This window comes from Zosterops lateralis, assembly GCF_965231275.1.
Source record: "Zosterops lateralis genome assembly, chromosome: 17".
Classification (NCBI taxonomy): Eukaryota; Metazoa; Chordata; class Aves; order Passeriformes; family Zosteropidae; genus Zosterops; species Zosterops lateralis.
The window spans coordinates 8,513,758-8,638,965 of record NC_139777.1 but is presented as its reverse complement, the minus strand read 5'-3'; the positions used below and the strand labels follow the sequence as shown (position 1 = coordinate 8,638,965).

The following is a 125,208-nucleotide window of genomic DNA, read 5'->3' as shown; positions in this document are numbered from 1 at the left end:
ACCCTTCTCCTCCTCCTCCTTCTGCTCCTTCTCCTCCTTGGCAGCCCCAGGACCCCAAAGGCACTGGGATCTGGCTTGGTCAGACGGTTGCCCTTGGCCCCACACCCCCGATTTACCCCAGTACCATGTGGGCTTTGCTCCCTCCAGTCATACCCGAAGGAAGGTGAGGGGGCTTATGACCAGCTATGAAAACCATCCAATTGTTCTCTCCCCAGCTATGAAAACCATCCACTTGTTCTCTGCCCTGTTCCATTTCTAAATAGAAATAGGACTCCTTCCCCAAGAGTTGACATTGTGGATTGGAAGCTATTCGGTATCCAAGACGTGAAAGGGTCCAACATGCAAGAGATGCATCAACACCTTTTTTTTGTTATTTTATTCTCACTCCTAGTCTGCCCATTAGCAATAGATGAGGGAAGTGAAGTTAATGTACTATTATACTTCTCCTAAATTACAGTGATCCTTTGAGGTGGAAATGGCTGCAGTGATGCTAGCTCCAGCAGTTTTATCCAGAGCATTGTGCTGTTCACATTTTCCCAGAGAGCTCAGCTCTGGGAAGCACAAGATTATAGGAGAATCTCTAATACAAAGCTGAACAAGGGACCCCCAAAGACTCAAAACCAGAAGGCAGATTAAAACAATTTTATATACTCTACAATTAAAAACCTCATTATTTTCACTTAACCTAATTCATTTTTAATAGATGGAGTTGGGAATTACCAAAACTAGGTTAAGTTTCCAAAGGAATGCTGGGCATGGCTTGCTGGGATACCTGGGTTCCTGCTGGCACACACAGGCACAGGCTGCAGCCATGGGGATCCCTTGGTGAAGAGTGGGCTGAGGAAATGCTCAAACAGCCCATTCAACAGGTAGTGAGGAATGAGATGCTGCTAAAGCCCCATCCCTGCAGAAATCTGAAATCTGTCACTCTCCCCAGAGAACTCAAGATTGGGGTTACATACCAAGGTCTCTCAAAAGAACCGAGAAAAACTGGAGGTAAAGTGGAGACAACTTTTTTAATGTGATCCAAAGGGGTTTGAGTAGCATCTGCTCTGTAGGATTGTTAGTTGCAGTTTCATTTTGGTGGGTTAAGAGTTGCTAAAGGAGGGCAAGTGAGCAGTGCAGAGACAGACTACCAGTGGGACATCAGGATGTATCTGTCACCAGCCCACTGGTGTAGTGAGCTTGTTCTGTCAACTTCCCCCCCTCGCATTCAGTTTATGGATGATAATTAATTACATCTAGAACGCCTACTTTTGCCAATTTATATCTATTTCTTAAACCCCAAAAGCCATATACTTTCATCACTTATTGCACAAATTAAGTAGTATTTCTTAAGTAGTGTACATAGTTATATATATTTTATTAACATTAAATTAACATTTTAAAGACATTTGTGACAAAGAAGCAGCAGATTTGTCTCTGAGATATTTTTGTTATTAAGAATTACAAATGCACAAAAGTCACTGTGTACTTTGTGCAATCCTAGGAGTCTGACACAGAGCTGCTGCCATGAACTAGAAAGATCACTGGCTAAGGAAACTGAGGCTCTTTTAAAGTATAATTAAAATTAAAGGTCTGTTATATTTCTTCACTCCAATTTTAATAATATAATCCTTCGTGCCCACTCCCAGCTGGCCAAATCCTAATTACAACATCCCATAATTTCTGTAGTAAAAAAAGTATCTCACTTTATGTAAAAGTGCTTTGCCACACTTCTGTCTGCTGATGTCTTTTTCATTTGTACCTTCTTTGCACTGCTCTGTGTTTAAATATCTGTCCTTTATAAGACCTGGCTTTGCTGATCCCAAGGGTTGGACTCTTTGCAAGTGTGATTGGCTCTGAAAAGTGAGCTGAGAGTGTTGGACATTTTGGCACAAATAAAAAAAAATAGGAAAAGTATTTTGCCATCTTTTCTCCACTCTGCAGCCTGCTGAGCTTCCACAGCTAAAGAAACTGACCTCTGTACTGTCAGCCATGTGCATTGATGTTTCAACTGAGTCTTTTAACCCTGTTTTCTATATTTAGTTTGGGGTCTCTCAGTGAAAAGGCACTACTGGCCTTATTTAGGTATTTTTCCTACAATCTATAGTCTGTTGAAAGGGAATGTAAAAGGTCTCTAATGGTTTGCTGTGTTAGTGCCCCTGTGATTAGCTGACTGCTACTCCCCTGCTCCTTTATACAAGGCAGAGCCACAGCACTCAGCAGCTGAGAAGGGTGTAATCCCTAGCAATCCTTTAACAATGCAAATGGAAAAGCTCCTGGTAAATGTTTCTCTATTTTTTTCAGAAGTTGCTCTCATCCAAATATTTGGGTTTCTGGCTCATCCTATGGATGGCAGCCTGATGCTCTTTTTCCAATGTTTGAGAAGAGCCACGTTTTTGTCTTGGAGGGGCTGTTATTTACATGGAAAAAATGTTGTATGTATGTTCCCAGTCTTCTTCCCACAGAATCAGCCAAGGAAGTCTCACTAAAAAAGCAATTATCTTAAATGTTTCTCTCAGGTTCTTGCTCAACAACATCCGTTCAAATCACTGCTTAACTACACAAATGTTCAATTTCCAAACGTTTGGCTACTTTCCTGTTTTGATACAAGAAGGTAAAAAAGTCACTGGCACATCTTCTGGCCTGTAGGAGAAAGAATCCACTGCAGGAGACCTGCTTGAGTGGGTACACCCAAACACTTGGAGTGTTCCTCAAAGTGCAGCTCCAAGAAACAAGGAGTCTGTGGGTTGGACTTGCACATCTTTGTGCATGATCACTGCAAACTGCTGGAGAGCTGCTGCATGTGGCAAAGCACTGAAGTCAGGATGTTGATCCACATCTGTTCCCAGCTAAATGCTGCCTGGCACTGTCGGAGCATCAATGTTTTGCCTAGCAGATAAATGCAAACCCTAGGAATGCTGGGTCAGCAGTCGCAGCACAAAGATGTTTTGGTGCAGCAATTGACGGAGTGTCACAACAACTCCTAAAGTTCTGATTCGGTCTCTCGTGGAAGAAATTTGCATTCATGCATGTCAAAGCCCTTACTGACTGCTCTGCTTCAGAATCCAGTTTGAAATTGTACTCCTTGTTTTTCAAACCACACCCTTGCTCCTTGGACTTCTTTCCAGCTTGTCTCCTGGAGACGGCGGAGTCTGCCCCTTTCCTTCGCTCTGTCTCTTCTCTCTCCTTCAACAAACTCCTTGCTGCTGAGTCAAGAACTGTCTTCTATCATGGTCTCCCATCCAGAACTGACTCCTTGTACATGTCCCACAGTCCCTCATTTTACTGCAAAGCTTCATTCGAATAATGCTCTTTTCGCCTGGAATTCAATTATCCTTTTCCATCTGTTCTTACTGAATGCATGACTCTGGGTCATACAAGGCACTCCGAGGCTCTGGATGAGTTTCTTCTGTGGTATTTGTAAGTCATTGCTCAAGCTCCTGAGAGCAGGCTGGTGAAAATTGTAATGTTTTTGAAGAAGTTATTTGAAATGTAAAGATTATGTTGCAGAGTTGTTTAATATGTAATTGTTTAAAGTCTAATTAATTCTTTGACAGGAGAATGGTGTTGTACATGCTTAGCATTTCAAGACAGTCCTGTTCTGGTGAATCTTACTCTTGATGTGTTCTTGATAAAGGTCACTTTATGAATTTAGCTCAGTATGTGAAGCCCCATCCTGTATTTCCTGCACATGAAAGCTCTGCTGGAGATTATCATCTCCATCTCTCTATCATCTCCGTCTGCAGATTCTGATAGCATTTAATGTCCAAGTGAACAGGAGTGTCTAAAGGCTGTAACAGTGCAGGCTGGAGGTCTTTAGGTTCCCCACAGAGAATGCCATGGTGATATACAATTTACCTGTAATGTGCAAACCATATGCTTGTCTTGCCTCCCAGGAGCATTTCCATTTGAAGGAGCCATTTCTGTCCATAGGCAGGACACCAGCATCGATGCTCTCTGTGGGTTGTTTGCTCCTCCCTGGACACTGGTGTTCTCCAGGCTTTGCAACACAGGTGCTGAATTCCTTGCTTGGCAGTTTCTTAGCTGAGATTGCAACTCCTCCAGCCCAGCCTTGTAAAAACAGGGCTGTAGTGGTCAGTGACACAAAGCCAGATAAAGGGCAGGGGAATCAACGTCTGTCTTCAAAATCCTGACAGATGCATCAGGGTTGCATCCTACACCAACCTTTTTAGAAGCTGAATTCCTCCAGAGTGTTTTCTCTGGCAGCTCTTTCATCAAGCAGGTAGAAAGTGATTGTGTTCTTTGAAAATATGAGCAATGGCAAGACATGAGGTAGCCCATATAAATCCAGTGTGCATCTCCTGCTAATTTCACTAGGTTTGGAAGGACAGAAACTAAACTATATTTGTATATAGACCAAGTAAAATTTCAGCCTAAAGCATCTGATCCTTAATTATCATTTAGGAGTAGAACTAGCCAGTGTGCATAAACAGGGAATGACAAAGGGCTGGAATGGAGGGGTCTGCTAGTTATCACAAGTGGCCTACAGCAAGGCTAGTGTTCTCCAATTGCAGATTAATAGGGTGATTGGAGAAATGCTGAATATACTGACTGGTAGGGCCTTTTAGCTATTTCCTTTGAAATAGACCCTCAAGAGGGAAAACCTCAGTGTTCCTTTTCTTAACATTATTATATTATCCAGGAAAGAGAATGAAGCCAAGAAAAGCAGAAACTGAGTTACATTTTAACATATAGTGGTAAACCACACGGATGGTAAACAGACTTTTATTTTCACAATATATTTCCCCTTCTGCTACTCCTGGAAAGAAGTACTCTCTAAATTCATCATCTATGAATTCCCCCTGTCCTCAGAAGGAAGCAAGTCTTTATGAGTGTGCTTTCACTATGTTTGCCTGTTTCCTTTTCCCCACCACAGTCAGTTTTGAGACCATTGGCCAAATTCAGCCATATGTGATGGAGAGGAATAAGCTCAAAGATACTGGATTCCAGCACGTTTTATGAAAACAGGCAGCCAGAATGGAGAGACTTTTATGTAGAAGGAATGGCTGAGGTGGGAATTCAGCATTTATTGGCAAATCTATGAAGCAGTCAGTGCAAATGATGAAAAAAAAGGAATCTCTGACCAAGGTCAGTACCTTCTTGAATTAGTTTTATTGTTCATAAAACATGTTCATGTTTTGTTCCCTTTCCTTATGCCCAAATTCCTGCTTTTATATGAATCTGTACCTTTGTCTGCATTAGCTTTAAATATAACTTCAGAAATCCTCATTATTTTCTGAACTGTGTTCTCCCCTTCAAAAACAGGGTTTTTGTTAGACCATGTAATGCTGTTTTATGTAACACAAAGGCCCTGGGTTTTTTTCTATCAGCTTGTAGGACTTCAGGACGCTGAAGATAAAAGTCACTCCCATTTTCTTTTTCACTCCTGGCTTTCTCTATCTGGAGTTGTTTGTGGAACAGGTTTTAACGGACATTGTCTGCATTTCTTGCTTCTTAATGATATGTACAACCTGAATGTAACAGACTGGCTTTTCTGGAACTTCAGTCTTAACTAGAATATTCAAGATACAAATGCAACACAAAGATATTTCCCAGAGAGGTTTGACCCTTACACATTTACCACCTTTTAGATTACTGACAACAGGCAAGATGGCTTGTAGAAATTTTCTGTGGATGGCAGGGACAAGGAACTTTGCAGACCTGAGATGTTCTAGAAACACGGGGCTTTATTATTACAAAGGTCGTGGGTAAAGAGGGCTTTGCCTTCAGCCACCAGCCTGGGCTGGAGCAAAGCCCTAAAGAGAGAATGGGGGGAGAGAGATAGAAGAGAGTTAAGGGGTAGAAATGGGGTAGGAGCAGGGGGAAAGCGTGGGGAGAAAGCAGGAGCAAGCGAGGTAAGAGCGAAGAGAGCGATCACCTTGTTACAATACATTATATCTCTTTTTGTGTTGAATATTCTAATTTACAGCGACCAACCGGCGTGAGATACAAAACCTACAAACTTTGCATGCAGCCTATAAGAACTACTATATTACCATGTCATTTTATATTCTAAACTCTAAAAGCTACATTTCTTATCTGTTTTTTCCCTGGTGCCTTTGCAGAGTGGAAAGGCAACATTCCTGTCTTATGTTTTCCTGTCTTTTCAACCCATTTTCAGCTAATCACCGTCTTCCTGCCTGCCATGCTCACATCTCGAAACTGGCTTTCATTCCTATTTCACTCACAGGTTTTATATCTGCAGTATTTCTTACCATGCAGTCATATTCATAAGTCCTTCCTGTCCCATCTTTCCCAACAATGGCAGAGCTGGAATAAGATGTAGGCAAGAGCAGGTTTAGAAGCTGAAAGTCCTCATAATGAAATATCTACCTAAAAAAAAAATTCCTACTAATGCTCAGTGCCTACTAGGCAGAAGCAATACATAAGCACTTTGCAGCCCTGTCACTGGAATAAATTTAGATGACACAAGATGAAGACAGCAGTGCCCTTTTATGCCAGAGCTTTCAGTGTAACTGATGCTATTTGTGTGAGGGATGTTGAAAAAAGGAAGAAAACCTGTGCAGGGGCCTTAACAAGCACCAGAGGGAATTTACAATGCTGTCTTTTTAGGGTATAATTAATCTTTTTAGAAAGACCTTGCTGAATTTAAAGAGTATTTGGTACTTTCTACTTTTCTAAAGGCCTGAGGGATGCCCTGAAACATAAAAAAATTACATCACACTTTTGGCAAACTGTGCTGTTCCAGATATGTAGTGTATCTTGAGCAAACAAAAAATAAAAGGGGAAGCATACCAAGTGCTAGCTAAAACATTTATATAGCATTTTGTTGTTGTGTTTCTTTGCAGATTTTGGTCCTTATCATGGAAAAACGTGATCTAACAAAGCACTAATTTCAAAAAGAATATATGAAGGTTGTTATGGAGTAGCTTTTAGTTGTCTCCTTTCTGCATCAAGCCATCCGGGAAGCAAAGGGATGATTTCTACCCTCAGTGCCAGAATTTTCCTTTTTTTGTCTTAGCTCTCCACAAGTCATTTGCTCCAACTCAACCAGAGTCTAGTGCTTAAAATTCTGGATGGAGTGAGGCTCAAGCTACAGCACATCAAAAGTGAGTCATCTTCGTGATGATTCTGCCCATTTTATGAAGACTGAAACACGTAAATAATAAGCAGCTCTTCTTTTGTTTCTTTGGTCATGCTGGAAGAGGCAAACTAAAGAATTGAAAGAAACAAGTTTAGTGTTAAGAAATAAACACTTTCATGGGCCCCAAAGATCTTTAAATATGTGCATATTTCTCTTCTAACTCAGAATGTGACTGAGACAGCACATGATGTGTTGCCTGATGCAAGAACTATGTTCAGTTAATGCATATTGCCAAGTTTGTGTCTGCAAAGAGGAGCTTGATTTGCTGTATCTGGGCTGTGACTGGTAATACTCCTTCACAAAGGCAGCAAAATAGCAGAATAAATGGTAGAATACAGGGGACTCTTGAGCTTTTTGATCAATTATTCCAAAACAAGGGCAGTCAAATCTAGGCCATAGGATTAAAATGCAGCCTGAAACCACTCTAATTTGTGATACAAACATTTTGGAATGGTCTGTCCTTTCCCAGTCCACCCACTCATGTCAAAAAATGATGTGGTTGGATTTGCTGGTGATGCCAAAGCTGTGCTAAGCTGTGGGCATGGTCTCTGGTTGGGCAGGGCTTCCTGATGCATTCACTGGTGTATTAACCTCCTCAGCTGCTGGGTTACAAAACAAGGCTGCATCTATTACACTGCTGGTCTCAGATATCACTTCCTCTGTCATCTCCATTCATAGTTACATATGACATGCAGAATTATTTTCAGCCCTACTTGGCTTACATGTAATCCAATTTTGCAGTTCCCCCCCGGACTCTGTAAATACAACAGCAGGAGGAAGCCACCTTTTGTCCCTTTGGGCCAAGAGGACATGCCAAACATCAACATGGATGTGTTCCTAAAGACCAAACTGCTTTCTGTAAGTCTGCTCACAGGCTTCATAATCCATCTGTTTTCTGTAAAATGCAGTTATTTACAGCAAAGTTCACTTCACAGTACAGTAGCTGCTGTTTATGTTGCTGTTTCTGGTGAGGCTCAATACTGTCTATTTTTCATTATATCTCAATGCTGCCTTTAATTGCCTCTTTCCAGCAGATTTATGTATTATCCCTCCCGGCTGTTCACACACAGACTTCCCCTTACTTGGCAACCTTCCAGTCATTCCGTACTACAGAGGTACTAAAACAGCAGAGCAGTTGATGAGAGTTAAAGTAAAACTACATTATGTTGTACTACATGGCCTACAGATGACTGAGCAATTGGACAACAGAGCAGCTGAGACTCATCAGAAGTTCTCTTCCTTCTCTTGACTGTTCATTTTATACTTTTGGGCAGGTACAAAAAAAGGTGGTAGAGGCTTAGCAAATCTATCTTGAAATGTTATCTAATTCCTTTATCACTACTCCAGGGGACAGTATATTGGAATTAATGGTTCTCTCAAATAACAAACAAAAATTGTTCTCACAGGAATCAGCTTCATAATCCTGACACTTGAGACACGTGGGGAAGCAGAGACATTCCCTGGAGAACTCCTGTGGTCATTAACACAGCCAGGCTGACTCAGCAGTACATCTACATGTGGCCAACTGCAACGATAGAAGAAAGCTTAACGGTTTTAATGTGGTGCTCAACATGAATACACACCTATTTCCTAAATAAGTACATTCCTAGTCTAAGGCTCCAATGTCTTGCTGTTTAATGCACCCAGACTCCACTGCTCTGTCATTGCCAGTAGCTGCTGGTGTCCAGTAACATGTGGAAAGCAGCAATGTGGGGCTGTGTCCCACAGAAGAGCTGCTTTGGTTGTGCTCTTCATCCTACCTCACTTGGGCACAGGTGAAGCCCTTGGGCTCCTGGCAGGCTGCCACTGTAAACCCAGCACAGCTGGCACGAGTGGGGAGTAAAGCCTCAATATTACATTTCAAACACTGATTAGTAAACCAGGTGATTGAAAAAAAAGGTGTTTGTTTAGCTTATGGAGATTGTGGAAAAGAAAACAGCTCCAGAAATCCAAAGCTGGAAATGCTACAGCAGTCGGGTACATCAGATTCCTCTGAATGAGCTTCCCTCTCTCCACCTTTGGCTGCAAGGATGAAGGTCTTTCTCAGACAAGCACTCAACAAGGAACTGAAATCCAGCTCAACAGAAAGCCATTCAAAAGACTCAAGAGCAAGGATTCATGCAGTAAAATAAATACCTGGAGATGGAAAAATCTTTCTCTGCTTTTCCTCCCACATGTTTTGGAATTATTGTGCCAGGAAATTATTAAATCACATGAGTTTCAGTAATGAATGTATTGCTTGGATGGCATGGGAAGCTGCTGAGGGATATGGCAAAGGAAAATAACTTTCCAAAGTCAGCAATGAAAGATCAGATAGATGAGCAGGACTACAACTTACATGAACTTCTGCAAATAGAACCGGTATGGGAGCACATTCTTCAAATTTATACAAGTGAGCATTAAGAGGAGGCATGTGCATAAAAAGCAGAGGGATCTTTGTTCAGTATTTTCTGCTGTCATTCAGCACAAAGGTTCCCAGCGATGTTTTGGTTTAACTGGGAAGACTCTGACACCTAATTAGGAAAGGGACAAATCAGAACTGCTAAAGCACTTCTGCATCTAGAAGTGTTTTTAGGTCTTGAGAACAAGGCTACATTTGCAGTGCCACAAATGCCAGTTCAGGGCATGCCAGAGTTGTTCTGTATCTTAATAAGACTGGTGCCTTTGTAAGAGGCCCCTCACAAGATTGTTTTCTCACCTGCACTTTGCAATTCAGTTTTAGGTCATTGAACAAAAATTAACCCATCACTGAATTATTGCAACTATGTCATTTAGAAAAAAAAAACAAACCACCCTTCTCTCCATATAGTGATACAGTATGTACTGATGAATATTTTCTGCCTGTCTCAGTCCCACCTGCACAGGGAGCACATGGAGAAGAGGTGGGAGGCAGCAGTGGCAGTTTGGCTGCAGCAAAGTGGGTTCTGCATTGTCACTGACTGTGCCTGCCTTGCACTCTGAGCGCATGTGGGGAGGATCCCAAAGGCACCCACAAACCCCACTAGCTCCCATCCATGCTGCATGACTGTGTGGAGCTTTGGGAACAAAAATAAACGCCAGAAATGTCAACAGCCTATAACAACAATGTACAATGAAACAGATAAAATGACTCACAGGTCTCCTCTGCAGTGCTGTTAGCAGCCTATACATTTTCAGGGTGGAAAATAATCTGGAATTGTCTTGAGTCTCCATCAAAATCCTGCCTTTTAAGAGGGGTAGAGATCAGTGCTGGCCAGTGACTGCTGTCCATTAACAGCGTGAGCAGATTTACAGTTAATGTGGAGGAAAAGGAGTCATCTTGCATGGAGATCCCAAGGAGGCCCACTGTTTTCCACAAAATAGCTACAGCTAGATCAGGAAGCCCATTTTCTAGAAGGTTCTGCCTCGCCAACAGCAAAGTCACAGTTCATCTAGGCTTCTTACAGTGGAGGCAGGGCTGTACCAGTCACTGTACTTAGTAAACTGTGCCTGGCATTCAGGGATCTTCCTGATTTGGCAGCCTGTTTATTCTGAGGGCACCTCCCTGCTTGCTTTCAACTAAACCCTACCAATCCTTCAGTTCTAGCCCCAGTGGGGTTGTGCTTCATATTTTCCCAGTTTGGTAATTTGTGATAGATTTATTTGGAAGCAAACAAACCAACGGACCTACCAAAATGAAATGAAAATTGCAGAACTCCCTCTTAAAGCCAAAGGTCTTCTCAGAAGCAGGGACTGCTCCAGGCAGAACTATGGGGTCCTTCATTCCAACAGCCCCTGCTCTGCCTGATATTACACACTTTCGTGAGCATCTTTTACCTCCCTTTCCTCACTCATTTCCCAGGAGGGCAGGGACTGCACTGTAAGCAAGGAAGTCCTTGAGAAAACACAAAGGGTTGAAATGCCTGACCAGCCATAAACAGCTATGTGAGAAATACCCTTAAGACTCTGAAACGGATTCTCATGCCAGCAGAGCCAGCAAACTATTAATATTCCTAGCAGAGATCCAGAATCCACTGCACTGCTCCATTCTCCATCATCTCTTACTGTGCTCTTTGTACTATTTTGATTTTACAATATGCAACAATTAAGTGCAGAGATGGAAGTGTTCTCAATTCCCAATTGTTGAAGAACTCTCAGCAAAAAGGCAGCAAACCAAAGTTACACTTTTTTTTTTAAATCTGTCAGTTTATTAACTTTCTTTTTTTTTTCTGAGATTTCGTAATAAATAGCACTTCTGAATCTCTCCTCTACAGTATCAAAATTAAACTCTACTGCAAAAAAAAAAAAAAAAAAAAAAAATTCAGAAGCCAAGTTCCTCCCTTCACATACAAGAAAGGACCTACCTGAAGGTCAAGACATTCATGACTTTTTTACCATCACCAAATTTGGGACCACACAAATACCATAAGAAGGTTTTCAAAAAGGTTTGTATCTTTTTTTGCCCTGCTCCTGTTTCACCTGCCCCTTTGTTCATGCATACATCCAGTTATTGATAGTCCTGATAATACCAAACACTATGGCAAGATTACTGTTTAAGCAACATCTGGAATTATTTTATCATCACAAATAAATTCTTCTGCAAAAATGAATGCCGGTTTACATTCCTCTCTCAGAATCTAAGAGAATCTACTCAAGAATAACATAGAAATGTCATACCCTATTTTATTCTCAGAAAACAAAACCCACCAGCTGCAAACTTCTGTCCATGCTGCTACAAACTTAATAGAGTAGGCCCTGTGTGTTAACAGATATAATGGGGGAAGAGTATCAATGAAGTTGTAATTTAAAAAAAAGGGAAATAAATGCAACAACTCTTCATTAATAATAAGCACCTTTTATTGACTGTCTTACCATTCAACACTCATTCCATTCAATCTCTTAAACTGCTGAGCTACAGTCCAGTTTAGCATTTAAATAAAAGATAATGCAATTTGACTTGTACAAAAAGTGTTATACCTGGGTGGCACACAATTAAAGTTCTATTTAAAAAAACCATAGACACAAATAATCACTACCTGTGGTTTGAAAATTAAGTCCTATGTATTTCAAAGTAAAAATTAACACATATCCTCCATATGATGTTATGCTTGTAAAAATGCCTACAAAAATGTTTGTTCAGAAGGCAGACTGGTTGGAAAGTATTTTCTATTTCACCATCTAACAAATGACATCACTTCACAAAAATTACTAGGCAGCAAAATATTTCAGGTGAATTTCACACATTCAAAGAACTCCTTACATCATCAAGTCACAATAATTTCAGTAAGGTCACTACTGCTCAGCACAGCAAAAAAAAAATCTGTGTGGTACAGACTAAGATTCAGCTACGAATAATTTGTTACAAGATTTAATTCAATGCTCAGGAAATTTAAAAATCATATACACTTAGGAGTCTAGTCATCACATACTGGTTATTCCTGTTCTTTTTCCTTGCTGCTTTTGGAATTTTATGTCTGTGTTATGAAGGGTATATGCTACTTCCCACTGTTTAAGACCCCTTCAAAATTGATCAGCAAACTTTTTGAGAAACTGGCAAATTGCCTTTTATAAAGAATACTTAAAATGTTTGGGTTTTTTTTTTTGCCATCTTCTTCTGACCTTATTAAACTTCTACCCAAGCCAATAAAATTAGCCAGAACTATTTTGCTGCAAGAACACCGGCTTATATGCCAACACGAATATGCAAGCAAAATAATTTATTTTATAAAAAATTAGCACGTGAATGCAAATTAAACTTCTTCTGAAAGTCCTGGACTCTACACAGTTAAAGTTTTTCAACAGTATCCAAGAAGATCTCAGGAAAGAGTAAGAAAATCTACTGAAGTAAATCCTTCATTTTACATGCAAAATGGCATTTCCTGGAAAAGCAAAAATCATGTGGTTATTTTCCTTTCAATTTCCTTTTCCTGTAGGATGGAAAGTTATTCCAAGAGATCAAAAACATCATCACTGCTGTAAAAGAGTGGTGTCTCCTCATGTCAGTTAGACTTAAGTTTGTTATCAGCAAAAATCAATGCGAAAGCAGAGACAAGCAATTCAGTTTGTAGCAGAAATTCTTTTATATCCAAGCACCATCTTTTTCCCCCTGTAAAAGAAACCCAGTATGGGAAATGATCCTTTAAAACAAGGCCATTAAAACCAAATAAAAATAACAAATAGAGCAAGAAAACCTAAACAAAGGCAGGCACACGTTACTGAGGCAGTGAATGGGATTGTTAGAAGACAAGAGGAGTTAGACATCTGTAGAGTTCACATGGCTGAGATCCTGGGTTTCTCTGCTTGGATCAGGGCATTCTCAAAGCACAAATAGGGATTTATTTTTTATTCCCAAAGCAGAAATAGGGACTTACTTTTTATTCCCCTTCCCTGCCTGTGTTTTTAAAGGCATCAAAGATATCCAGGATGCACTGAATATTTCGTAAGGCAAATACAAACTAAACATTTGCTCAAAAACTTGAGTTAATTTTGTGAAATAATTTAGATTAAAAATGGAATAGCTTATATCAGAAAGACAGCACACTTCACCCTTAAATCAAAGATTTTTGCTTGGATTCAAGCTCCAGAATTCTTACTACATATAACACAACCAGATCCTCCAGTGACATTTTTCCTCCATTTGCCATAACTTAGCCAAGAAAGACTCAGTGTCTGTCCTTGTTATCAGAGTCTGACTTCAGCAAACACTGAGTTGACACAGATGCTTACAGGTAAAGGCAGATTTCACAATAAAAGGAGTGTTATTAAAACAAATAAGAAACTAAACCAGGTAAAATCAAATTTTTGATCATTGTTCACTGAGGTACTTAACATATGAATACTAACAACTGTATAATTTACTAAATAAATGTATCAGCTTTCTTGAGACATCAAATCATATAATTAATAAATACTCTAACAGAGTAAGATAATTAATCGTGGTATAAACCCAAATAGTAAAATGATATATTAATATTAATAGGCTATTTATAATTATTAATGTGCATAAATGATACAAACTGAAAAATTAAAAAGCAACTAAAGGTACTCAATTGCTCTTGAAGTTTTATGTCCCTCCAAAAGAGATCTTTTTTGGGGGGGACTGAAATCAATGCCATCAATAACAAAAGAAACAGAGGTTCACCTTAAATCTAATTCACAACTCAACCCTGCCAGTGTGCCAGAAATAGTATTTTTTTCCATAATACTATGTCCATAATGTAAATTTTTTAGTGAATTATTTTTCTACAAGTGGACTTTCTGGAGACACAGTAAAATAAGACAGGCTCCATTTCTCTCATCTCCTTAACAATTGGATGCACCTTGTGGCAAGTGAGCTCAAGGTAACAAATCCCTTGGAAAAGGAACGAGGGGAGTGCGAGTGTGACAACCCTGATAGCCCAGAACACCAAAGTCTTTCTTTAATTCATAAGGCAATGTGGCATTAGTTCAAAAGAAGTAACAATCTCTTCCTAGCCATACACTGTCCCTTGTGATGTTCCAATACTGACACAGGTCCCTTGGCCTCTCCAAACAGGAGTGCCTTGCTTGTTTTCAAGACAGACAGCCAGTTCTTGCTGTCGTGTCTTCAGGCTGGAGCAGAATTGTGATCATTTGGTTCTACAGTGACCCTTACAAAAGAACAAAACAAAGTGAAAGGCCCAAATTCTACCTGGAAGACTCAAAAATGGCTTTGGGCTTTTCTTCATTTGCAGGAGCTGTTCATACCTGCTAAGCCAATGCAGATGCATGTGAACCATAGTGGAGTTTCTTAACAGTCACATTACTTAGCAAAGCACAGCGTCTGCTCCATCTGTAATCACAATCTTCTACAATCTGTGCACTATCAGAGCAACTCTCCATTTCTAAAATGGAAGCTGTTTTTCCAAATAACCACCTAAATGAATAAGCTGAGAAAGAGCAGAAATTAAAAACAGTTGGTGACCATTTCTGCAAAAGAATCTTTAAGAGCACATACATTTAAGTTCTGATTTTGTTACCCAAACTTTTTGGGCCACTGTCAATGAACATTTCTTGCAGGCCATAAGAGACCCATAGAGATTTTTACTGACAAGACTGTAAAGGCAAGAGTATTTAGTTACCCAAACATAAAAACCACAATTTGTGGATGCACCATTTGGGGAAATTCATCTTAGCAAAGGGAACACACACAGGATATTACCATTACTGCATGACACCCTTGATATTTTACAACTTCCACAGAACAATTCACTCCTTAAGCCCCAGAAATGCCAAAGAACAGTTGCTTAAAAATATTTTTATAGCTGTAAATCAGCATTTTTCCTGAATTTAACATATCTGTAGGTAAACAGAATTAGGCAACATTTGTTCTCAACAAAGCAGCACATTCTGCTCCCCCTGCCCCCTTCCCAAAACAGAGGCAAAAATGCAGTTCCTTTTCTCATCACAGCTCCCAGGCCAAGGACACTGCAGCTTTGTGAGTGTGAATTCCTCCACACACATGACACAACTGAGCGGGGCATCCTGACCCAAGGCTGGGAGGTTTTACTCCACATGCACTTTTCCCATGTAGACTAAGAGGAAATGTAAAGTATTGTGCTGACTTAAGACTATGTAATTTTAATGACAACAAAACCAGTAATACAGCAGAAAAAAGGGAAACAGATACTGCCCTTAAAGATTTTCTTTAAGAGAGTGGCTGAGATGAGGCATTCAGGATGAACCAACACAGGACAAGAGAAATTCTAAAAATCCTTTAAAGTTGTCGGACTTTCCTATCAGTGTTTTTAATGTTGACATCCAGTGTCTCTACTTTCTTTGTGAGCCGATCCAACATGTCATCCTGCTCTTCTATTTCAGTCTGCAGGCCAAGGGCAAGGCTCTTGAGGCGACTCAGCCCAGAAGACATCTCATCTGTCAGGGGAGAGAGGGGCCATAAGGAATCAAAGTGCTGTAAAACATTTTATCTAAATGGCCACTACCAGGATTCCTTCTTCTCCAAAACCCTGGGCTGGAAAATGTTAAATACTATTCCTCAAGTCTGAGTGTGCCTCTGAAATAGAGGAAGCATTGGTATGTTCATAGTTTCCTACCAGAAATGGTCACTTCCTCCTTCTTAACATTTTATATTTGGTGTTAAGCAAATGTTTAACACCAAACTGGATCTTTGTCAAATGACATACCTTGTAATGTAGTTTTAGATTTTTTTTAAATGTATCTCATAGAAAAATTGGTCCATATTTTCTCTGCTCAGCATACACAGTATGCTCAGTACCTCATTTGTTTTTCTTTAAACTTCATGGTGATACCAGTGAGCTGGAGATTTAAGCAGTTATTTATCATAGATGAAAAACTCCAATTTCTACATTTTGTAATAGAAATTACATGATTGATTGGTATAAATGCTTCTTGAGGTTATTAAATTTTCCACAGCTTGAGAACAGAACAAATGAGCTTCCACTAGCTCTTATGACCAACCATTTCTCTTTGATTTATTCCTGATTTTTTTCCAATCTCTTCTTTCTAGGTCAGCTACACAGTGACACATGTAAGCAAACAGGAACTTTGTCTATATGGTACAGAACAAAGGAAGGCAAACTGAGCTGAATGGTTTTGAGATGTAATAAAAGAAATGCAGCAAATCCACAATTTAAATGTTTAGTGCCTTTCATTTCTTAGCATTTTTTAGCAAAACGTGTATTTCAAAAGCTGTGCATTGCTTTAAATTATTTGGGTCTGAAGTGATGTACCATGTAGATAGTTTTAAAATGCAAATACAAGCAAATGAGTTTTTAAATTATCATCAAATTTTGCATGTTAACTAAAGAAAGAGTTGGCAATATATTACTTAATAATTTCATCTGGTTTAGGAATCAGAAGTTTACAATTGTATGACATCAAACAGCTTCAGCTTCCTCACTCACCTAAGTTGGTATCAATTTTCTGGTGGTAAGCTCGCAGTTGTTGGTTCTTTGGATAGGCATCCTTTTGCACTGAAGAAACTAAATCTGCTTTGCTGAAATCATTGTCTGTTAAGAGTATAGAGTACAGAACATTATACAACAAAAAAGCACGTGAGAATAGGTTTTGAAATTTTAGCAAGGCTGTTAAAAATTAGTTTGAACACAGGTAATCACATAACCAGAGTATCAGGAGTAGTCCAAGACTACAGGCCAGCTGTCAAGATGAACACTTTAGCTACAATTATTCTCTTTGGGGCTGCCACTCGCAGTTCTGTTGGGGAGTTGGGAGAGAAAAGCAAACCCGAGAAAAGCAAACGCCCGGGCCGGGCCCCCTGCTGGACAGAGCGCGGCACTACACCGAGCCCGACGGGACCTCCACTGCGTTACTCGCACATCATCATCATCATCATCGATATCCTGCTGCTTTCCCACTCTTATTACGTTACATTACCCAGGTTCACTTGATAAAGAAACGGTTATTTAGTATGAAAAATCCTTCACAGAAGTTAACGGATTGAGAGAAGGAGGAATGAGGCCAAACTCCATACTCTACCTTCTGAGAGTCAAGAAATGACTTCAGTATGAAGGGTTAGAATCCATGTTTGAAATAACAAGGACAATGTGTCTGAAAACTATGACAAACAATGGTTAAAAGGAGAACTTCTGAAAATGTAACATTTTGGCAAACTTAAGGAAACCCTGTCTGCACACTGTGTAAATATGTAAATATTTATTTAAATATTTATTTAAATATTTATTTATTTATTGATAAATATTTATTCGAGTATTTAATAAATATTTAATAAAACATAAATATTCTCTATGTAAATACAAGCACTGAGTGCTTTTAGTATTTAGGGGGTATAACATCTTCACTACGGATATAAAGAGTTTAATGGAAACAACTCCCTAGACTTCAAAGCATGAGGGCTGGGATACAACTCTGCAGATGTTAGGCAGCAAAGTAAATCAGCAGCTGGGCAGGCTGAAGGGTCTCTGCCTTCACCACTCTGCAAGTTTGCCCCACGTGGATTGTAAAATAAAGTTAACAAACCTGAATTATCCAGCTTCCTTAAGTTTGGATGGCTTTCCTGGTATTTCGACTCTTGTTCTTTACTAGACACGATTGCTTCTTTTAACCTAGTAAAAAAAAAAAAAAAATATATATATATATATATATATATAAAGAAAGCATTGCTATTGACCTCAGCATTAAAGAATAAAGGTAGCTAGACCATCTCAGGAGTTTACAGCAGTTTGAAAGAACCAACAGACATTTTACTTTCTCATTTTCTGGTGTTATTTCAGATATGCTGCGAGAGACAAGTCCCAAATAAGAAGTTTGTTACTTACCTGCTGTTAGCGTAATACTCAGGGGCTCCATTCTGCTCTGGCTTGCTCTCTGGAGGTTTGGCTTTGAAGTAGTTTACCAAGCCCCCCCAAACACTCTTGATGCTGTTTATGTGCCTCTGGCTGGTTTTCAAGTCCTGGTCCATCTTATCCACCATCTGCTCCGTGCGCTTCAGAGCCTCTCCCTGGCGGACGAGCTCCTGCCGGGCACGGACAGGGAAAAGAGGATCATAAGGCCGGGGTAAACTGAGACAGCAAACAATTCACCCTAAAGGTGACACTCTAAAGAAAAGTAACAGTGTTCCTTCACCTGTGCAGATTATTTCAGAGGGCAAACAGCTTTTTCCCCTCGCTCCACTTCCCTCAGGGCATTTCAATCAATAGTTGCCTGTCGGTCACTGCGTTAACCAGCTATAAAATCCTCATCCCTGTGAGGTGATGGGTTCCTGGCACCTACCACAAACAACAGCCACGAGTTTTCTGTACTGGCCTTTTGTCAAGCTGGCAAAGCTTTGCATCTATGGCTGACCACCAGATGGGTGATGTGGTGGAAATGAACAGGCTTATGGCAGGACAATTTCTAATTATGAATGTCACCTTCATTGGGAAGGGATTCTATTTTCACTTTGCTGGGATGTTTCTTGTAATTTAGAAATAGAACAACTAAAGGAAACAAACACAAACAGACTCTCTTCAGACTTCAGGAATGTTTTTTGTTAATTTTAACAGTGTAGGATATAGGAAATTTTATGTCTATTAGTACATTATTTTCTAATTCAGCAGCACTATTCCAAAGTAAATCAAAGATTAATGCCAGCAAGAAAGTTGCCTGCAGCTACCACCAGTGCAAAACAAAGAACTTGTGTTCATATTCTTGCTAAACTCTGGGAAATTTTAATTGAATATTCTTTTTTCCCTCCCTGTCAATACGGCACAAACACTCGAGACTTCAGGTTTTACCACAAGCCCTGTGTCAAGGCTGAATTATTGATTCCTCACTTGTGATTTCCTTAACAAACAAATCACGAGGCTCAAAGTTCACAGAAGTCCCACCAAGAACCGTCTGAGCACAAGGACTGGCAGCAGCTTGGGCATGCCCTGGGGTTAATTTAGGCCATCACATCACCCAAGGAACATCCCATTATTACCGCAGGTGACACAGTGGACAAGACCTTCATGAGCCCAAGCACAAAGTGCTGAAACAGAGCCAGAGGAATGAAGGAAATGATTAATCAGCGTGAACCGAAGCACATCACAAACAACTAACAGGGAAGGCCCTTTATCTAACCGACTGCTAAAAACTATTTAGTCAGCTAAAAAATTAGTAAGAACTGTCGAAAGCAGCTGAAAACAGGGCCGAGTGCCAGCCTCAGCACTATCCAGACACACTGGCTGTAACTGGGATTCTTCCCTCAAAACCCAAATGCCACCACCCAGAAAACACAGGGAGGCAGGCTGGCCGGAAAACACCGAAAGAGAGACTTTTCAGGAGGCTGTGCGGGGGCCGGGGAGAACAATCCTCCCCTCCCGGCGGTGTGAGCGAAGGGGCAGCGCTCGGGCCCTGCGGCCGCTCCTCCCCAGCGCCCCGGGGGGAAAACTCCGCTCCGGGCCCCGACCCACCTCGGAGGCGGCCACGCCGATGCGCTCGGACTCGTAGAGAAGCGACAGGGAGCGGGTGGTGCTGTCGGCGGTGGCGGCGGAGCGGCGCAGCACCTCCTGCTGCAGGTACCGCTGCCGGTCCGCGCCGCCCGCCCCGCCGGGACCCGCCGGCGCCGCATCCTCCTCCTCGTCCTCCGCGAACGGGTTGTAGCTCCTGGGGACCGCCGACATGGCGACAACGCCGGCGAGGAGCCCTCACCCCTCACAGAGCTCCCCGAGCCCCCGCCTCAGGCCGCGGCCGCTCCACCGCTTCCGCCCACGGCGCCCAGGACCGGGCGGAAGCGCTGGGCGCATTCACCGAGCGCCTTCCCCCCCCGCGGGGCGGGGTGGACGCGCCGCGGCGCTGCTGGCGGACAAGCAGCTGCTGGGCGGGACCACTGCGGCGGAGGGGGGATATGGCCAGGGATGGCCGCGCAGGGAGGGCGGGGCACCGGGCGGAAGTGAAGCCGCGCCGGGCGCTGCCATCTTTATGATGCGATTGGCGGGCCGCGCTCCCGCGGGACGCGCAGATCTCGCGGGCGGGGGGCGAGGCGGGCCGGCCGGCGCCGTTCCCGACAACATGGCGGCCGCGGCGGTGGCGGCGGCAGCGGCGGCTGCGGCCACGGCGGCCACGGCGGCGGCGGCCGGGACGGCGGCTGCCACGGCCGGGACCGCCGCGGCTCCCTCCGCGGGGCCCGCGGGGCGCGGGAACAGCCCGGCCACCGCGCGCGGCTTCTACTTCAACACGGTGCTGTCGCTGGCGCGGTCGCTGGCGGTGCAGAACCCGGCGCCTCTGGAGAAGGTGGGAGCTCCTGTGGGGAGCGCGCGTGGGGCTGAGGGCGCGCAGCCTGCGGGGCTGTCACCGGTGGGACCGCCCGTGGCGGGGGTGGCCCCGCTGTTTACGGGACACGCCCGCCGGTCCTGGCGTTCCGTGCGCGGTGTGTGCACCCCCGTGTGGGGTGTCCGGCCGCCCCCTCGGCGCTGTCCCGCGGGAGATGCCCCGTGGGCCGGGAGATGCCCCGTGGGCCGGGAGATGCCCCGGGGGACGCGGCTCTGCCTGGGCGGGGCTGTCCCTGGGCTCTGAGGGGGTTCTGTCACCGCAGCCTCGTCCATCCCTGCTCTCGGGGCAGCTGGGCCCCAGGGATGCTGCTGTGGGCCAGTTCCACCCAAACATTCGGGTCAGCAGCGCACCCTCGGGCGAGGAACTGGATCTTGCTGCGCGTCCCCCAAGTCTGTAGGATATGATCTTATATCATATAAGGAGCGATTAGTTTCAGCCTAATTAGGGCTGGTTGCTTTCCTCCACGTATCTGGTTAAATCCGGGCGGCGCAGTCGGTGCCGGGTGGAATGTGGGTGAGGGAGAGCCCCGGGGATCCGTGTGTGGGCGGTGTTTGTGCTGCTGCCCGAGCAGGGATGGATGGATGGACAGCCTGGGCTGCTGTCAGCCTGTGACAGTCTGTCCGAATGGCAGCAGGCACAAATCGTGACCAAACAGCTGAAAAAAGCACCGCTGTGTGCTGATGGAAATTATAGTGCTTGCTCCGAGCCAGCTGTTGCGGCCTTCTTTTCTTATTTCTTGTTTTGGAAATGTACCATTGATGTGACAGCCAACGGTGAATAATTTTTCTGCGCTCTGCTGTTGATTCACAAATATCCGGGCATTTTTTATTTTTTTCCCCAGTTTGACAGAATACAGCAGTTCAATGATAGTAACAGTTCATATCTAGCTGAAGTTGCTCACTTGTGTTATTGTTATTGCAAATGTAATAACCTGACGTGGAACACACGTATCAGCAGTCGTTTTCCAAAGTTCATATTTCCTCTGCTGTATTTTATGTCGAGCCAGAGGATTATCTCTGTTGTACTACAGGTCTCATAATTAGGAGGTCTGGCATTTGAAGGACCAGAATCTCAAATTCCACTGAGCATCCAGTAAATTTTTCTAATCCTCTAGGGAGGTTATTTCTAGCTTTAAAAATTTCAAGGTGGGATATTCAGAGAGTTATCTAAATAGGAAGTGGCTTGACCTTCAAACATTAGTAAGTCAAACAGTTATTTATTGTGAAGGCCGTTCTTAGATAGTATTTATTAACATCAAGGACATTTATAAAAAGACAACATGCCTTTTCCTATTTATTAACAATTCCATAGAAGAACAAAGTATTTGGGAAGTTTGATGTATTCTTTAAACATGTGTTTGTGGGGTGTGGAGAGAAGTAACAGGTAAGTAGTGAGAAAATAATAGTTCTGAAAGCTTAATCTGTTACGTGGAAAGGATTTGAGCAGGAGTCATACACAGGTTGGCAACAGTTAATTGTTCAGTGCTGTGTATGTAGAAGGCATTGGTGAGCTGTAACTGAGCTGCATCCACCTATTATTTGTTTACAGGAATTGAGTAAATATAATAAAACTGCCTGCTGCACATTCCCTGCACACCTAAAAGTGAAGTAGTGGAACGAAGGATTTGTTGTATTTCAGCACTTTGATCAAGTGTTGAAGAAAATCTTTAAATCAGCCCATGTTGTAGAAAAACTGTTTGACAGCTACTTGAGATTTTTCTGTCTTTTTCTGGTTCCTGTCATTCATCACTCCTTGTCCTTGGATGTTCTCACTGAGATTGATGACTGAAGGAGGGTAACATGGCCAAATCTATTCCAGGAGATGGAGAGACTGTGTGCTTCAAACAAGCTTTAATTTGTTTTTCAATCTCATTCCACTGTTCTTTCCCACTGCTGTTTTTCAGGTACAAAAGCTGCTCTGTATGTGTCCAGTGGATTTCCATGGGATTTTCCAGTTGGATGAACGTCGTAGGGATGCTGTTATTGCTTTAGGAATCTTCCTAATTGAATCTGACCTTCAGGTATTTTTCTCACTTAGGCTACCTATTTACCTTCAAAGATCTTGGATTAATTCAAATTTAGTTGTTCAATGAATGAAAAGTTGGTATTTGGTCTTCATAAAAGTAGATTAAGAAGGTCAGAGATAAGGGATGGATGCAGTCAGGAGAGCAAGGAAACACTGGTAAGTGTGATAGGCAGTGCCATAGCACTGCCACAGCCAAACTGCTGCTGTGTTTTCTGGTCATCATGGCTTAAGCAGAGAAAGGAAAGAGCATTCAGGAGGATTTCCTCACACCAGATGTTTCACTGCATGTTCTTTCCCACGTGCTCCTGGCTGGCAGGGATGCTCCAGTGCATTCCTGAGGGCCAGGTTTGCAATAGGCCCTTTCATGCCAGGATAAACAGACAGACAGAGCACACAGGCTGCATTGTACACAAGCATCCCTTCTGTGTCTGCCAACAGGGCCAGCACAAGCTGCTTCTCTTCCTTTGACTGCTGGGCCTGGTATTGTTCTGTATAGAGGAAAGGAAGCATGGACAAAATTCCAGGTCCAGTGCTATTAGACCTCACTTTAAATCCTTTCATGTTGCTAAGGTTTGCATCAGGCCTGAATTGCCTACTGTTTAGTAACCCTGTGCTATGGTACAGCTTGCATGGATGTTATTGACCTTGTTCTTTTTCCTTTTTGTGTTTGGGTTTTTTTTATAAGGCAGCTGTGCTGTGCTTTGATTTGCAGGTGAGGGAGCTGAAGTGTTACACAGATGTGTTAAATGACTTGTGTAAGGGCCGTGGGATGCATCACATGTGCTGAATTGGCACTAGCACTCTGAATTTTTAGCTGTCTTAAAATTATTTTGGGAGCTTGTTGTCAATTAATAAAATGTTTGGGGTTAGGTGCTGTTCTGGAACTTTCTTCTCCAGCTTTTACAGAGAATGAGCTGCCGCCTGGAGTGAAAGGCTTGGATTTAAGGCACTGAATTACTTTAATTTGTTTGTTTTGAAATCAGTTTTGCAATAGTCAAGAAACCTATGGAGTAATCATTGGAAGCAAGTTCTCTGTGTGCTAATATGATTTTACTACATCTCTAAAATATCTTGAGATTATTTGGGTCAGCTTTTCTTCTCCATTTTCAATAGAATATTTTCTTCTTTAGCACAAGGATAACGTGGTTCCTTACCTTCTGCGGCTCCTGAAGGGCCTTCCCAAAGTGCAGTGGATAGAAGAAAGCAATGCCCGGAAAGGCAGAGGTGATGTTTGGAGTTTTTGATCTTTGTTATGGATTTCCAGCCAGGAAATAGAAATAGCAAAGGTTGTTCAGGACACGGTTCAAGGGGAGAGGAGAAGTCCTGTTAGGTTCTTACTTAGCTCCTGGCTTGACAGCCTTTAATACTGATTTTCTTTAGAAGCCAAAGGAAGTTGAATAGATCCCTGTTTTCCTGCTTGTCTGCTTTTTGATGAATTGCACTTTCCAAATAGTTCTGTGTTCAATATGTTTTGTTACTAAACTGGAAAAGATTGTGTAGTAGATAGAATAGCAGAGTCGAACATGAGATTTTTATCCTCTACTTCTAGATTTGATGCTTAGTTGCTGTTTAAACCACTTCATTTTTTTTTTTTTTTGCTCCCTTAATGTAAGAATACTTTTATACAGTATTATGTAATTAAGGTTTATTTCAGATTAGTTGAAAGCCTGGGAAGGTTTTTAATTCTGATTTTTCTTTAAACATTTATGCTGAAATTATGCTGGTTAGAGTGCTTCTAAATTTTGTATGTAATACTGTTTTTCTCTACAGGCTGTCTCAGAACTTTATGATATGGGAGTCACTTGTGTCTTCTTTCTATTATAGTTTGCTCTTTCTATGTTTGTTCTCTCTAATGAGGTTTAAGTGCCTGATTTTCTCTCTATTACTTTGCAGGTTTGCTTCCAGTGGCAGAAAACTTCAGCTTCTGCTTAGTGACATTGTTATCTGACGTGGCTTACAGGGATGCATCTCTCCGAGAGCAGGTGCAGTTTAAGTTTGTGCTGTTCTATTACCCAGTTCTCCAGTGCTGCAATCCTGACAAAAGCCTGGAGAAGAGCACAGCTGCTCCCTGTCAGCAGGGAGCTGGTTGCTTTAGGGTGTGCACTGATGCATTAATTTGCTTGTGTTAATAATTAAGTACCTGGAGGATATTCGTAGGTCTGCAGTTACTTTTGTGTGTCAGTTGCTGAGCCCAGAGTTTTAGAATTCCTGTTTTGATACTGAGGTTGGGAGTGCTGCAGTTTTACTGTGTAGTACTTGCAGCTCACTGCAAACTTTGCTAGAGAAGCTCTGTAACCTGAGTGATGGCAGTGTAGTCTTTTAGTCACACAGCATTAAGAAATCTTCACAGAGGTGCTTACATTAATATTTACAAGTCTTACATAAATATTTACATAAATATTTACAATATTTACATTTGTTACAGTGATATGGCGTAAGATAATGATATCTCTTTACCAAAAGATATTTTTGTGTGTCTGTCTTGATGACTTTAGATTTTGGATGCAGTTCTACAAGTAATGCAGTTCCTGTTGGGAATGTGCCAGACACCGCAAATGCACGATAAAGGTAGTAATAAAATTGTTACTGTATTTGTAACTCCTCTCCTGTGAACTTCTTTTGTGTTTGTTTGCTGGTTATCAGGATCAATCCTGAAAAGTGAGTTTTGTCTTTCAGCTTTCCTTAGCACTTCTCTGTTCTGTTTGTTGCTGACTAGAAAATACAGAAACAGAACTGTAGTAATTTGTGGTGCTTTCATGGTTTTTCCTCTGCTTGTACAAATCAGTTGTGGTAAAGCAGTTTAGGCTGAAACAGCTTAGTAAAGTGGTAGCAAAACCATGAAGAGGAAGTTCTAAGTCACTGTTAATGTGCTGTTACATGTGTTTTTCTTTTCCAGAATATTTATGCAAGTATGCAGTGCCCTGCCTGATAGGAATTTCTCGAGCCTTTGGTCGCTACAGCAATTCAGAGGAGGCTCTCCTTTCAAAGCTTTTTCCTAAAATTCCCCCACATTCCCTGAGAGTTCCAGAAGAACTCGAAGGCATTCGCCGTCGATCCTTTAATGATTTCAGATCAATTCTTCCCAGTTCTCTGCTCACTGTTTGCCAGGAAGGAACACTGAAGAGAAAGGCTAGCAGTGTATCCAGCATCACACAGGTTTGTATGACTTGCTCTGTGTTGGAGTCAACACTGAGATGATTTCTTGGTCTCAGTGGAGTTGAGACTTAAGCCTGGATATGCAGAGAGTCTCTTAAGAGACATTTTTTGACCAAATACAAATATCTTTACTGTGGTTCCACAACTGAATTTCAAAATAGTTTTGTAGTTTCTGAATTACAGAACACGCAGTTAAAGTAGGAGCTGTACTAGTAATTCTTTACATGGAGAATTTGGCAAATCCCATTGCTTGTGTTATTATCATTAAAAGTCATTGTAATATATATCTGTAAAATTGGGAAGCTGGCACTTAATGGCTGAAGTTTTCACAAGAGGATCCAGGAGCTCTTCCTGGTTTCACCAGGAGCTGTGGATGTTCATTGTCTTGGTGGAAGACTGGATTCAGATGGTGGTTTGAAACTGCATATTGTTACTGGCATAGTTTCCTACAATAGGAAAGTCATCATTCAGATCTCTTCCCTTTAGTCAAAAGCACTGAACTGGCATTTTTTAACTTCCCATTTTTGGCTGGAATTGAGCTGTTAGACCCAGCAAATATGTAAGTTCCTGTTAGTTTTGCTTGAAGCTGTATTTCATTTTAAAGTGTACAATCTATTCCCTGATAGGTTTATAAATGTTTTATAAATATTTTCTAAAATACGGCTTTTGTGCAATGTTTCAGGTCAGTCCTGAACGTGGGCTTCCCCCTCCCAGCTCTCCTGGAGGATCTGCTGCAGTTCATTACTTTGAAGGTAGATCACCTTAAGGAACCATCTGTGATTTGGGGTTTTGTTGCTATTTATATAAAATTTAAAACGGAAAATCTTTTGACCCCTTTCTCTACCTTTTAGAATTCTTATAGGAATTCAGTGGCACATCAGCGTGTGCTAGGATTTTTAAAAAAATTTGGTTTTAAGACAGTAGGAACTAATTATTAACACCAGTAATTTTCAGGCTCAGTTATTTTTTACTTCTTTCTTGATTCCCTTCCTGCTAGGCAGTGCCTAGTACTGAGGAGCTTAATTCAACTAGGCCAAAAAGATTTCAGGAGATTAGGCTGAGTAACTTTGAGGAACAAGAGTTAACATTGTACTTCAGTACACAACTACATTGTTGATCTAGAGTCTGGAATTTTTGAGGCTTGTGGCACATTTTATAAATCCAAAACAACTGCTCCATTTGGAGTGAGTGTGATGTGGGTCATTGTGGAAGACCTGGTAATTTGCTGAAGCAAGAAATATTAAAGGAGACACTGGAGTGTTCACTAATGTGCATTAGTTACTGGATTATAAAAGGCCAAAACCTGAGAAAGTTTCATGAATTAACAGGCAAACTCTTAACTACTGAGTTGTGGTAGAGCTCCATCTGTGAGTTCTAGGTCAAAGTAGGGCTTAAAAATAAACTCTGCTTCATGAATCATGTGGAGGGCTAGCTCTGCATCTGAGATGTTTTGGTATCTCTGGATTTGTCTGGCCCCTTCAGGTTTTTAACAGTTTGAGCTTTCTCTGTTTCTGGACCATTCTCCTCTCTCAGGCCTTGGCTTAAATTAATTTTGTCCACATTGCTTTTCTTTATCCTTCACATTGCTATTTCTAGAGGCATCTCTTCCTCAACCATATAATGGGATTGCAGGGTAGTTCTTAAATTGCCACGTAGGACCAGACCTGTTTATCTTTTGTCTACTGTGTTAAACCAATGTATTCTTCTTCAATGTTGTGGTCTTTATGGTTTGAATTAAAAAAAAAATAAAACCCAAAGGCTGCAGGTTAGAGAGATACTGTTGTAGTAGAACAGAAATAATCTTAAACCTGTAGGTGAATAGTGGACAACTTTGTAAAACTTTTTGAATTATTTTAGTTGTCTCTCTGGTAGAGGTATGATTATTCCAGTCAGGTGTTTATTTTCAGTACTAACTTCTACCAAATATTTCAGCTACAGTCAGTCCTTGTATTATTTCTGTTGATAGAGTTTGTGATGGTCGTGCTTTCTGAAGAAGATGAGTAGTGACCTTGGTTTTATTCTGGCCAAGGTTAACAACTTTAAAAAAAAGAACCGAGGACTTTTTTTTTGTTGCCGTCAATAAATAGTCTTGCTTGAAAGCCTGTTAATCACGAGAACATTACTCTAGCACAGCCAGCTGAGCACTTCAGAAAGGCATGAGATGTAATTTCTCAAGAGGAAACAAAGCCAAGAGCAGTTTGCTGAGCAAGTTGTTTGCTTAATAGAGTACTTGAATCTGAAAAATAATTTGATTCTCTTTGCTTTCAAATTGCTGTGGTGAATTGGTGCCTATTCTAAGATGAACATTGTGCCATGTGTTCATTTCATCTAATACAGGGGAAAGCCTTGAAAAATAGTTTTGACTTAACCCGTTTTTGCATCTCTGTGCTTCTGATCTAAAGGGCTTTTACAAATGTTTCCAGGTAGATGCACATCAGTAGTGTGGAAAGGTTTGTCAGAAGTATCTCTGACATGGACACAAGTTATTGTAATAAATTCTCTGTTGTGATAGTAAACTTCTAATGGCAATTGTATCATAGTTTTCTGTCTTAATTTAGCAGTAGATGGGCTTGCACCTCTGGCAAGTTGAAAACTGTGTTAGAAAGAACACTTTTGTAGTGGCTAAATGTTTCCATTGAAGAGAGTTAATATCTATTCTCTCCTCAAACTTGTTTTCCATTTTTTTTCTTCTGATCAGGTTCATATCTTCCTGATGGGAGTGCACTGGATCCTGATTATTACTTCTCCACAGTCAGCTCCAGTTTTTCAGTTTCTCCTCTCTTCAACGGTATTAACAATAAAGAGTTTAACATCCCACTGGAAATGCTCAGACAACTGTTGAACATGGTACGTGATGGCTCCTTATAGAGATTGCAGTGACACTCTGCTTTAGATACTTGCTAGAAATAGATGCAGTTTAAGTTTTAGAATTGCAAGTAAAATGACAGCCTTTGTCTCTGAAGCTTTGTGTAATTTTATTTTTATGGCATTTAATGTCACGCTTCAATAGCGTTCCTGAAAAGCTCTCATATAAACCATGCAGAACCTGGAAAGTTAAGGAAGTTTATGTCAACTGCTTCCTGCTTGAGTGTTGCAGACCATTGTTCTGGTGTAATCTGTGTACTGCTAGTTGCTGAAATAGAAGATTGAGTTTTGCTGTGAGAGTGAGACTTCCTGAAGGGTTTGTTTGCTGGGAATTCACACAAGTGACAGAAGCTGCAGGCCCTGTCTGCTTTTGGCATCAGCTGTTCTGGAACAGCAGAGAGGCTCAAATGTTCTTGTTGCAGCCTTAATTTCATCTGAGGCTTTGTAGTGAAGTGACTTGTGTTTTCTGTACATCAGCAAAATTTTATTAAATTATATTCTCCTCCTATCTAGAGTCACTAACAGGAAACATCCTGTTTTAGTTTGGGTTTTTTTCCTCCATAGGTAAAGCAGATCGTTGAAGATTCTCTTCTGAAGACCTTAGATGCAGTTATAGCTGAAGTTACAGAGGTATGATTTTACCTTCCTCCTTTAATAACTTTGGTACTTCATTTTTTGCCTTACTACTTGCAAAATTAGTATTTTACTTATGTAAGGTATGCCTTCTCTTTGCAAAATGATACTAATTTCCTTTTTGAACAGTTCTTTCAGTGGTTTAAATCCTTAGCCTTAGAATCTGTACAATGGTGAAGGGAGGTGGTATTTTTCACTAACAGAGGAGGAAATAGTTATTTTCCTACATTAGCTCTGTTGTCCTGATAAATTACAGCATTGATTGCCCAAAACTGGTTTGCTGTAGACTGAAGTCTTTCTTGCATATTGCAGTTCCATTGCCTTATTTCACATATATGAAATGCATTGGTTGTTTTCAGTTTGTGGCTTGGAAATCACTGCTGTACTTTTAGGTGCTGTTTCTGTGAGTTTGTCACTGTTGCAGCTCCTGGACTTTCAGAGCTGGCAGGCTTGGTTCTTCAGGTCTGTGAGTCCTCCTTTCAGAGCAAGGACTTGTTACTTGTTCTCCCTCCCCTGGGTGCAGTTCTGTCACAGCCTCCACCACATTTTATGGAGTTTGCCTCATTTCCTCAGGGCATAAAGCTGTGGTGAAAGGAGTGTGTGCTGAAATGTGTGCATTTCTCAGCCTCCCATCAAGCACTGCCATGTTCAAAATGTAGGTCTGAGTGGAGACAACCTCAGCCTCTCGTTTTGCCATCTCAGTGAAGTGAGAGCTTTGAGTCCTCTCTCTCTCTTTTTTTTTGTTTTTGTTTTGTTTTTAGCCTCATTATTAGAGAAACCGACATGCTCTTTAAATCAGTGGCTGAATCGTGTTTAATGCATTGAATGGCTCTACTTTTGTTAAAAGTAGAGAGGAGAGAAGCTGTGAGGTTACTTCTTGTACCTGTTTTATAGGTTTGTTTACATTGTGGAGGTGGAGTGAGATCTATTTATTTGTATAATGGAAAATACTTCCTTTTGAATCTGGCAGATGGCTTCTTTTCTCTTTCAGACGAGTTCTAGTACGGATCTCTATTACAAAACCTTCAGTGACCCTCTTTACCTTGCTCAGTTTAAAATGCTGAGAGACACACTATACTATATGAAAGGTATAGTATTTATTTTTTTTTATTATTTATTCTTCATTATGTTGAGGATCACAAGCATCATCTGCTTTGTATCGAGTGCTTGGACATTGGGTTTGCATTTCCTGAGAACTCCACTTATGGTGTTAAATTTGTATTTTGAAATGTTTTCTTATTAAAAAGGTGCTATGAAAGTAGAAAAAAATATTCTGACCAGCATTAAAAGGATTAATAGATGACATTTAAATTGTCTGTTCACTGGTAGACTTTGTTATGATATTTATCTTTCAGACAGGACATAAACCTGATTAAATAATATAATTTATCATGTAGCAATGACTTTTATATATGCTGTTATTCTGATACACTGACTTCCATCCTTCCAGTATAATGTTGTTTCCTTTTCTTTCTTTAGACCTTCCCAACTCATTTGTGAAGGAAATCCATGATTTTGTGCTGGAGCAATTCAACAGCAGCCAGTCAGAAGTTCAGAAAATCCTCCACGATGTGGATCGACTGCACAACGAACTGAGCCCTTTAAAGCTGCGCTGTCAGGCCAATGCTGCCTGTGTGGATCTCATGGTGTGGGCTGTGAAAGATGAACAAAGTAAAAGAAATGCTCTTTGGTTTCTGCAGTGTCTGTCTCTTGTGTTCTAAGTTGTAGAAATACTTATGGAGTAGATGGTGCTCAGGGATATATTGAATTTCAGTGGAATACTTTTTACTTTTAGAATGCGAGAGTAAAACTTGAATCAAAAGGTTGTCAGATTAGTTGTCTGAGTAGTTAGACATCTCTTTATAGAAATGGAAACAGAAACTTCCTATTAATTATATCCAGGGGATGCCATAAATGCCGAATTACATGCAGCTATTTATTTTCTAGTTTCTGTTTTATTTATTGCTCTTAATTTCTTAATTGTTTCTCAGTGATTCTTTTAAAGGAAATTTTTTTTCCTTATTGCTAGTGGGACTGGGAAGCTCTTTCTTACTTTTCCTCTATTTTCTTTCTTCTTGTATAAATCTTACATCTGCTGAACATGTGAAGGATTTTTCTCTTTTGAACATTGCAATATTTGATTTCTGCTCAGTATGAAAATCAGCTTTAAACTGATGTTCTTTCAGTCACAGTGTTTGACAAAGCTATTTAGTACAGGTGCAAAGTTTCTAAAACTGATCTTGCAGAAGCAGCACTAAATTTTATACTACAAGTTTGAAGCTTATAAATTCTCTCCATTATTTTAGAAATTCCAGTAGACATTGGGTTGTGTGTGGCCTAATAACAAATTGAAAATAATGTTTTCTGTTGGATTTCTTTATTTAAGGTGCAGAAAACCTGTGCATCAAGTTGTCAGAGAAGCTGCAGTCAAAAACCTCAAGCAAAGTCATCATTGCTCACTTACCACTGCTAATTTGCTGTTTGCAGGTCTGTCTTTACAGCATTTGTCATTAATTACTGTAATTACTCAGTGTATCAGTGAATGAGGGTTTGAGGAGTTTTACAGATTGCTGGAACACATTATCTGCTATTTTTATTACTTTCCATCACTGTGTTCTACATTCTGATTTCAGAGGTCTGGTGTGAAAACTAGGAATCGCTTTTAGAATTTTCTTAGTTCAACTACTTCTTGAAGAATAATATTCATGAGGGTTTTCTAACCAGTATTTAATTTCTGAACTATTTAGTTCAAATAGTTAAAATATTGGGACTGGCACTGAGGTTTTAGGCTAAGCCTTGGTTATTCTAATTTTTGTCTTTATTGGGCACTTACCCAATCTTACAAATGTGTTTTCTATCACATGAGTTTTAAGTTATAAGGTTCCTCTAAATATTGGAACTAGTAACTTTATTTTTGGGGAGTGCAATTAATTTCATATAACTCCTGTGAAAACACCCAGGAAGAGAGCAGCAAGGCTTGAGTGGTATATGACACACCCTGGAATAACCTAAACCAGTTAGAGGCTTAAAATGTCTAAATCTTCTGCTAAAAATTGAAGCTCTCAAAACTAAGTAGGATTTGTTTTGTTTTCTGTCTGTTTGTATTGAGCTGAAGTTGCAAGCTTGCAGCTGAAATAAAAATAGTGCTGTTTTATTCTAAAGCTATGTTTTGTTCATTTTGTCTTGTTTTGGTTTGTTTTTTGTTTTTCCTTTTTAGGGTCTGGGTCGTTTGTGTGAGAGGTTCCCTGTTGTGGTTCATTCTGTCAATCCATCATTGAGAGACTTTCTTGTGATACCTTCCCCAGTGCTTGTGAAACTTTACAAATATCACAGCCAGTATCACACAGGTAAAGGAAAAAAGCCTGTGCTCCGGAGTGATTGTTTTCCAACTTGTGTAGCTTTTTTCATACTTTCTGTTATTTTGTGATGATGCAGCTGTAGGTGGAAATGGAGATGGAATTGTGCAATTTTTTTTTTTTTTTTTTTGAGGTGGGGAGAAGGGAAGCAAATGAAATTCTGGTAGAAATGTGTCTAAGGGTAAGCAGTAGGACTGCTCTGTCTGTTCTGCTGATACTGAGCAATTCTGTCTTGAGTGAAATTCTGCAGCCAGAGCCAGTGCACAATTACTCTCATAGTGAGGGAAAAGAAATCACATACCCAGTTGGAACCTCCCTTGTTTCAAGTTGAGGCTGTTGTGTCTAATTCTCCTACAAAGGCTGCTTCTGTCTGCCCTGTAGCCTACTTTGCAGTTTGGGAGGCAGCTACTGGGTCTGTCTAAAGCTGCTGCTTCTCCAGAGTGAACTAGGTCACGTTCCTCACACTCCCCATACACATCCTCTCCTCCAGCCTTGTGACTGTCTTGGCATTGGGCAAGTTTTCTGTTGTTGTTTTTAAATTTTAATCTGATTTCGAGTTATGATTTCCAGAAGAAAAGCGTTCAATTCAAATCACTTGCTGATGCAAAAGCAGTATTGTAATGCTAGAGCAAAATAGTGAGGTAGTAAGTGGCTGAATTTAGGAATAATAATTTAGGAATAATCAAATGCAGTAATGGCTTGTATAGCTCATGAAGTGGTGTTGATTTCTGTACTCCTGTGCTCTTAGTAGGTGGAAATGACATCAAGATTAGTGTCACCAACGAGCATTCAGAGTCCACTCTAAATGTAATGTCTGGCAAGAAAGGTCAGCCATCCATGTATGAGCAGCTGCGTGACATTGCCATAGACAACATCTGCAGGTAAGAGGGGGGCTGGCACCATGCTGCACATGTGCTATTTCCCTGGCACCATGCTGAACTCGTGCTATTTCCCTGGCAGAAAAGTACTGTGCCCATTTAGAAGGTTCTGCTCTGTTTTGCCATGAAGTCTTTGTGCCTTGTTTGGTCGTGACTTCATTTTCCTTCAGGCATCTCTTGCTTCTGTTTATGTCCTAACTGTAAAATGATAATTCAGTCTTACTGTTTTGCTTCCCATGTCTGCCAGTCACCATTTTCAGTAGGTAGGTGTTTTTGTAGATATTTAGTAGATTTTTTTTGTTTTCAGCTTAGGTTAGTACATGAGTGAGCCTCCTGTAACAGAAGGATTGTCACACACTTGTGTGGGCAGTGATTTTTCTTCTCTTTTAGACAGCTACAGAGAGCTAGAGGGAAGACACAGTTGGTGACTAGAGACAAGGAATTGAAGTTTCAAAGCAGTGGATTCTGAATTTACCTTATTGCATATTCCCATCATTATTATTCCTGGAGAAAGCAGAAGTAGAAACTTGGCTCATTTTTTAAAATGTATCTGCAGTGTTCCTTGGCAATCAGTTCTTACTCTTCAGTATAAACCTGCTTCCCTTATATATAGATGGCATGCATTTACAGTAGTTAAAAGTGATATATTTTATTGATGCATTACATTTTTTCTGTCCATTGTTACTCCAGGTGCTTGAAAGCTGGCTTGACTATAGATTCAGTGATTGTTGAGGCCTTTCTTGCCAGTTTATCCAACCGTCTGTACATCTCTCAGGAGAATGATAAGTAAGTTGTCAGTAAGTCATAAACCCATTTTTCCTTCGCTCAGTGAATCTTAGACTTATTCCAAGATATAAATATTGGCAGCATTATTTTAGAATTAAATGTCTCTGAGATTAATGGGCTTGTGCATGGGGCTTTGATCTACCCATGCCAAGTCTTTGGACAGCTGAGCCGGTTTTCATACTGAGAGGAATGGATCCAGTTTTAGCTGATTGAATCATCAAATTTTTGATGAATATTAGCTAATTTTGAGTCCTCAGCTGAGTGATGCTTTTTCTTCAAGCTTCAGCTGTCCTTTTTGGCTAGACACATTTCGTCATGCTCTGCTCACCAAACAAGAAGTCTCGTGGGGGAGGTTCTTTAGTAGCTGGTCTGACTTAGTATTTTGCCCATCATTTTTGCCTCTTTTCACTGTTGTTTTTAGAACAGTTTGTTCATGCTTTAATGTAGATTTCTTCAATAGTGAGTTTGGGAGAGGTTATTTTTTATTTTGATAATCAACTTGTGCAAGTATATCCTCTAATTTTGGGGATAAGTGGCAGTTGTTGCCTCTGAGTGGCAGTAGTAAAGCTGCCAGTGGTGTTTAAATTTCGTGTAGGAAGTGTTACTTATATGAAACGTAACTGAGGTCTTGGTAACTATTGAACAGTTACATTTATCACCTTGGGATTTTTGTTTGTTTTCCTAACAGGGAAGCTCATTTGATTCCTGACCACACAATTCGTGCTCTAGGGCACATTGCAGTGGCACTGAGGGACACCCCAAGAGTAATGGAACCCATCCTGCAGATCTTGCAGCAGAAGTTCTGCCAGCCACCTTCTCACCTGGACGTGCTCATCATTGATCAGCTCGGCTGTTTGGTCATCACTGGAAATGTAAGGAAAGAATTGGCCAAGAGGATGCCAGTTCATCATCCCTTCCCTTTAGTTAAATGGAAATGTATTTTAGAAAGTGCATGTGCAAAGGGCTTTTAAGGCTTCTCTTTTCTTCACTACAGGTAGACACTTGTACAGTCTTTGTGATATCAGAAAACAAAATCTGTGATAACGTGTAAAGTGCTGTCCCTGTAAAGAGATGAATCCCCACAGAAAATAAGTCTTAAAAAAAATACTATAAAGCTCACCAAACTCAATGTTTTCAAAAGTGACTAAGTTTTTAAACTTGGCCTATCACTGATAAGTGGAGAGTATTTTCTTTTTGTATCAGTAATTAACTTTCTAAGTCTTGTAGGTTCATACATTTTAATCTTTATGGAAGATTGTCTTCAGTCATACAAATATTAACTGACTTTTTCCAAATGTTATTTGTGCCTCTGAACAAGCAGTGAATTGTCAGAACTCAGAAGCCTGAAAAAATGGTTTCTGTCAGAAAGGCAGAATTAAAGAACATAATAAATTTTCTAAAATTTGATAATTAAAAGCATTCACAAAAGCACTTGTACTGTTTGCTTCATGGAAGCTGAAACCATTGCTCAGGCCATGGCTGCACACCTATCTGAGGAGCTTGGTAATACTTAGAGTATTTTCCAGGGCTGTTCTTTAGCGAGATTGCATTCAATAAGCTTTACTTAGGGATTTTGTTTTGTTTTTTTTGCAGCAATACATTTACGGTGAGGTGTGGAATCTATTCCAGCAAATCAGTGTTAAAGCAAGCTCAGTTGTTTACTCTGCCACAAAGGACTATAAGGACCATGGATACAGGTAACACTTATCTGTGTACCTTAAATGTGTGAAAACTGTATCAAATACCCTTTGTGCTGATTTGGGGTTTTTCACTTTGTCCCACTATCAAGTTTTATTACAAGGTTGCAAATTGCACTGTTCTTTGATGTTAAAAATAAATACATTAATTTAAAAATAATAGCACTTCAAAATGCAGATATTCCCCGAAAATGCTTTTTACTACAGGTAGCATTGATAACTTTTACCTCTATAAGGAGTCAGTGTTTGTGAAAGATAATTGACATTGATGACTTATGTTATCTGTAATTACAATAATTAATTACTAAAGTACAGTAATTAATTACTAAATCTCTTAGCTCAGAAAAGCTGAGAGTGTGGTTTGTTTTGTTTTTAATGTGATTCTCGTGCTTGTTAGGGATTAAATGCAAACCATTAACAATTTAATTCTTTGTATGTAAGTTATGCATTGTTGTCCCCACTAGAAGTAAAGATTATCACTGACTGTTGTTGGTTGGAGTAGGCTGGATACCTTTTAATGCAGAATGGGAGTAGCTGAGAGGACTGTTCCTGTCAGTATGTTTTAACAATGCAATCTCAGCTTCAACAACTGATAGGAGTTCTAATCCTTCTGCTCAAGAGCTTTCCCAAGACAGAAGCACTGCCCTTGGCTGCTTTTGGTCTGCTACAGGGAAGTACTTTCCTCGTGGCCATGACAGCATCATAAATGGGACATCCTCCAAAGGCACAGCTTAAAAATAGTTTTTCACTTAAATACCAGTTGCATTTCAGTTGTCAGTAAAGTGATGTGCTGCTCATAAAAACAGCAAGAAAAAACCCTATGTGAAAATATTTCAGTAGCCTTATTACAAGAGTTGCTATCAGTATGATGAAGAAAACACTGAAAATATAAAACCCGAAGAATTGCTTATTCATAACTATTCTTTCTCCTCAGGCACTGCTCCTTGGCAGTCATTAATGCCCTGGCCAACATTGCTGCCAACATCCAGGTGGAGCACCTTGTGGATGAGCTGCTGATGAACTTGCTGGAGCTGTTTGTTCAGCTTGGGCTGGAAGGAAAGAGAGCCAGTGAGAGAGCAAGTGAAAAAGGACCAGCACTGAAGGTCAGCTATGCACTGGTTTTTAATTGTGTGCAGCTGTGCTTTATGTGGGTGGCACTGCTAAAGACACAGGGAAAACCCACCCTGTGCTAAGCCTGAGAGTGAGTTCTGGTTGTGGAGTGTGAGTGCAGGTCTGGAGTGCCTGAGCTGATCCATGTGGAGTGTCCCAGATAAAATGGGGTAGCTGCAGTTCAGCTGGGACTGCCTCAACTGGAGTGTCAGAGGCAGAGCTGCAAAGGGAAACGTGGGATGCTCTGGAATCAGTATTGGAGACAAATTACTGCACTGACTGAAAGCTGTGCAATTCTGCAAGTGGAGAAATGACAGATTTCAGACGGATTGAGCTAGGAGGCAGTGTTTCTTTAGTGTGAAGATCCTGAGAGCAGTTCCACTAGAACGTTCTACTCAATGCAGAATACAAGTTATGAAAAGTATTCTGAAGGTGGGGTTTCTTCATTTTCAGGAAGAGATTAAGAGGGTAAAACATAGCACATGCTATGCTCCCCAAACAAAAGCAAATTTTTTTTTGCTAGTTTGCCTATGTCTCATCTTCTCAGCACACTAAAATTTGCTTGATAACCATTAAAATGTTCAGTGATTTATTTGTTTTATTTTCAACCATTCAAAAGTGGTTTCTGTGAGGACAAGAAAAAATATTTTGTTTTTCTTTTGGTGTTGCTGAGAGTTGGCATGGATGTCCTCTAGGTATGCCCAGGAATGGAAGTCATTCCATCTTCACCCTCAGTGCCATGTATTATCATAAAGAGGCTGATATTTCATTTTTTTAAACAAAGAATCCTACTAGAAAAGTGGATTTTCTACAGAAACTGTGTAGTTCTGCTGGGTTCTGGCTATTGCAGTTAATTTGCATCTCTGACTCTGACTCTGAAGTGGTGAGTCACATGCAGTGGGTTGTCCTGAAGCTAACAAAAAAATCATGGTGACTTTTTCCAGTTGCCTTTACCCCTTAGAGTAGTGTCTTCTGTGCTATTATTTTATTCTCTTCAAAAATATTTTAAGACCCATCTTCTGTTTTGCTTTATCTTGACTCTCCAGGAAAGATAACTGGAATTTGTTGTAGTTGGGTTACACCGTTATTGTTTCATCTGAGGACTATTTGGCTTTGTTTCTCTATTGCTCTCTTCTTTCCTTCTTTGTTCTTGGTGTTCTTTTTTTTTTTTTTTTTTTTTTTTTTTTTTTTTTGTTTTGTTTTGTTTTGTTTTGTTTTGTTTTGTTTTTTTTTAATTGCTTCCTTTTGATTTTTTCCACTTCATACAAAGCTGTACCCTGTTAGCATGTCTTCCCTGCCTCATCTGTGTGGGGCCAGCAGTCTCTGTCTTGTAAGGAGGGAACTGGAGCATTCCCTCTTTCCCAAATCCAGTGCGGAAGGATATAGGAGGCTGGGGAGGACATTAGAGTGGTCTGTGCCATCACTGTTTGCCTGATCAGAGCAGTCAAAGAAAATATGTATTTTACTTACGCTTCTTATATTTCAGTGGAAAAGGCTGCTCCTCCTGCTTAAATAAATTCCTCAAAATCCTGTCTTTTTGCAGGCTTGTTATTTTTGGCTTCAGTTTGTTAGTAAAATGAAACTTCTGGTAAACATTTGGTGCTTGTTTGTGGCCACCCATTTAATGTAATCATTTTTCTAGCAGTTATTGAATATTGACAGACTCTGCGCGGACAGGGGAAAAAATCCCTTTAATAGTCCATGAGGAGAACCTGAAAAACGTGGTTAAAATATTTCAGGGTGTGTTCAGTCCTGTGAATTTCATGGGTGCTCTCTTGACCACCTTGTCCACATCTCTTTGCAAGATAAAGAATTGTAATGTTTGATGCTCGAAATATGTTTTATAGCAAATACTTTAGAAATGCTTTTGTGGGTGTTTTGAGCATTTCCTCTTTCTTCTCCAGGCCTCCAGTAGTGCAGGGAACCTGGGTGTGCTCATTCCTGTCATTGCTGTGGTGAGTATCCAATGGATGAGTTGTTGCAAACAATAGTTTTTTCTCACATTTATCAAATACTGGTGCTATGTCAAGCAAAATGGTTGAAATGTAGTACTACTGTAAAATAATACACCTTGCTTTAAGGGGAGGAAACGATTTGTTTAATTATGACAAATCTCTTGAAAATAAAGAATCTTTTGTGATTCAGGGTTAGATTGTTTCAAGCCATTAATTCTGGAGGTTCTTGAGCTAAATAATACTGTAGGGAATATTACTTTGAATAGTGTTTGGCATGCAGTGTAATAAACAGCACATATCTGTGGCTTGAGGAGAAGTGAAAAACAAAAGTTAATAGAAACAGAGTGAAAAATAAATCTTAGTTTGGCAGCAAAGTGAATTCTGCTTCTTAAAAGGAAAAATAAAAAGATTGATCAAGAAGGGAGTACGTGTCCCATGTCTCCTGAAATGAGAATTGACTGTGAGGCTGAAAGCATTTTAGGAAATGTGCAAGGACACCAGTGTCCATGCCACACTCATTTATTCTGAAGCAAATCTGTGTTCACTCTTGGATGTAACTTGTTTCTGGGGAAAAACCATTTCTTTTAACAAAGTACAGGTGCTAATTCAGGAAAAACTTGTAGATCTAGATGCCCAGTGGAAAGTTTGATATGTGCAAGGTGTGTTACCAGGTCAGTAGGACTATTTGCCCAACTGCTGTAGCTTTTACAAAAAAAAAAAAAAAAGTCACATATAAAAGATCCATAGACAAACTTCCTGAAGGACAAAAGGCATCATGTTGCTTGTTTCTCTCCTGAAGCTGAATTATTCTTTGGAACTTTTCCTGAAGCTGAACTAATCTGTTTAACTTTTCCTGCACAGCTGGTGGGACAAAAGGGAAAAACATCCCATGCTTGCAGTAAGGACGCCTGCTTGTAACTTGTTCACACTGCACATTAACAGGCAGGAAAAAAGCATTCATTTCATAATCTGCCCCCTCAAACCTCTTCACTGAAGCTTGTCAAAGAATCTAAAATTAGCACTAGTTAAAGATCAGAGGACTTCCTTTCCTTCCCTTCCCATATCTCTTCCACTGGTTTCAGACATCAGCCCTCCCCAAATTCAGCAGTGATCACAAGGACAGTTCCTAACTTTAAAGAAATGTGTTTATAAATGTCTTGGATCACTGTTATTCAATAGTTGCTCAGTTGCTGCATGAACCAGTCCTGCATTGAGATGTTCTAGTGGGTGGCATTTTTCAGCTGTCAGTGATGCTGATTTGAGTGAAAGCAGGACCATTCCTTGCCTACTGAGAGAAGATTAGTGCTTAGTAGAGACTTAATGTAAAAGTTTTGGAAGTACTTTTCTGTTTCAAATTTTTATTGATGATATATTTGTTCTGAATAGCTGGGGATAACTGCATTTTTCTTAACCAATGTGACCTTTAAATGCAGTCAGATAGGGCCAGAATCTGAAGCAAGAGTTAATGGTTACATTATGGTTGTTGGAGCAAATATTTGACTTTCTTGCACAATGTATGAAGACCATGAGTTTTGAGCAGTAGCTGATTTGCTTTTCTGTTTGACCTCTTTGCCTTGAATAATTGTCTTTATTTAAGGCCCCAGAAACCCATATTGCAGATGCTCCAGCTCATTCAATCATTGATAAGCTAATTAACCTAGGACATGAATATTTAAACTTTTGCGTATGCTTTTCTTTCTTGTGTATGCTTTCCTTTTTGAATACAGATAAAACAATAAAATGTGTATATGAATGTTAATGATTTCTGTTTTGTACTTCCAGTACTGAAAATTGTCTATCATGTGATGGACTTAAAAGATAGGAATGGGGGAAACATTTGAGTTTCCTATTCAGTATCAGCTCTTCATCATTCATCATCTAATACCGGTATTTCACTAGCTGACAGGTTGAAAAGCTTTTTGTGTATGGAGCATATAATTGGAGTAGATGTAAAATTACAAACAGCAGTATATAAAAGCAAAATTAAATCAACAAGTTAAACTTAATATTGGAAAAACACCTTTTTAAGAAAATTCATAATTCTTTAAATAATGGTTTGAAGGTTATTAGTGGTTTTTTGCTAACATAAGACAAACTTATAATATATATAGATAGGTACAGTATTTGATAATGCAAAAACTAATAAAAATACTCTCACTGGATTATGAGGCACATTTTTTAAAAAGGTATGATGTAAAGTAAGGGATGCAGAGGTGAGTATGTTAATTGTCTTTAATAATTTGAATCTATGATGCAGCTCTGTTCCTGGTAGCAGGTAGACAGTGATATTCTACAGAGTGGGGGTAAATCTTCTCATTTTCAAGTGTGACACATTTGAACAGAATTGGTGTTGTTACCAGAACAATTTAGAAAGTTTGAAGTGACTTGAAAGGTTTCGTCCATTAAATCAAGTATGGAAAGTGCACTGGAATATTAACAGAGTGATTGCTATAAATTGCTTTTTTTCTAGAGAGGATTAGATGATACTGAGCCAGTGAAAAGAGCATTTTGCTGACTGCTTTCCCTCTAAAGGGCATTCTGAGGATAATTATATCATTTACCAGGCTGGCCTAATTGGTACCTCTTGTACCAATGAAGGTCAGAGGAAGTATTGAAGCCATACTAGTTAGATCAGGGAAAAGTAGTGGGTCCCTTAGTATTTCATTCCTCCAAGACATTTCTGTCTCCTCTTACTTGATACACTGGTCCGTGAGGCTCATTATCTGCATCAGTTTGAATGTTAATACACATTATGTGTATTCACTGAACATTAAATGATGCAAGCGAAAGAAAGAATGGAGACATTTCATCTGTTTCAAGTTAAATTGTGTAAAGTGCCCAGGAGAGACTTAGGTGTCTATGGCTGGTCAGGTATTCAGGATTTCTTTAGTCCTGTTTATCATAAACAGACATCCTAGCACAAACTTAGAGCTAAATTTCGAGACTCCAGATAGTCTAAATACTTTATTGATTACATTTTATACACTGATGCAAAACACAAAGTGTAAGTCACTTTGTTTTTTTGGTTTTTTCGCTAGTAATACACTTGTATCAATACATGACACTAACCATTTTAAATTGCAGTCAAATTATCTACTGCTTTGAGTCCATTCAAGAAAAAATACCTGTAGATAATACGTTTTCTTTTTATACCAGTGACTTCTGTATTGGCTAATACGACAATAAATTTTCCTTTATGATACTGGTGTTTTAACATGTAATTATACAGCCCATGGATAACAGAGTGTTGGAGGATCTTCTCTGCTTTTAAGATGTGGCAGGGTTGGCAACTCTGCCCATGAAGAGGAGGCAGCTGGTGCGGTGCTCATAGATCAGGAACAAAAAGGGGCGGTCGACGACAAAGCGGATCTGAGTGGAGAGAGGCATGAACCCCACGGTGGTTATTGTTGCAGCCTCCGTGCCCTCCTCATTCACTGTGATTGTGCCTTGGTGGTTGAACTGTTCAGGGAAACAAAACAGGAAAACAAATGAGAGAAATTGAAGCTCTCATAAGTACAGGAATGATGTGCTGACAGCCTTCCCCGCTCCGTGTCCCACACCCTTGCTGGTCAGCCTACACAGCACCAAAGACCTTTGGGGTTTGTTCTGTGGAGAACCCTGTTCCTGAGGGACCACAACACTCTTAGTGCCTTTGACATCTGATTAAACACGTGCTTCATTATGTGAATGGACAAGGACAAACCCACAACTGTCCTTCCTATGTCCTCCAGAAAAGATGAGGAAAAACTATTATTTTAGCTTACTGTGCAATACTGTTACTGTGCTGCCATGTTATTGGGTGATAGAGTTTAATCAGAGAGGAGGTGAACTGAGGAGTAAATACCCTGTCAATGGTGATCTTCTCATCTGAAATACCAGAGTAGTCGCCTTTTCCATTGAATAGTTCTTCTATTCCCATGGATTTCAGATAATCAATCAAGTTATAAGTCTTCTCCAGCTTAAATTTAGGCAAAACCACTTCTCTTGTTCTAGTAAAAGTAAACAAAAAAAAGGAAAAAATCATTGAGCAGATATGTATGTGCACAACTTTGCTTTACAGACCTGTTGTGGTTTGGATGTTTTGCTGTCCTCAGCAAGCAGGACACAGATATACAGGACTGTACTTTTGCTTTCAGAACTTGAGCATCATGACTTTTAAAACGTGCTTAAAAAAATAATTCCCCTGTGAAAACTGTTAGTTTGTCAATTTGATATTTCATTCATAATGATTTGCATTATTTTTGTGTGTAAGGTATGTGACTTTGAGCAGTTCAGTTCAGTGCATGCTTGTAGTAAGTGTCAAGCTGTCAGATTTTCTGAAGTACTAAACTGAAGATTTGTCATTTATTGTGTACTACAGAAATAGGTTGAATTCCTGGATAGTACATCAAATAATCTCTTTTTATCAAGTCTGAAGACAGATACACCTACCCTGTCATCTTCCTCAAGGGCGGCTTTATTATTTTTCCTTCTTATAATTGTGATGTCCGTTGTTGATTATGGAATGTAATTCCATATTCCTTTACACACAGCTCTGTTGAAATGCTCAGTGCTGAACTGAACATAGGCTGATGTGACCAAGATTATTATTAGTGCAGAATAATCTGTTCTTTTCACAATCCTGTTTTTCCTTCTCGTTGTAAACTTCATCAGTAAAAATCTTTTCTTAAAATCTATATCATTAAATACTCAATAGAAAGAATTTTGAATAGAAAGAATTTCTACCTCAGTCATCCTTGATGGTATTTAAATTTTGAGAGCTTACTGGTCCTGATTTTTAAATCAGTAAATCCATTCTTTGGAGGTTTTGTTTAGGTTCCATTTTTTTAATTATCAAAACATACTGTCCTCTGCATGCTTCACTTACCCTCACTAGTCTCATCAAGAAAATACATTAAGATTTTACCAAGATGTGCTTTTCAGCAGGTTTCAACAGCAAAAATACCTGTTTGTCATGCTCTTCTGCCACTTTTCCACCACTTGAGGAGTGATCTGCTTTTCGAGGGCCTTCATGCCAGCGAGTTTGTGCGGGAGCACCACGAGCATGCTGATGTTGCCCACGAAGGGGAGCTGGATGACGCCGCAGTCCAGCTCGGGGTCGGCAGCAGCCAGGAAGGTGCCCTTGGTCTGCATCATGGGCACCTTCACCGTCTGCTTCTCGTTCAGCCGGAAACTTCGCTTCATCGTCATTTCCACTGGGAACTTGTTCTCCCAAGTGCCTGGTCAGACAATGCACAACACAGATAAAACCCCCGAGGTGGCTGTTTAAGAAATCTTCCCAGAATAGGTTTACGCTAAGCTTGGGGTCACGTGGGTTGGGAGTTACTGCAGTCTTGGGTTTATGTTTCTTTCACCCATGATTTCAAGGCTGGTGGTTCGTGTGGGTCTGCCTGTGCCCTGACCTCTGAAGGCTTTAGGTCTGAGTCTGAGTCTGATCTCGGCGCGAGAATGAAGAGTCTCAAGGTCTAGGTTTTTTTGGTTTCTCGCATTGTTTATTAATTCTTATCTTGTAAGTTCTTTGTGTGTCTGGCCAAGATGTTCACAGTAGCTCAGACATTATGTGACTCCCCCCGTGATGGGAGGTGACTCTGCTTTTATACGGATAACTATGTGGCTATTACTTACCATTCTGTGCCAATGCCTCGTATCTATACTAGAAGGGTCATTTCTACTTTGACCCAATCCTATCAAACTAATTTGTGCCGACGTCACTGCACAAAATGGATGCCAAGGGAGAAGAAGAAGAACTCGGGGTTCCACCCTAATTCCTCCATCTTGTCTCCTTGCACCTCCATTCTAAAAATCCCAAAACTACAAAATCTTCTACATGGTGATAAACTACACTACTGTCTGTTACACATTTGTGACTTGCAATTCTTCTCTGTGTTAGAAGTTTTTCTCATGGACCAAAATCAAAGACTGTGTCTTCCTGGGCTCTGTGCCAGGCAAACCCCCCTGCACAGACCCCAGACCATCTTTCTTAGGTCCCAGGCCTCTCTACTGAGGTTTGTGACCATCCAGAGTGCCCAGGGGGATGCCCTGGACTCTGACACTGCAGGAGATGGTTGATTTCAGTGAAGCCTGAATTAGAAGACAAAGTTTTAAAGTGACTTCAAAATTCCTGGCTTTCTAACTTAGCATTTGCCTGATTTGAGTGTTCTGAATTACAAAAGCAGGTGAACACAAACCTGCTTTTAAGAATTTGTTTAGGAAATGAGAATGTGGTTAGTGTGTATTATTTTTCCCTATGGGGAAGCTAGAAATTTTAAGAGATGCAAAACGGTTTTTAGGGTTTGCCTCTAGCAGAACACCTGACCCAGCTGTGTTTTCTGACAGATGTGATGCCTGAATCCAGTTCTGAAGACACCTCTTTGGAGAACGTTAGTGGTGTATCAAGCTAAGTAAGGGCTGGATTCATTTTCCATCAGGTTATAAAAGATGCTATGCTGAAGACATTATGTTACCTTTGGCATTCTGAATGGTTCATTTTCTGTCTTAGCGTGAAGAGTTGGGGTGTTGACTGCTTAATTCTGTGATCCAGCTTGATGTGATAACAGGCTCCTGTAGATGTGCTGAAATCTGACAGGTTTATGCCCAAATAATGCAGTCCAACACATTTTTGCAGCCCAGAAAGCTTTGCCATCAGGGTTTGAAGCTTTTTATGTGGAGATACTCTGGATACCAGAAATATTTATTGACTGTTTGAAAGAAGTTTTTTTTAAATGCAGTGTTCCATTAGTCTTTTTATGGAACTATGGCTCTGGAATAAACATCATTTCTTAAGGGGCAGACAAAGCTAGAAGATTATAGTGGAAATGGGGTTACCAGTATTTCCTGTAAAAACTCAGGAATTTAGGTCATCCTTGGCAAGCAAATATGTGAGGAATGTGACTGTGACTGTGTGGAGAGCCTACAATATAACCTTAATTGGTTCCTTGCCAGATTTGCTGTGAAAAAGAAAAGAAAAGCCTTAAGTCCAACTTTCATTCTAATAGTTCCTGCATATGTCAGGCTGGTGGGGACCAGTTTGAGAAGTGATCAGATTGTGGTTAATAGTCTGAATAGTATGGGGTATAAAATGGATTATGCTGTTCTCAAACAAATAGTCTCACTTCCAAGGAAAACCCAGTATCTGTTTTGCAGGGAGCAGAATTCACAGGTGTAAAACTCTGGCTGGCCAGTGACATGAGGCTGCTGTGGGCCAGGGGAGCTTCAGGAGCACTGCCATCCACTGAGGGATGGGAGACGTAATCTGCTCTTCCTAGTAAAAGAGAGGAGCTGGGGAACATTTTTCCTGGATTCACTTTTGTAAATGTGTTTTTCTTGGGGTAGAACACTGATCCCTAGCAGGAGCTGTGTGCCAGCTGAAACCAGCTGGCACTTTATGACTTTTGTGACTGTTTTGAATCTTCCCTCAAGATGTCTTTTGGATGCATCTGTGAAAGTAGGTGTTGTCTCCATTGAGTGACTCCTCTTTTACATTTGTGACTGCAATCTCAGAAAGAATCAGGACATTTTGGACCTGTCAACATTTGTCAGTTGCCAAAACTGCCATGGCTAAAATAACCAGCTCCTACTTGATAGGAGGCTCAAAAATGATTACTCAGAGCTGTGCAGAATGGGGGGTAGGCTGGACATCTATAAAAGATAAAATGTGTTTCTTACCAACGTAGTTTTCAATAGTTTCTTGATGGTCTTTAATGTTAAAGGAGCTTGAAACCTCACAGTGTTTCTCAAGTATTCCACTACTCAGTCTTGTACTGACCATCTATATCTGGAAGTGCTTACAGGTTTCTTAGTTCTGAGGGCTTAACAGAGCTTTTCTGCAGTGGGACAACAGTGCAAATGGAAAACTCTGGAAAAATTGACATTTTTGAAGGAGCAGTGGGGAAACTAAGAAACCTAGGAGCAGAAGTTGCTTTTAAAAAGTTCATTTCCACTCAAAGTAGAATTCCCAAGAGATTGTCACTGTAATACAAAAGAATGAGAGCAGTGGAGAATTGATCCTTGTTTTGAGGGTTAGAAATTACAGCCTTCAGCAGATGGCACCAAGGCAATTTGGACTAATGGGACTAAATGGGCAGAAGAAAAACCCTAAAGTCTTTTTCATTTTGGTAACTCAAGAGTTTCAATACCACAGCTGTCTATGGTGTTTTTGTTATTTTGAGATGGCACAAGTATTTAATAAATTTAGAGTGAAACAAATGGGTAAATATAATTTCACCAAATTATATTTTTTTAAAAAATCTATTTCACTTTGTGTAGTCCTTTTCTTAGGATGGTTTAACAGGCAGTAAAGCCCTGTATTTAGTATGATATGATCATCAGGCACATAGTCAGGGATACAAGTAAGTGCCTGTTGGATGGTACCTGAGAATAGGAGATTATCGGGATTTTATGCTAATGATTGCTTCAGATTCTTTTAGGGATAAGTGGCATTATTCAAGGAAATAATTCCTTGCAAGTGAGTGGGAAAAGGTACATTTATGAGCATGTTGCTTCTATAACCTGCTGAGATGACAGGTGTGAGAGAGGTCTTTGTTTCCTGGAAGCAGGGACAAAACTGGGAGAAAGTAAACTCCTCTGAATTATGGAAAGGAATGTGTTGTATTTGCAAACACTGTTACCCTTTTGGGCTAATCTGTCTTTTCTTACCCATATTTTAAGCCATCTTTATCTGATTTTCATCTTAAACAGTCAGTAACAGATTTCCTTTTATCCTCAGTTCTTCTTTCATTGGCCCCTCCCACCTCTTGCTCATTTAATATAATTTTAAAAGTTTGTTGAAAAACTGACAAACTTTCAACCTGAGGCAGATAATTCATCTTGAAAATTTCACCACAGGCTTTTAGTTTAAATGTAAAGACATTGAAAATAAGGGTTTATAATAAGAATATATTGTAGAGTCTTTACTTCAAGCCTCTTTAACTGTTCAGCCTTTACTAATACACGAAGGAGCCCATATCAGCAAACCATTCATGCTGAATTAACTGAATTATTCCATGTAGAGAATGTGTTTGGTTTTAGTTGTAGAAGAACAGTGTTTGGTTATTCTCTTAGGTCTCCTGTATGGACTTGTTGACAAAGAGCATGCTCTGATCATATTTAAAAAATGCTTCCTTCAAGCTGAAATTCTTTGTAGTCATTTGTATGAGTTGTGAATACTTCAGAGATGTTAAGTGCTTTAACTGAAATCAAGCTGTACCATTTCAGTGATGCCAGGACTGAATGTGATTAATGACTTGCATATGGATCTGTACCTCCCCATCTGGTACTTCTACAAAGCTTGTGATTTCTGGGGCTATTCTGCATTCATATGTTGTTTTTCTGTCTCACTGTGAGTTATTAAGGTTTTGGAAGTAGTAAGCATTTGCTCTGTGTATACAATGCCCACTAACTTCAGAGAATCATGCTACAGAAAGAGGCAAAAAATGGGCTAATAATACAGATTCCTAATTGAGGGAGTCAGTAGGTTTTTTGTAGTGGTCATTAGACTTAAATTCTGTCTGGGATTTCTAATGACATATAGCAGTGCATTGCAAACTGAGAAAATCCATCACTAAGATTGAAATAATGGAGTCTTACCTTTAAAGTAAAGACAATTAAGAATCATCATCAGTGTTGTAGGGTTTATATTCACAAGAGCCTCCTTTATTAATCCCTTGGTCAGCTTCAAGATGCGTTCGTTGGTTTTGGCTATGAAGCTGGGATCTGAGAAATCAGCTGGTTGGGCATCAGCAAAGTAGTATGTTTTCATATTGTTTTTGAAGTCATTGAGAATAGAAAAGTCTTTATGAATATAAAGGTCATTGACAGACCTCAGGGTGTAGCCAAAGTTGCGCCTGAAGAGCCGATGGGTGAGTTTGCGGAAGAGGTTGTGAACAGTCATGAGCTCGTATTTGCTGCTGGCATTAATGAACTCTTGAAAGCCAAGAACAGATAACACTTCCTGCTGGGTTTGATCCTTCAGGCCCAGGGAAATCATAGCCATTGCAGTGGAAATGCCAACAGGAGCCATGATAATATTGTCTGAGGGGCTGGCCTTGTCTGCCACACTGCGGTAAAGGTTGAAGCCAAAGTTTGCGTTGAGGATATTGAGGCGCTGGATTCTGGTTTTGCCATGGAATAGTTCAAGAATATTTCCTTGCTGAACTTCAGAAACCATGTGTGGGGCAGCATCAATAATATCACTGTAGTCATCTTCACCCAGTATCTTGTCAAGGTCTAGGTAGTCCTCTTCCTCCTCCTCTTCAGGAATCAGGTCATTAGTGATGGTGTTTTCCCTGTGGAACTCGAGTGGTAGGTTTGGCATGTAAGTCCCATTTTCGTGTGGCTGTGCACCTTTAAGGCTTTCAAAATGCTCAGTGACGTCCTTGACTCCACAAAAAGTGGAGGTTATGATGAGAGCAAGGGCAAGAAATTGAAGTAGGAACTTCATTCTGACAGGTGAAAGCCTGGAAGACAGCATTAGACAGTTGGGAGAGACAAGGATAATTGAATTTCAGCTATCTAATCCCTAATTTTAGGTGCATGCTGATTTTTGTCGCAGCAGCAGATCTATAGTTACCTTATTCTACAGCATTGTTTTTTAGTGGAGCAGATGTCAATTAGATGGATAAGTCTGTTTTACTGGTAATTGGTTTTGCTTACACAATGCCTCTAGCCTGCCAAAGAATTGGTTGCCTCCTTCCATACAAATAGTCATTACTGGCATATTTCAACAGTTCCAAACTCACTACCCAGAATATGTGGGACTCTTTATTTTAAACTGTTACACTTGAACTGTGCCCTAACTTTGTGAGTAGTGTGTGCTGAAAATACAATGTGAAGTCAGATTTGAGCTTGGTAGGAGCAAGAGGGACTCCTGATCCAATCCCCTGCAGGAGCATACCAGAAGGCTGAGATTACTGAAAAATTTTAAAAACAAACATCCTGTAGCTACAACAAAAAAATAGAAGTTTTGCGGGAGTATTTTTGAAAAGCAAGACAGCAATCTGGTGAATAAGGGATATCTAGGCATGTAGAAATATGTGTATTTGCACTATTAGTGCAAATAGTACCATCAGTGAGACTGCAGTGGGGGAAGTGTAGGGCATAAACGTCTGGCCTGGCCTGCTCATGGCCTTACTCGGGTGTGTTACTCAATGTCCACCCTTTCTGCAGCTCTCTGTCCTCATCTGCCACTTTTGTAATGGATTGGCTTGATTCTGCTTTTGGCTTAGTTATGTTTTGTTTCACTTTTGTGTAGCACTGCAGAACTCGTGTTCTCTGTTTTCTTCATGATGTGAAGTCTCTGTGAGCTCCCTTCAGAACTTTGTTTCTCTAGGCTTACTGTGATCCCAGTTCTAGGTTTGTAACCTCACCTCTTTTGTTTGAGATTACATTTAAGTAGAACCTACATTTTTCTAAGGGAAACTTAATCAGTCTTTTCATCTACTGAGTATTGGACTGTTGCATTTTTAAATTATTTTTAAAATCAAGAATTTTCTTCAGTGTATATTTGAAGAGAATCCATTAGACTTACTCAGCTGTAAAACTCTCTACCAAAAAGTAGGTCTGAGAGACTTTTCACCATAATATTGGGTGTAGTAATTAAAGTCATCTTACAAAGATAGGAAAAAGTGTAATTCTCTCCTGCAACAGTCAGAGATCAAAATGTAGGTGTTCAATAGATCTGTGTGCTGAAACTGAATGGGTGTCTGAATGCCAGGCCTTGGGTTTTGCCCCTATTTAACTTTAAAGTTATTTCATGATTTTATAAAGTTAATCTCAATTGATACACTTTCTTGAGTAAAAAGACAGTTATTTACAATATAATACAGGACAAAATACTGAATACAGTTAAAATGAAAATCTTAAGAAGTTGTTGATAAAAATGCTTTTTAAATTAGGAAACAGAGCTGTTCTGTAAAGTATGAAGGTTCACATACTTGTACCTGTTCACTGACCTGTATATCAGTGAATAAAATCTTGAAGGAAAATATTTTCAAACGATGTTGTAACAGGATTGAAATAACTGAGCTGACAGATTAATTTTTGAAACTCTCTCCCAGACTAATTTGCTTTAAATCCTAGTTTAAGGTGATCCTCCCATATAAAAGAATACATTGTTTTGCAAAAATGAAGGGTTTACACTGGGAGTGAACATCTCGAGTCAGTCTTTTTCTAATTGTTTCTCCATAAATTCATTAGTTTTTTCCCCGCCCCCAGAAGTCAGGCCCTTAGGGCTGAGATCCTCTGTCCAGTAACCATTGATAAACATTTTCTGCTCTTGACACAGCAGAATTTACTGTCTGTATTCCCAACTTTACATTCTCATCTTCACCAAAGTTGTTACTGCTCAGCTGCACTTACACAGGCAAAACATCCCCCTTCTTTGCAATATGCATGTCTTTGGTGAGATCTACCCAAAATAACAGGAGAGGTAAAAGAAGCTTACCTTTAAGCCACTGTAGGGGAAGAATGTGTTGAAAAGCTCTAGTAAAGGGAACGGCAGGGTTTAAATCTGAACTTTGACGCTGGTTTTTTGTGCATCTCCCAAAGTAAACATTCTCTAAACCAAACACTGCTAAACTTACTTCGTCAGCCAAAATCCCTCCCTTGCCTAGTGATCTCTGCTGAATTCTCTGTTGTTTGTTGAACTACTTTTATAGCTTTGCAGGTACTTGGTCCCTTTTCGAGGAAGGTCTTTGAGCAAAAATCGGCGTATGTAAAGTTTCAAAGTCAAGCATGCACATAAACTTGACTGTTAATGACAGGAAAAGCCCTGTAGTTGCTTTTTTGTGCTGAAATGGGGGGCGGGGGGAGCATCTTAGTGCAAAGTGTTTGAGGCTTCTGTGGTTGTGATGGGGTTTCTTCAGCTGGTGTTGTATTGGTGCAAAGATTTTCATTGCACAAACAGGTTTTTACCACAGTGCTGTTCACCAGCTTAAACTCAGACTGATTTTATTATCATGGAGAGATTTTTTCATGCTGTTCTTTTTTAAATGACTAATCTCCCTCATGATTTACAGATGCATCCAAAATTGGCTTTATGTAAGGTTTCACTGAAGTACTGCTGGCTCTCACACTTAGAGAGAATTATTGTGGTTAGAGAAAACTTCTTCAAGCTAGATTAGAACGTAACATTTTGTTAATAAAGTTTACAGTAGTAATATACAGTCATATTGAATAAAGCTTGTGGTTTAATGGCCAATTTCTTTTACTTTTTATACACTGCCTGTGCTTTAACTCTTTTTAGGATAACACAGTATGATCTTTGTTATATAAATTTATCTGAAGTTGTGTATCATGTTGGCTGAGAGGATATACTGCTCCTCCGGTGGCAACAGCTGTTTGTGCAAAAAGTATCAGAGAATTTAAGTAAATGTGTTGAAAATAATGCTCTTTTACTTGCCTGTTTAGATAGTAAATTCTTCAGAACTGATGTCATTCTGTGCGTGGGTGCAAACAATGAAAGATCCCCAACTGGTGCCTCAATGTATTTCCACAAAGCTGATAAACAATAGCAACCAGAAGTGTTTTTGACTAATATTTATTTAGTTTGGAGTTCCTTTACACTGCAGCAAAGCTGCATGGCATTGTCTTCAGCACAGTTTAAAGGACCATGTGGTCTCTTCCTCCCTGCAGTGGATAGTATACTAATATTATGTATCCTCCTCAGAGGTTACTGTATCAGCATGGTGTTATTCCTATGTAAAACAAAGGAAATTCCTACTTCAGGCATCTCAAAGTTCGCCTTTCAGCTCTCCAAAAAGAAAATTTCATTAATATAACAATAGCAATATAATACTAGTTTTCATAGGTGACAAAGAATATTACCTTTGTAAATCATGGTGAAGAAGATACATTAATTGATTCCTTAGTGTGGAATTGAGTTATTCTACCTCCCACCGTTTTCTAATGTTAATTTTAATTTCTTTGCCAGCTCACTAGACGCCTGCCGCCCATCAAGGAAGCCAAGCCCAGGCTGCAGAAGCTGTTCCGCGATTTCTGGTTGTATTCGGTGCTGATGGGATTTGCTGTGGAAGGATCAGGTACTCTGCATTCTAAGAGAGCAACGTGGCTGCTCACATTTAAACTTTTCATGAATCTAAATATAACTCTGTGCAAACCATTCACAGTAGCTTGAAGAAAAATTACAAGCATGAAGATACTTCAAAAGCAAACAGCTTATGTGACAGTTCTCTGGTGGGATTTCTTTAAATCTTTGCGGTTTCATTATCAGATTCAGCATGGTACAACCTTAGTTTTATTCCTAAGTTAATAGCCTTAGTTATGAGTTTTGATAGCCAGATTAGTGGAATGGAAGATAAGACACATGGGGTACAATGGCAATTAAATAGAAACTTCACCTAAACATGCTTACTAAGTTTGGAACGTGGATCACGTGTGTTGAGTGTCTGTGCTTAAAGGCATGAAAAATCTGCCCTAGAAATGATGCAAAGCTTGGTAATGCATGTAACTTTGTAAAACTTGATTTATTTATTTTTTTTAATCCTTCATTCCACCTTCCTATTTCTGCTTCTGTTCCAGGTCTTTGGCCAGAAGAATGGTATGAAGGTGTGTGTGAAATTGCCACCAAGTCTCCATTACTCACATTTCCCAGCAAAGAGCCACTGCGATCTGTTCTGCAGTACAATTCTGCCATGAAGAATGACACCGTGACTTCTGTAGGAATTCATTTCTTCTATTACCTCCTTCCATAATGTGTGCCAGTGTTAAATGGCATGGTACCTCTGTTATACTGAAATAGCACAACATCCCTTCAGCCTGCCTCCTATTAGTGAAAAACAGCTATTTTACACTAATATTCTGACATCAGGGTGCAAAAGTGACTTGGGGTCAGTTTTATGGAGTGTTAATACAAGTGTTTAGGTGTTTCTACGCCTTGATCAGGTGTAGAAACCAAGTCTTTGTGGAGATTGAAGCCTCTTAATGCTTTTTTATCCATTTTATACCTGACAAAACTTGCACTTTCCAAGTTTGAAAGGAAACAACACATTCAGGCTTTCAAAGAAATGTTAAGTTTGCTCTGGCTTGATACTGGCATTATTCTCTCTCTCTCTAGCATCTATGGGATAGATTTTGCAGGACAGATTTTGCCCAAGGGCAAAACAAGCCTTTTTTGGGTTATGAAAACTCTTTGGCTCCCAAATAATGCAGAAATCTGCATTGTGCCTAGGTACATAGTTCTGTGACACCAAAGACTGGCACAAGTCCGTGAAGTTTTGGGAGCTGGACAGTGCTGATGTTGGTTGAACTTGCATGCATTTAGTATAGGACTTGTATTTCTTTATTGGTATAACTGCATGGGAATTAGCAATTATTTCTGCCAGAAGCTTGGTTCCAGATTTAGTTCTGTTCTGTATTTGAAGCATTGTGACTTGCTGAGTCAGGGGAGGTTGGTCTGAGTCTGCAGGCAGAGGCATCCTGACATACTGTTTGTGAAGGGTGAAACGTTAACAAATAGCTGAATGCATGTTTGAAGACACAAACTAATACAGGACTCCCACTTCAGATAACTTCATGTATTCCTCTCTAGGCTGAACTAAATGAATTACGGAGTACCATAATCAATCTCTTGGATCCTCCTCCAGAAGTGTCAGCATTGATCAATAAGTTGGACTTTGCCATGTCTACCTATCTCCTTTCTGTTTACCGCCTGGAGTATATGAGGTATGTGTTTATCTATATTTCGTTTTTTCACTTAGGAAACAGCCAAAAAACCCTAAAAGAAAACAATCAATAAATCCCCGAAACAAACAAAATCTAAAATAAACAAAAAAGTGAAATAAATAAACAAAACCCCAAACATCCTAGCTTACAAAACTCTCCTTCCCCAGGGTGCTGCGTTCAACGGACCAAGATCGCTTCCAAGTCATGTTTTGCTATTTTGAAGATAAAGCAATTCAGAAAGACAAATCTGGTAAGATTTACCTGTCTAGGTTTCCTCTCAGCTTGAGGTATGAGGAAATTATCTTCAGGCCTGCAAAGCAGAAGCAAATCAAGTGGCTATATAACAAAATGAATCATGTTCACCAGGTTGCTGCTGCTTTATTCTTGCCAAGAACATTGGTTTTGTTTTGAAAAAAGTTCAACATTGGCTGAGTAAACATAAACACTTTTTAACTGTTAAGTCTGGTTTATAAAACAAATGTAATTTTGTCAATGAAACCTGTCACTTCTCTCCACTCCTCAGGCATGATGCAGTGTGTGATAGCTGTTGCTGATAAGGTGTTTGAAGCTTTCCTGTCAATGATGGCTGATAAAGTAGGTTACCTGGAAACTAAAACTTTGAATTTGTATAAATGTTCTCATTTCAGTTTATGAAAGTGAGTTATCTGATCCTTTAAGAGCTTCATACGTCTCTTTGGCATGTTTTTTAGCCTAAAACCAAGGAGAATGAAGAAGAGCTGGAGAGACATGCTCAGTTCTTGCTTGTGAATTTCAACCACATTCACAAGAGGATCAGGAGAGTTGCAGACAAATACTTATCCGGGCTGGTAGACAAGTGAGTATAGATTTCATGTTTCTCTTTTCACAATGACTGTTAAGTGGTTGCTTAGGCACTTGGTGACACTGGTCAAGTGGATTTCTTGGCTGCTACTTCTCCTGAAACATCTCCTTGAAAAATTATATTCAATGGTGTTTTTAGCCTGAGCTCTGAAACCCCTGGTTAAAATGTGTGTCTGCTTAGTATTCCCATGGGTGGAGCAAAGCCAAGTGCCCATGACAGAAGTGCAATCTCAGCTCCTGTGCAATAGCTCTTCTTGGCTTTTGGCTCTGGATAAGCCAGGCTGCCTTGAGCCGTGGCAGGCTTTGTGGCTTCTGTTGAGTATGAGCTTTCCTAGGAATGTATAAAGCTGACTCTCTAAGCAGCTCCCATGATAAAATCATGGCCTTCCTCAGCTCTCCATGGTTATTATGTTTCTGAATTCTGTCTTGCTCTAGATTTCCTCACTTGCTGTGGAGTGGAACTGTGCTGAAGACTATGCTAGATATTCTGCAGACATTGTCTCTGTCCCTTAGTGCAGTAAGTGTTTTTCTTTCCTAGAATGTTTTATTTTTTCTTTGTTCTGTATTTATTTGATACTTAATTAAGTTTGTATTTTCATTTTTTACTAATACTGATAAAATCTTAATTTTAAATTCTGTGAAGCAAGAATTATCTTTGCAACCCTATTTCATAAGCAGTAAAACTAGTACTAAAATGTTGTTGTCAGATGTGGTTTATAATTGTTGAAATGTCTCATTTGAAATAAAACTGCAGTGGTATTTTTCTGGTTTGTGGTTGGTTTGGTCTTCTATGAATTAGGGTTTTCAGATTGTATTCTCTCCAGTGTGTGTATGTATGTGTATTTGTATTTCTTGAATCTGTTACATGCTGGAATTTTTGAAGATGGAAATGCTTTACAGAATTTTATTTTTATACTAAATGTTGAGGGGAGTGCTTTGGATTTTTGAGATTATTTATTCTAAAATTCAAACTGTAATGCAAACAGTTTCTTTTAGGGCTGTTCAAATTGAGAGCAAATGTTAGCAAAAAACGATTGGTAATCAGGCTTCTTGTTCACTACCTGTAGTGTTAATGTCAGGTGATGGTGAATTTTGCCTTACTGAGAGTTGATAATTGTTTCTGTTTAGGACATTCACAAGGACCAACCATACTATGACATTCCTGATGCTCCCTACAGAATAACAGTCCCTGACACTCATGAAGCCAGAGAGGTGGGTGGCCCTTCAGGATTTATCAAAGAGTGAAATAATGCCCGGTTTGATAGCTTGGAGATAAATTAGTGAGCTACTCTGAATGGTCATTTTTTAAAAGTACTTCCCTAGGTAAGATTTTTCTAATAGGGTATGGCACAGTATTTATGTTTTTTCTGAATTTAACTATTTAACGTGACTTAAAGTGTGACAGTTCTTTTCTAATCAAGGGCACATTCAACTGTTAAAGAAAATCTTAACTGTGTCATGTTGCTGCAACTGTCTTGCTCCCTTTGTTGCTTATTACACCCTTAAGACCAATGCCTCATGTTAAATGTCCTGTATTTTACTGATTGTGTTGATGCTTTTTATTCTAGAGTATAGTCAAGGACTTTGCTGCTCGCTGTGGGATGATTCTGCAAGAGGCAATGAAATGGGCTCCCTCTGTTACAAAATCTCATCTACAGGTAATGGGCCTGCTTCTGTGAAAACCTGATTTTTGCAGATCTTGGACGCTGCAAATCTACCTGAAGTTTATATTTCCTTCCCTAAAAAAAAACCTCAAGGGACTCTATCCTTATGTGGAAGGACAATTGATTACTTTACTTTCCCTTCTTCCATGTAGTCCAAAACACTTCATCTCATAAGGGTTTTTTGTCAGACATGATTCTTTTAAGAGAAGATCACAGCTTTCAAGCATTTATCTTGATAACTTTATTCATTTTGAATACAGAAGGAGAATTACTCTTTGTGTATTTAGGAGGACATTCAGAAAAACTTATTGCCAGGGGAGCAATGCCTGGAAGGGATGAGTGGACACAGTCTTTTGTCACAACTGTGTATAATTAAATTTCCCATAGTTTGCAGTGATGCCACACTTGATTATGAGCTGCCTTGTTTTGAAGATAATCAAGTATTTTAGAGTTTGGGTTTTGGTTTTTTTTCAGGAGTACCTAAACAAACATCAGAACTGGGTTTCGGGCTTGTCCCAGCACACTGGACTGGCCATGGCTACAGAGAGTGTTTTGCACTTTGCGGGCTACAACAGAGAGAACACCACTCTGGGCGTGAGTATTGTTTGTTCCTTTGTGCACCTGCAGGGAGACCTTGACAAATTGGAGGGCTGAGGAGAGACCTCCCTGCTGCCTACAACTTTCTCACAAAGGGCAGCAGAGGGGCAGGCACTGAGGTCCTCTCTGGTGACAGTGACAGGACCCGAGGCAATGTCACGAAGCTGTGTCAGGGCAGGTTTAAGGCTGGGTACAAGGAAAAGGTTCTTCATTCAGAGGGTGACTGGGCACAGGAACAGGATTCCCAGGGAAGTGGTCACAGCACCAAGCCTGACAGAGTTCAGCAGGTGTTTGGACAATGCTCCCAATGGTGTGGTGTGATTGTTGGGTTTGTCCTATGCAGGGCCAGGAGTTGGACTCAATGATCCCTGTCAGTCCCTTCCAACTCAGGATATTCTATGATCTTGTAACCATAGAAGAAATACAGATACTCCTTATTTGATTTTAATCAGTCCTGGTAGTGTTGTATGTAACAGTCTTGATACTACTCCGATTATAAGCATAAGGAAATTTAAAACATATGTGAAGTAATAAAAAGATGAAGAGACAAATGGTTTGATATGAACAGTATAAACAGCTTGTTATGGTCTGGCCATAGGCAACCCAGCTAACTGAAAGACCAACTTGTGTGAAGAAGGACTACTCCAACTTCATGGCTTCTCTTAACTTGCGTAACCGTTATGCAGGAGAGGTGAGTACAGGATTTCTCATGAGTGTGGGGTGTCCAGAGTTCTGGCATCACTACTCAGGGGATAATGTCCTTCTAACCTATACTGGTGTATGGGTTTATGTCACATGAAACATAGCCTTTAATTCCCTTCAGGATAAAGAGTATCATTTTCCTAGGTTATTCAATAGATCATTTTACTGTTAGTCTTGCAGATAAAGCTAAAGATTAGATAAAGCTAAAGATTAGATTGCAGATAAAGCTAAAGATTTGGTAAAGTAGTAACAAAAGATGTCTGTGTTTCTGGAGCTCCCTAATCAGCACATGACCAATACTTAACTGGATTCCTAAAAATACTGTTCTCTGTTGAAAACCCCCCTAAATTTTACAGGTTTCTGGAATGATTCAGTTCTCAAATGCCACAGGACGAACATCTGACCTGAATAAACTTATGGTCAAAGAGCTGAATGCTGCTCTTGAATCAAGCAATACTGAATTCTACACCCAGGCCATGTTTAAGTTGACTGCACTGCTAATAAGCAGCAAAGGTAATTAAAACCAAATGGAATTCTGCTTTCTGACGGTGAATGCCAAGAATAATAAACTACAAAAACTATCCATACACCAACCCTGTATACATCAACTTGCAGCAAAACTGTGTTTTGAGTTTTTTCCATTAAGCTTATATTGAAGAAAAGCCTCCTTAAACCAGCAGCTATTTATTATTAGGAACTGATTATTACCTATGGTGCACACCAATTGCATGCTGATGTGGAAAGCAGTTGTTCTTTGGAGAAATCTGAGTGAATGTTTGTTTTCAGACTGTGATCCCCAGCTCCTCCATCATCTGTGTTGGGGACCCCTGCGAATGTTCAATGAACATGGCATGGAAACAGCAATTGCTTGCTGGGAGTGGCTGCTTGCCGCCAAGAATGGAATAGAAGTGCCGGTAGGAAGTGATTTAACTGCTCATTCTCTGCCCCTGCAAGGGGGAAGAGAGAAGATTTTGAGAGATTCACAGATAACTGTGAATCTGTGTCAAGGATGTTTAAATGCACTGTTAATCACTTTAGCCTGCCAGGAAGTCTCTGTTCCTGTATTGTTGGAAGTCTGTGCACCCCCATGAGGTGGACTGTGGGAAACAGACCCTTCCCAACTGCATAAATGTTACAGCAAAAGAAACCTGTTAGAATCCCAGCTGTAGAATTTACTTTGCTGATGAGATGCCTGAGGTGTTAATGAATTGACTCTATACTATCACAAACTATAGAATGGTGTTTTAAAACAAAGATAAATCAGTGGCCCTGCTTATTAATCAGCTTCTGGTATCTGGTATTGCACCATTACATAAAAACATAGGCTTGCAAATGTCCTCATCCTGTAACAGGCTAAAACAGTTGTATTTTGTGAGATGGGGATCAATGTAAATAGTAATAAAGCAACTCACTGTGGTGTAGTGACAGTCCACAGAGCTGAGAAGGCTGCCTCTGGTAATTGCTTTGTTAGGGAGCACCAAGTGTTTCACTTGCTGGAGATAATAATCCATCTGAATTTACTTAGTTGAGTTTATGTGCAGGTTTCAGTGGTTAACTTCCTAAGCATCAGTTTCATTTTTTTTCTTTGAGTATTTGGGAAAATATCTTTGTATCTGGTAGAGGAGAACAGAGAAGCACCCTTGGTTGCTCTGCCCACCCCTACTACAGAGGATGCTGCTCCTGAGAGTTGGATCAGCAAAACTGAATTATGTGCCATCTTTATGGTGTGCTTGATCAGTCAGGGTGTGCTTGGTGTTCTCCAGGTCACAAGAACCTGGCATGTGCTTGTCTCTGCTGGGCTCGTGTGGGAGGCAGCAGCCTTTAGTAGAGCAGGAGGATGAATGGCATGGGGTGATCTAACAGTTCAGTCTCAACAGAATACAGTACCTGTCTGCTGCTGCTGCCTTTAGTCTTTCTGTTACTAGCTGAGATTCTAGGGGAGTCTCTCTTCCTTCTGTAATTTAGGATGTGGAAAAAACATTTTCTTTTAAGCGGGATATATAGACTTGTCTCTGCCTCTCTGTCAGCACTGCAGTGAATTTTCATTGATGTAGTAGGTTCTTGTGTGTGCTGTGGGCAAAGATTGTGCTTTCCAAATAGGAAGATGCTCTTGAAACAAGAAGCACTGTCACCTTCCTGTTTGCAGTTCATGCGGGAAATGGCAGGAGCCTGGCAGATGACAGTGGAGCAGAAAGTTGGGCTGTTCTCTGCAGAGCAGAAAGAAGCAGATCCATTGGCAGCCTCAGAGGAGAGCCAGCCAAAGCCCTGTCCACCAGAGGTGACCCCACATTACATCTGGATAGAGGTGTGTATTTCTTCTGCATGTCCCACCTATGGCAGTCTGTGTTTCCTGTTGCTGTGATTTGGGAAAGGACTGGAGTCATGTGCTCTCAGCCAGGAGAGACTGTTTAGATGAGCATAGTCATTGATGGGGAAGAAAGGTATTTTGAAACAGAGGAGTCTGGGGGTGGGGTTTGAAATTCAAAAAGGTCCAAGGAGGCATGGTATGTCTGTCTCTTTTTCTCAGTTTTTGGTGCAGAGGTTTGAAATAGCCAAATACTGCAGTTCTGACCAAATCGAGATCTTCTCCAGCCTGCTCCAGCGGTCCCTGTCCCTGAACATCGGCGGGGCCAAAGGCAGCTTGAACCGGCACGTGGCAGCCATTGGGCCCCGATTTAAGTGAGTGCTTTGGGGTCTTTCCTTCTGGAATCACAGAAATAAGATTATAGGGAGATGGAAGAAAACAACTACACACAACATCTTTAACTTGTCCTTGGCTTCAGATGCTGAGAATGGCTTCAAAAGCCTGCAGTGATGCAGTCTGAGCTCTGTTTTCAAAGCAGAAGTTGATCACTTCAGCTTGAAAGTAATTTTTGGTGTTTCAGGAAACTTCATGGGATGATTTCATATAATGAATTGCCCACATCATGGATCTAGTAATGAGTCTAGTCTTTGCTTCATCAGTTATTTTCACCTTTTGTGACTTGAAGGCTTTCATTTTCTGTGCTTCAGCAGTCACAGCTTTGAAACAGACTGATGATAATGTGAACAGGTTGCCAAGAGCTCTCTAGCAGACACTTCTCAGGCTGCAGTTACAGCTGTAGTTGTGGTTTGCATCGTGATGTATTGGTCACCATTTTGTGAGAGCCAACATTTCCATTCTCTATTTTGCTACTTAGGTTGCTGACCCTGGGTTTGTCTTTGCTGCATGCTGATGTGGTTCCAAATGCAACTATCAGAAACGTTTTGAGAGAAAAGATTTATTCAACTGCCTTTGATTATTTCAGGTACTCTTGTTTAAAACAACTCAGTGAAAATGTGTTTGTGTTCTTCCTGAACCTTTAGTGATACTTCAAAGCAGCAGCTGTCTTTCTCTTCTAGTGATTTTTCTTCCTTTCCTTTTTTCTCCACTTCAATGGAAATTTGTCTTGTGCTTTAGTATGGTTCATAAATTATCTCAAAGAGGCTTAGATATTAGTTTCAGATTTTATGTGTGATTTAAAAAGCAGGAATGTTTCTGTTCTTTTTCCCTTTTTTCCTTATTTTGAAGTTTATTCAGTGCTCAAAGTTATATCTAGATTTATAAGGTTTAAAGAACTGTTAGTGTGTGTGTGGCTGAAACACGGTTTCATTGTTTTCAAAATACAGTCACACTGAATCTGATTATTTCAACATTTGACACAGGCACAAAAGAAAATTTAATTGATAGGAATGTCTGAATGTGAGGAGGTCAGTCAGTCCTAATATTAACTTTCAAATGAATCCAGGATGCTGACAGACTGTTGCCTTAATTTGCAGTTATAGTTGGAAGTGCTCTTCAGTCAGACATAATAAAGCCATGAGGATAAAACGTAGTGATGTGTGGTCTCATCCTTGTAGATTTCAGTCAGAATAAAAAATACAGTAAGGTTAGATTGGTGAGGATTTTTGACTCCTGGAAGTATTTTTCCCCCTAATGCCTTCAACATCACATTATTTATGTGCTTTCTTCAAGTTGTCCTTCGAAGTTCCCTACACAAGGGGAAAAGAGGCTCCGTGAGGATATCAGCATATTGATCAAGTTTTGGACAGCAATGTTCTCAGATAAGAAGTATCTGACTGCCAGCCAACTTGTGCCACCTGGTGAGTTCCTTTAGGTGCTGTTTTAAAAGTGTCTGATTTCTTTAATTGGATTCTACATCAGATCTGTGCTCTGTTCTTAGATAATCAAGACACCAGGAGCAACCTGGATATCAATGTTGGATCTCGGCAACAGGCTACACAAGGATGGATAAATACTTACCCTTTGTCCAGTGGCATGTCAACCATATCTAAAAAATCAGGTACTTTTTTGATTGTAACCAGCTCATTACAGACAATTTTACAGCATAGTTTATGTGCAGATATTTAAAGTCAATATTTACCTTAAACATCAGGCTCATATTCTGGCAGGGTATTAAATTACCTGTGCCAAACTCTGGAAAACAAAGAAAGAGAAGATTTGACTGGTAACAAGCAGGAAAGTTCTGAAATCACCTGAGTTTTTTTGACAGACTGTTCAATTCTGTTGTGCAGGAGAAATAAGACTGAAAGAGGTCAAGATGTAGTGAAATCCTCTAAGGAAATTTTTTGCCTCATGGAAACATGCCCCTAGTGCTTTTCTGGGGACAGCAGAGTGATGTTAGATTGTGGACTGTGTTTTTGTACAGTTTTAAAGCTACATGCTCTTTCTTTTTAGTAGACTGTCGTGCTCCTAAAGTGAATGCACTGCTGGCTACATTATCTCTGTAGCCTGTTGTACTCCATATATTCAAAGAACACTTGCATGATGAGTGGCTGCAGTGCTGACTTCCTGCCACCACTCTGATCTAAGTTACAGGTGTCCTGTGGTTATTCAGTTCCTCTGTGTTCATGTTTCCAGGTGTGGACAGTTTGAAAGTACAGTTTAACCTGCTGAACAAAAGCCACTGAAAACGTTTTAATCCTTTTCTCCAGGGATGTCCAAGAAGACAAACAGGGGGACACAGCTGCACAAGTACTACATGAAGCGCAGGACGTTACTGCTCTCATTGCTGGTGAGTCATCAGAAAGATGGCAAACTGCATGAATTTGTAAGACCCTCTTACTGTTGCAAGATATATAAACTAAAGTATGAGATCGGGAGTGTTTTGTTTCTTCCAGAAAACCCTTTTATTCCCTGTTTCCCTCAGGCTACTGAGATCGAACGCTTGATCACATGGTACAATCCACTGTCTTCCCCTGAGCTAGAGTTGGATCAGACTGGAGAGAGCAGTGTAGCAAACTGGAGGTCTAAATACATCAGTCTTAGTGAGAAGCAGTGGAAGGATAATGTGAATCTGGCTTGGAGCATTTCTCCTCATCTTGCTGTGCAGCTGCCTACCAGGTGAGATATTTCCAAAGAAACAACAGATGAAATTACTGCTGCCTTAGAAGTTGAGCGAGTATTTACAGTAAGTACTGATAACACTTGCTGCTGGGTTGCAGCCTTCTGCATACTGTCACAACTGTTTGAGACCTTGGAAAAGAACTAGATTACTTAATAGACTCATTTGGCTCAGTCACTAATGAAGTCCAACTGCCTTTCCTACCATCTGTTCTTTGCCAACACTTAGACAGTGTTTGATTCAGAAGTAATCAGGTTTGTTTTTTAATAGCATTCAGCCCATTAGCAAGTATAGAATTTAAGCAGTGCTAAAAGTATCTTGGAAAGCAGTGTTTTAGCTAGATATTTGGCTTGCACTTTAGTATTACAGGAGAATTAGCATAGTTGGCTCCAGAAGGAAAAGGAAATTCTTTCCCCCTTACGACAGTGATAGTTCTTGCCAAGTAGAGTTCTGTACTCTGGTTGCTGTAGAATCCCAGACAGAATATTTCAGCCAAGAATCCACTAGTGGAAGTGGGCTGAAATACAACTGGTTTATACAAAAGCACTGGATGAGGACAGGTTTGTTTCAGAATCTTCCTTCCACAGCGTATTGGTGCATGTTATTTCATAGTTGGACTTTTTGTTTATTGAGCATATATATAGTTTTCTGCCTTCTGCTGTCCTCATCTTCACATGAATAGAAGAAGCCATCAAAGTTTTCTAATAATGTTACTGTGTTCCTGGTTATACTTAGGTTTAAGAACACTGAAGCTATTGGAACAGAAGTGACCCGTCTGGTCCGGTTGGACCCGGGAGCTGTTAGTGATGTTCCTGAGGCAATAAAGGTACCTGTGAATATTTTTACTGTTCCAGGGCCCCATGAGGCCCATTTCATTCAGATATGTTGGAAAATAGTCTTGACTTACCACAGTGCATGTTCTAGTACTACCCATATCTCTGGTAGGAGAGAATGACAGCACAGCTGTGGAAAGAGGGTGCTGAGGGGAGAATCACAGCAGTGAGAGGAGATAGCCAGTTAGCTAATGATACATTTTGCTTCTAGGTATTCTCACTGTATGCCAAATAGCTCAAAAAGTCATCATTTGCAGTACAGCCACCATTTCTGTTCCTTTAGCATAATAAGTGAAAAGATCCGTGGACCAAGCTATGACGAGTGCTGCTGCTGAAGTTATTTCAAGCATAACCTTTTCTGTGTATCAGAGGCCAAGGTCTGGAAGTGAAAAAGGCTCATCATGCTGATCTGCAGTGAAGCACTTTAGTCCTGCGAGGGGCAGTCTTGTCAGAGCTATACATTTTACATTCTATACATCGTCTGTAAAATAGATGGCAGGAAAATTGAACCTTTTTTGATCCTTTCAAAATGACTCATCCTTTCTTCTTTCTACTTGTGCAAGAACTCCTGGATTATGCTTTTAGTAACTTCATTTGGTGTTCTGGGAGGTGAATCCAACAGCTAGGTTTCCATGGAAAAAATGCATTAGATAAAGCAGCCATAGTTTTGTTTAAAAAGAAGTTCCATGTTTCACTTGCCCTGCTGGAGGGAATGAGATGCCAACATTACTGTCTGATGTGTAGTACCTGCACATCAGCAGGTGCTACAAACCCCTAATGTGTCTGACCTGCTCTTTCAGTACCTGGTTACCTGGCACACAATTGATGCTGATGCACCTGAGCTCAGCCATGTTCTGTGCTGGGCACCCACAGATCCACCAACTGGCCTGTCCTACTTCTCCAGCATGTATCCACCTCACCCTCTGACAGCCCAGTACGGAGTTAAAGTCCTGCGGTCTTTCCCTCCGGTAAGAAGAGTTCCAAGAAAGCCTTTAACACTCCAGGGGAAGTTATGGCCCTGGTTATTGTGGCCACAGGTTTCATTTTAATGCCATGGAGAGACATGTGCTAAATGGGCACAGCACGCTGCAGAATGTGCACAGAGTGGGATGGAAACTTGAAGTTGATTGTCCCATGTAAAACTGGTTCATGTATTTGCAGCTTTGTTGTAAATGACACTAAGCTGAATTCTTCAGGCTGCCCCTCTCAAATCATCTCTTTTGCCTCTTCTCTCAATGACAAACTTGTTTCTTCTAAGACAGCAGAATGCTGGTTTTTAGCACTTGTCAGACTTCTATTAGGACTGTGAAGTACATGATTATTAATTATATTTTTGAAGGGAGTAACTAAACAGAATAATACTTTGATTTGAGAGAGTTGAATACAAAATTTAAAATAAAGAGGCAGTGGGATTTTGTTTATCACCTAACTGAAAGGAGCTTCTCTCTGTGTATGTGACTCATCTTCCCTTCTGACTACTAAAAGAAAACAGTAAAACCTCGCCATCCCTTCTCTTTCAGGATGCCATTTTATTCTACATTCCACAGATTGTTCAGGCACTGCGGTATGACAAGGTGAGATTATGAATTAGCTGCATGTGAAGAAAACAGGTTTTTAATGCAGCTTTTAGATTTAAAGTAGTAAAGAAAACAAAAATCACACAATTCCTTGCACAATTTAGTGCACTGTTAAAAATTAAGTGTAATCTAATGCTGCTTATTATTATCCTATATCTAATACATAGAAGAAAAATTATTGTCTCTAGAGGCTGGCTGGCTTTGGATACACCTCTTTTATAAACAGATAAACTTGAGAAAGGCTATATAGCTCATCTGTCAGGAAAGAGATTTTGTTACGGGAGGAAGCCTCAGGTGAGGACTCTGAACAAAGCTTTTGGAGGGCTGCATGAGACAACCAGTTATGAAATTAAATCATTGCCCTTAATAATTTTGTTGGGGAGTTAACCAAAGAGGACATCCAAAAGTGTCTTGTGCTTATTTCATATGTATGAAATCAAATCTCAGCTTCATCTTGCAGAAGCCAAAGTAAAGCTTGACAACCAAATTCAGAGTTCATTGATGTGAGATCATTTTCCCTGCCAGTGAGGCAGTGAACTCTGGCTTTCAGACAAGCGCTTTAACTCCCATCCCATAGTGCAGGTGACTGATTGTAGTTATTCTTCGAGAAATCTGCAACGCAGAGCACCAACGTCAGACACCTGTCTGTTAATATCAGTCAAACACCTCTAGGAACACCTATAGACTACAAAAGTAGTTGCACGTAGAGGAAAGGGGATGCAGCTGCTGGAAGGAGTATGATTTTCTTGGACACTTCAACTTTATAAGTGTCTTCTTAATTTCCAGAATTTCAGTGGAACTGTGCCAGCACATGTGGTTCTTGCCACCCAACTGTACAGTCCCTCTCACACTGTATATTCCTGGTATTACAGGAGCACATAGTGATGCCAGGGAAGACCAGTGTCCCTGCTACACTGTGCTTTGTACACATACTAGAAGATGCTCCGAGCTCAAAGAGATTTGAAATCCAAAAGAACAGATGGAAAATGGCCTAGAGGTGGGGAAAGGCTGATTAGAATAAGAGTAGAACAGTTTAAGATCAGTTCACTACCTTTTAAAGTACACTGTCATTCATGCTAAAAAACCTGTCTTTGTAGCAAAGTGAGTGAGAGTGCAGAGGTCTTCTTTCCATCCATTTAACACTTTCTGGGTTTGAAGAATAGCTGTTAGAAACAGTAATATTGAGTCTGAGAGTTGTAATGAACTTTGATCCTTACTGGTTTGCAGATGGGTTACGTTAGGGAATACATCCTGTGGGCAGCTTCCAAATCTCAGCTCTTGGCTCACCAGTTCATCTGGAACATGAAAACTAACATCTTCATGGATGAAGAAGGGCATCAAAAAGATCGTGAGTACTTGAAAATATAATCTGACTTGACTCCTTTCCTTTTCCCAGTCCAGACTAAATCTTCTTCCTGCTTCTCACTTGTCAAGAAGAATCCTTTTACTGGGAAATTCTCTTTAATTTATAGAGGTAGGGCCCATTCTGCATCAGTGCCTGACAGAGTTTATCAAATGAGACAGGGTGCTGCTTCCCTCAGTATCTTTTTCTTAATACTATCCAAAGGTGCTTATTTCCATCACACATATCATTTTACTTTCTGAAATAAGCTTCTGACACAGATGCTTCCTTTTTTTCACTTGCAGCTGACATTGGGGAACTTCTGGAGCAGTTAGTGGAGGAGATAACTGGCTCATTGTCTGGCCCAGCCAAGGAGTTCTACCAAAGGGAGTTTGATTTCTTTAATAAAATCACCAATGTTTCAGCCATTATCAAGTAAGTATTGTACTTCAGAAATTGTGCTCTGTTTGTATAAGTTTGAAACAAATTTGAGGCTAGTGTGTAAAGTAATATATAATATGCAGATACTTAAAAGATAATTCGTCTTTCCAGGCCATTCCCTAAAGGAGATGAAAGAAAAAAAGCTTGTTTGAGTGCTTTGTCTGAGGTGAAAGTGCAGCCTGGTAAGATGTGATTTAGTCAAATAAAATTGTGGGCTTTTGCTTTCAACATGATTATTTATTTTCTGCAAGCAAATCTTGAAATCCTTACGAGTGGCATCTTGTAGAGATTTCAGTTTTGGTGCTGGTGACTGTTCTTGTTTGGTTGTTTCTCTCTTGAAAAAAATTCAAATACTTTTGCCCATCCAATATTTTCTACATGGTGCATCAAAACTTACCCAGAAGCAAGTTAGATAATGCATATTGTGGATAGAAGTACCAGTGTATGTCTGAAGAGGAAGGATAAATAAACTCTTCTGCTTTCTACCTCCTTTTTTAAAAAGATGTGGTGTTCTTGAGAAGTTTTGTTATCTCAATAATGAAGCATGTCCAGTTCCTTTCATTCTCCCCTTTCTCCCATCAGGCATTCCCTTGAAATGTCAATATCTGAGGGTCCTTTCAAATCTTGAACATATATTTTCCCAGCCTGAATCTTCTCTTTTAAATGGAGTTTGATGAAAGCTTTTCCTGACCTCTGACAGACCTAAAACCTTGTACCATGTGTTGGTGGCTGAGGGCACTGCCCAGTGCACTGGGGCTGCTGCCACATCTAATTCAGGACTGTTGTAAGAGATGTCCTGTCTGTACCTTTCTGTGGTACAGGTTCTGCAGTCTGAGCTCAAAACTGTATTTTATTAGTTTCTGGGAATCTGTCACTAATGCAAAGGATGCCACATCCTTCATGGCTCACACATTAATCTCCAATTTCTCTCTAACATTAATTCAAAACTATGCAGTGAAATTGTAGACACCGACATCAGTTACTGTCAAACTTGCATGGTCTCACTAACCAATGGATTTGTTCTCAGCTGTCTGCTCGTTTTGCAGGCTGTTACTTGCCCAGCAATCCTGAAGCAATTGTTCTGGATATTGATTACAAGTCAGGAACTCCTATGCAGAGGTACAATGCTCTCGTTATATTTATTTTATTTTATAAATATATATGCTTGTTAATTAATGACATGCAAGTATTTTTTGATTAATTTTTGTTTGGCTAATTGCACTCATCGTCATCTTTGTTTCTACTGTAATTTAGTGCAGCAAAAGCACCCTATCTGGCCAAATTTAAAGTGAAACGATGCGGAGTCAGTGAGCTTGAAAAAGAAGGTTAGTAACTGCAACTTAATAATTGATACTACTAATGAACAGACAGCAATTCTGTTAAAACTGCCTGCTTTTAGTGACCTGTACCACTGCAGAAAAATTGTTTCTGTTTTGAACTTTATCTGCCATGGTTCAGCTGAGAAATTAAACTGGATCAAAGGAAGAGAGAATGAAATTCTGAAAACTTAAATATTTTTTAAAGTCCCAAGAAGCAAGCCACATGCTTGAGTTCTTGAAGAAATTAAAACAGTTACTTTAGACCAAAACAGAAATCATTGGCCTTTTCTGGGTTTTTAGTCAGTAGCAAAATCCGGGTTTTGGCAGTTTTTCTCTCACATGACATTTTGTGTGAGTCTCCAGCCGACTAGCTCAGTGCAATGCAGGCATTTATCAGGTAAATCAGGAACAATGGTTTGAGATGTTCTAATTCCAGTAGACAAATTGCCTTATGATAATTACCTCATAAAGCAGAGATATCTATGGTGCACCTGCAGTAAAATGCTGTGGGTTTGAGTGCAGAGGGCTTGTCCTGATAGAAAGTTACTAATTAAAGCCCATGTCTGGGTTTTGCTTGGTTCTCTTGTTGCAGGTCTGCGTTGTGGCTCTAACTCCATCGATGAAAATGCAGAGGAGGATGAGGACAGTGAGAACACCTGCTGGCAGGCAGCCATCTTTAAAGTGGGCGATGACTGCAGACAGGTACAGAGCTCTTGGGCATTGCACTTAGAGGAGGCAGATTTCTAGGGATAATGCATAAGAAAATAATTTTAATATAGAAATATTTTTCTTTGGAACTTTGGTAATCTCCGCTAGTTATGGACTGAGAGGGAGAACTGTGTTGTACCCCGAGAGAAATTCTGGTTTGGAAATAAAGGCCATTCTGTCAAGATAGGTTTATCAAGCCTTAAAATTTTTTTTACAGAATTTATTTTTCAGTTGAGCTATTGGTAATACAGTGGTAATTCCTGAGGCAGGATCTTGTACATTGAAGTTTGATTGATTAAGAGGGAATGCTGGTTATTATCCCTGGAGTTATTAATAGCCCTTTTATCAAAGGGTGATAGGCAGTTCATTCTTAGGTGAGCAGTTAAATCATCAGTGTTGCTTGCTGCCCACTCACACAGCATTTATCAATTCCCCTTTTCATTTCCCCCATAGTGCCTGCACAACCACATGTCTGCACACCTGCTTAACTTAATGCTCACTTCAGAGTTCTTCAGAGCATGTTTATAATCTGGTTTATGACCTGTAACCCCTGTAATGTTTGTGCAATTTTTTTCTTTTCTGACAGGACATGTTAGCTTTACAAATCATTGATCTCTTCAAGAACATATTTCAGCTGGTTGGCCTGGATCTTTTTGTGTTTCCATACAGAGTGGTGGCCACAGCTCCTGGGGTAAGTGGGCAAGTAACTGTAGTGCTGTAGAAAATCATTCCCAATTAAAAAATACTTTCTTCCAGCACACATAAAAATTCCATGCTATAAGGAAGTAACTGCCTACATCACATATGCCAAATATTTGAAGTACCAGCAAATGAAAGAGTCTTTCCTCTCCTGCTTTTCTAAGGCTTTTGGCTCTGAAATTTTGCTGCTTGCAAACATTGTTTGGTTTCTGGGACTACATTGTGCAAAGCAGTGGAAAGTCACAGAGCTTGTCTTAGTTGCATGGAAATCCTGAAAGAGAGGATATACTTTTTTTTAATGAATAAACTAGAAATTCTGTATTTGGTGATCTATAGGCTTCCCCATATTTCCCAGAGAACCTATGACTGCCAAGTGCCATGAACATGATATATTTGGGAGCATGCTTTACAAACCTGTTCCTCTTCTTCCCCTCCAGTGTGGTGTTATTGAGTGCATTCCTGACTGCACATCTCGTGACCAGCTGGGCAGGCAGACAGACTTTGGGATGTATGATTATTTTACAAGGCAATATGGAGATGAGTCTACCCTTGCATTCCAGAAGGTAAAATATCAGTGGGCAAGCACAGCAAAATATCAACTGAGAGACATCCTACCTATAAGAAATAATGGCAAATAATTGCATAATGACTATAATGCTGTATGTAGTTCCTGATGCTGATAATCCATTTTTAGCTACTAGTGAGTTAAAGAAGTAATTGAAGTAATTGCAGCTATACATATATGGAGAATGTCAATGGACATCGCTTCAAACTAATCATGAATGGAAAAAAAGAAAAAAGCTTTGTTCATCTGTCTCATCTCCTGATGGAAAGTTATTAAATTCTGTAAGTTGTTCTGATTTGTTTTAACTTGTTGTTTGTACAGGCTCGCTATAATTTCATCCGCAGTATGGCTGCCTATAGTCTGCTCCTGTTCCTGCTCCAGATTAAAGACAGGCACAATGGCAACATCATGCTGGACAAACAGGGACACATCATCCATATTGGTCAGTCATATGCACCTCTGAATGTCAGTTACTACCTTTGCTTTCTGCTCTTAAGTATTGCTGATAACAGATAAGCCATTTCCCCTTAGAGATCCATCTGTATACTGATTTCACTGTAAACGTACATGGAAGGTTTTCATGCCTTTTAAGTGTTGTGTGTTTGTGTTGGCTGCTCCTGTGTAAATTTAGCTCTGCAGGTTTTGTCAGGTTCAGGAAAGTACATACACACATATCTATGGATGACACATGTTGATGTACTCATGCATGGATCCATGTGTGCCTGTGTATAATTATAGAAATGTGTCTTTGGATTCCTTTCCTCACTGCGAGGGTATGAATTAAACTTGACAAGTACATTTATATAACTGTGTGAGGCTGTAACCTCTGCTTTAGCTTTGCTTTTCTGGAACTGCACAAATATTTCAGCAGTTCATTTGATACCATCATTCTTATATCTTTCCTCATGTCATGGTGATGATGCTTTTGTTGGTATTCTTAGATTTTGCCAAAGCTTTTTTCCAGTTGGAGTTAAAATGTTTACATTAATACATGCAATCCACCTCTCTTGCTTCTATATAAAGTTTATGAGGCAGTTTATCTTTTATGCACAGATTTTGGATTCATGTTTGAAAGCTCACCTGGTGGAAACCTGGGTTGGGAGCCTGACATTAAACTGACTGATGAGATGGTGATGATAATGGGAGGGAAGATGGAGGCAACACCATTCAAATGGTTTATGGAGATGTGTGTCAGAGGCTATCTGGCAGTCAGGTAAGGTGTTCTTAGCTGCTCAGAGTGGAAGTTCTTGCATGCCCAAAGCCAGATGAGAAGATAAATAGTAACAAATATTGATTTGTAGTGAGTCTGAGCCTGTTGACTGTCATGGTACAACTTGCAAACTTTGACACAATGCAATAATCCTTCTATTTTACAGCTTATCTCTGTGGTATTTTTTCTGTCTTTATCTTATATTTTAAAATTTTATATATTCACTTTATAAATGTGATGTTTCACACATTTCCTCACACAATTTAGTGCACTGTTAATACAATCAGAAACTACTGTCTTGGAGTCAAGATCATTTTGGTTCCTTGAGGGGAAACAGTCTGGACAAAGTTCTTGTGGCAAAGCAAATGTGTCACTCAAGCAGCAGAGTAATAGCTTAGTAGATAATAAATGTTCTGAGCAAGAGGACAGGAAGGAGAAGGGAAGCTGGGCTGATGTAAGAAAGAATTACATAGAGTAATTAAGATTAAAAGATAGTATGTCCTTGTGGTGCTGCTGGTTTCAGCCTTTTGTACTGTTTTGGTGCATTGCTTCATCTTTCTGATGCCAGAGAAATGTTGTTTCCTAAAGCATTACTTTGCATAATCCTTCTTGAGACTTCATCTTGCAGCATTCTGACTATCTGACAGTCCAGCATAAAGGAGTGACATTTAATTAAAGTGACAGGTTGCAAGCAATGGTGTCGCTTCACCAGCAAATGTGAGAGGATTATCTATGTTGATTTAATTACAGAAAAAGGTGGGATCCAGCTCATTGAACTCCTCAGGTTGTCTGCTTTACCTGCTAAGGCTGCAGGAGTTTGAGTGCTCTGACATTTTTTGTCCTCTTCTTTCTCTAGGCCTTACATGGATGCTGTGGTCTCACTGGTTACATTGATGTTGGATACAGGGCTGCCCTGTTTCCGAGGGCAGACAATCAAGCTGTTGAAGTAAGTCAGCAATATATGTGAACTGGAAAATGTTTTTTATTGAAATGTTATGTCATTTGTACCAACCAAAACTTCTGGTTTCACAAGAAGTAGGTACTTGCAGCAAGTGAAATCACACCTGGCTGAGCTTGTGCAAAGACACATTTGTACCATGTTGAAAGGAAACCTCAATAATTTTCTTTTATTTGATGTGATTTTCTGCATATAGGCACAGGTTCAGCCCCAATGTGACTGAAAGGGAAGCTGCAACTTTCATCATCAAGATCATCCAGAATTGTTTCCTTAGCAACAGGTTTGGCTTCTATGCATGTCTTCTCCCTATGGATAATGGAAGGTCATCAGGCTTTGAGCAGGGCTGAAAAGTAGTTTTATCAGTCAAAAAGTTTTGAGTCTTTGATATTCAGATAGTGCAGGGATAGCAGTTTTGTTTCTGAATATGCTGCATCTCCTCTCTTTTGTGCTGGGAAGGAAGACTTAAGTCCAGGAAGGTCAAATAGCAAGGCTGGTTAGTCTAAAGAATAAATGCAATAATTAAACATCTTAAATGCATGTTTTATTATGCTAGATAATGCAGAGTTTGTGGGATATATTGGAGAGTCTATTACAAACTCTTGTGTAGTTCCAAATGGGGTCAGCTTGAGACCAGTGCCACTCACTGGCTCAGATACAGCCCCGCTAGGAATGGATGTTGCAGTGCTTGCTAGTGCACCTGCTCTGAATCTGAGATTAATTAATATTGGGGGGGTTGAAGGCAGTGACACTGCTGTGTGAATGGCCAGAATCAGTTTAGTTCTGACAAGCTTGAGCTTTTCTACCTGTGGCATGGTTAATCTGGTGACCTGAATAATTCCATGGATAATTGAGTTATCTCTAACAAACTGAGGTTTGCTCAGTCACTCATCAGAGATGCTGCTGCTAATGCTGTTATTTCCCCTGCACTTTTATTTTAATTATTATCATTCTCCTTAGTTAAGATGACTTTTATTTCCACATAATACTGTCTCCATGCAGCCCTGATGATCTTGATTCATTCATTATGCATTTCCTTCTCCTAAAACAAACTGCAAATGCCATGTGATGTGCTTGTGGCTTATCCAAACACAGGATCCAAGCTGCTGATGCTGTTGCCGCACTGAGAAGTGTGGAAATACTTTTTTAAACAAGAGCAGGATGTTTTGTGCCGTCCATAACAGTAACTGGGCCTTCACAATGCCTTCAAAGAATGGAGGGCTAGTTTTGATTAGCAGCTGATTTCCTTCACCCGTGTTTTGTCTCTGTGGGATCCTGATGACTGTTTCTTGACAATGGGTGCAGTGTTTTTTTAAACTTTTACTTACCTCTGGCTTTGCTTTTCTTCTCTAGGAGTAGAACATATGACATGATCCAGTACTACCAGAATGACATCCCTTACTAGACACTAGAGATCCACTGCCCAAGTGAAACGTGCAACCCCGAGCCCTCACTCCAAGCTTGTGACAAACAGGAGATGCTCTGTCACACCTTGCTATCTTCCACCCTATGTGTGTGTGTGTACATGTTGGGTACATGTTTCCTGGACATTGCAACAATCAAGTTCTGATTCATTCCTTTCTCTATACCAGGTTATATATTTTACTGTTTTTCCCTGGATTTTCGGAGTTGGGTTGCAATCACAATAAAAATTGTATTACGATTATGAATGTGGGAAATTGGTAAAGCTTGAGGAGTTCAATAATTTTTCATGCAATGCAAGGATTTTGTAATATCTTTAAAAAGTAAATTAAGCCCTTTCCCGCATAATTGCACAAAATGCCATGGAAAGGAAGAGTATGGATTTCTCATTGGAAACAGAGATGTTAACTTGTTCCAATTTTACTGTAGAAAAAGCTTGATAATCATCCAAGGTGGTGATGTCTGTGTAGCTGTGTTCATACTTTGCACTGTACATGGTCCCTGCTACATGGTCAGTATTTCATATGTACATGAAGAATGTATTTTTTCCTTTTGTGTGTTTTAAAAAGAGACTCTACTGAAGATATATTTAATCTACAAAATGTAATAAAAGACGTTAGACTTCATGTCTGTTGCAAATGTTTTGCCGTGCGCTGTTTTTAGTGTATATACATCACTCTGCACATTTGTGTACTGTTCATTATATTATGCCCTTTCTTTCTAATAGAGAAATCTAATTTCTTCTTCAGATGCTTGTACATCTCAAGTGACATTTTTTATTTGTAAAATAAATTTTTAGTGCAAGAGCTGGAATATAGGACCAAGGTAAAGCTCGCCAGTGTTGCCGACTAAGGACCTCAATCCTGGGCTGGGACATAGGTCTTTTGGGTTTTTTTTTTCCCTTTCTACATGCTTGTCCTTCTACATGGGCTCTTCAACACAGGAGCTGTCCTCCCTTAAGGGGATTTTTTCCTCTCTTTAGGGAGATTTTCCTGTTTTGGAGAGCTTTTCCCGAGTGTCCGGGCCGTGCCCTCGGAAGGGAGTGCCGGGCCTGGGCAGGGCCCCGGGGCGCCCCCTGGCGGGGCCCCGGCGTGACGGGCGGGGGGGGCGGCCCAGGCCCTGGGGGACGCCCGGCCTGAGGGGACACCCGGCCTGATGGGACACCCATGCCTCAGGGGACAGCCATCCCTGAGGGGACACCCGGCCTGAGGGGACACAGAGCCTGAGGGACACCCGGCCCTGAGGGGACAGCCAGCCTGAGGGGATAGCCATCCCTGAGGGGACACCCGGCCTGAGGGACAGCCAGCCCTGAGGAGACACAGAGCCTGAGGGGACACCCATGCCTCAGGGGACAGCCAGCCCTGAGGGGACACCCAGCCCTGAGGGACAGCCAGCCCTGATGGGACACCCGACCTGAGGGGACACAGAGCCTGAGGGACACCCGGCCTGAGGGGACACCCGGCCTGAGGGGACACAGAGCCTGAGGGGACACCCGGCCTGAGGGGACAGCCAGCCTGAGGGGACAGCCAGCCCTGAGGGGACACAGAGCCTGAGGGACACCCGGCCTGAGGGGACACCCGGCCTGAGGGGACACAGAGCCTGAGGGGACACCCGGCCTGAGGGGACAGCCAGCCCTGAGGGGACACAGAGCCCGAGGGGACAGCCAGCCTGAGGGGACAGCCAGCCCTGAGGGGACAGCAGGACACAGCCCCCGGGGATGAAGTGTGGAGGCTTCGTGAGGGAGAACGAGCCCTGAGGGCTGGAGGGGACACGACACCGTCCCGAAGCACAGCGGGTGAGTGGGGACATGGCCCAGCGCCCCAAGGCGGGCTCGGTGCTGAGGGAGACCCAGCCCTGGGGCGAGGCCTGGCCGTGAGGCGGGCCCAGCCCTGAGGTGGAGGGTTCTGTGCCGTGAGGAACGGCCAGCTCCGTTCAGCCGAGGGCCGCGGTTTCTGGGACACAGCTGTGACCTCGAGGGGATGGTTTGGGGTTGCAGCTGCCCAGGCCGGAGGGTTCTCAGAAGCTGGGCTGTTGTGGCAGGTCAGGGCGGTCCCTGTCTGAGGGGACGGTAGGGCGATGATATGGCCACGCCTTCCCCTTGGCAGTGTGCGTTTCTGAGCACCTCTGAGTCAGCTTTTAAGTCTCCCGGCGTGTCCCTGGGGCCCAGGCAGCAGCAGCTGCTCAGGGGGACCGCCTCAGGCAGAGGGCAGGGACTGAGGGGGTCCCTGCAGAGGAGGGAGCTGCGCTGAGCTCACAGCTCAGGGAGCCTGAGGGGGGCAGCCAAGGCTGCGTGGTTTGGCGCTGCCTTCAGGGTGGGTCTTGTGTGTGGTGCAGTGGAGGGCCTGTCCTTTTTCCAGGGTGGGCTGCATTCAAAATTCACACCTGCTTTTGCCACGGCTGTTAAAGTGGGTCTTGCCACTTGCCCGTGCAGTGGGTGGCTCACAGTGAAGTGGGCTCTGAGCCCCTTTCTCATTATGGGGAAGTGCCACTGGCTTTCTAAAAAGGTTTGGAGGCTCACCAGGGAGAAGTAGCATGCAAGAACTGCTTTAATTATTGATTTAATTCAGATTTATTATATAACCAACTGGGACACGGAGTAATTTTGGTGCTCTGTGCCTGCGGCTAGTTGAACCTATTTAGGCTCGGTAGGAAACGAGCTGATTGACACTACAAATGTGGTAAACTTCCTCACACCTTTCCTTTAACGAGGAGCAGGTGGTGTGAGACTATGTGAAAGCTTCTTCTCATGGGATGTGGTGAGGAGTTCTAATATTTTGTTAAGTCAATGCTGATATGCATGTACTTTTCTTGCACCTCAAAATAAATCTACCGTGTTAAAAATATCTGGGACTAGAAGTGCGTAATTAGCTGATGAATAATAATATTAGAAATAATAAATGGAGCTCTGGTAATCAGAAAGCCACTCCTAGATGCAAATCTCAAACCACATAGCAATTTGTGTGTATTCTAGCATAGGATGCCCAGAATTTGCTGGAATGCAATTAAGGCCATCCAGGGTTTTGTATCAGGACATGAATGGGTTTGAGTGTTCTTCACAGTGCTTGCTTCAGTCAGGCTGTCTGGAGAGCTGATGGTAGTTTCTTCTCTCGAGTTTGTTCAGAGAAATGAAAGCAGCTGAAGTCAATTGAGTGTAGTTACTCTAAGAACAAGCTCGTTTGCAGTATGGTCCTAAAAACTCAAATGGCTGCATTTGAGATATCATGGATGCATCATTTTGTACTGCTATGAATCTTGCAGAATGTTGTGAATGTGTTAAATCTCCATGTTAGCAGAAATTATAGGCTCCTGTGACTTCTGTTCTCACTGTAAGGGCAGGTGAGCTCTGGTGTGTGCCAGACCTCACCTGACAGCTGCAGATTTCATTTTCTCAAGTTGACTGTGCCTTCTTCCCTTCTCCCCTCAGGGTTCCTTCCTGCAGCACAGGCCTGGGAGAAAACTCCCTGTAACTGAGTGTCCACTGAGATACGGAGGGGATTAGGCTGTTTACATTTAATCATGCAAGGCAGTACCCTGAATATTCCTCCTAAATGGGTTGTGTACTGTATCTTCCTCCGAGGAGACTGAGGAGCTGAGGATACTGAGCCTCCCCACAATACTGCAAGTGCTTCTGAGATACTGAATCAATGCAGTTGGAGACACCACAGGATTATCTCACCTTCATCCTCCCACCAGGGAAGGATATGTCCTTGATACAAGGAGGCTGGCAGGACTTTCAGAAGTTGCTCAGGTAATTAGAACAGATAGAATTAAGACCTACAGGAAGGTATTGTGAAGGATTTTGTCTCTGAACGTTATGCCAGAATATGTCCCGATGCCTGTGCAGTCTTGGGAGAAAAGTCACGTCAAAAAAGGGGGAAAAAACTGCTCATTAAAAAAAAAAAATCTAAGGAAAGATGCTCCTACAGTTTCTCCACTCTCAGAAATTTCCAGTCATGGTGAGAGACAGACTTCCTGGGCCAATACCCACTGCAGTTCTTTCTGCATTGACCATGCATGTAAAGAGCCTTTAAGAAAGGAGCAAAATTTATAGTGATTCATTTGCATCTGATGGGCCCGGGGTTCAGAGCTACTGGTAACTTGATCAGCACTATTCAAATGCTAATCTCATTATGTGTGTTAGAGACTGGAGCTCCGCAATGCACCTCCGTTAGCACGACGTGCTGTGTGATGTTCTGGCTGGTACAGCAGGGTCGCGGTACCCCCTGCAGGCAACCGGCACAGGCCGCATCGGGGCTGGGAATGGGAGCTCGGTGGAGGAGCCAGTGGAATGAGGAAACATGGAAAGAGGAGCTAGAGTTCTCTTTGGAAAAATGATGGGGAGAGGGGAAGGGATTGAGGCCAATGGAATGGTTTGGATGAGACTTTTTTTTCCCCCCTTTGTATCATAAATATGTCCATCCTTCCCTTTGCTTCCACATGAATGCTATACAAAAAAACAAAACAACAACAACAACAAAACAAACAAACAAACAACCCCCCCAAACCAAAACAAAACAAAAACCCACAAAACAACAAAACAAAACAAAAAAAAAGGCAGTAAACAAAAGAATTTGTCCTGAATGTATATACAGCTTCAAGCACAACTAATTCTTTGACTTTTTGAAAAATATTATGCCTGTGCTATTTGGTGTTAAGACCTGGCAGTTTTGCTTGTTCCATGTAACAAGGACTAAAATCTGCTCAAGACAGCGTGCATTAGGGATCCTTTCTAGACAAAGGCTCTCTCATAGAACCTTGTTACTGACATGTGCAAAGGATCCCTGCCTCACACTGTTACCTACAGTTTGTGGATTGGTTTGAGTTTTTTGGTGCCTCATTTGTTTCTGTAAGGATTTGGGAGGCCACAGGGTTATACTCCTGAAGAAGGAAGATTTGTAAGGTGACATGCTGTAATTATTAAATAAGCTACTTAGCTGGCAGGAGCAAATGAACTCTGGTAGCGTGCAGCCCTGGCACCAGCTGGTTTAGTAACTAGCACAGCCTCCCCAGAAGGAGTGGATTTCTGCTGGGCCCTTGCCACTGCAGCCGCTCTGTGTCTAAAGCTTTGTAGTTACAGGTTTGTTTTTGTTTCTGGTACAGTATCAGTGGCCTAATAGCAGTGATAATGTTGCTAACATAACACTGCCCTCTCCAGGGTCAGCACAGCCGTGGGGAGCCTCAGTGCTTAGTGTGGCAGTGAGAAACTGTGACCACGCTTGTGCTAAGTTCTATTAATGTTCCACGTGGCTCTGCTGCCTGACACGGGAGAGCAGAACAGGAGGGTGACACAGTGACACAGATAAGTAATCACAGTAATCACACAGGCAAACAACAAAGGCTGGCAGTTCACTGAAGGGAGAGGTTACCTACCTGACTGCTTTCAGGTATCTCTTCCCAAGGAAACCATGGCAGCCAAAAGGGGAGGGGAACTGGAAGTTATTATTTTAAGTGCTCACACAAAGACTGCTACATACCCTGATGCTCCACATGCACCTTTTGGAATTAAAAACCCTTTGTGGGTAACAAGCAGAGTTAGGGCTGTGTCTTGGTCTCTTCTTAAGCAAGTAGTCCCAGCTTTGCAGTGACAAGCCTGACAAAATAAATTGTGCTTTGCTGTCAGAGAGGAGAAAATTTCTGAATTGTAGCAAATCTAGGAGACAATTCTAGCTGCATGTATTGATTAGGAGTGAACATGGGGGTTGTAACTTCTATCCAGATGTAAGAAGGGAAGAGTCATGGAATTCCATCCTTGTTGAGGTATAGGAACAGTATCTCAGAAGAATCTGACTCTGGATAACAAAAATAAAAGAGATAAAATCATATATTACTCTTATGTAGTTCTCTTCCCCAGGGCAAGTTATATTTTGACTGCCACATCTCAATTTTTTTTTTAAGATGCTTGCAGTTAGCACGCAGATGAAGGCTGTATATGTGCATCCTGGGCATGCACACTTGCAAACCATTCCCTTGCTGAGAACTCCACAGGACTCTGGAGCACAGACCAAACAGCTTTGTAGAACCAACCTCACTGCACCAAGGATCCTGTACATACTGCAGAGGTATTTCTTGTGCAGGACAGTGCCAAGCCTGTGTGGTACCTGAATGGACATGAGTGACTGATCTAATAAAGATACTTATGGCTGTTGTGCTTAAAAGAACTTTATTGAAAGAACTGTATTAACCTAGGTAAGTAAAAAATCACATTATACTCTGGCATTGGGAGTCAGAAACTTCTGGGTTGGGGTCAGACTTGGCTGCCTGCACCAGCTTGAACAGAAAGGGGTAAGGGTAGGGTCAGAATTTTTAGAGGTATGAGGATGATAGAGTGACTAAAGAATTTTGCCTGATATAATTGGTTGTAAGTTAATAGAACCTTCTAAAATACCCAATCTCTTACCACCTAGATAGACACTGTTTCTGTGCAGTTTTCAGAGGCCTGCTGACCCCCAGAGGGATCCCTGGCTCCACATTTTGGACTAGTCATTTTTTTTGTTTTCCTTTGGAGACAGGAGTTACCCATCACTTAGATGAGGTGGGCTGGATGGAAGTGAGGAGTAAAGCTGCCTCCCCTGACTGCAAAGGAAGAATCCCAGCAGTGCCAGTGCAAGGGGCGTATGCTGCTTTTTCTGCCTCAGATTCTAGATGAGAACTGGGCAAGTGCTTGGTGAGGTGTGGGAGGTGAGCTGAGGTAAAGTTGTCCCAGAGAACAGACCTGAAAATCAATTGTTTCTGCAGCCCTGGTGAGTGGCCGTGCTTTGCAGGCCTTTAGAGCTCCGGCAGTCCGACCCAGATGCTGAACTCAGGGCTCAGCTTTAGCGAGGGCCTCTGACCACACGTGTGAAGCTGAACGGCGCTGACTGCGGTCCGTCCTTAACCGAGATCCCGCTCATGGTCCGGCCTCGTTCCCTGCAGGCGCGCAGCTCTGCGGGATGGGCGGCAGAGGGCACTCCGAAACAAGCCACCGTGCCTGGGACACAGGACAGAGCGAGTGAGCAGGCACAAATCTGCCGTTCCCGTAAAGCGGGCAAGTCTGGCGGGGAAAACCTTGCCGTGACCTTTAATTGTGACATATCTGTCACGGCACGCACTGAGTGGTAGAGCTAGCGAGTACCTGAATATCAGATATGAAATTGCTCAAGAGCTTGGCTGTTTGTATTCCAGCATATTCTGCTGGGGAGGTTTTTGACCTTCCAAGGGACAAAAAGGAAATGTGTTTTGCTGGCTCTGCATTGTTGTGTCAGGTGAAGCCTTTAAATATATGGGTGTCCTCTGGTATAGCAAGCATGCAGAAATCCATAGTGCATTTACCAAAAACCCAGAGGTTTATCGTGGTAGCTCTCCTTGTTGTTATCACACTGTATTGGATGGCAGCAGATGTAATCAGCTCCAGAGGTGGCTACATTTCTGTGTTGCTGTGCCTGCACGTTTTTGGAAAACATCTTTGAGGTGAAAGGTACTCTATATGCAGGCTCTGATGTAAGTCATCTGTTATTTTTAGGTTTGTGTCCTTACTAAAAATTAAAACCTGCCCCATATAACAGTAGCTGAGCGTTCTCTGATCCCTTTGAGCAACTTGCCTTGGGCTTTACCTTACTGGTAGACCTAGTGGGTATATGGCACAATGAAGTCTTTAAGCTTCATAGAGTAAGTGGAACACGGGTGATAGGATGGGGGAAGAAACAGATCCAAGAGACGAAAACACCTTGGTGCAGCTATTATAAGTTTATTGATTTTGGATAATTCCTGTGGTCATTTTGAGTTCATGCAAGTAGTAGTTAAAAGTCTTCCCTATGCTATCTGTGACCAAGGTGGAATGGGGTGTGTGGAATCCTCTGCCATGAAGATAGCCCTGGTCTGTGTGTTACCAGGCTTGAAATTCAGTGTCTCAGGAGAGATCCCAGAAGAAACCAGGGTTTTGAAAACTGCTTTCTCCCTCTTACCCCACATGTATACTGGGATTTGAATTTCATTGATTTTAGCATCAAGCCTGGCCTTTAGGCTGCAACTCTAGACAATAAAGAAAGAAGCAAGCCCAGCTGTAGCTGTGGTTGTGTCACAGATCAGAGCTCAGAGGGACACATAAATATACAGTAATTTCAAGCTCATTATCCTGCAGCCAGAAAGACAAGATCAGAGGGAAGGATTAAGCTCTAGGTTAGAAGACAAACCTGCCAAGGAAACACTTGAGCTGGATCCACGATGAAACCTCAGATAGACCTCAGGAACCTGAAAACCCACTTCATTTCCAGGACAGTGCTGAAATTGGCAATTTTTTCTTGCCTCTCTGCTGACACTGTGATCCTTCTTCCAATCTGAACAGTTTTCTTTCCTTTGAGATGCAGCTCTTATCAGCCTGTGGGACAAGTGACTCAGTGCAGTGCCTGAGGTTATGGGAACAGGGCTGGTGGTGACTCTGTTTCTACTCATCAGCTGAGCCCAGAAAACCAATCATGTTTGTATTCCTGCTTTCTCTTAGCTGAAAAGGAAAACTCCTAAGCTTACATTTCATTGAATGAAAATGAGACTAGGTTTAAGAGCAGGTACATCAATTCCAACTGCATCAAGGAGAAGGAATTCATGTTGCCAGAACTCCCACACAGAATATATGGTGGGCCAAATCCCTTTAGAAATGCTTGAAGTGAGACCTAAGGCACTTGATGTCTTACAAAATACGTTCTGTGACTTTGGGAGCTGCTTCAGCTGCACTGTTCTTGAGCTTGCCCCCAGTATTGGGAATCCAAAAATCAGCTGCCTTTTCTTGAGACCTGGGCATGTGGACTTGTGCAAGAGAGCTAGAAGTACAAACTGAAATTGGAGCCCTTTTTCCTCTTGTATATATTTTACTATGATTTTTGATCATTATTACAGTGTAGGTAAAAGGGACATTTCAAGATTTGCAACTTCTATAGTGAGAGTGACTTTTATATTTAAGACATGTTCACAACTGAGTTTGCTGCTGACTGTTATCCCTCAAAGTTACTGTGGCTTGCCCTTTCCCCAGGAGATTGTCTTTTAATCATGTAGAAGTGATAGGGGATGCAAAGTTTGCCCTTCACTTTATTTGGGAGCCGTTGCAAAAAGCTCCCCTCGAGGTGCAAATGGCTTTTACTGAAATGGTGGAGCTGTTCTGCCTTTGAAAAAGCTGGTGTACTTTGGAAGACTTTTACCGGACCTGTAATTGCACTACTCTCTGTGGGGATGTTTGTCAAGTGGAGGTGGGTACCGTGTGTGTGCCCATACGAGCTGTCACCACTAGATGACACCATGACTCTGGCAACAAGGTCCACATGAACCCTAAAGCCAAGGCCATTTTGCCTGTTTTGGAGGGTTTGTTACAAACCCAGAACACGGGCTGGATTTGAGAACCTTTCAGTGAACTGGAGTCGTGTTTTCCCCAAATGCAAACAGGTTTGAGCAGAATGGGCTCAGTTCCAGATGACAGTGGGATTTATGATTTGGGGTGGAAACCATCTGAACATTTGACTTGCAACCAGGCTGATCTTGGCCGTGGTTATGCTTGGAGGACCTCTGTGTATTTGAAACAAAATCTCAGAGCAAGGTTTGGGCAATAGGAGCCTCCTTCAGCCAAAACAGAAGGGGTTTGCCCAACCCTGCACAGAACTGCTAAAAGAAGGTTTCACATGACTTCGCTGCTTACCCCAAGTGGATCTGGGCATGAACTCCAGAGCAGTATCCAGACCTGCTCTGCAGTAGCCCCACTTCTGTTTTAACCCGTTTTCTCTGTGGCTGGTAGGTAACTAAAGAGCTGCCAAGGAGTTGGCCAGCACACATTGCCATGCTGCTGCCATACCTGGCTTAACAGTCACCAGTGTAATGGTGACTCAGCCACTATTTGGGCAGCCTTCTTTCCAGGAGTACGTGGCTTTCTGATCATCTGACTGACTCTTACCCACCAGCAGAAGGGACCTGTTTCTCCCTGGGGTATCTTTCTAGGTTCTTACCCAAAACTGCACAAGGTCTAGCAGGTTATTACCTGCAGCTGATCATTGAGCTGTGGCTCTTGCTTGCTACCTCATTCTCTATTTTGATAGAGGAAATGCTTTGTTATTCCACAGCCTGACAAAACTTCATTCTGCTTTAATTACTTTCTATGTACACCTTCTCAAGTTATCCTTCTGTTGCTCTTTTTTATCCCTTTCCATGAGGCTCAGAGTAGGTTACATGAAGCATGTTAATAAACCAACTTGCTTTTCTTATGCTCTTGCAAAGGGTATTTCTGCATACTGAAATTTGGCAACCATCATGTAATTATGTGGCTCCAAGGATAGATTGAGGGAATTGATAATCTAAGAGATGTTTGTACAATGCTTTGTCACCTCCTTTGAAATTCATGTCTTTCCACTGCCACTCCAGGACAATCCTCACATGCAAACTTGTTAAATACCTTATAGCAAGGAGTCAGCAAGACTCAGGGCATTTACCTAATGAGCCCATTGTGTGCAAGCTACCCCTAAATGCTGGTTGTTATGGTGTGCCTCACTAGTCCTGGCCTAGAGGGGTCTCAGCAGTTGAGATGGGTGGTCTTGTTATCAGTGTGGCTCCCAATAGTGCTTGTCGATGTGGATTCTGTTTTAGTAAACTTGTGGTGCATAGATGTTTCCTTACCCACTTCATAAAATAATTTTCTCATAGGATGCTCACATAGCTAGCTCAAACAAACTAACTGTATTAATAAGGTTGTCTTATGCTAATTTATTATGTGTAGAAAACATTTTGGAAATATCATTTGTTAAAGCTTCATTATAATTGTAAGGTTAAGCATCACTGAATATTCTACTCCAAATGTTTTGGTTTACTGTTTGTTTTTATAGACAGAATAGTGGAGTGTTTAGCTTGATCATCCCAAACCTTTGCTGTGATTGGGATGTGTTTTTTTGTGGTTATCAGTTTTTATGGGAGGCTGGAATTAATATTTTTGGTGTTCAATGATACTCTCTTTTGCTATATTCACTAATGCAGTCAGACAATTCTAAAGGTTTCCCAAGCCTTGGCATTTCATCTGAAGGATTCTCAGGCCCCTAGCATTGCTTCTGTTTGTTGAGCTGCTGGGATGCCAGTAGGAAGAAGATTTTCAACTTCTCTTCTACAGCTGGGAAAACAGAGGCCTAAAAAGACTTGAGTCAATGATGCAGACTCCTGTCTGCCCAGCTGTAGCCCAAGAGCTGCTGGTCCCTGTCTTGAAGGGTTTCAAAGCTGAAGAGCATATGCAAGGTACTGAAGCTTTTCCTAAACTTTAATCAAAGGGTTGTGTGGTCATCAGTGGGGCCCTAACCAGTGAGCTGGCAGTGTCAGTTGAACAAACTTCCCTGCTTCTTTATGGGATGAGAGTTTAACCACAGGGAATGAAGAAGTAGGCACAGCTTGAAGTACTGCCTGTGGAAAAGGAGCTCCAGCAAAAGCTGTCACTCTCCCTTTTGGTTTTTCTTTCTCGTTCTTCCATCTCCCTGTCTGGCCATTTGTGCTGCCTGCCTGTTTGTTTGTTGGCTGAGTGCTTGCTGAATTATTTACCAGCCTGACTGAATTAAGCAGCAGCAAAAGCAGGCGAGTGAATCCCACCTGAGACTCTTTCAGCAAGAGGGGGGGGTCGAGAAGTGGGGTGTGCATATGTGGGTGTTGATACATGATGCTTAATTAAATGTACCAGGAAAAACCTTGTGGGAGGAGAAACTCCTCTCTTGCCCTGAGACAGGGCTGGAGGGAGGGGAGCACATGGCTGACACACCAGCTCAGGTGGCAGCGTGCCCTGTCCCCGAGCTGGGTGGGGGTCCTGCCTCAGGGAGTTGCCTTCAGCCCTTGGCAGTGTCATCTCCTGGTGCTGGGATGTGGCAGGGCTGTCAGGCATCCATTCCCTTCACCGCATCAGTTGCGTTGTTTGTGATGGTTGTTGTGCAGTGTGGGGTTAATTGGGTTAATGAGCGCATTGTACATTATTAGAGGCTGAATTGACAATTATGCTAATTATTGTGTCTTCCAAAGTGCCACGTTACTGTGGATGTTTAAAAGGACAAGGATTCTTATACCATACACACTAAGTCAGACCTGAGTAGCTGGACTTTACCAAATGGAGGTGTACTGGGTGTTTGATGACAGGAAATGCCTCCCGGTTGGCATATCCCTGTCAGCAAGAATGTACAAGCTTAACAGACAATCCTTTGCTCATGTAGTTCCTTGCCTGACTATGTGTCTCAGCTGTTTAGTCTTACAGATGGGGAAAATGAGACATAGATTTTTCTGTGACATGTCAGATCTGGGTACTCTTTCACTAAAGCATGCATTCTCCAGTGGGGTAAAACCAGTGCTCCTTACCCCATATGTGGACACAGCCTTTTGACACTGAAACATGCTCTCATGACAGTTCTTCAGACCACAGCAGTTGGTTCAGATGCCAGAGATCTTTCCATGACTCTGTTCTCTCCATCAAGTTCTGTTTGTGCTGAAAAGTAGCAATCTTCCCACAGGTGACTATTTGCCGAGGTGAAGAAGCAGATTGTGATTTGTAGATAAGCTGGTTTGGGATGCTCTCTAGGTTGCATCACTTTGCCATGCAACTGTTACTGTCATGCCACTGTAGTAATGCCATCCTGACTATTCCTGCTGGGCAGTTGTCTCAATAAAAATAACCCAAGGATGTGGTTGTGCCCTAAAACCAGCTATGGAACATTTTTGGATACAGAGCAATTGCAAACTATAAAGCAGTATGGGGGTGGATAGAGTTCTTTTTGCTGCTTCCATGGGCTCATATGCAATGTTCACCAGGATTACTGCTGGCTTCAGTGGGAGCAGATCTAAGTCTGAGGGTGGGAAATATCCCAATGTGCTCCAAGTCATCTTTAATGCTGATCCAAGAGGTGCCTATTCAAAGCAGTGCAGTACCATTATGTGGGCTGCACAACCTTTCCAAAAGTCTGGTTGGTATCTGGTGGCTCAGCTGTGCAGGGCTCCATGGCTGCAGCGCCTCTGGTTATTCTTTAGGTGTAGCCATTCTTATGCAGATTAATTATGAGCTGGGAATGAATGTAGACTGAAGAATTGATGACATCTGAGGCTTAAACAAGAGCTGATACATCTTTTAAATCTAGAGACTGCTTCTCTCTTTCAAGAAAGAGTTCATCTCTCCCAGTTTAGAAGGGAAAGTCATCTGTCCACTAAGTGCCTTGTGAAGCTGGGAGTACTTTTGTGCATGTACAGTACAAAGCACCTTTGACTAAAGCCAGCTGATCAAAAACTGGTCTCCATCAGCTCTTTTTTCCTCATATGGATGTACATGCTTGGGTATGTTAGGAGAGACTTAGCCCCTCCAAGGAGCCTGCTTGCACTTATATCTCCTGGACTTCTGACTTCTTGAAGTACCCCTTCCCTTCCAGAATGTGGCATTTCAGCAGAGGCTACCAGTGCAGACTAGTCCTTATTGTCTATAGCACCAGTTTACCACAGGAGGTAGAATAATATCTCCAGAAGGTGGATAAAGAGGGAGCTGAAAATGGCAAGACATGAGAAGAGCACGGCACGATCAAAAGCACATGCCTCATGAATTTATCATGAGCTAACTCTGTGGGACTTGGTACATAAATCAACTGATAAGTCACCATGTAAAAGATCATATACAACAATTCAGCACTTCCCTCCCATTTCTGCTATAACCCTCTTTCTGAAATTCACTGTAGAATTGGTGTGAGTGTGCTCACACATTCTGCTCTGTTGCAGAGATGTGTATGTGGCACATCAAGGTAATGGATTTTTCTTGAATACCCTAGCAAGTACTGTCATGTTTTGCATCAACAAAAAGTGATTTCATATAGCATAAAGCAAGGAGTTTAAAAGAGCTGATGACCCTTTTTGGCCTGGTTCCAGATGGGAGTCATGTCTGGGTTACTGCCCAACCTTTTCCAGTAAGTTAATTCCCACTCTTAGAATTGTAATGGCTGCATTGAGTTGTGCTCCTCTCCATAATGATTACTTATAGAAAAGAAAAACTGCTTTTTCATTGAACTCCAGCATTCCTCCTCATGCCTTGCCAGAATTTTGTGTAGGTGCCTACACTTTATACTTGCTGTGAAAACTGAGGCATCGTATCCAAAACTGCTGCTGGCATGAGCATACATGTTGTGTTCTGAGTCTGTAGCAACATTTGAGTCCACCAGTTCTATACTGTTCTCATGTCTACAATTGATTTAATGTATTCCTTTAATAAGAAAGCTCAACTGTCTTGATTCATCAGCAGACATCATCTAGCTAGATTTCAGGAAAGCACTTTGTAAGATATCTCATAGGAATATTGTACTCAGAAAAAACAGGGATTAGCACATGGCATGTGCAGTAGAAGAGAGGCTAATGACAGGAGGCTGCACAGGAAGGAAAGTTCTAAGAGTGGAATTCTTCCAGTACAAGGTTGATTGATGTATTTGTGAATGTTAATTCTGCTACTTAAGTACAGATTCACCGGACAATTTTAGGATTCTGCAGAAGCATCTGTACATGCAAGAGTATCAGAGGAGCTGGGGGCCCCTTTTCCTTTGCCTTTATACCCACTGAACAGCATTTGCCTGCTCTAGTCTCTGCAAGAGGAAATGACCCTTTCTGGTGCTGCCATCCCCTGCTGTGTTTCAGAGAGATTTACTGCTCTCTGCTCACTGACTGTACTCAGGAGCTGGAATAAAAGCAAATACCTAAGGGATGCATACGTCAGCAAAACTTGTTCTTCCTGATTACTCTGGTTAGGCCATGGATGGCCTTTCTGTTAAAGGAAGGTCTGTAAGTCTGGATCTGCTTATTCAGATGAGGTCAGAATTGTCCCTTAAATCTGCCCCTGTCCACATGTCTGAGCATGGAAGGAGAAGAGGATAGTCCTACCCAGCATGTCAAAGGAAGGACAAAGTCTGATGCCAGTGTGGAGTGGAAATCTTCTTTCCGTGACATGTGTGGCTGCTGTATGAGAGCATCAGAGTCAGCCTCCCTCAGACTCACAATAATCAGTGCAGCTGCCACTGCTGTTCAATGGCAAAATGAGCCATTCCTCTGCTTGGCAGACTTGGCAGGGAGGTGATGGAAGACACGCACCTGGGGAAGCAGGTACTTGGGCTGAATGACTGATGGAGCCCTAGATAATACAAGAGGGAGAGATTCAGAGATTACAAGGAAGAAAATACCATGTGGGACTGGAAGAGAGAAAGGAGCATATCCAGAATAAAATTAAAACAAGGAGTGGAATATTGTTGGAGGATAGAGAAAGGGACTTACCTTGGCAGAAATCTGGAGAGGATTTTTTTTTTTTCTCTTTGTCTCAACCTCTACTCCTTCTCATCTTTCCCACACAGGTATCTTAACCATTTTTCACCATGGCAAGTCAGTCCAGCACACATTCTGTACTGCTCAGCTCTCAGTGACTGGTCAATCTGTGCTAGTGGTTTTTGTTGAGATGCTCTTCTCTCTTTTCCTGTTTTCCTGTGTGGGGATTTGAAACCAAGAACAAACCTTTCACATCTGTCCCGCTGACAGGAGGTGATGTGTTAACAGGAGAAGTGAAGGGAGCCATCCATGCCAAGCATTTCAGAGCCTTTCCTGTCCCACTTACAGATGTTTGCTAAAGAGGTGTTTTGGTTTAACTGTAGCTTATTGGATTATGTGATTACGGCATTTGAATTCTTTATTAGATCTTTTCTGTCTTGGTCCCTGGGGTTGAGAGGGACTTGTTTTCTGGCCTTTGATGTGTTTGAAAAAGGCAGGCTATTTGTATCACTGCTTCTTTGCTTTGATTCTTTGACTCCTTCTCTGGGGAACATTCTGATGTGCAGAGCTCAGCTTTGTGCGTCTGCTGCATGGGATGTCTTTTTGGTTTATTTTTGTACTGGGCACAAATCACCCCTCCTGCTCCCTTCTTTGCACATTGTCATGAAAGCAGGTTATTGCTGACCAGTTCATTTGGAACTTGTGCTTGCTGACAGCTGTACAGAAAATTCAGTATTTTAATGACAGACAGTCTACCTTTGCTTGGAGGGATGGATGGCATTGCAGCAATTGTCCGTTTTCCCCTCAGGCCCTTTCTTGTGGAAAAAAAATCTTATCATTATAATTCATTTATCAAAAGAATATTCTTCACATTCGGCTGTATCTGCTTTCTTGATGGTTGTAACTGAGGTGCTAGAAGAGGACTCCTCTGAACCCACAGTGAGAAGTGAGTAGCTTCTACTCTGTTTCTTTGCCAGCAAGCAGCACCCTGTGAGCAGAATTTCAGAGAAAGGAAATTTGCTTAGCTGGCAAGAAAAGGTCAGGCCCAGCTGGGTAAACCCTGCCAAGAAGGGTCAGTGTGGTGAACCAACTTATGCTTCATTTGTCACCTGTCAGTGCTGAGCACGATACACTTAATAGCATGGTATGGAAAGGACAAAGGGGATTTCTGAGGGGAGAAGTGAGGTAAGCCATAATTAACTGGAATACTGAAGGAAGAACTCCATCTTGGAGCTGCTGAGTTTCTCTTGTGAGCTTAAGTGTTTTCACTTACCCTCCTAACATACAGCCCCTCCTGTGTGCTCTAACACCTGTCCAGGGCTGTGTTCTCCACAGTGTCATGTCAGGAAATGGGACCAAGTGAAAGGAGGATTGAGTCTTTGTGGGCACAGGCAATGAGGCAATGAATGCAGTACTAAGATCTGCAGTTCAGTGCAGAGCTCAGGCTCAGTCTGATGTGTTGACCAAGGAAGCAGAGAGGGCTCTCCCACGCTTGTGTTAATTCTGAGATTAATGTCCCCACCCAGCATGGGTAAAAACAGAGCTTATTGACCCCAAGGAGAACAGTTTTATTAATTGTCCCTCCAGCAACAGGAAACAAGGGGTTCCTCCACACTCTTTCTTTCTCTATAGGATAAACTATTGCCTGTACCTGTAGTATCTGGTTTATGTATCACCTCTCCTGCATGAAACGTTGCAACCATATTCTTGCTTTTCCCAACAGAAAACAGACATGTTTTCTTCTTTGTTCCTGAGTAGTCTCCAGCCAGTGTTATGTCCCTGTGGAATGTATCCTCATGTACCCCACAGCACAGGCTGCTTCAATGTTGAAGCATAAGCTGATTGGAAACAAGCAATTTGGTGGCCTCTTTTTCTCCCCAGGCGTAGCTTGGAAATATCTTTGCAAGGGCTGCCAGTGCCCAAGCAGCGATTTGGTTCCCACATCCTGCTCATCCTGTGTGAGAGCTGCTCATTTTGCATGGCAGCAACTGGCAGAGCAGGCTGGGAACACTGAGCTGCCTTGTGCTTCACCCCCAGAGCTGGAGTGTAAGTGGACCTGAACTATTTTTAAAGGAAACCATTCAAGTGTCATTAACAACAAAGTCATAATGGTAGCCTCTGACACAGCTGGAAAACATCTGCAAACACTTGGAACAGGTAACAGTTTGATGAGGGCAAAGTTGTATCAGACTGCACAGGGCTTGTGAGGATTAAAAGCCTTTGCTAGTGGGGTCAGCATGACCTCTGGTTTGGCTTGGAAGCCCCTTTTGTTCAGGAAATATTGGTAAACCATGGCAGCTCCTTGCTTCTGGAGAGTGTCAGGATGTAGGATACCAAACAAAAAGATAATTTACCTGACAAATGTAGCTCTATGCCATGTAAATTTCAAGAATTTGCTCATTTTTCAGAAACTGGATTTCTGTACCCTTTTGAAAGGTAGGGAATGAGGTTGTTTTGTTGTAGGTTTGTCTTTTAAACAGCTGCCTGCACTTGGTAACTGCAGTCACTGTGGTTAAGTGAGTAATGTTTTACATTCCCTAACACTGAAAATAGTTGTGGTGCAGATTTTGCTGGGATTAGTTTTGTTGTTCTGTTTCTGTAAAAAGCTTAGGCAAGTGGCTTTTTGCTGATGTAGACAATCATGGAAAGCATGAAGCTTCATTATTCAGAGAAATTATGGCAAGAGCACAGCAATGACAAAAAGAGCCAAATAAATATTCCTGATGTTTCTTTTGCTGCATTTGCTTGGAGCAGTGTGTGTATGGCCAGGATGTGATTTTTTTGTTTCTGCTATTCTGCCTTGAGGTCTGTATAGTGATAAACTCTAAGTGAGGACCACACTGTGTTGTGAATTTAGCAAAAAAACACGGTTGTATTTTGTATCCTCTTCACCTGCCACTTAAGGATTACCTTTGTCTCAACATCTTCTATTTTTAAAAAATTTTATTTGAGATACCAGGTGAATAAGATTTGGAAATCTAGATATTTTTCTGATTGTTATGGAGCCAGTAAACAGAATTGCAATTGCCCCATACATTATGCTACTATTTTTGATGTCAGGAACGCCACAGATAATCCTTTTTCTTATCTTCTCACTTTGCTGCTTCTCACCTAAAGCAAGCACACTCTGAGCATGGAGCACCTCCTAATAAAAAAAACCCAAACAAACCCCAAACTTAGCTGTTCTAGTGAAAGATGTTACCTCACCCACTGATGTTGCTCTCTACACTGGTCACTGGAAGAGCCCCAGGCTAAGCTGAGTGACTGTTTAAGCAGTTTCAGTTGTTGGCCACAGCAAAATTGTTTGCTTTGGAGAAAATTAGGGAGTGCTCACAAGAAGTGTTCGTTTTGCAAACTGGTGGAAACACAGTCTCAATAACGACAGAGGAGATGGGAGGAGAAGGTGAGAGGTAAGTGCTGATTCTGGGTGATGATGGCCGGCTGTGTCCTTGAACACCTTTGTACCACTGCAGTGATAGCAGAAAACTATCTGCAGGTCGACACATCTTTTGTTATTGCTAATAAAGGGAAGTTTCAGCATATCTTAGATTGCTTCTTTATCTCTCATAAAGAAGCAAGGTTGGGTAGATACCACTTTTATACAACTTTTAAGGTACCTGCCCAGGGTTGTGGGAAATCAGTGACAGTGACAGACCTAGAAACAGAGCATAGGAGTTCTGGCTCTTTAGCTGTCTTCACTAACCATTAGATGATACTTCCTCCAGATGTTTCAATAAGGGGTGCTATAAAAAGTTCTTTGCATTGCTGTTGCAATTCCTTCTTTCCAAAGGGCTGCCTGCCTTTATGTTTTTAATATCACTGCTTTGAAGCACCATAGCTAGAAGTGACAGTGCCAGAAATAATAATAACAATAATAATCTGCATAGCACAACGGGCATTTTACCAGCATGCAGGAAGACAGAGGTCTCTGTGTGTTTTATATTAGCACAGTGAAAAAGTCTTATTGAGTCTATCTGGAATGCATAGGTGGGAACCTTAACCCCTCATATGCTGAGAAGAAAATTGTATGCAGACCTGAGAACTGAAGTAAATTAATAAAAGGGCACGAGCTTCATTCCTTTGGCAGTGGGAGGTCTTTCTGGACCATATGCCTTGACAGCTTTGTTCAACCTTATGTATTTAATATCCATGTCACACCAGTGTAGTTAATTTACAAGTATTTTTTCCATTTTCTTCAGTTGTATATAATTGTTCTTTACCATAGACCAGAAAAGAGAAAAGGCAAAAACCCAAATCTTTTTTTTTTTCTCTGCAAATTCAATTCTTATTTCTGCCATGGCCCATGTTCAAAACCCAAACAATAAAACATACAGCTGTGACATAGGGGAATTGTCCAAAAAGGACGATGTCTGAAGGTTTATGATTAGGTTTTATATTCCCTCTGTCTACAGAGCAGCACTTCCTGAATGTTTCTGTGGTGGGAAAAGCATCCCAGCCATTTCCCCTTGTGGATGATGGTGTAATTAGAGCTGTAAAGAAAGAACCCATGACACTAAAAGGCTATAAGTGCTGCAGATTTAGGACAACAGGTTTCTATGGAAACTGAAGTGAAAATAGGACCTTAAATGGGTGAATAACAATAATACAGAGTTTTCACTTTGGATCAGTCTGTAAGTTGCAGCAAAATACCTGCCTTTCTGGCAGTTATTTGCATAATCTTTTCCATGGTGCTTTCAATGAAACATTGCCCTTCCAACTCTTAATTTCTCTACAGAAACATTCTTTCCTTAAAAAAGAAGGATGAGGATTCCCCAATGGATGGTATGCACCCATTTATAGATGTATTCAAAGTAATTTGAGCTTAATATAGGCAAATAACTAACATAAGTGATGGCATCTATTCTCATCACCAATACTACTCATTGGAATCCTTGGTAGTAGCTGAAATTTTCCCTGCACCAGATGGAATATGAAGTCTTCTTATATTCTGGCTTACCGATGATGCACTGGAAGGATGAGGCAATGCCAATGGTACCTTTGCACATGATACATGTGTCATTCTGTGGTTGCTGTGGTTGCCAGTTCTTGATAACCAATTGTCTGCTGAAATTCTGCCAGAGTGTTTTTCAGTCTAAGACTGGGTTTCGTGTTTGCAGTGGGAGATCCTTTCTCTCAGCCCTTCAATTTCTGAGGAAATTCAGAACAGTCTCTTACTGGCAGGAAGTCTTTCCAGGATTTTTGGTGGAATATGCTGTCTTGCATTTGCTGTGCCATGCTTTAAGCAACATCTGAAAATGCCACAGCTAGAAATGCTCCAGGAAAGAACAAAAGGGGACTTGGCATTCTTTGCACTGTTATTTTTTTCTTGTTGAGCATTTAACCACAGTGGAAGAAATGAAACTGCAGTAAGGGAAAGATTGAACTGCTAGTGACAGAAATACCCATATGATCCTGTTTGTTTCTGTAGAAACAGCCATGAAAACTTTGTATAATAAATATACTAAGTTGGGAATATTTGGGTTGTAGACTACAGCTTTTTCTGCAATCAATTTGTATAGGCTAAATATATAGAAATATACACGTAGCATTATTACTAAAATGAGAGACAGCCAAACTGGGGCACATCTGTGCAGTAATTGACCTAAGAGCTTATCATCCCCATGGCACTCTGAGTGGTTCATGGTGCTCTACAGCCTGAAACATGAATTAATTTTGCAAGCAGTGGCTAAAAGTCACATAAGCTGCAGTTTAACTCTTTGCAAACTGTCCCAGAAGAAAAGCCAGCCTCATAATGTGCTGGGTCTCTTTTTCTGCCCAAATGGTACAAAACAACTATTCCAAGTGGGAACCACTTCAAGCAGTCTGTTGCCAGTCATTGAGCCTGAGCCAAGATCGTGGTTTGTGGGAGTGTCATCTACAGCAATCCCAATGATTTCTGGTCTGAAACTTGTGTTCTGCCATTTGAGTTTTAATTAAATAATGCAGGCTTCCCTGACTCCCCGGCTTTATGTTGCCCTAAATGAGGGAGAAACTGTTTTTCTGTGCATGTGTCCAGAATCTCTCACTGCATGGCAAGCCAGGCACATCCATGATTCTGGCTGCTCTGCTTGTGCACGCTCAGGGCATCATCCAGATGCTGACACACTGGCTCCAGACAGGCTCCCCACAGAATAAATCGTGTTAAATTCTTGATCTGATTGGCAGCCCTGGGAATTCAATTCGAGTCCCCGGGGAGAGGCAAGAGAGCATTTCTTTTCTCTATGGCTATTGTCATGAAAATGAATAAATCCTTCTCCCTACCCCCATCCTCAGGTTGTCACTGGCCTGGATTAATTTTGTGTACGTTTTTCATATTCCTTCCCTAGCTGCTTCTTGAGGAGGGGATGGCCTAATTCTCTGTTCAAGTTTAAAGCTGAGCAGCCTGGTAGGTGTTAATCCAGGAAGGGAAGATGAGTGGCCTGCCTGAAGCCGTGCAGCCTTCTGGCTCTGAGGTGCCTGGTGCCCCAGTTGTGGTGCCCCAGTAAGGACAGAGGCTCATCGGGGCCGATGGGGGCAAGGCTGGTCACACTCTCCACTTCTTTTAGCACATCCATCTCATCGTCGTTTTCTTCTTGTTAAAATATTGTTTGGTGATTTGTCCATGGATTTACACGTCCTTTTAGGCAAATATAAGTTATGTGCGGTTGGGCTGGGGGCTGGTGTCCGCCCCCGCTCTCCGCGTGGTACCAAGCACGGGGCATTGGCTCCCGGCACAGCCCGCTGAAGGGAGCGAGCCCCGCGCCGCAGCGAGGGTTGGGTCAGGCACAAATGAACTGGGGAGGAGCAGCAGCTGGGACCCCGCGCAGGGGCTGCAGCTCTGGGCAATTCCCCAGTGCCCCGGGGCTGCTGTGCTGCAGACCGGGAGCCAGCCCGCGGTGTCAGGGAGACCGCGGGGACCTGCTCGAACACGCCGAGCTGAGGAAACCCATCCAGCCTTTGTTTCAGCAGAGCATTTAAGCATAGTTAAGCTTCACGTTTACTGCGGATCTTGCAGGGGAGAAATGGAAAAAATAGAATTTTATACTGTACTTTTGTTCCCTGAAACTTTCTGATCTGTCTCTCCCCTTTTGAAGGCAGAAATGAAAAAAAAATCTCTTTTGAGGGAAGAAATTTTATCGTTTTGAAAATGCTTTAAGTATCTGATTTATCATTAGTGAAATAAAGTTATTTAATGGAAATTAAAAACTTCCCCAAAATTTTCTTTAGAAAAAGAACCAGTATTTCTCAGTTTTATTTATATGTTTAAAATTACTTACATATTAAAGTGTCTTGCTGAATCAGAACTTTAGAAGATAAATCTTTTCTTATAGCTACAATACCCATTTGAACTTACGTAGAACATTTAAGTATGAGAGTTATATGCTCTCTCTTTTATCTCATAATTATAGGTCTTTAAAAACCTTTCTAAAAAGTGTATGTAATTATTATATAGAGCAGAGGTTTTACCTTTAAATGTCATGTATTTGCATAAAAATTTACATATATTAATGCTAATCAGGGACACAGGAAGAGAAACAGAATTTCACTAAACTTCTTGCTTTGAATTAAGACACCAGTGTCAGAAGTTGGGCTGAAAAATACAGATGTTGATACCAGCTGTGCTCCTCAAATATTTGCACAATGGCGAAATTATCTAATGTCTCTGTTGGTCATCATTCTGTCAGGCTGCCTGGGAGTGCTGACACCTGGGTTGCTGTTGCTGCACTGTACTGTTAACACCTTGTTGAGCTGAATGAGAAATTCGCACCTCTTTTTAAGACAATTGATTTAATGATTTATAATCTGCGGTCTGGAGGCTCCCAGAGGTTCTTCTGAAAAGGAAAGTGAGCCTGTTGACAGTGTGCTTAGATTTGCTATAAAAAACCTGGGACAGCCCATGAAAATTTTTTTGCATCTGCAACCTGGAAAAGGTTGACAACTGTTGATTTAGACTGTCAGCAGTCTCAGCAGCCAGAGCTGCTCCTGGTCAAGATCTGGACATTTCCTCTCCAGCCTTCACATGTGGGGTTCTGAGTCTGTTCTCAGGCATTCTGTGTTCACAAAAGCACTACAAAAATAAAAATGTTCAGGGAGAAGTGATTGTTCTCAGAAATATGAGCCAGCTTACACGGAAAAAGATTATCTAAGTTGGAGAGGGGGGCAATAATGGAGAATTATTTCAATTCCAGATAATTTTTTTAAACATACCAGAAGCAGGTAAAATGAGGACTAGCATGATGATGGTAAGGAACCTCCCCCCCGCCCAGTAGAAGAGGAAGGAGATAGTGGATTATAAATGCTGTCTTTGATAGTAACATTTTAAAAACAGCTAAAGAAAATATTCTAGAGTCACACGTTGCAGGATATCTTGACAAAATGTAGCACTTTGCAAGGAGTTCAGCAGGATCCAAAGAAGTAAAGAGGAGAATTTCCTAAGGCAGAAAAAACAAGATGGGCATTAAATTCCCTGTGTGAATCAATTGAATGTTGAAGCTGCATTCATGATCTTGATACCTGCTCATTTAAATGTTGAGAACATCAAGAACTGGATAAAAAAGGATGAAGTGAAATATAATAATAAAGCTACAAGAGCCATGTATGTCAAAGCATAAACCTGTGACTTGTGCCTGCTAGAAAAGAGCTTCCCTCTGAGTAGACTCGTCTGTAATTTGCCCAGTGTAAAGCTCCACATATTTACATCCTTGCAAGGAATTATTTAGCAAAAAGGAAAACAAACAAATAATCCAGTTTAAGAGGCACTGAAATCCCGAGTGAAGGAAATCCTGAGGTGCTGAATAGAAGTTTGGAAGTGTGGCAAAGGCACCGCTGTGCCCGTGGGTGGAGCTGTGCTGCTCTGTCTGTGGCACTCCCACCTGGCACTCCACTTGGATTTGGAATGGGAAAGAAAGCTGAGCCTACTTAAAGGGGAGATTATTTTTCTGAAGTTGTTTGAGTATTGATGTTAATTTTTCATGTTTTGTGATAAATACTTGAGTATCTGGAAGCTTTTCTTCTCTAATAGTTAATGAACCAGATCTGCAGTGACCCAGAGCAGCCTTTCCCAGTACCTAAATCACTTGGAGAAGGATTTCTTTCCAAGCACAAGCCTTTTGCATACAAGATAAATAGACATATTCTCATTTAGGAAGTAATTTATGATGAGTAAAGGCTGAAAAGGCAACTGTTCCAATGGAGGCACTGCAGCCAAGTAGTAACAGCATTTAGGTACAGCATTTGTGTCTGTAGATAAATGACAAGAGCGTTGTTCAGTCCATCTGTGTAACATGAGAATGGCATATACACGGCTGACTGTAGAAAAGGAAACAGTGCTATTTTCTTTGAGATCTGGCTTTGTGCTATTTTAAGATGGTATCATTTTTGAATAGTGATAGTGGCAAGCTTGCTGTGGCTTATAAACCTTTAACTCAGCAGAGGTCCAGGATGAAAAAGGAGCCCACCTACCTGCATAAAAGTCATCCCCCTGCATCTTGCCTGCAGTTTGAATACTAGAAAAGCAGGGGTTTTTTAGCCAAATTAATATGTAATAGCTGAGCTACATCCAGTTGTGAGACATCTGAGGCAATTTTAGCGTCAGTCTTTGGGATTATGATTTACACCATGTATTCCTTTTTACTGTGGCACAAAATAGCTTTAAAGTAGGCTCTGATTGAACATGTGTTGCTGCCATCTTTGTACTGGTATGGGCACAATCAGAAGCCATAGGCATCTAGAGTAGAGCTTAGTGTCTTTATTAGAGTGTACTTTTTTTCTTTATGGCTTTGATTTACAGTTTTTTCTCCCTTGAGTCACAGCAAAAAAATGGATTTTTTGATAATTTGTTTTTCAGAAAAAGGCAAGAAAGTGTTGTTTCAAAATCTGTAGTGATTGTAAAAAAGTTTTGGTACAGATGAAGCCTATGTACATTCAAGGAACAATTCAGAGTTTGGTAAATGACATTACTAGAAAGGGGCACAAAAAGTAGACAAATGCATTTCACAATTTCTATTTGTGTTTTTGATTCTGCAGCTGTGGGTACCAGGGTGTTCCAGGACAACCCTGATTGTCCAGCTAGAGAGAAGTGAGTGTGTCATCATGCCCATTCCTCAGATGAGACAGGCAGAATCAGGCCCAGTGAATGCTGAGAGGCAGAATAAAGCCAGTGGTATGGCAGGGACAAGATCTTGCTTTTGATGCTTCTGTTGATAGATACAGCTGGTTTGTGCAGTATACTGCAGAGGATCTGTGCATGTTACATTGCTATAGAGGACAGTGCATGCCTTAGCTGTGAGCATTAATTGTTGTTACTGCTCAGTGTTAGATCATTACACTAATTTGCTAGATGCAGAGCAGTTGCTACAGATTACATCGATGGCATCTGAACAGATCACTAGGACCTGCAGTTTGCTGCAGGGCAGCAACCCATGTGAGAGAGATTAAGTGTCAAATTCTGCTCCCCAGTATACCATTGTAAACATCAATAATCCAATTGATTTTATCAAAGTAACTCTGGATTTAAACTGGTGTAATTAAGGGCATCTGACCTCGTTGTTTTGTTATGTTTGTTAATACACACGATACTTTTCAGCAGCAGTCTTTGTAGTGGGCAGGAATGAATCTATAAAAGAGATTCCAGTACCTTGCTAAGATTTTTGAAGGAATCCGACTAAGGTGAGCCCTTCATTCACTTTACTTATCCCATGTTTAAGTGTCTGAACATCTCAGCCATATAGTGCAAAGTGGAAATGATGTTATAGTGCAGTTTTATCCAACAACTGAAAGATAATGCCCCCATTTCTGACTGAGCTGTGAGCATGCTGCAGGATCGCAGAGACAGAATAATGCACAAGATGTATAACACTGATTATACAAGATGAACAGGCTGTAGTGAATGCAAGTTACATTAGTGGCTACTGATGGATTTAGTACTTGATCTTTCTACCACCAAAGCCTATAACAAATCTTCCCCCAGCTCTAGGGGGAGGAGAATGAGACCTGCTGTTATACCAGGAGAGCACAGCCAGCCTGTGTGTGCTGCAGAGAGAATAGTGCATCGTAATGCAGATTACACTGGTTTGCTGCAGCGTCAGGGAATCTCCCGGTGGTGCGTGCTCTGTAATACAAATGTCACTCAGCCTGCTTGCTTTTATAAATAAGTGAGGTTATTTTAATACTACTCTTGCTAAATTTGCAGCTGCTAAAGCAGTTTTGAGTGGCAGGGGTAAGCCAGCTTCACCTGTAGCCACCCTGGATGGCTGCAGGATTTTCATGCTTGTTCACTCAAGGAGGAATGGCAATTTTCTTCTCACACCTTCCACCTGACCTTGCAGTTCACTTGCATAGCAAATGTTGCAGGGGGGCTCACGGTAAGGGTGTGGAACAGACAGATCTCCTTGCAAGGGGAAGCAACTTTGCCCCCGTTGTCCTGCAGCTCTGCTAAGTGCTTTGCCTCCCTGAATGGAAGGAGCCAGGAACAAATGCCTCTCTTGGCACCCCCTGGCAGTGTGGGTGGTTCTGTGGGAAGCTGGGGCTCAGAGGAACAAGTAAAGGCCCTGCTAAACCTGTGTCCACTGTCTTGTCACCTGCCCAGAAGCACTTCTGCACATGGGTTTTGTGCCTCTGGCTGTGTCCTGCTTTGGGGCTGTTTGCTCTGGGGTAGGCCAGGGTGGCCAAGAGCCACTGACTTACTAATGATTCCGTAATGAATGTGCCAGAATTTAATTGGATGGCTACCAGGCCCTGTATCTGATCCCTTCAGGAGACAGTCTTTCTTTGAGCCGTTTGATCTTTTGCTCTTTGAATTTCAGGATTGTGTAAGTTGCTAATTCTTCCTGGGAACTTGGTCCTCCCTTGGGTGACCAGCTATTGAAACAACAGTCCTGATAATTGATGCTTAATGTTCTCTGGTGCTTCATACAGGAGAGGACTTGCCTTCTTTTCCATTTGCTAGAGGTACTCAGTGCCAAAACATTGGACTGGTTGGAGAAAACAGTGCAGGCAAGCACAGTATGATTTCACCCTTGTGTGGTGTCTGGGGCAAACCCTGAGCTAGAACACAAGAAGCTCAAGCTCTTTCCCAGACACATTTCATCTGTTCTATTGCCTTAATTCCCCAACTGTATGCCTTGTTCCTTACCTGTCTGGTAAAATTTTAGGATTTCACAGCCATAGACTGTAACAGGATAGTGTGACATCTAATGGGGTGAGTAGGGCTTTAGTCTTTGGAGTTTTTAGGTCAGGTGCAAATGGGATCAGTGTTTGGTGCCCTCTCTGGTTTGTTTTAAAATACCATATCCTGTGAGTCCATATGTCTTGCAGTGCCAAACGTTGCAGCGAGCAGTTCTCTAACATGTCTGCAGGTGTTGTCATACAAATGATGAACAGGTCCCACAGACGAGCACTGCAGAAAGGGTGCCTTGCCTCTTGAGATGTAGAGAAATGTGCTAACTGCTTAGAATCAAAATGTTCTTATTTTATTCTTTGCTTGTCTCCTTCTGTTCCACCCACCTGTTGTGCCTGTCATTAACTGGGAGTACGATCACTTCAGAGCAGTTGTTGTATAAAAAGCAGACATAAATGTTCATAGAATTTCTGGCATAACAGACAGCATATTGCTACTTTTATTGACAATACTAGCTAAAAGAAGCAACAGAAGTTTTTACTCTCTCCTCTCATCTCTGCATTATCTATGAATCTGGGCTGTGTTCTGCTTAAAATGTATCAGCAGATGGATTATAGGGTCTGTCCTCTCTGGCCTGAGTCCCACTGAGAGTGATGGGGTCACAGTCTTGTGGTACTTAGACTGATGGATCCTTTATTAATGCAGTTGAAGCACCAGTCAGAGTCAGAAATGACCATGTGGCTGAGTTTGCCTCACTGACTCGGTCTGAAAACTAAATGTGTTTACACTCTGGTTCTGGAAGACAGCGATGTGGAGCCCTATTTAACTGAATAGAAGGAGCCTCCCAAGGAAGTGTTAAGGCTTTAATGTGATAGAGAGGAAAGCTCTTGTGCAATGGCAGGGATGAGGGTACCAAGGCTGACTTAGCTTGCAGGTCTGAGGAGTTTCTGTTACCAGTTCTTCCATTCATGAAAAGAAAATCCCATTCATCTTTCTCATTTTCATTTCTACACTCTGTAGGCTACAGGAATTTAACCCACAGCATTCAGAATAGGGATTTGGAAGCAGACCTGGTTGCTTCCTTGACTGACCCATTGTTTTACCCTGACTAGCATCTGCGTACTAGGACTGCTAACCTTCAGTGCATTAGTTTCTCTCCCAATTTTCTGCTCTCAAGAGCTAGGCTCTGTAATAGGCCAGGGAGGTTAGACTATCTGTGTGAGTGTTAAATGGATTTATGCAGCTTTGACACAGCCAGAATTGCTGCTGCTCAGCTCTGTCATTGTTACTATAATAACTTAATTATTAGATTTCCGGTTGCTACTGTGTTGTTGTTGTAGGCACTGTATAAACATACAAAAGCTGATGATGGCCTCTGCCCTGAAGCTCTTGTAGTCTTGCATACATGAGACAGCAGACTGTTGCAATAAGTGAATATTGTTGGACAATTAAAAGTATAAAGCAACAGTTGGATTTTAGCCTCAGGTCCTCGTAGCTCTCAGGTGCCAGTCTTGTGGTTACGTTCAGAGTTGTCTTCTCCAGGATGTAGTGGAGCAGAGCTGCTCGTGTATCGCTTATACCAGTGTATATGTGTTGGTCTGTGTTTAAACAATGTAAAACTTAGTTTTAGCCCAGAGCTTGAATCAGACAAGAAGCGCAGGATAACTGGTGGGGCACTGCCCTGTGCCAGATAGAGCTTGAATGGCTGCTGACAAAAGCCACTGATGGATAGTGGATGGTTTTCATTGCCCTGACCCAGTTTCATTACATAATGTAGTATGAATTATCACAATATCATCCCAATGATATCTCTGGCTTCCTCTGCTGGCTTCCCCTGGTTACTCTGACCAACATAGTTTAGTTCAAAGAGATGCTGGGAAAAGGAGACTCTTGCAGATACTTCCATGGGTTACAGACATACAGAAGTATTCACATCGAACTGGTCAACAGCTACTATGAAGACTGATTTTGCTTCTGGGAGGTTACTAGTTAAGCAGGAACTCCAGAAACATGGTGTACAGATTAGTCACACTGGGCAGGTAATAAACTCAACAAAAAACACTCAGAGTCAATAGTTGTGGCAAGTTGTTGGCAAATATTCCAGAAAAGTAAGGCATTCCAGGAAATATTGCAAGTATTCTGGTGTGTATTGTGTTTGCATAAATCATCAGATAAGGCTAGGTTACCCTGTTAAAATGATGATTGCAAGTGTTTGTTTCTGGTTATTGGTTGGGGAGGGGTTAATGGTTTTGACTTGAAGGGCTTGAAATTGTAATCATTGAACTAATTGTGGTTGGGCAATATGACTTGATATGGCTGCAGTGCTTAGAAGTCATAGCACAAGGCAGGTACAGTGATATTAGTTATCAGTAGGATGTATTCCAAGCCAGGCAGGAGGAGGTGAGGATCCTGCCTGAGCTCAAGAAGAGCCAGGAAGGATTGCCCTGCAGGGATTTTGCCATCAGCTGCTTCCAATGAGCAGCTGCTCAGCTCCTGCCTCTGGGCTCTGACTTCCTGCAGCTGATGGGTGGTGCTTTGCTTCTGTGTGAAACTGCAGCCCCTGTGAGGTCCTTCCAGGCATTTTGTGTGCAGCTGTCTGACTAAAAGATGGGGAGGGATGGCATAGCTGTGTTGCAAAGGGGGAAAAAAGAAGGGGAAAGTGCCTCTGCATATCACTGTGCTTTAGGCAGCGCTGCAAGAGGTGACTGTCCCATGTTCCCTAAAGGAATAGGGAAATCTGCATAGAATGCCTTTAAGACAAGGTCTGCTTGGCTGGGGAGGTTTGTAGGTATCTTGGTATAACAAAGAAGTGGAGCTCTCCAGCACAGACTGAGCCCCAGGCAAAGCTCCAGACAGGAGCTGTGTGTTCCTGTTTGACGTGGTGTGACTTGCTTTTAGGGATGTGGGGAACCACAACTGCTTGGGCACTTGCTTCCTGCATGATGCCTGATGTGCTCTGCGTGACACCAGTGAACAGGGTTAATCATTTCCCTGTACGTCAGTACCTCAAGGCACTAAAATCTGATGAGAAGTTGCTCTGATGCTTGTGTTAGTACCAGTGCTGGAGTCTGACATGTCATGGTTTTATAAACTGGCTTCTCTTATTTTCATGACTTCTTGAAAAAACGGTTTTTCTTCCTTTGCTTGCTTTGTTTCATTGCTGATGAAAGCATGGTCTCTTCAAATGCATCATCCTACGCTGGTATCCAGTATTTTTGGCTGTTCTTGATATCAACAGACTTTGCAAAAGATGTTCTTTATATTGCTGAAGTTTGCAGGATCTGACTTGTCTTCATCCATATGTAGCTAGTAACTCTTTGACAAGTAACATTCTACCCAAGTAAGCATATAGAATCCCATCACGTTTGGAGTATGTGTTCCTGCTCCCTGGTTTTGAGATATCAGCAAGAAACAGGGGTTTGTTGGTACTTTATTTAACAGACAAAGGAAAATCAAGCCATAGCACCAATCTCTGATTTAACTCAGCCATAAACAACTCAGCAGTTGTGGGGTTTGCGTTTGTTGTGTGGAGTTGGAAACAATCACAAAAGTAGGTTTTTCTAGCATTAGAGATATTTCCTGACACACTAGCCTTTTTGTCTTAACAGACTTTTTTTTTGTGGTCTTGCTGCTTTCATGTTATTTTCATAAGCCCTCTTTGCTGACCCTAAACTTTTTGATATATTCAGCTCTTGAAGTACTAGTTATTATTTCCCATTTTGTTTTGGCTTCTCTGCTGTTGTTTTCTTATTGATGGTCTTGCAGACTTCTATCCACTGGCTTTTTATGAACTTTCTCTCTTTCTGAAGCTCTTTCAGAAATGATCCATTATATGTTGTGAGATTGCATGTAATTGAGGAATCTTTGCCTGTCCAGGGGTTTCTATCTCCATGGGACAAATTTATGGCTGGGGTTTGCAGGAATGTCATGGATAAGGAGATAGTCAAGAATCTTGGATGTTTGTGCTGCAGTTGCAGGCTTTGGTGGGGAAAACATGAAGGTGAGTACCATGGCAAAGAAGTGTATGTGTGAAAGTAGACAGTAAGCCTTTTCTTGTCTTGACTTGCATGTAACAGTATTTTTAGTTGAAATCAGTGCAGTAGCAAGTGAATTTATATATGGCATGGGAAAGATGGCAGAACTGGGACCAGAATTTTGACAGTAATGGGCTTGAAAAAACTAGCACTGAGCCACACAACCCCTGATGGCCACATGAGGTGAGGCTGTGCAGGAGAGACCACGCTTCTCAGAGAACCTAATTGGTCCAGGCAGAATGCCATCCTAACACAGCTGTATTGCTTCTAGTTCCTCACTAGTGCTGAGCAAGCTTAGCCAGAATTATCTGCCTGGCTCTGTGTGGCAGAGATTCATCCTCCTCGCCTCCCACTGCTTTGGTTACTTCTCCTTTGAGGAAGAGATGAAATGAGTGTGGCAACCTGTGCTGGCACATCCATACTGCTCTGCATTGCTGAGCTACCTCGCTTTGTGAGCCTGGTAACAATGATGGTTGTCAGCAGAGCCTTGGGACTGCAGCATGTCTTTGGGAGCACTGCTGCTAATACCGAGCACATACCTCATCAGTTTGCTAGGAAAGTGAGACTTTGGGCTCTGAAAACTTGGGTGGGGTCTCAAGAAACACCCTAGCAAATAAATGGTTAACCAATAAGGCAGAGCATAGAAATAGGATGGAGGAGTGTAATTATCATGGGATAAGCAAATGATTAGAGTGTTATGATGCTCAAAGTATAGCCCTAGAGTCAGGTGCTTAATTATTAATATTATTATTCATGGATGGGTCTTTATGATGTGGGAAATGAATATCTCTGGCACTGGAAGGAGATGTAAGACACCAGTTTAATATGCCAAGCAGTGCTTATGAGAGAGTGGTGTGCTTCATATAAATTAAATCTACCCGTTAGCCACGTGTTTTCCACTGGGGATGGAGTCTTCATCTCCTTGCCTCCTAAAGCTGCTCGTAAAACATGAAATTAAAAAAAAAAAATCTCCTTTTAATATTTTTTGTAAGTAAATCAAAATGTTCAAAATGGAGCAGAAATGAGAGGGGAGACACGGGTGGCAGCTTTGGGCTCAGGGGAGGGAGGACTGAGAGCCTGGTCTTGGTGATGAGTCCAGGACTGTTTTTCAGGTAGCACTGGCTGTATTCTCCTTTCTCTAGGTACATACAACCTCACAAGTCCATGGCACACATGTGGTTAGGAGCAAATGTTGGAACGGACACTAAAGAGCACTGATAAAGCTTTTGTGCTGACATCAGCATCAGCTGCAGCACCCCCAAGACCAGGCACACTAATCTTTGTTTTGGGAATGTCGTCAAATCGGATGTTTTGGTGTCTTTATGTTGCATTCCTGTGCTGAACTCCTTCATGGCACTGGCTTGTTCATCTGGGACTCAGCTGTTCGTGGCAGTGATTTGGCTGCTGTATCTGTGGACCAATTTGATGGTAAAGGTCTGGATTAGTAGTTACTTGTACAATAGAATAGACTGGATTCAAATGGGCATCACAAACACATCCAGGAAAAACAGAAAATGAGATTGCTGTAGTGAAATAAAGGGAAAATGTTGCTTAGCTTGGCCTCCAGTCACTGAGGACCAGTGTCAGCCTTTGCAAACTCTAGGTTCAGGCATTAGCTGTTATTACAGCAAGGAGTTGTGTCACTAGGTAAATAGTACAGGATTTAGCAGAGAGAGAAAAAGTGCTCTATAAAGTGTTGTAGGGAATGGAGGCTGTGTGCATGCTGAGCATGCTGCCACCCTTCTTAATGGCTTCTTCCCTGTCGGTATCTGGATTTTTGGCAGTTTGGCTGTTGAAACTGTATTCATCTTTCACTCCAGTACTAAAATGATGGGCTCTTGCAAAGTCCTTCTGTGTGTGGTAGGGCAGAAGAAGAGTGGGAGAGAGACCATCTTCTTCTTTCCCTCTCTCTCTCTCTCTTTTTTTTTTTTTTTTCCCTTTATTACAATCCTGCCTTTTTGATCTTGCTTCCTGCAATATTATGAGGATTGCAATGGATTGCTATGGCAACTGGCCAACCAGGCCTGCATACTAAAAGAAGACACCTCCATGAGGGCTCACAGGGGAAGGAGATAAAAGTGTAAATGATGCAAACAAACAGAAGAAACTCCAAACAACAGCAGTAGCACCATGTGGATGTGTTATACTGTGAGATGGGATGGAAGAACATAAGGTATAAAGCACAGTATTGCTGGCCAGCCTCAGAGCCAGAGCATTTTGTCATGCACCAGCAGGATAGAAAACTCTCATTCTTCTGCTCCCCCATCTCTGCAGCCCTCAGCACAAGCAGATATCCAGCAGACATGTGTGTCTGTAAATATAGGTGGACTGCTAATTTGCAGAGACATCGGGAGATGGCTGTGTGAAATTGGGGATGCAAATGTTCAATTATTGCAGCTTGACAGTGATAAATGGAGAGGGGAAGAGGGGCTGCATGGCTGGGTTCATCCTCTGGGTACTTCTGTTCCGGTTGGTCTGAGCTGCATCCCTGTGCTGGTGGCTCTGGGGAGTGCTGGGCAGAGGAAGGGAGCATAACAGAAGAAAAATGCCTGTCTGGCATGGGGCAGGGCCAGCTGGCAATAGGGTAGGTCTTTTCTGTTCAGTAAAATAGAGTAGAGATGTTGTTTCCTAAATATCTGGCAGAGGAGGCAAGGAGGTGGGGAGGATGTATAAATTCTCCCCAGCATACTTGGCTTTATCTCCACCTTCATCTCTGCTATACTGGATGTCCCTCCAGTCTCCCAGCCAGAAGCCCATATGGCATTTCCCCCTCCCCACAACTGGAAGGAGCAGGCATTTTTGCCAGAGAAGGAGGAGGGGAATGTATGGGGGGAGGTTGGTGCTGCTGTTAGGGCCAGATGGCCCTGGAGGGCTTACTCTACACTACCCTCTGCCACAGACCCTTTCAGCTCCTTTATCTCTGCTTTTCTGCTCCCAGCAAATGGGCAATATCTGGTTTATTGAGGACCACTTAAACCTGGAGCTGCCATTAAAAACTCATGGGTACTTTTGTATTGCTGGTCTTTGGGATGAACTGGGTGAGCCCAAATGTGCCATGTACAGAGGAGTCTCCTGGGTGAGCTGTAATCCCAGGCTGAGGCCTCTTGGAGCTTGGCACAGAGAGTAGGATAGCCAGTGCCCTCTGAAGAACTCCAGGAGCCTTTCCCAATATGCCTGTTTTACTACCTGTGCTTTGCTGAGCACAGATTCACAGGATTGCACGGGTGCACAAGCAATGAGAATTTTGCCCTTCGCTCAGAAGAGACACCATTGTGTTAAACCAACAGATTTTATAGGCAGGGCAAAATGCTCAATCACCAGGCAGCATCTGAAAATCAGGTGCAGAGACACAAACCCGATAAAGGAGCAAGTTTCCATGGAGTGGAACAGGTGACAGTGAATGCTGGAGAAGGAGGCAGACCTGCTCTGCCATGAAACACAGCTATCTGTATAAATTAATGAACCCTGCTGGTTCTCCCACCATCATGTAACCAGGTACCCTTTCATATGGGTGTGAGAACACTTTGGATTTTTGCAGAAATGCATCAGAGGAGTGGCATGTAGGGGCTAAAGCAGGTGACGGGGTCAGCCTTCTGTCTGTTTCAGAGGTGGTATTGGTAACACTGTGATAGCAGGAAATATCTCAAATACATGGATTAGTAACAACTACATAAATTCATAACTAAAATTTCTAACAGTTTCTAACATGTATTGAGGAGGGCAGACCTGTAGCAAGTGTTCTGAATTAACCTTACTGCTACACACAAGCCCCTTTCAATGTGTAGCTATGTAAAACACTAGATTAGTCTCTGAACCTCTGCAGAGGCTGGGGAATGCTGATCCCAAGGCTTGAGTCTGAGGAACTCTGCAGGAGTCAGTATGTGATTGCCAACATCATGTTCCCATGAAATTCTGCATCCTTCCAGAAGTGGGCTTCAACTCGGTGGCCCTTCTACAAAATATTTTCAGTTCACTTTGCTAGTTTCAATATGTTATTCCCTTTGTGAGACTGTACCAGGCTCCCTGTGGTTGGTAATTAAACATGCTGGAAATTCTTGTGCTTTCATTTTTGACCAAAGACCCTAGGCTGGCTGGCACAAAGGGATAAGGTTTGCTGACTTTGGTGTAGGAGGCCCCGAGTTCAGATTCTCATCCCTTTCTCAGCACTTTTCTCTTTTTAAAGAAAACAATAAAAAGAAGAGAGATGTGATCAGAAAGCACTTGACAAGTACAAAATACTGGAAATGGGATGTTTGCTGCAAAAAATGGGATGAAGTTAGAACAGGCTGAGCCTTGAAATGGGCCAAGTTAAATAAACAGCAAGTCTTGATAACTTGGCCCTTTTTTTCCAAGGTTCATACACCCACATATGGGATCTCAAAAGGGTGAGCCAATGTAACCCTAATTGTATCTTATTTATCTTGGCTGTTTAAACAGCTCACCATGCTGTAACTTGGCCCCTTCCACAGTGATTGCATCTTTATACAGTTGACCTTTTCTTCCCCCTCCAGTTTTCTGTATGTGCTACAAGTTTTCATGTCAGATATAATTATCTGAACCCCCGTAGGCTGTGAGGATAAGGTTTCAGCCATTTTTGGCAATGGGGTTCTTTCCCAGGGCTGCAGATGGGTTAGGTGAACCAGATGTACTCAGATAAGTTTGTTGCAATTTCTTTCTGGTTTTTGAGTTGTGCTTCAAAGGATGGCCTCTGTGCTCAGGGGTTAGTTGCCTTATAAATTGTAACTTATATTTTTGCCTTTGTGATGAGGGTACTTCTCATTTCATTAAAACCTGGCTTAAACTATCATGTTCTTGTAGATTCCTTTCTAGAACTTGGGATCTGATAGTCGCATGTGTTTGCTGGTATGTACTTGGACTGAGGATGACAAAGAAAATATTAAAATATTTTGGAAGTCATAGGCAGTTCTGCTGCTGCTGTACTGTATTACCTGCTGCAAGCTCTGTGTAAGGGTCTGCCCTGTAATGGGATCTCATTTACTTGAGAGATAAAGACACTGCCTGGGTGTCAGAGCTGTTTGTGCAGCACTGCACGGGCAGCCTTCTGCCTTCCCCTGGGCCCCCACTGCCACCCAGCCACTCCTGCAGCTGCATCTTGGTCTGATTCTTACAGATTACTGGTGGGCTGGAAAGTAGGCAGATTGGTGAGCTGGTTAATTAATTCTGTTTAATATTATTATTTATACCGAGACTACAAAGAGCTGTCAGAGGTCATGCTGCCCCATTCACTAGGCTCTAGAAAAGCACATGGGCAGGACTTTGATTTGGTTTCTATCTCGCTACACCAGGGTAGGGAAGAAGGGCATGTTGTGACCCTGATTTTGCGGAGAGGGAATGGGGGAGATGGAAAGCAAGCAATTTGGCCAAGTCTGTGCAGAGACTCTGGCTGAGCCAGGAAGTAATACCAGCTTTTCTCTACCCCTGTGCAGGCCATCCTTGGCTCTCATCGAAGCTTTAGCTTTTAAAATTTCTCTATCTTAGTATTTGCATGCTGAGTTACAACCTCTTTTCTCCACCCCTGTCCCCACCTTTCCCATCTCTCACTCTCTCACTCCATCTCCTTAGACTCGGAGTCACAATACTGATATTTGCGAGCAGCAGCGTCATTTTGGAAACAGCACAAAATATATTTCAAGTAATAGCTCTGTTCAGCTGCACCCTTTATAAGGGGTGGAAGGGAAGTGGAAAGAGTTTACTGGCCTCTTTGTGTCAGTGGGTTGGTGGGGTTGTTTCTCCTCTCTGTAGATGCCACACAGGAGCACCTCCTGACTTCGGTTAGAGCCCCGTTCCCTGACAGGGCCATGGGCCATGTGCTGAACTCGGCTGAGCCCCAGCTGCTCTGACTAAAGGCCGTCAGAGCCCCATAGTGTTCAGACCCCTCAGGAATTGGCTGCAATTTTTTTTTTAATTTCATGTTTTTGTCTGTTTGGGAGGTGACCAGTGGCACTTAATGTGGGTCAAGCCTGGCAAACTGATCTCCATGGCAACCCTTAATGAATGCCATTGGCTCAGTGGTTCCATCCCTGCATCTCATTAAATTTCAATGACTTTCATGGGGCTCGGACATGTAATTAATATCAAACACATGGTATTCAGCAGGATAAGGTTTAACAGCAGGCAACTTGTGCAGGAGCGGGAGAGTGACGTGGGGGGAGAGGGGGAGAATGTTTGGGCTCTGTCCCCAAACATGACAGGAACAGACAGCCCGTGAAAAAGAAGTGAAAGGCAGAGCCTGGCGGTTGCTGCTCATGGCCCGGCAGAGGGCTCTTTAGGCTGTCTGCTGTGGTGGGGATTGGGATTCACTTCTGTGATCACAGCTCATGCCAGCTCTCATGTTTGAGAGTGACTCTCAGTTCTTTGTGACCAGTGGCCATCTTGCTGAAGGCAACATGGAACCAGTGTAGAAAATGTGGTCATATGTGCTGGCTAAAGGAAATTCCTCAAAGGCCACAGAGATCAGAGGAAGCAGCACAAGGCAGGAGGACAACTGCAGTTGCATTTCTTGGTTTTCTGGTTTTCTGTTCTGTGTGTACTGGTACAACCTCTGTGGCACATTGCAAACTCTCCCCATCCCCAGCACAGTGGCATTACAAACAGCTTCCAAAGCCATCACAAGGAGCCACCATGGACTGGGAAAAATCTTGTGCTTAGGATTAGGGTTGGATGAATCATACAACTCTCTTCAAAAGCAAATGAGAAATTTGAGCTGGAGATGCAGCAGTAGGAGCAGCAACCAGAGTGTTTGCACAGAGACCACCTGAGCTTTGCCCCATCCAAGTGCACAGTAGGGCCAGGGGAGGCTTGTTCTCAAGGGGAAGGGACAGATGCCAAAATACAGGGGGGAGTGGTGAGGAGTGTTTTGTTGTTTGCCAAAATGAATTTGAATTTCTTAGGGCTTGCCTGCCTCTAGTGAAGATCTCAGTCATTTCAGTTGTATTAAAATTAAAATCTTCCAGCATCTTATCTCACATGGATTAATGTTACCAGACATGAAATGAAACAAAAAGGTGGGGGGAATGGAGGAAATAACTTCTGCTAATTACTAATATGCAAAGTGAGTAACAAGATGAAGAAATAATGTGTTATCAGATACAATCCTGGGGTTTCTAAAACAAATTATTTAATCTTCAACTGCATTGCTGCTATTCCCCAAGGAATATTATACAATTCCCACAAGGATATGAGGATATAATTCAATGGCAGCTCTGGTGAAGTTATATTCAGTTTAATGAACGTCGGTGGGAAGCTAAGATTGAATTATTGCCCGAGTGCTCTGTCAGATTGCCTCATGTTGTTATGCAGGATATAAAGAAAATTATTATTGACAATACTAAGGAGATTCATTTTGTCTGAGTGAAGGAGGCAAAGGAGGTGTATTGAATCTGTGACGTAGTGGGAGAAGGTTAATCATGACTGTAATGCGGGATGGGGAGATCGATCATGCGTGGATCACAGGGATGGAGATTTAATGTGGATGTGACACGGCATTGGAAGTTTTACTGGCCAGGATGCGTGGAAGGGACAGAGTTGGAGGCAATAACAATAACTTACTGTGTGACAAATAAATAACGGTGTGGGAAGGGTGGTACTCAAAGATCCTTGTGCTCACTAGAAGATGCAGCAGTGGGGTAAGAGTGCCTGGGATTTCCGGCAGTGTTTGTGTAAATTCAAGGCATCTTTCGGCATGTGCGAAGAAAAGCCAGGAGAGCCTCTGCGAGCTCGCAAATGGCAGTCGGCGATTGAGGCGGGCGCCGCTCGGCCTCTCTGGCCAGGGGGTGGCAGCATCTTGATGCGCAAAACGAGCATCTCCAGCGCCCTCGTTCCCGGAGGCCCAAAGGTACCCACGGAGGGCTGGGACTTCGAACTCGCCGCCAAGAAACACAGTGCCACGTTCCCGCTTACAATGTGGTTCTGACCTCAAGCTGTGCCAGAGGAGGTTTTGATTGGATATCAGGAAAAAATCCTTCGCTGAAAGGGTTGTCAAGCACTGAACAGGCTTCCCAGGGCAGTGGTGGAATCGCCATTCCCACCTTTTCCAACCTAAATGGTTCTGTGCATCTGTGGTGCTGCAAGTGATGTGTAGCAGAAATGGAAACTAAACTGGATGCTCTAGTCACACACTCTGGGGGTTTGCTCACAGTTCACTGGGAAAACAGCTTGGGGACAGATCCATCCCCAGGTATTTTCATGGACAGTCTGGACTTGAATCAGAAAGGAGAGATGTATGAACAATGCTAAGTAATTATGAGCAAAACTGTGCAGAATTGGCAAAAATAGCTTTTGCTAAAACCAGATTTAAATATCTTTGAGATCTCCCTATCTGTCAAATTTAGTTGACATTGGCCAATGACTTATAACTACTCAACAAAATGTTATGTATGATATGTTAATAAATATTAATAAATCATGCAATTATTAATGGGGAGACATGGAGAAACATGTACCTAAACATACAGCAAGATTGTGTAAGATTTTTTTTCTCAGGAAACCAGCTGATAAGTAATTAAGAGTTTGGAAAGAAGGAACTGAACATTCTGAAATTTCCAAGAAATATTTGCTTAAAGCTAGACATTAAAAATGCCTCTTTTTTAAAAATAATCAAACATATTTCTTATTTTTCCCTTCCTAGAAATGAAATTCATGATTTATTTTTCAGGATTCTAGGTCACACGATTCTAATCAAGATTTCATTATACTCACTCAGAAGGCAGCAATCATTGATTTGAAGAATAATTTGCTTCATCAAACTTTCCATATTGAAAAATGTAACTTCTAATTCTGAGTACCATTAGGGTAAAGGGTTGTTTGCATCTGGAGCACTGGACAAGGCCCATCTTCAGTATGGATTCGTGTCAGCACCCATTAGAAGGAAATGAATATATTGAAATCTAGTGCAAACTGTTATAAGCAGAGCAGCTGGCAGTCTTGTTTCAGCAAATTCCAATAGCCTGCAAAATAGAAGGAGATCCACCCAAAAATCCCGTTTGCATTTTTTCTTGTTATCCACAAAAAAACTTCAAACACAGATTAAATTCAGTCTCCTTGGACCTGTCCACCACATTTCGCTTTCATATTTTCTTAGGAAAAAATCCTACAACAAAATATGGAGATGATTGTTTCATTTGCTCAACCTGTCACTCACTGTGTTTGATGTGCACGCTCACAGTGCAGCAGTGGCAGTCAGCCTGTTTCCATTACAGACAGGACGAGTGCCCAGGCCACGCCATCTACAGCTTCTCCAGTGCTGGCATTCTGAGCAACATGGGACATTTGATTGGTTTCCATCTGCCGAGATGACAGGACTGATAGGCAGAGGAATACATAAATAAACAAAACCAAATTCCTTAATGGCCAAAACAAAAGATATTCTCATGAATCATAGAATACTTTGAGTTAGAGGAAACCACTGAAGGTGGTTTTGCCCAGTCTTCTCCTCAAATTCCTCATCTGATATGCTTGAATTTTGATATCCTAGATCTCACTGTCACATTTCTACACTTCTTTTTTTTTTCTTGAACATTTACCAAAGTCCCATGGGTAACTTTCTTCTTTTATTATTTCTAAGTGCAATTCTGCTTAGAGAGTCTCACATTCTTGACATTTCTCTTCATTGCATATAGTAAGATACAGTCTTCAAACGCAAAGTATGAATCTACATTGAGAATCATAATCACAGGACAGGTGTGTGCTAAAATGAAGCTGAAGTTCAGATTATATGTCAGTAATTTAAAACACTGCAATATAGATCATCCCAGAAGTGTGCACTAGCATACCAAGGGAATTCAGAATTGAGATGAAATGTTAAATGAGCCCAAATAAAGAAAGGAACAGAAAACCATCCAAAAATACCTAACTCTAACCTTGTAGAGATACAGATTTGTTCCTATCACAGAGATCTGATCCAAGCTTCCAGCAGAGAGTTGTAGAGCCCTGAGTTGAGTGTCTCTATTGCCTTGGTCATGGCAGTTCCCTTGTTTCCCGTTCAGGGGCTCAAGGGCTTGGCATGGGGAGGAGTTGTGGTCATTGAAACAACTCAGGAGGTCTGGTTCCCACCTTCTGCTTGCAGCCCCCTGCCAGGGACTCTGGCTGACCTGCTGGTGGGGTGGAATGAAAAGCTGGAAGCCCAAGGTTTCCCAAGGCTCCTGCCCAGTAACTGTTCTGGCAAATGAAGCCCTGTCACTGAAATACAGTTCCAGCCTTGTGTCTGGAAATATGGTAAGGCCCTTTTGCTATGTGTGGATCTCTCTCTCTCTCTCTCTCTCTCTCTCTCATATTATCCCAGTCAGTGTGTTTGGAGCCTCTATGTGTTAAATAGATTTATGTGTTTAATAATTACTAGTTTCAAAGATTTACAGTGCCCTGCTGCTGTTTCTGTGACTCTGCCTCCCCAGGAGGTTAAGAAAGTGAAAATCCTTCATCAAGGAAAAGGAAAAAATTAGAAACTTTAAATCTTCCATCATTTGGGAAATAGATTGTGGAGAAAATAAAAACACATTCTCTGGATGTTGTGGATTAGGTGAGTGCATGCATATGTCTTGGGGTGGCACATTACACACGTATTTAGGGAAGATGTAAAGATCTGGATATGTTTATCTTCTCCCCCTTTGCTTTAAAAAGCCTTTAGACAAGTCAGGGGCATAACCAGAAGAAGCTTCAGAGCTGCTCTGCCACTTTTTGGTTGTGCAGTAGCAATTTGATAGAAAGAAGCAGCCTTCATTTATCAAGAAAAAGGGAGTGGGATTTACCAATAAGAAGATACAGTTACTTCTAATGCAGCCTCGCTTTTTTATGTTGTCTTCAAAGCTGACTCTTGCTCTGTGCTCATATCATTTCCAAAGCTGGCTCATGCCAGAGCAAGTCCCACTGTGTGAACTGGCCATTTTAATCTTCCTTTCATGTAGAGTGAACTACAGTCACTATAAAAGCTAAAAGGAACACAAAGGGGAATTTAAGAACTGAAATGCTTGTATATGAGGTTTATTAACATATTCCTATCTGGATTTGGTACAAAACCAATGCAGTTTTATTGGATAACAATACTAGAGGCATGAGAAACTTGGTATCCAACTTACCGAAATTGGATTTGAATGATTCATTTTTCAAATGAGAGTTAGATTTGAAAAGGAAAAGAAAACCATTCTGGAATACATATTTATTATAGTGAAAGTCTTAATGAATTTCATGTTAATCCTGATTGCCTACAAAAATTGCAGGTTCACAATAGAACTTGAGGAGAAGTAGCATGAAACTGGAGAGTGTGTGATGCTTCTGGGAAAAATGTATATTGTGAAAGTTGAAAATCATACAGCAAAGAATTATGTTTCCAGAGTTTTCTTAGGTCCTGGGCATTTTCAGGGTCCCAGAAGGATGAACAGACGTGTAGAGAACACCTAAGTTCCTGCCATAGAACAAGCACTAAAATCACAGGTGTAATGGGGTTGTATGGAAAACCTGAGGAAGGTAGAAGGGCATATCCCCTTCTGATAGAGGGAGATCTTTGTTGTGCAGAAGACAGCAAAGTGCTCTTTAATTTGAAACCAATATTAGTGAGTGTTGAGGATAAGAATTTCCTGGTGAAATAGCAGAGCTCTGAGAGGCAAGCAAACTTCTGAATGTTGAACTCTGGGCATCTACATACCCGAGCCCTGCAGCCTTCATTGAATCACCAGAAGTCTCTGTCTTCTTCCAAGCCCTGACCTGAGCAGTTCCAGTGGCCTTGACAGGAGGACCTGAGCTGTCTGACCTGGTTTGCACACTGCAGATTTACTACCAAGCTTGTACTGACATTAAGGAGTCAGTGGAAAAGAAGTTTATCTTCAAATTTGGCAGCACAGAGAGGTAGATAATATTTGAACGAAGTTGCCAAAATGCCCTCAGGGCCTTAGCAAATTGCAGCTTTTGAAGCACTAAGCTGCATTTTTTGCCTGTGATCTAATTTTAAGAATCCTTGTGGAAAAATCCCTTTGTAAGTGCCCTTGAAACCTTAGGTTGCTAATTCAGATCTGATCAGCATGGTAAGGCAGGCTCCCAAATTTTGGTTCATGAGCAGCTATCTGAAGGACAGGCTAACAAACAGCCTCCAAAGCAGGCCCTTTATGTGAAGGGCTGTTCCTAAACTTGGAGTAAATCTTACTCTCAAAGTTTGCTTTCCTACTGCAGTAGTAGCAACCAGGTCCTTCACTCAGATAACCAACTGAAAGCAAACTGATGCTGCTGTACTGCTTGTACCCTGACCTAGTCTGCATAATTCCTGAGTGACAAACCTAACTCCTGAGTGACAAGTGTAATTTCTGAGTGACAAGCCTTCCCACTCCACCAGCCTCTTGTGTGTAACTGCAGGGCTGTGCAGGACTGCGGAGTCCCTTTCTCTCTTCCACCACCTTATGCAAGTATCAGGGCCCTGTTCAGATATGAGCTGAGGATGTCTATGATCAGTACAATTATTCTACTTTTAAGATAAAAAAATATGCTATGATTTAATACTTTTAAATTTTCAATACTTTTTAATACTTTTAAATTGATTCAATTAAAACGGGAGAGCCACAATATTGGCATTATTATCTAATGCTAGGTATGCTTAAAAGCATGTGGCTGTATTTAACATTTCTATGGATGAAATGGAGCTTCATTCCTTTCTGTAAGGGCTATAACAAACAATAACATCCCCTTGTAAGAATGGAGCTCTGTAGTATGTTTTTCAGCAGACTGTGCTCACTGAGAACCAAGAGAGTTGCTCTTTATACAGAAAGTTCATTCATGGAAACGCACAATAGCAAAGGAGAGGAACAGCGATAAACTCTGTGCCTCTTAGGTGCTGCTGAATGAGTTTTTGCATCCTCTGCTGATCGGAGAGCCTGGGATCTCTGGCACTTGCCATTTACAGCACCATCTTGTGTGTTGACCTGGTGACTCCATGCTGGGAAAGAGCACTCAAAGGATTTTAAAGGTCTTTCTTGGCTTCCCCTGGCTTTCTTTGATAGGTCTGCCCAGGAAAAATGTTGGTATACCTGAGAAGGATTAGCTGCTGTGTATCTGCACGTGTTAGTCTTCTATCACTCTAAAGGGAGAACTGCATGCAGCATTTTACTGAATTCTTCTGTCGTGCAGTTGTGACAGTGTTAAAAGTAGGTCATTTGAATGCATTGCTGATAACAGTAATGGATTCACACATCAGCTGGCTGCTCCATGTAACCCCTGGCCAATGTCACCTCCACAGTGGTTCACTCCCAGGCACTGGAATGTGCCATTTTGCTAATGCACATATGCAGAGTTTGCATTTCAAACTAAGGAAAGCTGAGAGCTTAGAAAAATGTCAACAATAACTATTCTCCGAAAAAAAGTGTCTCAGATCTGGGCTCTACATGACTGGATTATACGTAATGGCAGCAGGATGAAAACTTGCTTAAAAGGTTACAAGTTGCTGGGAGGATGTTTTATTTAAACACAAACAAACAAACAGCCGCACCCCACAACCAAAGCAACCCTCTAGCTCTTTCTGGAGTGCACCAGAGGATGCGCGTTCGGTGATGTCTGTGGCTGCTCAGTCTCTGCAGCACCTTCTGCAGCGCCCTTTCTGCTCCCCCGCTGCTGCAGCGTGCGCTGCTGAGCTGGGCTGCGCGCCTCGCACAGAGCCAGCCCCGCGCTCCGTGCCCAGCGGCTGCAGGCTCTGGAATCAACAGCTCTGCATCGCATCTGCATCTCTGCATGGAGAGTTGCTTCTTCCTACTTTCATGATAGCTTGAAACTAATTTCTGAAGACTGAAATCTTAAATACTGTACGTACTTCATTCTGCTGTCCCCCAAACAGCTTAAAGTGATGACAACAACCAAAAGCAGCCAGGAGCCGTAGGTTACATATGCATGTCTTGCTGTAGCTGTTGTTAAGCCCCTGGAAGCAGCAGTAAAGCCTCTGCTGTCCCCAGACCAGCTCCTCAGCAAGCAGCACCGAGTTAGGGAGCAGCTGCAGTCAGGGTCGCAGATCAGAAAGGCAGTGGCAGAGTCTGGGCTAGAGAAGAAGCATCACCGTTTGAACAGAACGAGAGCTGTGAGCAGAGAGGAACGGAGGCATTTCTAGCCACTGTAACCAGCCTCCGGTAAAGCAGTTTTAGTGCCCATGGAGAATGTTGCTCACTTGTGAAGCAAAATCCATAACCTCTACTTGATCTCACCTAAGACAGACACAAGAATTTTTTACTTGCTATCCAAAATGACATTAACTATGGACACATTGGGGAAATATTTTGCTTTTAAACTACAAGATGCAAAATAAAGTGAAAGAAAGTTTAATCTCAGAACTCATTCATTCATGTAAAAGACCAGGGCTAGGGTAGGTGTTCTTCGAAGTGCAATTTAGGAAAATGAAGAAGATGAGCTAAAAACCTACTAAAATAAAATAGAGGCACAAACCATTTAGTTAACTATTTGCTAGTTGACTGTGCCAAGAAAGGAAGAGAGAGTTACTCAGGCTGTAGAGTATCTCTTTCAGTAGCAGTGCTGGACAGTACAAAACCTTACTTGAAAGGTAAAAGTAGCTCGGTTAAGGTCACACACAGCTTTTGCCTTCTCCCCTAGATTTGCTACAAACAAGAATCATATGTGTCTTTTTGCTACTTAAAAATACTGTATTGTTGGATTCGCTTTTCTTGTCTAAAGATTCAGGAATTGCTGATGAGACCAAAACCTGCAGCTTTAGAGAGAATGTATCTGAAGAGTCAGCAGTGATACAGTACCGCAGGCTGTTTCTGTGCATGCCTGTGGTAGGAGGTTAGCTTTTCCAGCGCAGCATAATGCAGCAAGTTGATGGAAAGCTGAGTGTGATGCAGGCTTGGCTAATTGGAGCACTCCTGGGAGGATGTGAATTGCAGTTTCCATAATGAGTAGAGAGAAAAGATAGTTTACATCCCCTAATGTAACAGCATCAGGACAAGATTAATAGCAGAACCAGAGCAGCGGTGTCTATCAAACACTTCATTATTAAAGGAACTGGGTTTCACTAATGGTATTGTGCTGGTGATGGGTGCTGTGAGTCAGTGGGCAAAATCCCTTCCTTCCCTGTGTCTCCCCTAACTTTCTTATCACCAAAGCCTAAGATTATAATGGACACAGGAACACAGAGATTTTTCTGTTAGGCGATGCAATTAAATTGTGGTTCACCTTCCAGACTACACTGGAAATGGAGTCATCTGAATGCACAATTGTCCGTGGATCTTTTAATTCTGCTGCTGCCTTATAAAAGGTCATATCAGGAATGTTAATGAAGAGTCATTAATTTGAGGTTGAGAAGGTGGACTGGATTTATGTAAACATTCAATTTTTCTTTCATGTTTTGAGCACACTACACACTGGCAAGGTTCTCAGTGATATTAAACTGTAGCTCAGCCTAGAAACTTGGGCAGCACAAATTTGGAAAACAGTCACCTTTGCTGGCAATTATTGACCTGGAATGGGATGGCAGGGAGTGTTACAAATCAGCATGTACAAACCAGACTTGATTGGGAGGAGAAAGCTTTTGCTCTGAGAAGCACTGTAGGGTTAGAAACCAAAAGGGGTCACTTTGCTGTTATTTCAGATATTTATTAGAATACAAGTGGTGGTGTTTACAACCAGAGAGGGAAAAGACCTTTAAGTCCCCACTGCTCTAGGTGAAATATATGGCTTTTTGCTGCTGGTTTTGAGGAAAATCACAATCAGCAACTTTTTATGATCTGTGCTAGCAAAAAGGCTGTGCATTTTTCAGATGCCCTGTTTGGGGGAGGTGCCTTTTGCAGACAAATACTGCTTGGGTTAACACTAGATAAATGTCTCTAACCTCAAAGCATGTTCACTAAAACCTAATCCCAGACTGGTGAAGTGAAGGTTTTAGTGCAACATGAGATCAGTTTTGTATGTTAATCTGAATGCCCTTCCCTTTCGTATGTTAATCCTTCCCCTTTGCTGGACAGATTTGTCTGTCTGTTGGCACAGGCCCCTCAGCTCTCACAAGACTGCCCAGACTCAAAACCTTCAGTGGTTCCAGGAAAAAAATCTACCAATTCCAGTGTTTGGTATGGTGATAGCTCTGAGAAACTTGGAGGCCCCAGTTTGCTCTGTCCTGTCCTGGTGCAGAGGGTTGGCATGCTCCAGCCTTGGCTTGGAGAGATGCAAAAGGTGAATCTGAAGTGCAGTTATTATTTCTGAACAAATCCCTGTAGTCAATATCCTGTCTTTAACCAGAGAATGCAATGGCAGTTTGATGTTCTGTCTGGTAGCTGAGAAAGGAAACTTTTAAAGTCAAAATTACAAAAAGTTTTGAGTCTGCCATAAACAAATATAAGTGCAGTCATCTGAAGAACTTTTCTCTGCAGTTACCATGACTTTACACCTGTGGAGCAAAGAAACTGAGAGTCTGGGGGTACTCTGGGCATGCAGACCTCCTTTCTTGTGGCACTGCATGTGTGCATCCAAAGATGGTCACTTAACCACCTGCTTGGCCTGCTCTTCTGAGCTCATTTGCTTCTTACTGTGATTGCCCGGGTCATCTTGGAGTGCTTGTAAACAGAGCATGTTTCCTTCTCTCTCTCTCTCTCTCTCTCTCTCACTCTCTCTCTCTCTCACTCTCTCTCTCTCTCACTCTCTTTTTTTTTTTTTTTTTTTTTTTTAATTTTAATGGAGTTAACCACAGCTCAATATTTGTATCATTCAAGCTCAATTAAAAGCACACACAAAAAGTTCATGAATAGTCTGCTTCTAATGGAGAGGCATACTTTCATAACAGCCACTTTTCAAAGATACTTTTAACAACGAGACAGAAGGATTTACGATGTAAGTGTTTTAGTCATTAGAAAATTGGAATTGTTTCTTTGGAGAAAACAAACAGGCTCTGGGCTCTTCCTAAGAGCAGTATGAACTCAGCGGCTGGCAGCGAGTTAGCCCCCCTGCAGTATGAATTAATGATAAAACTGCTTTCGTTCAGAAGGGAATTTTATTGGGCAGGATGCTGGGTACCAACACAATGAGGTCTCCAGGCACCCCTCCCTCTAGGGGTCTTCAATTACACTTCGTAATGAGCAGTGTTTCATTAGTGAGGAAAGCAAAAGTCTGCACTAATTAAAATTAAATTAGGACACGCTCAAGTTGTGTCACACAGTGTGCTGAGATATTAATAAAAAGGAAGCTGCCTTGAACAAGCATGGACCAAAGGGTCAAGTGATAACAATTAAAATATTGGATATGATGTCAATGCTGAATTTTAGCACTGCAGTTTGGCTTTGTGCATGGAAAGATGATGTCTGGATTGGTTTCTCTAAGTTGGAAGAAGCATTGCATCTACATCTGTCAACATAATGTCTGACAGAACATTTTCCTAAAGCTTGCATGCTTGCCAGAGTATTTCACAAGAACACATGTGTGTGCACATGTGCCTGCAATCTGGTGTTCATGCATGCTGTTGAGCTGACGTGTGAAAAGAAGATGTACATTCCACGTGAAAAGCCTGCACAGACTCCTGCTGACATGCAAAAGGTGTCTGCCTGAGCACTGGTGCAGCAAAGCAGAGCATCTGCACTGTTACATATGTGTACCATGAGATGAGCATACATTTTCTATCTATCTATCTATCTATCTATCTATCTATCTATCTCACATGAAGGTGGTTGCTTCTAAGTGGAACAACTGAGCTCCATTCCCAGTCATTGGCTCCCTTCCTGGGAGCACTGATACTTCCTTTACCTTAATGTGTGATGCTCTTGACAGGGATCCTCAGAGATTTTGTAGATGAGCTTCCCTTAGGTTTAGAGCATAGCTGAGCTTCCTTGCTTGTACAGTTTTTAAAATCTGCAGTTTTTACTTCTTTTGCTGTGCTCTGCCTTGGTGCTGCTGCTCCCTGTCCCCAGTGTGTGGTGTGGTACCAGGAGCGCAGCGCAGGCGCCCACAGGGATCTCTCTCAGAGCCAGCACAGGTTTGGCAGAGCACAGCCACCCCAGCTCCAGCTCTCCAGCTGCATCTCTCTAAGCCTGTAGCTAATTGTTCAGACTAGTTGTTGTAAGCATTTTTGAGGAAAACTTACTGCCCAATTTAACTGTGTTTAATTAAGTTGGTTCCAAAGGCATTTGCCAAAATATTAAAATATATTTGACCTTCAAAATGGATTAAATAGGCATGATGTTCAGCAAGGCAAATTACAGCGAACATCTGTACATTTTGTGTTTAAATATACACACGTGGAGCTTGCTGAGCTGGTGAATGGATATGGAATATTCAGCATATACAGATTCTAATCTAGAAAAGAACTGTTCTTCTTAGTGAATATATTCTTGTACATGAGTAATACTGTGGCCAAGGCACCTCACACAGTGTGAATCTGTTTGCCTTGTCCTAATTATTGACGCTTGCAATGGTACAGCAACAGATTGTGCATGAGACTTCTTGGGTGGAAAACTGAAGCAGAAATAGCATCCTGGTGTTACCTAAGGTAATACCTATCCTTGGAGTTTCAGGCCACCCAACGTCCATGTCTGCATAACTATATATCAGTGGAGTAGGCCTCATCACTGGAACATCCATGTTTTTGTGCTTTAAGTCTTCTTTCCTAAGTGTTAAG

At 41.7% G+C, this 125,208-nt stretch overlaps 3 protein-coding genes across 3 annotated transcripts; 1 reads left to right on the top strand and 2 right to left on the bottom strand.

Annotated features, from left to right (window-relative positions):
- Positions 1-11,904: 11,904 nt before the first annotated feature.
- On the bottom strand, positions 11,905-20,274 carry SNAP29 (synaptosome associated protein 29). The gene is made up of 5 exons (XM_083873992.1): positions 19,981-20,274; positions 18,364-18,560; positions 18,065-18,150; positions 16,972-17,076; positions 11,905-15,961 (listed from the first exon to the last, which is right to left on the bottom strand). Exons 1-5 carry the CDS (start codon positions 20,188-20,190, stop codon positions 15,804-15,806), a joined length of 756 nt encoding a protein of 251 aa, XP_083730118.1. The 5' UTR covers positions 20,191-20,274; the 3' UTR covers positions 11,905-15,803.
- Positions 20,275-20,578: 304 nt separating this feature from the next.
- Positions 20,579-75,961, top strand: PI4KA (phosphatidylinositol 4-kinase alpha; the record flags this gene model as incomplete). The annotated part of the gene is made up of 55 exons (XM_083874272.1): positions 20,579-20,800; positions 22,743-22,859; positions 23,995-24,088; positions 24,758-24,846; positions 25,360-25,432; positions 25,761-26,020; positions 26,703-26,772; positions 28,719-28,867; positions 29,450-29,515; positions 30,510-30,606; positions 30,998-31,189; positions 31,905-32,005; positions 32,736-32,865; positions 33,623-33,755; positions 34,443-34,538; positions 35,227-35,410; positions 36,132-36,235; positions 37,170-37,338; positions 39,250-39,300; positions 53,228-53,336; positions 53,836-53,972; positions 54,845-54,978; positions 55,146-55,228; positions 55,502-55,572; positions 55,689-55,813; positions 56,254-56,335; positions 56,947-57,030; positions 57,387-57,476; positions 57,957-58,076; positions 58,678-58,770; positions 59,138-59,294; positions 59,568-59,695; positions 60,928-61,086; positions 61,309-61,460; positions 61,961-62,068; positions 62,776-62,903; positions 62,984-63,103; positions 63,756-63,835; positions 63,971-64,164; positions 64,901-64,991; positions 65,799-65,966; positions 66,519-66,572; positions 67,803-67,923; positions 68,223-68,352; positions 68,470-68,540; positions 69,405-69,477; positions 69,613-69,683; positions 70,270-70,379; positions 70,972-71,076; positions 71,522-71,647; positions 71,971-72,091; positions 72,703-72,862; positions 73,716-73,805; positions 74,014-74,097; positions 75,168-75,961. The coding sequence occupies 55 exons, from the start codon at positions 20,579-20,581 to the stop codon at positions 75,217-75,219; spliced, it is 6,378 nt and encodes a 2,125-aa protein (XP_083730398.1). The 3' UTR covers positions 75,220-75,961.
- SERPIND1 (serpin family D member 1) lies at positions 41,588-51,853 on the bottom strand. The gene is made up of 5 exons (XM_083874088.1): positions 51,740-51,853; positions 48,886-49,754; positions 44,246-44,519; positions 43,145-43,289; positions 41,588-42,759 (listed from the first exon to the last, which is right to left on the bottom strand). The coding sequence occupies exons 2-5, from the start codon at positions 49,736-49,738 to the stop codon at positions 42,568-42,570; spliced, it is 1,464 nt and encodes a 487-aa protein (XP_083730214.1). The 5' UTR covers positions 49,739-49,754; positions 51,740-51,853; the 3' UTR covers positions 41,588-42,567.
- Positions 75,962-125,208: the final 49,247 nt, after the last annotated feature.

Coding starts and splice junctions, on each gene's coding strand:
- SNAP29 (XM_083873992.1), bottom strand. CDS start 20,190: ATGTCGGCGGTCCCCAGGAGCTACAACCCGTTCGCGGAGGACGAGGAG. Junction 18,561..19,980: donor TCGGCGTGGCCGCCTCCGAG/GTGGGTCGGGGC, acceptor CGTGCCCGGCAG/GAGCTCGTCCGCCAGGGAGA. Junction 17,077..18,064: donor AAGGAAGCTGGATAATTCAG/GTTTGTTAACTT, acceptor TACTCTTAACAG/ACAATGATTTCAGCAAAGCA.
- SERPIND1 (XM_083874088.1), bottom strand. CDS start 49,738: ATGAAGTTCCTACTTCAATTTCTTGCCCTTGCTCTCATCATAACCTCC. Junction 44,520..48,885: donor TAATTGTCTTTACTTTAAAG/GTAAGACTCCAT, acceptor TTGTCTGACCAG/GCACTTGGGAGAACAAGTTC. Junction 42,760..43,144: donor AGAAGATCACCATTGACAGG/GTATTTACTCCT, acceptor TTCCCTGAACAG/TTCAACCACCAAGGCACAAT.